This window comes from Centruroides vittatus, unplaced genomic scaffold, assembly GCF_030686945.1.
Source record: "Centruroides vittatus isolate TY-2023 unplaced genomic scaffold, ASM3068694v2 scaffold_1167, whole genome shotgun sequence".
In the NCBI taxonomy this organism is placed as follows: Eukaryota; Metazoa; Arthropoda; class Arachnida; order Scorpiones; family Buthidae; genus Centruroides; species Centruroides vittatus.
The window spans coordinates 2,439,514-2,579,484 of record NW_027122671.1 but is presented as its reverse complement, the minus strand read 5'-3'; the positions used below and the strand labels follow the sequence as shown (position 1 = coordinate 2,579,484).

Here is a 139,971-nt window from a genome sequence, read left to right as displayed (position 1 = left end):
CCCGAAAAATTCGCGGCGAGGATTGTGGATTACATATACCTATTTTGCTGATTCATTTTTTGACACCTATTCGACTTTTTTGGTTTGTATTTGAAAATGATATTTTGGAAACAGCTGCATGCCTCCTTGCAACAGTCTCGTGCCCCCCACAGGTTGGAAACCACTGTTGTACTGTGTGTGTAGTACACCTTTATATTCTCTACATTTAAGTCAGTCATTGTGCTAACATATTATGGAATTACAAAAAGACATATTTTTCAATGTTCCACTTATTCCAGAATCACATCGTAAATATTTTCTGAAATGTACGTTTCAGGAAAGTGAATGGCATTTAGTATTACCATTTTATGTTTGAATTCTGAAAAATTTTAAAAATATATTAAAATACTTAAAAAAAAAACCCTTATCTATTATTTATGATCTATATTAATCCAACTTCATTACAAATCTTTCTTGCCCATTTCATCTGTGTATATTAATTTACTTTTTAAATATTCTCCTCAGTAGTTTAACTTAATGGTCATTAAATCAAACAACTCCATTACTGAGGATATTGTATTTTTAATACGAATATTTTCTATAAATGAATACAATAAAGAAAAATAAGATTCATTAATGTAAATGATTTGATCGTTTATATATTATTTTTAATTAATTAATGCATTTTCTTTTAGGCCACATGATACTCCATTTGAAGATGGTACTTTTAAGTTAACTTTAGAATTTACAGAAGAATATCCTAATAAACCAGCAACTGTTAGATTTGTGTCAAAAATGTTTCATCCAAATGGTAAGCATTTTGAAAAAATATTATTATATAGAGTTGAGTTGGTGCATATGAAATTGCTATTTTGAACTAAAAATTCCAAACAAAAAATACTTGTAATAATTTTGATTTAAATAAAATGATTACATTGACTTTTTTATACATGCTTTCCAACAAGTAACTAAATCATTTGTCTTTGCATAAAAATTAGTGTTCTTTCATGAAATGATTCCTGATAAGATGCTTTTCAATAGCTCCTTCATGTTCAAATTGTTGATTTTGCAAAAGATTATTCAAACTCTTTTAGAAATCTATTGGTAGAACTGGGCAGTACTTTAAATAAAAGTATTTTAATTCCTACTTCAAATATTTTGGGACTGTTTTGGTATTTTTATTTGAAATACAAGGTATGTTAGCTTAGAAGTGCCAAGAAAAATTTGACATAAGTAGTGACATTCCCTCATCAATATTTTTCCTCCAAAACCACTTGATCAGAATGGTGACAGGAAGGGTTTATTGCATCTGACTTTATTCAGAAACTAAAATTGCTTGAGGTTCAGAGAAATCTTAAAGCTGAATTTGGGAATCCAGTACCAAAATTCAAGACATTATCCTAGACAAAAAAAGCATTTCAATACAATGGGAAACATGCAACTTCCACATTTAGGTAGGCCTGTCTCTATATGTAATAAAGCCAACAAAGCCTGTCTTCCCTTAATTGGAGAGTTCCCACAAAAGTCAGTCAACCAGAAACCTGTTTGCTAAACTGAATATTCTGAAGCATCCACATATCTAGCATGAAATAAAGCATTATTTATACCCCTCTAAGCTAATTCACTCTCTCCATGAGAATGAATCAGATTCACCTATCAGACGTGCTTGCAGTTTGCCAAAAAAATGTATCAAAAAGCTTCAAGACAGTCCAGATTTGAGAAACCATGTCATCTGTATTGATGGAGTAAATTTCATTTGTTTGAAAGTGTAAATAGGCACAGTTCCATAAATTGGGCTACTGACAATCCAAAGCCTTTTGTGGTCATATTCAGCAATAATGATGTGGGATGGTAATGAGTGATCTCGTGGACCTGTTCTTTTTAGATGATTGGTAAATGGTCAAACTTATCTCAACTTAAATTAAGGATACTATTTAGAGATTCTACAAGAAAATGATGGCAACAAGATAGGGCCTTCCTCAATAGCCACAATTGTGCATTATGGTTAAATGACACATTTCCTGGAAGATGGAGCAGTCACCTGATTTTACACCTCTCAATTATTTTCTGTGGGAATATTTTAAGAACAACATTTATGCAACATCTTATGAACAGTCTTGAAGACATGTGCTAGGTGATTATTGCTGAGTTCAGGAACATATCCTTTTTATATGCTTTAAGGCACATCTCCATTGGTGTGTGGGATTGGAGCAAAGGGGGTGACAACATTGGTAGTGCACAGGTTAACCATGAGATATCAACTAATCAGTCTTTGGATAATTTTCAATCTAGTTTGTTTAAATGAAACCTTGCTTTCACAACAAAACTAATGTTTTTAATATCACAGCACTTTAAACATTTCTACTACTAACTACTACTACTACTAACATCCTATATTTTTGAAGGATGTAGTTATAAACAAAAATGCTGGAGCAGGGTAATGGTTTTATGGGGGTTAATAAATCTAATAAAAGCAAAAGCATAGAAGCAAAGATCTTTCAGTGTAGAAATTGTGCATCAAGTTAACTTTTGATATACAGTCAAACCTGTTTTTATGCGCTCTTTTTATGTGCGATTTTTATTTGTGCGATTTTTTTAATGCGAATTTTTAATTTATTCGGTTTTTTTTTGTGCGATTTTTAATTTGTGCGGTATAGTTGGCGACTAGTCTCGTGCGATTCGTCATGTCTCACGTTGACTTATTATAGCTAAATAAACTTATTATAGCATAAATGCACTTATTATAGTAATATTATTGCATGAATATGCGAAAAATGAAATAATTTACTTTTTAAGTCAACAAAACACCACCTGGACAAAAATATGTAAAACAGACGATAGACCAGACGATGCAGTCAAGTGCTGACATCTGTTGTCAATAAATTCTATTTCGTACGGTTTTGAGTTATTTTCTACGTGAGACTTTTTTATGCGTTCCCTATTCACCGCATAAAAAAAATATTTTTTTAATTGTGTTGCGAAAACTATTTTTTACAGCCATTCGTGAAGTTTCGTGCGATTTCTTTTTATGCGTTTTTTTTAATGCGGTCCCTATCCCCCGCATAAAAACAGGTTTGACTGTACCTAGTTTGTTTAAGATTTATAAGTTAACAATTTGTTAAATATTGATATTGGATTTTAATATCAATCTTGAATATTATTATGTGAAGGCAGCCATTTTTAAAACACAAATTAACACACTTAGAAGCCCTAATATTTAGGAGTGATGTTTTTTTTGGCAGAAAATGTGTTTGTAGTATTACAAGTTAGAACATAAGTAAATAATTTATAGTTAAATTTAGTAGCAATATAAAAATTAGCTAATTTTGTAATTTTTCTATGCTACTTGCCCTTGAAAAAGCTATTCAGTGATTCAGTAAAAAGCACAAATAATTTTCAAAGTATTTGAAAATTATTTGAGCACTTCAGAATACTCACAAATATTGGTATTTAAGATATACTGTATTTAAAACATTTTGAGCATTAAATGTATACTGTTTGATATATTACTGTCATATTAATGTATACTGTAATATTCATATTTTCTCCCTTGTTGTTGTTTTATTTTTGTTTTCATTTAAGAAAACAACAAAATTTGTCAATAAGATTTTTCTCAAAATTAGAGACAATTCCTTTCAGTGTGATGTATCTCAAGCCTGCATGCATTAACTAATCCTTTTGATGAGTACGTGTGTGTGTGTGTGTGTTTGTGTGTACAGTGGAACCTCGCTTAACGAGCAAAATTTGTTCCAGAGTCTTACTCGTAATGCGAAACACTCGTTAAGCAAAACAATTTTTCCCATAGAAATTAATGTAAAATACTATAATGCATTCCACGCTGAAAAATATACTCAAATATTTTATGTATAATATTTATTCAAAGAAAATTATATAATAAACATTGTTAAGGACCATGAATCATCATCTTTTCTTCTAGCATGGAATGAACCAACCTGAAATGAGAATTTGATTTGCAGAAAACCAAAAAAATCAGATAATTTGTTCAATAAACACACCAAATTCTTGCGCTATGCAAAGGCTATAATTAAATATTAGAAATTAACTGCTACCTCTTGTCAAATTAATTATGTTTCTATCTCATATTAAATTTAATAATCTATATATATATATATATAAAAACAAATGTATGTCTGTTGTCTGTCCTTCATACATTACCACACCATTTATCCGATTGCCATAAAACTTTGGGAAATTGTTTAATACACTCCTGCGAAGGTTTCTGGCATATGTGAAGACCACCATTTCCCCCCTTCCAAAAATATCTTTATATATGGATTAAGGCTTTTATGTCCATCAGATGGGGCTAACTCTGACGAACTAAGTTTGCTTTTCTCTGAGAATAGATAGAAAAATGATCTGCTTTAGTCCATCTATATAAATAAAATATAATGTTTGTTTGTTCCTACCGATTCCTTTGAAATTTTGACAAAATGTTACATTCAAATACGCACGTGTTTTTATATAATATACATGTCTAAATTCCCCCTACTGGGGGGAGATGGACAGGATTGAGGTTTACCGTAAAGAACACGGCTTCTATTATACTATTTTACATGCGGTTTTTTGCGTTTTAATAGGTTACATCAACAGAATATACACTAAAAAGGGATTTTTTGATATCCCCTTGCGGGAAAGAGGGACAGGATTAAGGCTTACTGTGAAGAACTTGACTTTTATTATACTGTTTTAGATGTGTGTTTGATTCCATTTTAATAGGGTACGTCAAGAGAATGTACACTAAAAAGGAATTTTTTGAAATTCTCCCCACGGGGGAAGTGTTATACATTTATAATATATACATTTTGAGCCACAACAACGCGTGGCCGGGTCTGCTAGTTATAAATAATTAATTTTTAATTTAGACATTTCTGGAATTTAATTTGGAATTGGTCATTAAATTAATACAAGATGGAAGTATAACTGCCTACCTCTAGTCAAATTAATTAATTTCTAATATGAAATTATAGCCTTTACACAGCCCAAGAATTTGGCATATCGTTTGGCATGTTTATTATATAACGGGTTATGGTTGTTGATGTTTATATGTAATGTGTTGGAAAAATGTGTGATCACAAGTGAGACTAAGATGCTAGCTGAATGAGTGCTAGATGGAGCATGTGCACAATCCGGGACTTCCCCTCTCTTGGCCATTCGGTATGCGAAAATTCGTTCGTTAAGTGAGTCATTTTTGACAATTTATTTTTGCTTATTATGCGAGTGCTTGTTAAGTGAGGTTACACTGTATAAGCACGCGCACACATGTGGTGGACTCTACATATTAAGTGCATGTGTGTATATATGTTATGGACTAAGTGATGAATATGGGCATTATAAACAATACCCAGTTGTCATGAATAATGACAAACAACATCAGACATTGTAATAAATTATGATAAAGAACATGAAATGTATCACATTGACTGGTCAATACGAATACTGCTAACATCATTCCTCAAAGTATCTGTTGGGCAAAGTGGTGATGATGATGATCCAACAAAATATTAAATTTTTTTTTTACACCATATACCAAAATGACATTCCAAAAGTTTCCTTTAAGTTTTTTATGACAAAATTATATAAATTTTGTTAATTAAATTAATGTCAACAGAAAGTATTAACACAGTTAATTTTTTTAAAAATATTTTTGTTTTTATCAGTATACAGTAGAGCATCGATTATCCGACTTAATTGGGGACTGGGGTTGGTCGGATAACCGAAAAGTATGAAAAAATACATTATTAGTATAGTGTATTAGGCCTGGTTTAAATACTAGCCTCTCTTTCATGGTAAGCTAAGCTCTTTCATGGTCTGCTGCCAGCTAAAACATGCAAAAATTTAACAAAAATAATATTAAAGTAGCAAGACATAACCAAATATTGTAGTGCCACGTCACTAGCGGACATTTGAATTTGTCAACTAGAACACGGTCGGTTAACTGATAAGTCGGTTAATCGGGGGTCAGATAATCGATGCTCTACTGTATTTAAAAAATATTTATGAAATTTTCACAAATTATTTTGTTGAATGTGATGTAATTGCTGAAGTTAATTTAATAACACAAAATAAATTATTATATAGTTTGTGTTAGTTAATGATTTTAATGTAATAAATGTACAGTACCTATATTAATATAAATCATATAATGAGCATGTTTTTCTTAAAATATTTTAAGAATATTTTATTTTTGGTAATTATTTCAATTGAAAAAAGTGATTAACTTTGAAAATGAAATTGCACAATGGGAATGTACAGGTATACCTCACCTTACGTCAGTAATTGGTTCCAACAGAGAAGACTTAAGTCGAATTTACTTGTCACTAGGCTAAACCACAAATAACCATTTCCAGTTCTGTATTTTATTTATAAATGCATTTTTAATAATATATGGTTAATAAGAATCTATTTTAAGCTTACAAACAAATGACTTTTTTTCTGTACTATATTAAAAATTAAAATTTATCTAAATTTACAAATATATGTACAGTACATGTTTACAGTACTCTTTATATCATCTTAGAGCAAACCACATTAACAAATAAAGTAAAAGGATTTTGTAACGTTAAATAACAAATAGTTATTAAAATTATTTTGTGATAATAGAAAATAAACTAATTTACGTTAAATTTACTAATAAAGACTGCTAAACATAATGTTTTCATATTTTGTTCTCTAGGATTTATGATGTACAGTAACATTTACTGTAAATGTATTTTAATATGATTTTATATACTTTTATTCTTATTTATTGTATAGTAATATGATTTTATGTCTGTCCGTCACAAATATTGAAGTCGCAATATCACTAGAAAAGCGTTAGAAGCACATAAAGTCGAATAAAATGACTTAAACTTGACTTTTGTTTGTCAAAAATATATATATATACACGAAAAAACGATGTATAATTGAGAATGACTTAACTTGAAATGATGTAACCTGAGGTATACCTATACTTTATGCATTATGTCTGGTCAATTTAATAAATTAATTTATATTTATCAGACTGCATGGCCATATTAAATTTACTGTTTTTTTTTTATGCAGGTTGAATTTACATTATATATACACTCTTAGAAAAGTTTTCTTATAATGCAAACAATATTAAATAACATTTTAAAATTTAAGTCATTGTCTGTATTGAGTTTATTAATTTTAAAAATTTATCATGTAAATTAATGCATTTTTCTTGTCCGATTTAGTTTATGCAGATGGGAGTATCTGTCTAGATATATTACAAAATCGTTGGAGTCCAACTTATGACGTTTCTGCAATATTAACATCAATACAGGTAAAATTTGATTTTTGTTTTTCCTTGAAAGTTTACAATATACTTACAATTACGAATTTTTATTTTCCAGTCACTACTCGACGAACCCAATCCAAATAGTCCTGCAAATAGTCTAGCAGCCCAGCTCTATCAAGAAAACAGACGAGAATACGAAAAGAGAGTAGCTGCTATTGTAGAACAGAGCTGGTTAAATTTTGGAGACGACGATGATAAAGAAGAAAAACAATCTTAGAAAATAATAATTGTGTAATGAATGAATGTAAAGAATCTCCTTCCTGTTTTGAATGAATGCTACTAAATGTTATACTGTGGAAATGTTTCAATCATACTCAATAAGAAAGGAATTTTATTTAAGACAAATTTGGATCAGACTATTGTATTTATGTACATACTGAACAAAAAAACTTTGGGTAGATGATATGGAAAATAAACTTTTGATATTTTGAGATTTTTAATACTTTTAACAATTGAGTAAAAGGCAACTCATGTAAATGCAAATTATTATCCTCAAAGTAGATTTCTATTTTGAATTATATGTACAAATATAATTATATATATATAAGTTACAAAAATAAATTTGTGCATTAATATATATTGGCTCTAGTGTGAATTTTAGATTTCTATTGGACGTTGAGGCATACATAAATTATAAAATGCTGAAGCATCCCAGAAAGAAGGATCTTTCCATCCACACCAACCCTGAAAAGAAAAAAGTTTTCTAATACTGTACTTGACCAAAAGCTAATACAGGAAATAAAAATGAAATACCTTATTTTGAATTATACTGATATCTTCGGACCCAGTGTAATGCGGATCTAGGATCAGGAATTTTAGTTCCCCACTACCTTCATTAAAATCCACTCCAAGTATTGTATGAGCTAACATACCACCACCTGTAAAAATTTAAATTCTATAATTTATACACTGATTTTAACTAAAAATTAATTGAATTTTTAAAATAATACTGTAACATTTATTATTAGATTATATCAGTTTATATTACATTTTAATTTGAATATTGACATTTTTAATAAATTGTTTAAATTTACTTTATATAAAATTTTAAGGGCATCCACCACCCTTCCATGGAGGTTACATTTCAGAAATAAAATACACGTGATGCAAATTATAAAAATAATTACCTATCATAATTGGGGTACCTTGTGTTGAGAAATGACTGGATAATTCTCTACCCTTATTTGCCAGCTCAGAACCAGAACTAACAAACATTATTTTGGATGTCACCTGGAATATTTTAATATTAAGCTTCAAAATATTTTGAAATGCTTACATTTCTCATACTTACTCCAATAAAATGATTCAGACAATAACTGACTTCTTGAGAACCAATCCATTTTTTTGAACCCACAAATGATGATGGTTTATCTCCCAGAGTTACTAAAGCCTATAAATTAAATTAAATTAAATGATTTATCCTATTCTACAGACATTAAAGCATCTTAAATATTTTCATATTTCATTTTCCAACAAAGCTACTGTTCAATTAACACCGTTGCAAGGAAAGCACCAATTAGTATAGCTTATATGTAATCACCATATTTTTGTATTATCATTTAGGGAATAAAGTTTACAGTACATCAATTTGGCCACTGTGGGAATACAAAAAAACAAAATTGAAAGAATATTTATTAAAATAATCAATTTTTATAAATTTTTTTTCTTGAAAAAAAATTTTGTAAACATTTCATTATGTAAAATTAAGTAAATCAATATATTTATATACAGTAAGATTCTGCTTAATGCTGATTCGATATAATGCAGTCTACTCGAAGCCTTAAAAAAAAAAAAGCTCAAAATTTACACTGATTCAAATTATTGCGGCATTTCATTGATTTGTATATAATAAGATTATTTATGAACATGAACCAATCGGCAAAAGGTGGAAATTCATCGTAGCACTGTACTTTCCTTAAATCTATGTTTGTTTTGTGCAATTTTGGAAAAACTATAACATCACGGATGTCACAGGAAATAATTCTTGCCAAGTGAAGTCTATAACTGATAAATGCATGAATGGAGTGTGGAAGAAGTTATGGCTGAAGGTATCCAAGAATTCTCAATGAGAAAAGCCCATTGCTGTATCGTTTAGGTTGACAATTTGGTCAACTTAATCAATACAGCAGGATATTGAGGAGTTACTGCAGGATTCTGGTGAGAGCCTTACCAATGACAACCTTCATGAATTGGCAGAATAAGGAATTCATGTGCAACTGGAAAATAGAGATTCTGAAAACGAAGAACCCAAATAATTTCTCTGCAGATTTCCTTAGTACAAGTTCGGTAATGATAACCGAAATCGTTAATCAAATTATAGCGAATGATCTGATTTTGAAAGGAGCAAAAGCGAAACGAGGTATTTTGGATGCGATCATCTGAAATGACCTAGTTTAATGCTGCTTCGTCTAGGAATGCATCTACCACGTTAAGCGGGGTCTACTGTATATGTATATATCACCTCCATTATGAAATATTTTTCTTTTAGATAGATAGGTCTAAAAATTATTTGATTAAATCTTAAAGTTTGAAATGGATAAAGCAATACTAAAATAATAAGCTAATTTCAGTCATTAGTATCTCTATTTTTAAAATAGACTTTCCTCACTCAATACCATTACGTTCTTCACACAAACAGTATATGAACAATTAACTTTGCATGAAAACATCAAAATATTCACTCCAATATTTTAGCACAATGACATAGTTTGTTTAAAAGAATAATAGTTAAATTTTTATTTTATATTATTTCAAATCTGTTCAACGTCAGCTATAATATAATACCTGCTGAATTTCTTTGTGTGTAGGTATAGCAACATCTGTATAACCTTGATGTCGGAACCAAGATATGATGGTCTGCAGTGATCTATATGCACATCCCCAACCATTATCGTCGATTCTATCTTGCATATAATGATGATAGGTGTATGTTCCCCAAATAATAGAAGGTTTACCATTTTGTACTATATTAAAAAAGAAAATTTCAATATGAAATAATATAAAATACTTTAATTTACATAATACTTACTGCCTGAAGAAGCTAGACCAACATGAGTGTTAGTTAAATACGGTTCATTTAAGTCATTTATGAATATTTTTTTATTACTTAAACGTAATAATGGTTTGTCAAGTGGTAGCAGTAATTGTTGATGTAGTTCTTTTCGATAAGATTCTAAGAATAAATTGTTTGCAATTTATGATGTTGTCGACACAGATTGTTTTTATACTGAATATCAAAACAACTTACCTAGCTGCTTATCATTTAAACCATGTGGATAAGTAATTGATATTGGATAATTACTTGTTATTGGCCAAAAATAATAAGGAACTGGTGTAAAATATTCTGTTCCCTGAAAAAAGTAACATATTTTAGTACAACATTAATATTATCTGTTCTAATACAAAGAATAATTATTTGCTACATACCTTCTGAAATTTTAAAAGACATAGCTTAATTTCATCTAACTGATGAACAATACCATCCATTAACATATTAACCAGTTTGGAAATAGGAAGTGTTTCTTGTACAACAGCCATTACATCAAGAAATAAAGGTATAGTAACACTTTGAAAAACCTCTACAATAGTCATAAATTTTTGTAAACTAATATCAGAAATAATAAAAAAAATCACATAAGTAATACTTTACTTACTTCTTTGATAATGGATGACAGGAGTGAAGTTTTGTTGATCTCCCGTTGTTTGAAGTAAAATATCAAAATTTAGAACTTCTTGCTGTAATTAAATATATTTTTCTTAAAGTAAAATTCTTTCAGATTATTATATTTTTACTTAAATTTTATATACTTTAGACAAGTCAAATATTTGCTTCTTGATCTGTTTCTGTCTTTGATAATTATCACTTGTTTCTACAAAGTCCTTCAAATTGCAACATGTTAAACCATCAATCATTTGGTCATTTTTTAGCAACAGCAATAATGAATCCCTTAAGTGAAAAGTTGAAGAATCAGAAAATACACTTTGCAATTTTTCAATGGCTGATGTTAAAGACAATCCTTGAAATTCTGTCAAAAGATAAAGTCATTGTTATTTATCAGTTTATTTTGATACTTGATATTTATAAAATATTTACCTTTTTCATTATCAGCAATTTCAAATGATAATTCAATTTCGCCTCTTGCTCTGAGTAATAAGAATTTCTGCAAGATTGTATCTGAAACAGTAATAGGAACAGAATCTTCAATTGTTAGAGCTGAAGGTGAATAGAGTCTTGCTTCAATATTAATATCTTTGCTTGATGGAATTCTTGAAACAAATAATAAGATACCATATTCAATATCTGACAGTTCCTGAAAGGAAAATAAATATGCAATTAAAAATAAAAAATAACAATTATGAATTTCTAATAATTTTCTCTATGCTTCTATACTAAATTGGCAATCTAAAGGCATTTCATAACTAAAATCATTAATCTACACAAGGATAAAAATCAGTAATTAAAAAAAATAAAAATTACTTAACATGTACATAAAAAAAGTTTATTTTAAATGGATAAAGAATTGAATTTATTACTACTAAATACATCTCAAAAACTTAAAATAAGTTTATAAAATTTATAAATTAAAATATTATAATTAGATGAATGAATTTTTAATTAATAGTTTCCCAATACTTTATACATGTATGCTATATTTATTTTCCTCCTATATATTAATATAAAATTTATATAACAAAAGAAATTCAAATTTAAAAAGTATTTGTAAAACACAATAAATCAAGGAACGAGAATTATCACATGATTGACTTTAATTTTCTGAAATGAGAATGGTATCTAAAACATAGTGTTATAGTGCAGAGGAAAAAAATAATTTAGTTTTGGAATTGGTTCTTCTCAGACTGGAAATTCATTGAAATATTAAATTTTATACATAAAAGCTTCAAAATATAAAAAAATTGCTTATAATAAAACATCTTAGAAGTCTGAATTAAATTTGGTAAACTGAAATTTTGACATTTTCACAAAAACAGCCATTTCTTTTTCTTATTTTTGAATAAGTCAAATGAAATAAAATAATTCTACATTATACTATTTGTATCATTACTATGTAAGTTTATATTTTACGTTGAAAAACCCGTCTGTTGAAAAACTATTTTTATGTCAAACTTCATACAATGCAACTGACATCGTTGCATATCAAATGACTATCTTATAAAATATGTTTCAAACACTAAAATAATATATATTTATTACTGATAACTTTTAATTAAATGCAAGAAAAAAGTACAAAAAATAAATTAACTAACTTCCTTTTTTTTAATAATTTTGTTTATTTCAATGATTTTGAATAATAGAAACTTATCCTTCCACTCATTAGCATCATTCCTATACTGGAGCCAACCTTCTTTCGTAAACAAGAAAGCTGGATCAGTATATATCAGTGATAACTAACTCCTAGAAGATCAGTTAGTTAAAGAAAAACAAGGCATATTAATGAACTATAATTCTATAGCTATTGCAATTTTTTCAATAGATTTTCTATCTCAAATGATATCCATTTCTATACAGTATTTTATCCCAAGTATTGTTAGACATTTCTTATACAGCTTTGAATAGGTAATGATTAGTACGAAGACATGGAAGAAATAATAGACTACTTCGATACATCTGACTATCCAGAGAATAACATAGGTTATATACCTAGAGTTAACAGGAAAGAACTTGGTAAGATAAAATACAAAAATAATGGAAAGATTATGACAGTTTATAAGAGCATGTGAGTGAAAATGTACACTCTGAAGGTAGATAATAAGATAATAAGGAAAGTGTGAAGAAATGTGTATGTAAAAATAAAATATCCTTTGATGGTTATAAAGTGTTTATTTAGTAAAATGGAACAATACAGAATAATGAACTCTAAGCCAATAGAATCAAAATTAGTTTTGCTTGAATTGCATGTAATTTAAATATTCTTTATCCATGATGTATTTTGGCATCACAACAACCATTTTCTATAACAAAAATTTTAATTTCAAAAATAAAAATTAATTTAAATCAATAACTATACAATTTTTTCATACAAAGATACATAACAGATATGACATGTTTATATACACTTCCATACACTGTCTGAATCTGTATATTGTAACATGATTATTCTAGTTAAAACAAACATTATATTATCAGCAGCAGTGGCTACTTAGCTGGGAGTCAAAAATTAATAAATGTTTTGTCAAGGAATCAGCTCTTCAAATTTTATAAACCCTAAATAGTTACTGTAGTAATGAGAATAAGAAAAACACACTGAAACAGTGCCATAACTAGAAATTTTTGTCTCTTAGGCAAAATATGATAGGACCCTAATATCGAATAATTTATGATTAATGCAATCAAAAGTTAAAAAGGTCATCAGAGACAAATAAAATATGATTTACATTACTTGGCTGGTTAACATACTTTTAAGATTTTAAAACAAATTTAGTAATTATAGCATTAAAAAATACAATTATTGGCTGTTTAAAAAAAAAAAAAAAAAGGGAAATCTATTACTTAATCAAACAGGATATTATTATTAGATGTCCAATAAGACTAGGGTTGCCGTCCCAACTTTTCAGGATTTTCCCAATTTGGAATACTTTGTCCTGATTGGAAAATCATCCCAAATTGTCCCAATTTGTTCATTTTTACAAAAATATTCAGATTTGTATTTTAAACAAGTCAAATAAGAATTGTAAGTGACAGCTGTTGTGCACGCATGTTCTAACTATCCTCATAATTTCACATGGAACATGTATAGTAATCTTTGGCACATACTGTGTTTTGTGTCCCTGTGCAATACTATGCAATAGTTTCAAAACTATTGATGATTTTGTGCAATCATTGATGATGGATCAATCAATGATTATATCTGGCCATAGTCTAGCTTGTTTTTGTTTGATATTTTTTCTCTCTGCCTTGTGGGCACTAAGAAGACCTTTACACTTCAATAGAGCAGCAGGGTTTTCTAACAAAACTTAGTTGAAATCTGTAACCTAATAACAAATAAAAAAATGTTCAATAGTTAATAATTCAATAAAATTAATTTAATTAGAATTATTCTCTTATTTTCCAGAGTACCTACTACTTTCAATGCTGGGTAGCCATCAATTTTTATCATAATGTTGCATTTTGAACTTATAGTAACTCTAACCTAAATATCGGATATCCAATATGTGTGAGTCATACCTCATCTTTGTAAATTCAGGTCCTGAGATGATATTGTAGTGCTGCATCACTTTATTATTGTTTTAGATGTACTTACAATTTATGTATGCAAATTATTTCTGTTACCACGTGTTGGGATCTACTTTTTGTAAATGTCCGCGGAATATTATGTCGCATCACCTTTCTTGCAACACGAACTGATAGGGGCTAATTGGTCAAAGATGGGGTCATGTGTTAAGTGTGTATCCACGTGACAAAGGTATATAAATGGGACCGTCTCGTAGGTTGACCTACCTTTTGACCTTTTCGCTCTCGAATTTGAGTTGTCATCGGACAGGAAGAAGAATTCAAAGGGAAGAAGAAACAATCGACCAGGAAGAAAGGAAGAAGAATCGTTTAAGAAATAATCCAATTCCATCCAGCAGTGGGTCTACCCATCAGGTTATATAAATAGTGAAGAAGAGTCCAAGATCACCTGATTCACAAGTAAGATAGTTATTACAAAAAATTTTAATGTATCTACGCAACAGGACAAGTTATGAACCATGTGTGAGTAACAAAAGGAATCGTATTTCGTAACAATGTATAACATGAAATACGGCTACTGTACGTACCAACTTGTAAATAATTGTATAGTTTTTCTATTTTAATTATGTATTAGTTTATTATTTTTAGTAATTACTAGTGTAATCGCAGAATTGTTGTTATTCTTATAATTGATAAGAACGTCGTCGTCTGTATGAATCAGGCAATCAAGTCGTTCCTTTCTGTATAATTAATAAAACTGTTGGAGGAAGATTAGTCTGTCTGAATTGTTCTGTACATTGTAAGGTCCTCGTTACATTCCCCTCTCTTTACAACAAGGTATATTTCGGCATATCCTTGTACAATACAATATTAAAAAATATGACACTTTTCATTTGGTAAAATCATTTTAGAATAACTATGGGAAACTTCAGCTGTCAGGAATGACAGATGCAAGCATCTTCTTAAAAAGCTGACAGCCATTTTTTTCATGCTTGGGCTTTACTAGAAAACTGGTATGGAATACAATTTTTAATTGCCAATTGAAATGCCATGACTCTTATATCAGTTGCTGTTCTGCACTTCAAAACTATTCTATAAGCTCATCTTCAATTTCAGAATTAAAGGTAGGCTTTCTACCAAATTTAGCTTGCATCTCATCTATGGTTTGAGTTTATAAGAATAAATAAATGATATATATATATATAATAAAGTAATGCTATATTAAGCAAGAGAGGACGGCCCTAAAGAAAACATAAACAAGAACAACAATTCATACAATAAAAGCTTGTGCACATAAAAATAAAAAAAAAAATATCATAAACAACCAAAAAAGTTCATTATATAGTTTTCTAATGTATTTTTAGGGACACCAAATGTCTTTGAAATTTTCGGAAAATCCATCTCATTTTTCACAGCCAAAATAGGTTTTTATTATTGCTTCTGCATACCATATCTTTCTTTGTTTACTAGGAGCCATAATAAAACTGAAAGGGATAAAATAACTTCAAATAAAAATAAAGAAAGAAAATGCAACTTTGGACAAAAATAAAGTAGCCTAAAATCAGTTATCCAAATTCAGTAATGGCAAGTGTGTGATATGGGAATCAACCCACGTAATGAGCTTTTATTATGCAAATAAATTAAACAGTACCATTAAATATAATAAAAACATAATATCAAAACACTCTTAATTTCAAAAATATCCCCCTTTTTTTTAATCACTAATTTGAATTTTCCTCGAGAAGCCAAACAGTTTCAACTATCTGATAGTCAGTTTCTTTCTCTTAAAGGATCCTTCAAACTTAAAGATTAGCCCCTTCACATGATGGCATAGAAATTTAAAATTTTTAATTGTTAGAAAATATAGGTAGGTATATTAAAAATTTCTTTTGTTGTAAGCAAATTTAATGTTGAACAAAAAAGAAAAAATAACCTACAAAAAGATTCAAAAACAAAATAAAAATTATTAGACAACAAAAAATAAAAGATAAAAAATAGCAGTATTTTGGTATTTTTATTGTTATTTTATTTGTATAATATAGTATTATAATATAGTGTAAAGTATTGTCATATCTTTTGCACCGTTGTAAAATGATAAGTATAATCAGAAAAAATAAACTGTAAAAACTGTCTAAATTAATTAGCATACACTTATATAAAATTAATTATTTCTAGTCAAAACAAATACAAAAAAATATAAATACTTTTCTTACATAATTAAAAAACTTCTCTTATTTATACTTTTCCAAAGAAAATGATAAATATGAGAAAAGACTTGGACTCGGCCTCTTTATGTCATGGGCTCTTAAGCATCATTTAATCATGCTTAATAGTAGTTTTATCACTGCTCTGAAATCATCATATTGAAAACTTAACATTTATTTTGTAATAATTATAAAACAAAATAATTTGAAAATATTAATTTGTTATTTTTAATGAGAATATTGTGGTCCTTCAAAATTTGAAAACTCGGACCCAAAAAGACAATTGTGTTAAAAGCAGAAAGTCTCATGACATCATCTTCATTGTAAATGATTAAAAAATTGATTGATGTATAAAAAATTCATCACAAAATATAATATTACGAAAAAAATGTAAAATAAATTAAATATATCAAGTTTTGTTTTAAATGCTTTAAAAAAAAATCTCTTTCAAAAATTATTAGATCTTTTTTAAAACTTTCTGTTCTGTAAGTATTAAGGAAAAATTTTTAATTAGCCCATCATGGATTCAACTATACAAAGCAGTTCTAGACAGCTGGTTAATTATAGATGGAACCCAACATGTTTGGACCAAATCATTCATTAAAACTTCCTGTGGAACCCAATCCACTCGGTAATACGTCCTTCAGAATAGCAGGCACCTTCCCTTTTTCAACAATCTAGCTCTCTCATCTTTCAAATATTTAGATTTTACACTTGTAACAGATCTAAATAATCTTAATTATATTTAAGAAATTAGTTTGGAATATTTAAACTATGTTATTTTTTAATTTTAACATTTATTACATTAAATTAAATTACATTTTATCAAATAACATAAAACCAACCTCATAATTTGTCATGTAGTTTTCTAATGTTTGTTGAATTAATATTTCTGTGACTTCGTCAGGTAACATTTGAAAAAATGCACCAACAACTTGAATACCCACAGGAAGATGTTTATCTGTCAGAGAACATCCTAAGCATACAATTGTTCCATCCAGGATGCTTCCAGTTATTATTCCCGTCTTTTCCTTGTTTGCATTTTCATTATTTATCAAATTTTGAAGATTCTAACACAAACATAAAAAATTTACAAAAATATATTATTTTTATTTTTATTACTTTTCATTTTATATTATATTAAAGCGTATTTTTCACTCGTAATTTTCTTCTGCTTAATTTTGTCCACGTATGTTAAAAACTAATACTATATCAATTTTATAAACAATCTTTTCTATAAAGATTTAAAATTTAATCACATCTTAAAATATTTTTGGAATTGTATCAATTTCATCTTTTGGAAGTTTTCAATGTTTTTCAGGTTGTACAAAACAATGTATTTTGGGTTGAAGTACGTTTCTTATATTTATTTATCGAGTTTTTCAGACATTATGCTGACAGGAGAATTCTTTCTTTGCCACTGCAAGATTAATAAATATATCATACCTACTTGTGTAAACATCAGAGTATTATGCAATATAACTTATAAAATTTATTTATTTCTGATAATTTTACTCCTTTGTTTAGGAAAAAATAAAGATATCACTTTTCATACTTGAATTAACGTCTAAAAAGTAGTTAATGTATAGTTTACTAATCTGCATCCACAAATATTAGAAGAGACAGTCACGTACAACTGTGCTGCGATTGGCATTGACACCACGACTATCTACAAAAGTACCTCTCTCAAATATTTATTAGGAATGGAATTGAGTGAATTTCTCATTTGGGTGGAGACAGACACAACAAAACTTCCAATATTTAGAAAAATGTATATCTGAATTGTATAACAATCAGATGCTACAATATACTGTCTCCAATATTTTACTCTATATTCATAAAAGAAAAACTTAACTACGGTACTGCCCGGAGTACATAGTTTCACTTTAAATTCGCATAGTCTTGGACATTAAACGCCAAATCTTGTAGGCACCATTCAAAGTTTCTTAAAAATTTGGCATATTTATTCATTTCATCCATTCATATAAGTAGAATAAGTACTTTAAAAGCCAATAGTAATACTTTTTCTACTGTTTTTAGAAATAATGATTTCTTTTTTGCAGTTTATTTGGTTAATGAAACCCTTGGTGCCAAGATGGCGGCTCGTCTCTGATTCCAGCAAGGAAACACGTTCTAATCTAACCTATTCTAATAATTTGGTTGCTAATAATTATGGTAATTTATTAGAATAGGTTAGGTTAGGTTAGAACGTGCGTCCCACTGTTTCCTTGCTGGAATCAGAGACGAGCCGCCATCTTGGCACCAAGGGTTACATTAACCGTTAATTCTTATCAAGGAATTTAATATTGAGAAAATTTAATTTTTTTCCTGTAAAATAAATTAAATGGTATAAAATAATGCATTTAAAATGACAAATATTGCTGCATACTAAGTGTATAGATATATATTTGACCTAAGGTAACTTATACCTAAATATATTGTAGAGTTAGCATATGTTCATGATTTATTTATTCATTGATCAAAAATAAAAGTATTCGAGTTACTTACATTTCTTAATGATTCTGTTATTAGAATTTCTTCCATTTTATTCCTTTTAAACTGTTAATTTCAAAAATTTAAGAAAAATATATTTTCTCCATTACGCTCACGTTGTATATTTTCTTCCTAAATTCCACGTTGCTCCGACAGGTGGCGTAAATGATTGGGTTTCAATATTTTTTCGAACAAATGAATAAGGTAGCGCTTTATTCTTTCTGAGTACGATAAATATATTTAAGAAAATTATAATCAAAATTTAAACTTTGCCGAATTCAAAAAGGATTTGCATAGTTCTGGATTACATAACGTTTATAAACATATATAACACCTAATCAATTCATGTTTCGGTGTTATAAACACGAAAAAAAAAAAAAAACTTGGAAAACTCCATTTGTCCAGACCGTTGGCGAGGCACGAACACTTTTAAATAAATTAAACGAATACGCTTTGATTAGAATAAATGCAAAAAAAGCTAATTGAAAAAAGAATGATCGGGTAATAAGCCGAAAGGATGTTTGAAAAAAACAGATGATAAATCGAAATCATATGATACGTTGCGTGCCGGGTGATTTCTTCCTACGTGCCACTTTGGGCACGCAGGTTCGCCACTCTTGGTCTATACAATAAAATAGTGTAGAATAATGGATTAATTAATCCCAAACATAAATCCAGTTGTCCAGATTCTTTTTTATCGTTTATAATAATATTGTAAAGACGAAAGTGTGGTCTGTGACGGCATCGATGACCCTTTTCAAGATTTCTGTAGCTATTTTTGGTCTCGATACAAGATTTATTGCTTGGCATTTCGCCTGAAAAATAATGGGACGTAATATTTTGATATATTGAATATGAACAATGTTTCAAGATGTTTTAAGCAACAAAATACATAGACTGCGAATACTTGTTGTAAGAAAATAGATTATAAAACAGAAAATAAAAATGCGAGCCAGAATGACCATTCTGGCACGCATTTTAATTTTCACCAGGAAGTAAGAAATATTTCTCACGTCCTGGCATGAATTATCTTTTTGAAAAACAAAAATGCTTAACAGTAAAAAAATTCTGAAGTGATTGTAGAGATCCCTAAGCCTATTAATCTTATTCTGGTTTGGATGCCATTCTAAGACCTTTGTTCTGACATCCTACCACTTCTTCAAAAGATCTTTAATAGCAGATGTCAGCATTAATCCTGTTTTTCAGAAGAAAGCATATCTCGCCGAGTTTCTTGGTGTTCTTCATTCAAGAGTTCTTGGCGTTCTTCTGTCGTCAGATCAGTTTCAGGTTCCATTATGAGCTCTTCAATGTTCTTTATTTCTCAGATGTGATTTTTGTTACTCCTTAAGCTGATTGAGTTTTCTTGATTATACAATATCTTTCTTAAATTAGATTAAACTGCGGCCTACTGTAGACCTGTTCGAGCCATACTATCCAGCAACATCAGACATTTTCTGCACACTCTTTATCTTTGCTATTATACCCTCATCTTTCGAAAATAAAAATCGATGCAAAACTTAACGAGTGCCCGCCCAACAGTCTTACGAATAAAAAAATTGTTTCTGTCAGAAAAATAAAAGGCTGGAATTACAAGGGAGAGTTTCAAAGTTCGGAGGAATACTATCCGACAGTGTATACCGGGTTGAGCGTCGATGTCGACGTCTCCCGCGCTCCGAAAAGTTTCGAATCGTTTCCTGAAGACAAGGGAAGACCAATCGGTATTCATTCTTTTATGTTACGTCGCTTGTGTTTGTTCTGTGAGGTGTTCACCTAACAGAACAAACACCCACTGTATTGTGTATACAGTATATATTATGAGTGTAATTATCCGAATACATTCGTAAGACACGAATAATATATTTTCAATGTGTACTTTACTGGTTTTTATTTGTCCTACTTCATAATTTTTAAAATGATAAATTGTACAAAAAATAATTAATATGAAGATAATTATATTAATTTTTATGCATTAAATATGGTAAGTTTAGACTTATGTTTTAGTATTAGTGATATCTAGTGGATCTTTTGACTGGAAATTTTAAAATTATCTCGCTGTTTTACATTTCCGTTTAAGATAAGTGTTTCATTTAATTAAAATCTTAATTTCTCTTTATTGTAAATTATACTTACTCATTTTAGAAAATATTTATGTAATATTAACTCATTTTACTTTATAATTATTTTATGCATAAGTTTACTTCCTTTAAAAATGTTTCAATTAATCGAAATTATATTTTAAATTTAATTAATAATTTAATTTTCAATATTCAAAATACTACAAACTTAATAATTGTTAGATTAAAAAGATAATACATTTTGTTAAAAAAAATTTATATAATAAAAAACATTTTATTGATTTATTAAAAACATTAAATGATTACATTTTTCACATTATGTTTAATAATGTTATAAAAAAACAAAAACTTAAATTTTCATGGGAGCTAAAGAAATATACAGTTTTTTTACTGCTGTGCTTATTGTTTGCTGCAGACCTTCATCTTCATCACACTTAACTTCTTGAGTTCTCAGATTAATTGTGACACATTTACCATCAACAGTTATCATCATTCTATCATTTTTAACAATTTTGCTAACAGATTCTTCTCCAAACATATTTCCTAACATTTCCATTAAACATTCTGTATAATGCATTTTGTCCACTTTAAAAACAGGTGGAATAGCCTTTGAGCCTAACATGGATGATTCTGTTTTTAATATTACAGCTACCACAGCATCTGCATACATGTCATTAACAGGACTGGCATTCCATTCCAATGTAATTCTTCTTCCTTCTTGAGTTAGCATTATCTTTTTGAAAACTTTAAGAGCTTTTTTCCCTTTGATATCTATGACTTCCACATCACCAGACAGTTGATTTAAATAAAAGTGCAATAATTGGAAGTTCCCAGTAAAATAAATACTAAGTCTTTGACTTACTACACTCATAACCATGTCAGTATATTTTGAAAGATCAGTGGGAGCAAGAAGATGATAACTAAAATTTCTTTTCACAAGTATACCCGAAACTTTATGTCCAGGAGTTGGAGGATCTACTGCTAAACTTCCCATGACTTTAGCTGTTTTTTCACCCCGAAAATATAATTCTACACTCTGTGTATTTCTTGGATTATGAACCTCGACTTGTGTTTCATTATCGTCTTCGTACTCTCTAATGATTGCAGCTTTTAGTCGATTCATTTCGTTCTGTTCTCCGTGAACTAGCACAATATGTGGCGGTTTTAACATTCGAATAAATTCACTAGTCTGTTGGTAATCTGTATGAGCAGAAAACGATATGTAATCAACAGACATCTTCAAAAGAAGCTTTTGCCCATTCATAGTGGTAATTTCCTCAGGTTCAGTTAAAATGTGTTTTGCTAATGTACCTTCTACACAATAACCGGCAATGATAACACCATTTTTTGCATCAATACACCAACTCTCAAATAACTCTCTCGAAAGACCACTTTGCATCATACCTGGACTTGCCATGACTACACAAGGACCAACATCTTCAAAATGATCAATACTTTTTAAATTACAAATGTGTTTAAACACAAACGGATTATTAATAGCAATCTGATGACGAATACGATCATTCATCGCATTTACATATGTTTGATATACAGCCATACATTTCTTAGCTAAGGAAGATGCATAATAAATGGGAATGTCGTGTAATTCGGGATGATTAGACCAATATTCATCTAATATGAGTAACAGTTCTTGAGCTCTTCCTAAAGCAAATACAGGAATTAGACATCTTCCACCCCGATTCACAATATCGTGAACTAATCCGGTAAATCGTGCTTCTCGTTCTTCTCTTTTCTCATGAATGTGTGTTCCGTAAGTTGATTCTACAATAAGCACATCTGGATGAACAGTGGGTATTTCTGCTGCCGGCAAATGTCGATCTTCTTGACACGAAAAGTCTCCAGTATAAAGAACTTTAACTCCGGCTATTTCGATCATAAACATTGCCGCTCCCAAAACATGTCCAGCATTGTAACACCAGAACTTGATACCATTTACTGATTTTTCTTCGTGAAAATTAACCAATTCAATCTTCTCCATACTTGCTTCAAGATCACTTTCGGTATAAAGCATTTGTTCTGTCCCTATATTACTGACTTTAATATAATCTGCCAATAGCCATCGATATATAGCTTTAGTGGCATGTGTCATAAAACAGCGTCCTCGAAATGTCGTCTTTTGTAAGAACCAAGGTAATGCTCCACAATGATCAAGATGAAAGTGCGATATTAAGAGAAGATCGATTTCGTCGGCTTCGATCCAATCGACGAATGGCAAAGCGTCCATTCCCGAAAGACCTGGATGGATGCCACAATCTAACATTATCTTTTTACCTTTAAATTCCATAATTATACATGATCTACCAACTTCTTGACCAGCACCGAGTGGTCTAATAACTAACATATCACTTTCTTCAGGAGGAACCTGACTTTCAGCTCTCCGCTTAGCCGCCATTTTAAAATTTTAAAAACAGATTTTCGCCCTCTGATGGCACGAATTGAAAGTAAAAAATAGAAAATAAATAAAAATAACAATGATATGAACGTTGCTCAAATGAATAATTTCAAAAATTTAGTTTATTTTTAATTAAATAATACATTCATTTTAAAGCATTTATTTAATATTTATTATATAACACTAAGCGACAACATTGATCGCTTGCTAGGATTTCCCTCGGTAGTGTCATGTTGCTGTAAATCAATAAACTAAACATAAAAAATTTTTTTGAATTAATTGGGGTTTTTTTAAACTTTTGTCGCCCTCTGGACACTAAGGGAGCCTCTTTTAGCAAGCCTATTATGGGTTCGGCCAGGCCCACATTGGGGCGATCGGGTGGTGAGAGAGGGAACCGACATATCTGATCGGACCACGAAGATTTTTCGGACCTGTCGGATTTCGTCCAGGGTACTCCATAGCCAGGGCCGGATTATCGAATAAGCAAAGTAGGCAAATGTCTAGGGCCCGTAATCCGGAGGGGCCCGGCTTCAGTGCAGAAGACTGCTCTGTTTCGAATTCAAAATTCGATAGGACAGAAAAGGCTATATTTAACAATTCTTACTAGGCTCCGCTCGACTAGCCATTACCTAAAAAAAAAAAAAAAAAAAAAAAAGGGTCAACAGCCACCCGTGCGTCAGAAGTAATGTACGCCACGAGATCTCTCGCGCCATCTACAAATATTCCTACGGCCGCGTCTCGTGGTAGTGCTGATGTATGGATGGTTATGATTTATTTTCTAAATCTACACCTATACGTCGCGACATCGCATATTCGATATAGCGTTCAAGTTGCTCGAGTGCGAAGGTATTACAATTCAACAGTGTTTTATAAAAGAGTTAAAAAGTTATGGATGACACCACGATATCCGCACCGGGTGTCACCCATACTAGCTACGCTAATGTCACTTTATATAAGATTTGTTTAGATGCAACTTATTTAAATGGGGCCCCAATTTAAAATTTGTCTAGGGCCCGCTAGAGGCTTAATCCGGCACTGTCCATAGCAGTAGGCTGTCACCTTGACCGCTCGGCCATCCGCCCGTCTAATCAATTGGGTTATTCCCAGTGTTGATATTCAGCGGGTTAGCACAGGTTCGGCCGAACCCGTTGTTAAAATTTTCAGTTTTCCGAACCTTGTTAAATACACGGAACATTTCTCAGTGGTTTTGGTTTTTTAAAAAAATATATTAAAATATACGTATTATACTCTGTAATACTACTAAACTAGAGCCTTATAACCCGTTCGCACCGAGCATTTCAATCTAGATTGTGAGCAAGGTCGAGGACTATGTCTTGGTGCGATCTCTCTCGACCGTTTCAATTTCGACCGAAACGAGGTTTAATCGCGATCGATTCAAAAGAGTTCTTGAAACTAGATCCAGTCATAAGAGAGATCCTACAATCTCACTCGCACGAGATAATACAAGATGGCTGTGGAATACGTGTCGAGCTATGGACAGCGAAATAAAAAAAATATTGTATTTCGAGAGATGATGACATCTGTCTATTATCAGCAGTGCCATTGGGGGTGAAAAATTTCTCTGCCTAAAGATAAAAAAAAGATTGACAGCATTAATATACCATTGTTACCTGGTCTTCGCCCAGGGCTCGTTACGTTCCAAATACGCCACTGATTATTAGCTATATCGGAAGGAAAGGTATTGTATTTATTTCTAGCCAAAACTTCCATTTCGTTTGTCGGTGATTGTCAGGGAAAAATTTTTTGCTAGCGAACCCTTTGTTAACTATTTCGAATATCACCACTGGTTATGTCCATATATCAGTTGTGAGCAAAAATCAAAGTGGTGGAGGAATTCTTTTGATGTTCCTTCCATCTATCCATGTTGTCAAAATGTTTAGATTCGGTTCTTATAATCAAAATCCTTAAAGTTCAGTTAATTATTACTTCAGTTTATGCCCCCTCATTCTAAAAGAGGATCTGTCAGATTATTCATCGTTTTCTGACTTCATTAAATAAATTTTCAAAATTCAAATTAATTCTGTGCGGTGATTTCGCACAGAATTAGATGGTGATTTCCATCTATCCAATATCTTAACTCTTGGTTAAGATATTGGATAGATGGAAATCACCTTCAAATCTTAACTCTTTCCTCCCGGACTTAGTTTTTCACATACTGCGCCTGTCGAGGATTTCTATTTATGAAGTCTATTAGTTTTCTCAATTTTATGCAAAATATTTATTTTCCAACTAGCGATAATGCCTTTTTGGGTTGCAATTTTCAAATTGCATAGATTTTCACTGTTGTCCGTCAATCAGTTCCGTCCTTCCTTAATCTTGAGAACGGAGTTAGATAAATGAAAATCGAGATCAGATATGGAAAGTTTAGGGCCGAATGCTCCAATTATTTATATATGAACTTCCGGTCTGAACTGGAAGTTCATATATAAATAATGATGATCATGTAATTTTTTAAATTAAACTATGATAAAAAGTTACATTCCGGCATTGTGACGATGTCACAATAAGTAATTGCTTGTTTATTGTTAGATTTAGCTTTTACTTTTAACTGTAACCGTATCGCATATCCGATACACGGGATTAAGTCAGATCACATGACAATATGTCTCGAGTTATTTAACTGCCAAAATATCATAAACCCACGACAATTTGCAAACTTTCCTTTATGGTCTCATTTCAAATGGAAGCAGGCGGCTGCTTACGTTTGTTCGATCGATTAATGATTTTTAGATTCAACACATTATTCCATTAAGAAAATTACTGAATTAACATACAATATTTTCATTTTTGCAATAAATAAATTTTCCAATATAAAAAAAAATCGAAATTTTCTCTTAGAAATTGTTCTCTCATCATTTAAAAACTAAGGAATCTTGCAAGAAAGCAATGGAACAAATGGAAACGTTGTGGAACCTCGTGACCTTTACATTCATTACGCCATTCATAAACAACCAGTGGCGTGCCGTCATTGGAAGCGGTGGAAGCGCCGCTTCCACCTTTCAATGTCCTTCCCTTGTAGTTTCTAAAATATAAATTTTCATATTTTAACGTACTTTGAATTAATTAAAATTGATATTTTATTACGACCTCATTATGTATATCATTACAAATTTCTATACTACATGTGGAAAAAAACGATAAGATTGCTATTGTATATTCAAATATTAATGGCGGAATAGAAGCGCTTACGAGACAGCTTCCACGGCAAGAATAACTGAATGGTGTAAAGCAGCAAGAGGGCATTTGCGCATGCGCTTTACAGAGCACCAACCTCCCCCGATTTAGCTGGTGAAAGCTACACACGTGTAACGCTTCCAACGATTTTATCCCTTAGCCACTGGCAGGGAGTTATCTCACTAAGTGAATTGTTTAAGATTTAAAAAGTAAAGAGTATTCAATGTTATTTTTATGTACGTTTTTTGCAAAGTTATATTTGATTATAATTTTCTTTTAATTATACTGTAATTATTGACAGATTTTCAGACATAAAATCTTTAGAATTTTTATCACTTTTACATATTAGTAATTTTAATATTATGAAAAACAATTTTTCCAAGCGTGTTTTAATTCTTTAAATTAAGTAAATTTTATGGGAAATTTTTTGATTTATCTAAATTACGTAGCGAATCGCAATATTTATATTCGTATCCGGACTATATTGACAAGTAATTCTTAAACATAAAACATATTATAATTAATGTCGATCAGAACAAAGACGTACTAAAAGAATTATATGATTTAATATCATTAATATTTACGGTACAGTCTACCGGTGGGTCTGCTGAGCGCAGTTTTTCGACCACGAAGCAAATTCATAAATTCATACATTGGCCAGGAACACTCACTCGGTCGGAGGGAAAATTGTCGTCGCTAGCGTTGCTTTCGATAGAAAAAGAGCTTTTAAATACGTTGATGGAGTCGACGACCAGCGACTTTTATGATAAAGTAATCAACGACTTGGCGGAAAAAATCGCCGAATAGAGTTAGTTTATAAAAAATTAAAAAAACAAGTTTTTCTATCATTGTTTGTATCATATCAATTTGTATTATGTATGTATTATTTGTATTTTAGAACTAAAATACAAAAATTGTTCATTTTTGTCATTTCCAGTATTTGTTTAAAACTTTTATGGAAATGTCATGTACCGGACAGGTCTGACCCGTCACGAAAGACGCGAAAAAACGGTTAATTTAGAGAAAAATTTATTAGTTTAAAAAACATAGGTAAAAGTCGTTTGTAGTCGGACACCCATTGTTTATATCAAACTGCCAGGCAGAAACCATAAATCGCGGAAGGAAGTCGTCCTATGATCGGTGGAAGATCGAATTCGTCTTCGATTTTGACTTTTTTCCCGCTCCAGGTAAGAGTCTCGTTACGTTTAGTAACCAGGGACCAACCACTCAGGAAGCGTGATTGAGGGAGAACGACCAATCAAATGGACGAAAGAAAGGAGATTGATATAATCCCCGACAATCGAGGACACCTGGCACTCGGTTAACGTTCCATAACCAAAACGCGGTGTGTCGACGCGCAAAAAATAAAAAAAAAAAAAAAAAATACAATTTCTCGTCTATTGTGCCAACCTGTAACCCGTGCCACTTCGGACTTAGACCGTTAGACCGTGTCCCCGACGCCAACAGAGGAAGTCTCCCCGTGCCCTACAGACTTGTCAACGCCACTGTCGATGGACCACCTTCGATCGACCATCGAAGAACCACAATGACGCCCAGGATGTCCGAACGGCTGACTGTCCTAAAGCAAACTATTTTGTACATAGTATATGTTTATTTTATGTTTTTTTTTTGTCGGTTTTTGTCAGGTACGTCTCTTCCGCCACCACGCACGTACGAATGGATCCTAGGCCATCACTGACGCGCAATTAACTGATTGCCCCTGGAAGTCGGCTTCTTACAGAAACACAGCTTCCCTATCATCAAATGTCACGGCACGCCACTGATGTTGTATTAACTATTACCGGTAAATACGACACAAAAGTCAATGCAAATAATTAATATAACGATTATTCAATATTTACAGTGAACATTGCAAGAAGTCTTGTTCAAATTTTCTGAATTACCTGTGTTAAATGTATTGTGTTCGTTAAGTATTAAGTATAGTATATTGTTATTTATATACAGGAATTAAACGATTCGGCACAATCAATAAAAGGAAACACTTGAAATAATTTTTATTAATAATTTATATCAATACAAATGTTTCAGTTTTTAAATAATAAATTTTAAGAATAAATATATTAACAAAAACCGAATATTGTAATATATAACAAAATATATTAACAAACGAATGTAAAGGCGTTGAATCAACTTCAAGTTGGTAAATGAAAACGGAAGATGGCTCGATCTTGCAACGATGTAAAGAGTGTTTAAAACGGTTCAGAGGAAGAAAATGCTTCATCTTGTTAAATTTTGTGTTTATATTTTTAATTTTAAAACATCCGAACTTTGCATTTTATTCCTTTGATTCTTTTCTGGTGAAAACGTCGCTGTCACCAAATCTCTGTTACGTAAATAATACTCAACGCCATTTTATGCAAAACCGCATCTTCCAATGAGCAACGAAGCTTACTTTTTTGATTTTGTACAAGAAAAAAGCAAACTTGAAAGTCTGCGAAAGTAATATAAAAAGAGACTCGCACAGTTTGTCTCTTCCTGAAAAAATAGAAAAACATTTCATTAATCGAAATATTAAAAATATTTCATAGAATTATAAAAAAATTTATAATTATTTAAATATCAGTGTACTTTCTCTTAGCGAAAAAACATAAATAAATGAAAAACCTAGTTATTTATTGAAATTCTGTTGTTGTATATTGTTAAAAATACATGAAATGATGCCATAAACATTACATAAATGAATTTCATGACTTAAAAATTTGAGATAAAGAAAGACTTTATATATAAGAAAAGTAGTAAATAAATATAAAAATTGTATTTAATTTTTAAACGATTTTAATCGTTCTTAAATAAAAATGATTTTTAAAATCATAATTAAAATCATCAACACCAATATGTGATATACTCACTTTAAACTCTCCATTTTTACATAATATAATATTGTTACATTTGTAATTTTTAATAAAACAGAGTGTTTTCAATGTGAATAAATAGAATATTATTTTTTAAATTTTGAAAAAAATTAATTAAAAATGAAAATCATAAAATTAATATGTGATCGTGAGAGAGAGTTTAGAATGAAATGAAGATCTGTTCATTAAACTAAAGTGAAAGATATTTTCTAACCTCTTTCTTAGATTTTGCAGATAATTCCTCTTCTGGTAAACTTGAATAATCAACATCCATAACTGAAAATCAGATGATATTGTAAATTAAGCATACTTGTTGTATGTTTCTCTTAATAAAAATTATGGTTAATGTTACCTATGGTTCCAAAATGGCGGCTCGTCTCTGATTCTAGCAAATAGAAGAAAGGAAACACGTTTTAACCTAACCTAACCTATTCTAATAAATTACCATAATTATTACCAACCAAATTATTAGAATAGGTTAGGTTAGGTTAGAACGTGCGTCCCCACTGTTTTCCTTCTTCTATTTGCTAGAATCAGAGACGAACCGCCATTTTGGAACCATAAGTAACATTAACCAAAATTATTAATTATAAATTCAATAACAAACAATAATATACTATAGCAGAATGAATACGCTTCTCAGACATCCAGTTACATTACCCGTCACAATATCCAAATTATTTTAAAATATGATAAAAAGACTAAAGATACGCAATTAATTGTATGTTTAATTATTTATTAAAATTACTTCATAATTACTTAAATACCTTTGGAACTACGAATATTATCTAATCATTATGTAAACATTTTTTATGCAAATGAATTTAAAACTTTTATAACTGTTTAATTATGAAAAAAATCTGAAAGATATTGAATTATAAAGATAGTCTCATACATAACTTTAACTATTTATCGATATGATCTTACCTTTATCAACTTCAATTGCTCCTCCAGCATAATTCTTATCAAGTTGTAAATCTTTTATAGTGTCAAAATTAGATTGTAATATTTCTTTGTTTACTTCATTTCGATTTCCTTCTTCCTCAAATCCGTTACTAAATGTATTCGAACGATGAAACTCGTCAGAAACTTTTGGCGTTTCATTGATTGATAAATTTGAGGTGCATGGTTTATCATCTAGAGAAGTCAATGGTTGACTTTTTTCTACTAATTCAGATATGTTTGCAACATACTTTTCTTCAGCAATTATTGATTCGTTGTTTTCAATGTGACATTGGTTCAATAAATCAGTTCCGCCGATGTTGACATCACACTTTTCATAATCAATAATAGTATCGGAATGAATGCTACCATCACTTTTTGATCCATCCTCTCCAGATTCAGGTTCCTCTTCTTCATAAATTACTTCCGAAACCAATGAATAGCGCTCGAGTTGGCTAAAATCTCTAAGCAAAGGCCGTATTTTATACTCTTCGTAAACATCCGATGTGATTTCTTCTGGAGATAGTTCTATCTCTTGATTAGATTTCTGAAAATTAAAATTTTAAAATATTTATTAAGTATTGAACTTAATAAATTTGTTCTCACCTAAAATGAGATGAATTACTGCTAAATATAATCTATAACCGAAATATTGCATCAATTTAAAAAACTAAACAATATGAAATGAATTTATGTGAATTGTAATTAATGCGTTTTAATATAAGAAAGTCGTATTTATCAATAATCATCTTTCAAACGACACAAATATTAAGAAACTTGTCTGAAATTATTTTATTAAATTTATACTTACATCAGAAGATTCTACTGTATCATCAGATTCATCAAAAATATCGGAAAATGTAGTGTTTTTATCTATACATTTCCTGACATCTGGTTCATTGTCATCCAGAATGTCTTTTTCTGAATTAAGGACTGGATAAATATTTTGTTTTAAATTACTTTCCGAAATTCCACTTGCATCAGCCGATTCAGAAACTAAAGTATAAAAAAACAAAAAAATCAAAAATTCACTTCAGGACAACACATTATTACAATAGAAATTGGCGTAAAGAGGAAAAAAAAACTATCAAATTATTAGTGAAAAAGAAATTTTTCAGGTTTATTTGAGCATATTCATTTAATTATATGGTTTTTTCCTATTTATAACTTTATATCAAACTTTAAAAATTCATATATATATTGTTATAAACGTTAACGACAATAATTAATTTTTCTTTTAACAATTCCTCGAAATTGAATTATGATTGGAAAGGCACGAAAGTTATCAATATATTACTAATGTACTGTATATAAATTGTTGTATTAAGTGTGAAGTATTAAAACTGAAAAGTCAACTGTCAGTTTCAAAAGTCAGTTTGGCTGCAAAGTCAACAATAGATTTGAATAACCAGGAACAGGAAGATTTATCGCCTTTTTATTTTCTGAATCCATTTTTAATTATTTGTATAGATTTATCTACGCTTTGTAATTAAAATTTAATTATACAGATTATGACTACCGCTGTTATAACCTACACTCCGAGGCATGGGCTTCGGAGATAAACTATTTACATTCTTCCTGCCATTGGTCTTTTCAGCAGTTTCATAAAATATGACTGTTCGTGTAACTGTACTTATGTTAGCATTAATATAATTGAGATTTTTATTCCAATATTGATAAAATTTACCATTACGAGGCATATGATTCGGATCTAATAAAAAGTTGCCCGTTTGTAATAACAGATTCGAGTCTTGTCCTTCTCTTGAGGTATTCTGGGCAGAAGACTCACTATCAGGAATCTGTGCTTTTTGCTGATATTCAATTACTTCAATTGGCGGCTCAAATTCAGATAATTCTTGCTGCGGTCTTTGCTGCAGCTGTTGCACTGGCTGCTCATAATACATTCCTGGTTGAGATACACGAACAACCATTTCTGCAGGTTGCCAATAGCCAGTCATATTAGGAGGTGGTCCATAATTAATTATATTAGGATTTGGTCCGTAACCAATCATATGTGGCGATGGTCCATATCCAATAATATTAGGATTTGGTCCGTAACCAATCATATGTGGCGAGGGACCATACCCAATCATATGAGGAGGGAGCCCATATGCAATCATTCCAGGGGACTGAAACTCCTGTCTCATTGGTCCTTGTTGATACATTTGAAATGCATTCTGAAATATGAAGCATGGAATTGATAAATAATAAAAAATAAGTTAGCCTATTAGTAATGCCTATAATTAGAATATTATAGATAGGTAAATTAACCTGTATATTATAATTTAAGGAATCGCCACTGGTTCTCAAATGTTTGTATTATTAATGGTAATAATATAATAGGTCAATATGAATTCAAGTTTACCTACTCCAACATAAATATAATTTGTGTAAAGTAACTCAGAAAATTTTAATGTATTATAATTGAGTGTAAATATAAATTATGATAATTTGTCATTGATAACTTCAATATGAAGCTTTACATTACATAAATAAAGAAGATAGATGTATAATTTGTCAGTTGCTGACGGTCTACAACCGTCGATTGTTTTTACAATCGAATTGTACTATTCTAATTGGTTTTCATTTTTGGTGTTTTATTTAATTAATTTGTGGACTAATTGTATACACAATGCACTGTATTATATGTAATATTTTTCAGTCTGTAAACTGCGTGTTTTTTACATATTACTATTTGTCTAATCTTCAATGGTCCAATGCGAGATCTGAGTATTTGAAATGCATTCCCAATATCAATTAACTTCAAACTACATTTGAATATTTTGGTTTGGTACTTTAGTGACCGTATTCTTTCTCGTGATGCGATAAACCCTTTTAATTACAGCCGTAACTAATAGTCTAACTGTTTAATCTATAGATAACTTTGGGCTAGAAGTGTATCTAATTTAATTAATAACAATTTTTGACATTATTAACTGTAAATAAACTAAGAACATTTGTCATTTTAATAATTTAAATATTAATTAATCATTCATCTTACAAACAAAAATAGAATTATGATAATATTCAATAAGATACTTTACAATAAGATACTTTTCATAATATAATGTGAACTGTTACACTCACCTGATTTCCATAATAATTGTTATTACCAAAAGGCACATAACTTCGAATAAATCCTCTTTGAAAACCTGTAAAGAAATATTTCATAATTAATGTTACTTATTTATAATATTTTTATAATACAGTATACCTATTTCCGTTAATGTTACAATAAACTATAATTGATCGATCTGCGAGTCTTGTAAAAACATATAGGAAAAAAAACTTTAGTAACAGCAAATAAGTCTTGCAAAGGGATAAAACATCAGTATTTTTCTGTTTAATATGTGGCAATTTCTAGACTTATGCAAGTGTATCTTAAATTTCCATTGTTCTCAACAGTTGGCGATACATAAACGTAATCGCAGGCAGATAGCACATGTTCGCAATGCAAAAATTATGTCCTTCGTGTTTTTTGTAGTCTACGATAAGGCAATATATGTACCACGGTATCATAATTATAGTAACGGGCAGATTAACAAACGATAAAACAGAAATGAGCAACCACGCCAGGCATCTTTTTTTATTGTTCTGGACACTAATACAGCCAGACGGTTTAAAACAAATACTGGCGATTTGTGCAATTTATAACAGATATTTAATTATTTTTCAGTAACATTTTGATAAATCTCTAAGTTTATGTATATTTATCTGTAGATCTGTTCCTAGAACACCGAAAGACAGTTAAAAAATTTAGTAACTGATAGATATACGCCCACATCTCACGTGCTTAAAATTGTAAGGTCTTACCGTTTGAAGGATATGCAATATGATCCAAAAATAAAGTAGATTATTTGTGAATAAAAAATATTTGAATGTTCAGATATAAACAAGTAATTTCAACAAAACAAATATCAAATTTAGAAAGTTCTCGTAAATTTTACTTACACGGCTGTTACGTATAACAGAAGAAAGGTATGTTGATCAAATAAATGACCCCGAAATTTTTACATTTGTGTACTGAAGAGACCGTGATACATAAAGAAATACAAAATTCTTGCTGGGTTTTCAGTATATGTGGATGTTAGTGTTTGTACGAGAGGCGCGACTTGAAGCTTAATTAATCCTCTGTCTTTTGTCGAAACTTTTTGAAATTTTGCACGGTGATTTGGGTACGAGCGACATTGATACTATTAAATTTCGGTGATTAAAGGTTGGAAAGATGAGGAGAAAGAGAGAGAAAATTTGTTATATCTCGAGTGTTGTTGCACTTAATGATGGTTTATATACATTATTAGCATTTACAAATTTTTATAAAACTTATTTCTATCTTGAAAATTAAGCTTTTTGCAATTTTATAATCACTGATAATATGAAAAATTTTTAAAGAAACTTTCATAACAGATGAGGCCGCAGAAAATTTTAACCTTTTTGTCGGGAATGATATGTAGCTCATTGCTGGATTTTAATACATTGACATTGCTATTATTTCTAATTAGCTAGTCTTTTCAAGAAGATCCGATAGTTGGTATATAATAAAGAATTCATTACTTAATCAATATTTATTATTATTGACGTGTAACGTATCAACCCATTAGTTATTCTTCCTTAGTCATTTGTTCACAGTGACTTGTTTGAGTTTTGAAGTTGGCGTGAGAAATTTTTTTATTTTATTTTAGTTTGTAGTAACTTCAGGTTTTTAGTTGCGATCAACGATAATAATCGTGGTTTAAATCTAAAACGGGAGCAAAACAACTCTACTCATCTCCAGTTCTTGGACATTAATATAAGATTTAAACAAGGAAATATACACACAAGTGTATACTTAAAACCCACTCTTGGTCTAACGACCCTTATAAATATAAGTTGTCGGCGTTTAAGGCACTAATCAGAAGGAAATTTTTATATTGTACCAACATTTAGGATCGTCTCAAAGAGATTAATACAATTGCAACGAATTTAGGTTATAAAACCGCTACAATTAAAGGGCTGGTCAGATGTTAAAAAGAAAATAAAGATAAAAAACATACTAATTTTGATAGAATTAATAATAAATTCACATACAACAAGCGATTGAGTGGTGTTGCGAATGAACTAGCATCTTATAAAAGCTCGAAAATGATCTATAAAAGAGCACCCAATATTTACAGTTTACTACGAAACGAAAAAGACAGACTAAAACAGAAAGAGAAATCTGGAGTATATGAAATCCGTTTAAAAACCAACAGTTAGGAATCACAAAAGATTGTGTGAGAGTGACTCGAAGCAACCTTGCGGTACGTCTGAGCGAACGTAAGTACAACGTTGAAAAAGACCACAACATCTTAGCAATTATGGCACAAACAGAAGGAGCAGTTGTAAAGTGGGAGGGAGCGAACGTCATTAAAACAGTGCACTCTCATTCATTGTGTTGGAAAAAGTATAAATTTACAAATGCGAAATAAAAGAACCATTCCTAAACGCTAGGGATGTTAATGCACTTCCAACGGCATGGAAAAATTACTAAATTACTAAAATTTAGCGTAAAACAATTTTATTAGCATCTATAACATGTTTATGAATAACTTATAAGATATTCTAACTTACTTTGATTATTCATTTTCACAAAACTACTTCGCTTTCAATAAATTCGCATTCGAAAAAATCTTCGAACAATTCACTTTGACAATTGCCAAAATTATATTGTTAGCATTTATTGTTAACGCAACAATAGAGGTTTCCAACAAATGAGCATGCGCAATTGTCCGGCACCATCTTTGTGGTTTGTTTACGATTATTTGTGTTTACGCGCGCTTTAGCTGGTGTTCTCGTGTTCATCATTTTTTAAAATCCCCGGCATTATTTGTCATCAAGGACCACAAACATGGCGAAGGGGCGGATTGTTTTGTTTATTTGTTTTAGTTAAGTTATGGCAACGCAGCACTTGGGCGATCTGTCTAGGGGGATGCCTTCCGGGAGATCGTTTTAAGGGTAAGTGGCCCCTATTCAGGCGTTACAGACGTGGAGAAAACCAGGAAAACCACATGGCCAGCCTGTCTTAGCGAGGCGCGAACTCAGGACCGAACTCCCAGTGTTTGGAAACGGAACCACTTGGCGACTGGTGGGTCTAACGGGAAGGGGCGGAGCAAACGTGCATTTTATCACGTGACATGCGACTGGAAACCTCTCCATTTATTTAAACGCTTGAGACTATTTAAATACATCAAAGAGTTGTAGTTTGCCTTTATTTGTGGGATAAGTTTTGGTTAAACGTTTTTGGTAAAAAGTACAATCAGAATTGGCGTGAATCACTTAGCAGATGAAGGTGTTTGCAGGGTGAAATTCTAATTCCACTGCTTTTTAATTTGTATGTTAATAGCTTGCTAGTGCGACTTGCTATATCTGACTTACCTGAGATTTATCTTTCTGATTAAGTTGAGATACATATATTAATGTACGATGACGACACTGCAATTCTTGCCGATGCTCCACAAATGTTGCAACAGGAAATTAAAATTTGCGATTACGGATTAACTATAAATTTTTAAAAACCAAAGTAATGGTGTTCAGGAAGGGTGGTCCATTCAGAAAATGATGGTCTTTTTAATAATCCACAACACCTTATATAACTCACTGACAATTATCTATTAATTTTGACAAACGTTTTCAACCTGTTCTACAAACCATAATAGAACAGAATTTTGTACTTTACGTGTTCTTAAACACGTAAAGTACAAAATTCTTTGGAATAATGAACTATTTGAATTTTAAAAAGTTTTTGTACTAAAATAATTTCTATTTCATGTTGGTATAATTCGCGAGATATTTTTATATACTGTCCCTCGAGGTCTAAATGAGACGATATAAATTCCCCAAAATAACTTTCTAGATAATTCTGAAAATATTGTTTTTATGATTAATATAAATCTAAATATATAAAATTACTTGTCCTGACTGAGTGATTGACTGATTGATTCATCATCGCCCCGAGCAAACCGCTGAACCCAGAGGTGAAATTTGGTACACAGTTAGGGTACGTCATGAAAACGCACACTAAGAAGGAATTTTTCGAAATCCCCCCCCCGCGAGGGAGAGGGAAAGGATTAATTTTTCTTTTCTGTAGAATTTTCATGCAGAAGTTAGTCCATCCGCATCCGTGGCATTAAAGTTCCAAAATGACAGAAAACAGAAACAAGGGGCTAAATTATGAGCACAAAGCTTATAGTTCTATCAACAATTTCCGATCAGAGTCGACAAAAAGGTGTCAGACGCCTCAAAACGGACTTTTCTCATGACCCGATCAGATCTCGGTTTTCACCTGAAGACGTAAAGGAGACCAATCGGGAAGCGAGTCCAATAGGAAATATTGATGGAACGGGAGAAATTATATAAACCAAAAATTTAATGTCGAGGAAGCTGTCTCCCTCTGCATTAAAAAAAATGTCGTGTGTCGCATAAAGTTGTGCTAGGTTGTGTGTCTTATCGGCCACATAGGATGCCATAAAACCTTCACTGCAATAAACGACTCCACGCTGAACCTGTCCAACCATAGAACACCGTGCCGAGTATGCCCGAGACACTTCGTGCACCTCCGGGGGACTCCGTCGACAGATCGAGCCTCTATTCTTACGTAATAGCTTAAGAATTTCTAACACTGATAAGTACCTGCTTATCCGCTAAGAATTTATATTCTTTATTACCTAATTAACTTTATAATTTAATAAGTGACGTGTTTAGTAAATGTAATTTACTCATTTACAAACGGGGAAAACACAAACACCTCTTTACATACAACTCTTTTTCCTTTGCAGACACCAATGACCTCCTCCGACAGGGACGCAACGTTGACGACGCTCTTAAGCTGTCCTATTTGTTATATTTGTTAATTTAGTCCGACCGCCTGTATATCAGTGCAGCAACGGTCAAATTTTCTGTTCCCAATGCCGACCGCGGATTTCCACATGCCACACCTACCGTGAGCCTCTCGTCCATATCCGAATTTTCATCGTAGAACAAATCGCATCAACCTTAAAACTCCCCTGTGACAATCAACGTTATGGATGTTCAGAACTACTACAAGAGAACGAGTAAGAGGCTCATCGGCGTCGCTGCCCTTTCAACCGTTGCCATGTCCCTTTGTCGATCTCGCTTGCTCCTGGGAGGGGGATCTGCCTTATCTACAAACTCATCTATTCCAAGCCCACCCACAAGTCCCAACTCTACAACGATCCTCTTTACTTTTTTTCGGAATCAGCACCGAATTAACTATTCCCGGCACTTGGGCAGTCATCCTAAACTGTTACAATCAAAAATTCCTCATACAGGTGTCAAAGCAACACCTGGATACACTTTTTTTTTTTAAATAAAACCTCATTTATTAACAAATCCCCCACCGTCTACCATCTTTACCCACTTTATCGCCTTTAAAAAGGGCTCCCACACTCTTAAATGGACATCTTCTAAAATCACCCTGTATGGATTCCAAGCCACATACAATGCCAACTCCCATTTAGAGCTTTTAGCCGATAGTGTGCACTCCTTTTGTGATCACAATAATTTTAATTTTTTCTATCCATTACATCTAATTAAATCCGAATCAACAGTAACCTCTTATCCTTTTCAGATGATGGAACCGGATGAATGGTGGGATACGGACTCTCGGTCGCAACCTCCTCCTCCTCCCAGAACCGAGGTGATGCCACTTTCCTCCACGCCGCCTTAACCTTTTCCAAGCACAACGGCAGAACCTAAGTACCCCAGCTACTCTTTACTTACTCCCAGCTATCCTTCCAGTTGGGTACACATGTCTGCCCCAACTGGAAGCAGCCTTCCAGGCAGAGATCAATCTGAACGAACAATATCAACAAAGAAACGCCATTTCCCCACATGCCTCCCGAACCCCACTGTTTCCATCACCACCTCTCCAACAACCTCCCAGACCACCTAACCCCCAGCGAGGTCGCCATCGTACTCCTCGCCCATGAGGTCCAGAATCACTTAGCATTAGTATCCCCTCTTATACGCATATATACCCAATATAACATTTAAAAATTTTTATGTATTGAAGTATATATCCCATATTTGTATCATCCTTTTTTTTTTTTTATTCTATAATCAAACGTCATCTTTACCTCGTCACCCCCAAAACTACAACAAATCATTCCTCTCGTTCGTCCAGTATTTTCCAATTGACGGTCAGCGCAATTTTTACTAAATTTCGTAATATTTCGTTTATCCGACGCCATTTTAAAAGCTGTTATCTGATGTCATCGGACGTTGGTTATATAAAATATGCGCGTTATAGTTTAGTTATGTAAACGTTAATCAAAGTGACTTATATATTAAATAAGCGAATTTTATGAATTTACCTGCCCCAAAGAAAATATGGTGCACGTATTCTACACCAAGGAATCAAAATATTATAGTTGTTCTTGGACGGAAATGGAAAAAAGTGATGGGCCTACTGCTCAAAACGAACGATTTAATTTTCTTTTAGTAGTAAAAAAACACTCGGCAACAAGTTACGTAACTTTCTCGGCTGTTGTGAGATTTTATTCAGAGAATAACTTTTGTGTTTTTAATATAATAAATAATAGATAGAATCGTGTGTGGCGCCATCTGTTATGTAATTTTGTTATAAAAACAATTTCTGATCTTAATTAATATTTTATAAAGTCCAGGAAATTTCTTAAGAGATAAATTCAATAAATATATACAGTACTTCTGTACGTGGATCAATACATACTGGCTTTTTATTTTTTTTCAAAGCCACATAGATTTATGGTTGTAAATTAATTTAATAAAACATTTTATTTTTAATTTTAATTATTCAGCAATTATATATATTCTGTAACTGTTAATTAGAAAAAATAACCGACTAAAAGGTCAAAGAAGCAATAGCTTATTTGCGTAGTAAGTCGTATGCTGTTTTATTTTGTCAATGTCGGAGAATTTGTACAAAGTTCGTCAGGGAATTTAAAACAAAAATTTGAGTATGAACCCTGTATATAGTTAATCCTGCCCCTTTAATTATCTTAATGTTAATGAATACAGCAAGAATTAATAATTTATTTATTTAAAGTAATAAATTTTAAGTAAAAATAAACTAATTTTTTAAATAAAATTTTAACGAATTTCGGAAAAAGCATATCTTTCATCAGATATTTAGTTAATGTTTAATAAACGTGAAGTCTTTGCAGACATATAATTTGAAATTTTATATGAAAATAGAAATACAGTAGGACCTGCTTAAGGTGATCAGCCTTGGAACCAAGATAAATGGTATGATTTATTAATACTTTGTAGTCTGAAGAAATTATTTCTCATGTTTCAGTTTTTAGAACATTTATTTAATGTGGAATGAATTTAGTTTCTCACGGTAGCTGTTGTTGAAGCAATTTCTGATAATGGAAAATACTACAATATGTGGAATGCAGATGTTGTCCTCTTTTTGTCGACGCCACCAGGACATGTTTCGGACTGCGTGCTACACATATTTGACCGCCCTTATCAATGCTTATCGCGAGTAAATTCAAAACCCATGAAAGCGTACTATCGATAGTTTTATGTAGTTGACAGGGGGTAAAAAAATTTATTAATCACGGCCAGATGACCGATATGGTAAGACGTTAACCTATCTTTCTGGGAATTCGGAGTCGAAAAACTTCAAAAATTTTTCTGCGGTAGTTCGTCCCGGTTATGTTGGGTTTGCCCCTACCATTCGGTTGCTCCATTGTGGGCCTAATCGAACTTACTACGGACCAGAAAAAAAAAGTCCTCTTAGTGCCCACGAAAAATTACGGAAAAATCCATAATTAACAGTGCTCAATTTTTAAAAGTTTTATTTTGTATTAAAACAAGAAGATAAAAATATATACATTTACAATCTTGCTTTAGGTTTTTATGTTTTTTTATATATGTTAATATCTGTCGGACAAAACTCTTATGTTCAAATAGAGGACAGTTCGGCGAAAAGAAAACGTATGGTTTTTTTTTTTGTTTTTTTTTCAAATCCTTTTCTTCCTGTGGGCACTAAGAGGGCGTCTTTTAACACGCCCATTATGGGTTCGGCCAGACCCACAATGGGGAGGGCGGGCCTTGAGGGACGAGGCCCGAAAAATCCGAACAAACCACTCCACGAAAAATTCCTGGAGATTTTTTGACCCGTCCGAATTTGATCACGTGTCCCCCTGAGCGGTAGGCTGCGATTTTGACCGGTCGGCTATCCGGCCGTCAAACATACAGGAACTGATTTTTTCCTGCCAATGGGAAGGGTGGAGGAGGGTTCCTACGGGCGGAATCGGTGGTGGGGGATTTCACATAAGCTATGAGACCCGACTCAGTTTTCTCTGAGCCTTTGGAGTGGGTAGATCGTGCCCGAAGTGAAAGTAAGTTTAGTGCTCACGTCGAGAGTCAAGATGCAGCGAACCATCGAGCAGCGTTTTGCCATCAAATTTTGCGTTAAATTGAACAAATCCGCAACTGATACTTTGGACATGGCTTCGTCCTTGTAAGCCCGTGAAGTCTTGCCCTAGGCCATCACTGACGCGCAATTAACTGATTGCCCCTGGAAGTCGGCTTCTTACAGAAACACAGCTTCCCCATCATCAAATGTCACGGCACGCCACTGCATTGAAGTTTTGCAGGATGAAATTCTGCGCCCACTGCTTTTAATGTATGTTAATGGTTTGATAGTAGAGAGGTTGAAGCCGACGTTTTCATCGCAAAAACGTGTACGTCGGACGTTCAGCGCCGCCCACCTGTAAGCCTAGAAGTTTAACAATGGCGCTTGGAACGTCAGTGGAATCATGCTCGACGTTCCAAACGCCATTGTCAGGCTTACAGGAAGGCGACGCTGAACGTCCGACGTACACGTTTTTGTCGGCCGCAACCTCTCTAATGTGACTTGCTAAACCTGATTTGCCTGGGATTTCGTTCTCTGAGGTACATGTATTAATATATGCTGACGTCACCGCAATTCTTGTTGATACTCCACAATTGTTGCAGAAGAAAATTGCAATTCTAGAGAAATTTTGTTTTGACTGGATTACTATGTTTTAAAAACCAAGATAATGGCATTTCAAGAAGGGAGATAGACTGAACATCAATTTTTTTAGGTGTGTGTCACCTAAAGAGATGTTTTGTTTTAATAATCAATCTTTAGTTGTTTCGAATTACGTACACTACAGTTTCACTTTTGTTTTCTAAGCAATTTTTACAGACAAAAAATTATATTAAAATAATTAAAATCATACTGGGTTCTATGTCCCCTATTCTTTCGTGTTAAAATTAGTTCTGCTTATTGGATTGCAATTTGAAAAAATTGTAGACCTATAAATTCTCACTGTCGTCCATCTTCCTTAATCTCGAGAACAGAGTTAGATAGATGAAATCTGAGACCAGATATGGAACCGATTAACTATATACGAATTTCCGATGTAAACCGGAAGTCACGTTATTTCAATTCAAAAATTTTCCCGAAAAGTATTAGATTACCTGCACGACTCTGCTGCTAAAGGAAAAGTATGATATACAGGGGAAAGACACTACTAATTTGAGGTGGAGATATATTTTAAATTAAATAAATTAAAAATTGCAGCCTGGAATTATGACGATGTCACAATAAAATAATTGCTCGTATTTATATAAAATGATTTCATCTATATTACTTTATGCTGCTCCTATATGGGAAATTATTTATTATAATAAAATGGAAATTGTCCTTGCTTTGTGTCTTCGAAAAATTTTTGTTATATAATAAAATTTCAGTTTACATGTTGCGTTTAGTCATAATGCTCGATTCTGAAACATAAGTTACTGCATGTTACTACTTCACGTACGTAATATAGAATTATTTAAATTGGGTTATATTCAATTATGATACTTTTCTTCTATATATACTAACAGAGATTGACTTATTAGAAAAATATGGACAATTAAATTCATATCTTATTTGACTGCTAATTCATAAGTAATATAGAAATAGAAGACACTACATAATATAAATAAAAAATGAATTTTTATTAGGAAAAGATTTTTGGAAAATTTACTAGTGTTTTCTTTTTATTTGGGGATGCCAGGATATGCCAAAAGTTGAACTTTTGACATATCCTGGAACATAAAAAAAAAAAAATAGTGAAAATAGGTATAAATCCAAATAATACACATAAGCCATTATAATATTGCATGTGTTGTATAATGGATATGTCAAAAGTCAAACTTTTGACATATCCATTATAGCACCTAAAGAACTCAGGAGCTGAAAAATATTTTTGTTTTTATTATTGCATACCAGTTATGGTTCTGTGTATGTTGTTAAAAGTTGAACTATGTTGTAGGTCAAAGACTACCTCGAGGTTGTTCTCAGATTTGCCAGGAGACAGTGGCATAGCTAGGGGAGGTGCCAGTCCGCACCCGGCCCCTGGAAAAGAGCTTTTTGTTCTGTTTGGATTGGTTAACTATTAAATTATAATTACAAATAATTTCCTTTTAAACTTTTGCTTGATTCTATAATGTTTTTACCTCAAAGAACAGGAAGAGTAATAAACAGTTCATTAAAAAGTATTTAAATAAAATATCTAGATTGAGTTTTGAATTTTTATTTATTTAATTTATAGAATAAATATATATTTGAGTATTTTAAAATTATACACAAATTTTTCGGGAAAATTTTTGAATTGAAATAACGTGACTTCCGGTTTACATCGGAAATTCGTATATAGTTAATCGCCCCAAAATCATGAAAAAAAACACCCGAAAAATTTTTTCGGGGCCCACAAATCTGGTCCTGCACTGGGCCTGGAGAATCCTAGCTACGCCACTGCCAGGAGACTTTGAAATTTGACAAAAATTTTTAAATTTTCCCAATTTCCAAATTGAGGCATATTCCTCTTGTATTTGCTTCACAAAACTATCAACTTTTGTAGTATATACAATATTAAAACAGATTAAAGAATAGGTGATAGCATTTTGAGATTGCTAAGAGTAAAAAAATGTCAAACCTCCCAAAATTTTTTACTCCTGGAATAGAAAACAACTCCCAGAATCAACTCTTCAGGAGTTGGGAAGCTTAAACTACCTATAACTGTTATCAAATCGATACTACTGTCCATCTTGAAATTCTGAAGTTATTTCCACGGCACAAATAGTACAGTAGATGCTACTCTACTCTATATTGTTGGGAAATGTAATTAATGCAGAAAATAATGAAATAATTCTGTAACACATTTTAAAAGTGCCTACTTGTGCAATTTTTTTCATGATGGAAACTAGGCTCTGTCAAAACAAATTGGTATTTTGTTCATGTTAAATATAATTATCATCATTATTATTAATAATATTTTCTATTTACAACTATGCTTTAAATATAATCTATAAAAACTCTGAAATGTATCTACGAGATTCTGTATGACCTGTATAAGATCCTGTACATATCTACAAATATCTGAATGTATAGTTCTCATAGATACATTCAGAGCTAAAAGAACTATAATATCTCATAATACTAAATATCTACTAATGTCTCATAATACATTCAGAATAATTTTTAAATATTTTTGTTTCGAAATGATGTGGAATCTGGCAACTTTGAGAGGCTACTTTTAAGAAACTGGTAATTAGTATTGCTTCGACAGTTCCTTATTGTTGGGTGAAACTGCACATTTTTCTCAACACTATCTTAATCTGTATCCAAGAGATACTACAACCTATTAGAGTGTACTGTTATTTTTTAAGATGGTTTTGGGGCTTCTGTGTGAAAATGGAAAATATTGCATATCAAATTGATGATGAGAAGAATGTTGAAGAATTACGGCTGATATTACTTGAGTCAGATGATAAAAATTTGATTAGAGTCCGAAAATGAGAGAGCTGTTAAAATGAAAATGATATAATGGAAGAATGTGCAGAAAATTCTGATACTAAACAAAAAATTTCTGGTGATAAGGAAGTTATGGTAATATGTTATGTTAGCATATGGTCAAGTTCTCAGTGTATGAACTAAAATGTTCATAAACTGAGAATATTATGTTTGTAAATCACTTATTCCAGGTTTCACTTCAATTTACTTTTGCACTGTTTTTATATTAAATTGTGTTAAATTTTTATTTTTCTCATGCTTTGAAAATTTTAACATTTTAATTAGAAATACAAATGTTTTTAATTTAAACTTTTGACAATTTAAAAGTAATTTTTTTGTTATTTTATCTATCAAACACTGTAACCTTTGCAGGACTATAGTTAGTTAATAGGTTATTAACAAATTAAAGAAGTCTTACTTATTTTGTTCTTAGTTTATTTAATTAAACATTATATTTCACTTTAAAGCTTACAAGATGAAAAACAATCCAAGAAAATTTATTTAAAATAGATTTAAGCAATTTAATTATTTTGAAAAATATGATCATTTATATCAAGAAGAAATTACAATAAATTCTTTGTTTATAAAGCAACACGATATTATCATAATATCAAGATACAGTAATTCATACTATTCAATTTTGATATTATTTCATATTCAGAGGAAGCATTTTCTTGTCAAGAGAATTTTGAGTTAAACCCAATCTCAGCACCAATTTTTGCAAGAGCTTTTTGTTCTGTTTGGATTGGTTAACTATTAAATTATAATTACAAATAATTTCCTTTTAAACTTTTGCTTGATTCTATAATGTTTTTACCTCAAAGAACAGGAAGAGTAATAAACAGTTCATTAAAAAGTATTTAAATAAAATATCTAGATTGAGTTTTGAATTTTTATTTATTTAATTTATAGAATAAATATATATTTGAGTATTTTAAAATTATACACAAATTAATCATTTAAAATTTGTTTCAATATTGTACTTTAAATTTGGCTCAAAAACTGCATTCATTGAAAAAGTTATTTACAAAACAAACATGCAAAATTTCATAATATAAGCTTATGTAATGCTTTCATTATTGAACTATTGAGCATTTTTTCTTGAAATTTCAGCATAGACTTGTCCTTCAATGTTTTATCAGACAAAACATGAAAAGATTTTAAATGAAATATCCAAGTTTGTTGCATTCCACAGCAAGAACGATAATGATTAAGTAGAGCAACATCACCAGAAACCCTTACTTCTCTGTAAGTATCAAAATGTTTCCAGACAAAATGTATACCTCCTATCTTCACAACTGCAGGATTTACAATAGTCTTAGAGCGTTCATGATAATACCAAAGTGTCTTCTGACGAATAAAATTACTTAATGTAATAAATGGAAAATTTCCAAATGATTTACGTTCCTGAAATATATATTCATCACAAAAAAATGCCATTGGAAATACATAACTACCAACATTATTATATTTTGCATCTAAATTATATAACATTTCTTTCAAGTTGTCTTGATAGTGTGGAATTATAAATTCATCTAAATCAACTAGAATGACATATCTGAAATTATTTCGACTTCTTAGGATACAGTCTTGGATATGTGCTAGTTGACCACTTTCATGTATCAGTTCACTATCAAGCCCTATATTCCAGTTTAACAAACTGATACTAATTTTTCCTTCATTGAGTATAAATTTAAATAATTGGTAAATTTCAGGAACTATATCTTGAGTATAAAAATAAAAATGATCAACTCCTGCAGCATTATAATAGTTGACAAATTCAATAAGAGAAACAGACTGATTAAAGGGACCATATAATGGTCTTATGCAAACTGCCAAGTTTTTTTTATTGGAACTGGGATAATTCTGGACTGAGATCCATTTTAAGTGTTTTGACGAGTGACCAATTGATATCCATAGTGGATAAGAATAGTTGTCTTTAAGTAATGGGCAGTCTATAAAAGCAGCAACATAGCATCTTTCATGACTTTCTGGAATTTCTGTATAAGTTATTACTCCGGTTTTCAAAATAATGTTTTTCTCATTTTTAATATAACAAGAAGGCTTTGGATTATATTCCTTCAATAATGTAAGACCGCTAAGAACTACAGAAATTATCTTTATGCAAGGCTGAGTATTATCACTTTTTATAAATTGGCAATTATCACTGTAAGCAGAATATATGAAAAAATGTGGAAAAACTTTTATCCAACCTCCTTCACTTTTAAATTCGTATGAACTATTCCTGTGAAACTTTCTTAAAATATGATTATTTAATAAAGTCCTATTATGATATAGTAATGAATGATCAAAGCTTGAGCAAACATAGTGAGATTGAATTTTTATGTTTGAACTACTAATAGAGTATAAATAAATATAACAAGCAATGATAATGATAGAACTAAATGCAATAATGATTTTGAATTTTTTCAACTTGCTCATCCTGAGTTCTGTTCTGTAAAAACTGCTGTCCTGAAAAAAAATAATAAGATTTTTATAAAATTTATATAGGTATAACAACTTTACACATAAGTAAATCTACATGTTACTATAACAATAAATTATATGATTTATCTTTCATCTAAGGACAGGAATCACTTGTTAACTGAAGTTTTGAAATAACATGATTTCTATGAAGAAATTAATGAAATTATGAAAATTTTTAATAAAGTTGTATTATTACTTAATATCTTAAATATCAATAAATTATAATGTATTTAAAAATCTAAACAGTAACTAAATGCCAAAAATGACACTCTTTTTATTTATTATTATTGATAACATAAGACCATACAGATTATATAAACATTGATCTAGCAGTCCAACATTTTCTTAAACTTCATTTAGCATTAACAATGCTTCCAATTCTTGCTTAAAGAAATTTGAAAGATTTAAAAATTAAACCAATCCAGGCTTTGAATCAACTTTTTTAAAAAGTTTTGATATTTCTCAGTTTTAAACAGTTTTATGCTTTTAAAATTTCTTGCAGTTTATAAAATGAGGGGGAAAAACAGTAAAAACAATATAACTTTTCCTGTTAAAATGTTGTATTTTTGACATAAAATTGAAATTTTTATTATAAAATATAGCCTGTATTCAATTTTGTAGTTATCCTTTTTCATCTAATCCTTTATTTCCCATACAGTCTCTATTTTGGCAACTAATATTTCTCAAAAGGTAACCCTGAAATTGATTAGAAATGCCTGTACTTCATCTAATACTACACTTCTTCAAGCTTAACAGAAGATATAATTAGAAACAGTGATTAAAATCTAATATCAAATGTAATGTACTGTACAACAACATATAGTATGTGTAAATTTACTATAGAAATACAAGCTACATTTTAATTTTATACAAGATATAATTAAACTCTCTGCTAATATTTTATGGAATTATTTTTGAATCAAAAATAAGCCTAAAATCCTCTCTAAAGATTTTTTAAAATCCACTTCACTCGATATATGGCCTTCTGAAAGATATTTTTCAAATTCTTTGCCAAAGTACTGTCTAACACTAAAGTTAGCAATCTCTTAAAATTAATTTTATACTTTTTAATGCTTCTGTCAACTGATTGAAGTAAGTAAATGTTGCCCAAGTATAATAAATGAAAAAAATAACCTTATCCACTTTGAACTTATTAAGTTGAATATATGTTAAAACAGACTGCCTTCTCTTTAAATATACATGTTCAACAAAAATTTAACATTTGCAACTGCTTTGAGCAACCATCTTCAGATTAAAAAGAATGTTTGAAAATGGAAGAAATGGAATGCTATATTTAAATTATGAAAGAATTGACATCTGATTGTTATGACAAAAATAGTTTCAATAAGAAACAATATGTTCTGTTTCTGAATGTTCTTTTTTAACCTGAAGGTGGTTGCTCAAATATATGTTCTATTTGAGTATATTCAGTTTTCAAATGTAAGTTTTAGCAGACATTCTATTTAGTGTGGGTTTAACCTTAGAGAGGCCTATCAAAGAGGCTGAAAATGTTAATGTGTGATTTGTATCTGACATTCCAATTTGTCGCTTATCTCAAAATCAAAATGATTTAACAGTTTTTAAAATTTATATTGATAAAAATTGCCATTGTTAGTATTGCTACTTAAAAAACAAGGAAATATATATATACTGTATTATCAAAGAAATCTAAATAATATTTCCTTGTAACATAATTCTTAAAAAGAATTTTTATCACAAAAAATAAATCATCAATAGAAATATTTTATAAACAGATCAAATATATATTAAATGTAGCATTATTAAATTTTTAATACATGGTGAATGCAAAAAATATTTGTACAATTTATCTGTAAAATTCTTGATAAAAACTGCTGTTTAGGCAGAGTTTGTTCAATTTTTGTTCTGTATAAACAAAATAAATAAATAAATAATAATAATTTTGATTAATCATAACTTTTTGTAAAATTTTCAAACAAATATTTTTTCAAAACAAAAAAGTTTCAATCTATATATATAAAATTACATGTCCTGACTGACTGACTGACTGATTCATCATTGCCCAGAGCAAACCGCTGAACCTAGAGGTGAAATTTGGTACATAGTTAGGGTCCGTCACGAAAATGCACACTAAGAGGGGATTTTTTGAAATTCCCCCTTCGGGGGAGAGGGAAAGGATTAAGGCTTAACCTGAAAAACGGCTTCTGCTGTACTATTTTAGATGCGATTTTTTGTTTTTGATAGTAATAAAACGTACAATATTTACCAAATCATCCAAATCAGTTACCCTAGCAATGCCGGGCTCAATTGCTAGTATATTTATAAAGCTATTATTATTATTGTGCAAGGCTAGCAGGCTAAACACATCTCAACCTAGAAGGTCCATTGTGCATCCCACAACAGATTTTTTAAAGATATAGACTTCTGAAAGAAAGCTGAAGGACTTCACCAGGTCTCAACAAGAAGAATTCAGATAAACAAGTCTATTTGAACAGAGATCTGCATACTCACAAATGAGATGCAGAGGCATTTGCAAAAGCAGCAAGAGGCTGAGGAGAAAAGTTTTAGTTGGCACAGATGTTTATGAAAGTGACCAAAATCAGCCACAACACTGACCAAACAGCAAACATAATTCCTGTTGAAAAGACAGAAAATTGTCAGTTCACCCAGAGAGCAGGCTAAGCAAAAAAGTCTTGATTGGCTTTAAACTAGGAGTTAACCTCCACTGCTTAGAAGGATAGAGATTGGAATACCTCCCAATCTAACATCTTTAAAGAAAGTACAGTGGATGATCGGTTAATGAACATAAATCTATTCCAAGACTTTGTTTGCTATCCAAATTGTTCACTAACTGATTATCGATTTACCATAGGTTTTTATGGGAATTTGATTAATTCATTCTGGCGACTCCAAAAAATAAAAATTACATACTTCCTTACTACATTTATTTATATGTAATAATAAAAATACATATAAACAGTCTTGCACTTTTATTAGTCATGTTTTTTCCATTTGTGGGGATTAAAGAATCTGTCCAATGTTGATTGCTTTTCTCTCTTCTTCGTGATTTTTCAGAAGTAATTAATAGCATTGTAATTGTAGAGATCCCCAAGTCTATTAACCTCATTCTGGTTTGGATGCCATTTGGATGACTGTTGTTCTGACATCTTCCAACTTCTTCAAAAGATTTTTAACTGCTTGATATATCTTCCATAGCTAAGATTGTGCCTACTGTAGACCTGTTCAAGCCATACTGTCTAGCAACATCAGACATCTTCTGTCCACTCTCTATCTTGGCTATTCTCTCTTGCTTGGTTTCTATAGCAAGCATGGTTCTTGACACTTCACCCTTTTTTAGGCTCCATAATATTATCAGTTTCTTTTTTAAATAAAAAGTTCAGAAAAGCACTTACAAAAATTCAGAGAACAGAAATCAACTAGCACACAAAAAAAATTATTTAAATGCAAGGCCTGGATAAAATTCAAAATTTGGTATTTAAATTTATCAGAAATTTAATAAAAATTTGGTTTTTAAACGTTAACGAATATCTGATGGGACAATTAAACTCTTGCCTTTCGTAAATAAAAACTGATGCAAAACTTAACCTGTACCCGCCCAATAGTCTCACAAAGACTATAAAAAATTATTTGTCAGAAAGGTAAACAAAAAGCTGGAATTACAAGAGAGTTTCAAAATTTGGATGAATTGATACTATCCAATAGGTATCAGGTTAAATGTTGATGTCAACATTTTCAGAGCTTCAAAAAGTTTCAAATTGTCACCTGGAGACAAGGGTAGACCAATCAGTATTCACTATTTTTATTTCGCTTCTTTTTCTGTTTGTTCTGTGAAGTGATGTCTGAACATAAAAATCTTTCGTGAAAGTGTTTGTTATCTGATTTGTTTGCAGTCTGAAATGTTCGTTAACCAATCACCCACTATATTATAAGAAATACCAAGAGCTGGTTCAGGCCCTACAAAGGGATATGAAGCACCCTGTTTGGTCAGGAAATCAGCACTTACATTGCCAGCAATACACTCATGTCCTAACACCCACAAGAGAGATATGATATGGGTAGCCAGTACATTGAGGTACAAACAGTACTAAACCAGTGGTTCCCAAAGTGGGCACTACCACCTGTGGGTGGTAAGTAAACATAGGCGAAAAGAAGCAAGTGGGTGGCAGGGTCTGAACGGTAACCATAGGCAAGGGTTGGGTTACAATATTTTGTGGGTTTATAATTTGCTTATAAAACCCAAACCAGAATGGATCCACCTCCATTGTTGTCATTAATTACAAGTATTTTCCACCTTCTATATTTTCTGCTCCTGTAGACTTGTTGTCAGAATTATATCTAACCCTCTCAATACATGTGTTGATTCCTTACTGGTTAAATTTCATGTATATCAAGACTAACATTTATATGGAAAATAGAATAATAGGTTCCAAAATTCCACATTTCTCATATATATGGTACTAGACTGTTAAAAAGAAACTAGACTGTTTCCACTGTTCAGTGATAATAGAATGTAAGTCTTTTTGCAATCAAAAATCAATACATTAGACATTTGAGCATCAGTCTGCCATGGGGATTGAGTTTTTCAAACCAGAACACTTGCTACATATGATTTTGTATCATTGCCTTAGTATTGTGTTGCTAAGAATGAACTTTAAAATTGAGCAAATGTTAAATTTTGCATTAAACTTTGAAAATCTGCCACAAAGATCCTTGAAATGCTTTGGAAAGTCTAGGGTAACTAAGTCTTTGACAATGATTTCCAAGACCCAAGATAGCAAGACTTATCAGGAAAGTAACAAAGAGCAAGGTGATTGTATACCGGAAATTTGTTTCTTCTGGTCAGATAGTTAATTCAGATTTTTATTGTGATACTTTGAATTGACTGCAAAGGATGTTTATCACAAAAGACTAGAACTGTAGTGCAACCACAAATGTAGCTCCATTGTGACAAAGCTCTTATATACACAACCTTCAAAATTTAAGCATTTTTGGCAAAAATTAACAGTAGTCTTCTTCCACCCTGCTTACTAGTCAGATTTAGCTCCTTGTGATTTCTTTTTGTTCTCTAAAATAAAATTGAAGCTCAAGACATCATTTCAATATGGTTGAGGAGATCCAATGTGAATTGTAACAGGTGCTTCAAAATTTTCAAAATAATGACTTTCAAGGAATGTTTTTTGAGATGTGGCAGAAACATCGGGATTGCTATATTAATGCCGGAGATTACTTTGATGGGGATGGTGGTCAAATTTAAATTACTTAAGTATTAATATTTTTATAGACCAAACCTGGTATCTTTTTGATATAACCTTGTAAATGTTAGTCTCACTTTATACAGTTTCAATGTACACGAAACTTTTACAGAATAAATTTACCATGTAAATCAAGAATTAGGCATAACATCCACATTCACCGTGAATTTAATTTTAATATAAAATTTTATTGGAATGCACTTGTAGTCTTTTGCTTGTAATTAATTCAAAGTTTCTTGCATGGTATACTATCACATCTCACATTACATTTATTATTATAATTACTGAATTATCTATATTAAAAAGTTCAAGCTCTAATCAACTTTTGCAACAAAGTTTTATATTTGCTTTACTTTTATTACAGAATTTCAATTGATCATGCATATTTAATACTTTGTTCATACACATATATCTATTACAAACAGTAAAAACAATATTATTAATGTACAAATTATTACTACTACTTAATATTTCATTAATTTTTTCATCCACAATTCATTTTAAATAATTTTTCAAAGATAAATTTACTAGTAAGCAGATTAAATAGCCATTTAGAGATCCCTCAGAAACTGAATTCCTAAATCATTCTGCAAACTTATTTGTTTGTTTAAACTTTATATTAATAGCTAACAAGTAGTTGTAAACTGTAAATAAAAAATATTCAACTACCTGATTTCTCTCTTTTAAGTGCATTATATGGAAAACGTAAGCAACAGCTACAGTCCAAAATATTTAGTCTCGTCCTATAAAATGTTTTGACTATCATATTATTATTATTATTATTATTTAATAAAAGTAAAATGCTCATTTCTCATTAATAGAATGGAGAAATGTGTTTTCGTACTATAAACATTTCGTCGAATCATATGTTATTTCACTTAAATCTCTAAATAATATAAAAGGTTATATTAGACTTCCAATCTATCACTATAATTCTATATAGTTCTGATAAATGATTGATTGTAGTAAGTTCACTTTGTAATTATTATATATTTTTTACTTAAAACTATGCAACTGTGTGAATATATTTTAAAATATTATAATACATTTGTATTATTTTTTCAACCAAAATTAATAAAAATAGGCATTGAATATGAACAATTGTAACCGAATAACCGAATACACTGGTAAACTCCCTTTAAGTAAACACTCAATGTATCATACTGGAATTCGGAAAAATAAATAGATTTTTCCGAAAATCTGTAATCTACATGAGCAAAATAGGATGAATACGTATATTTAGCTAAATTAAACACAGAATTAAATAATAGAACGTATAACACACTAAAATAAACTCTTAAAAATATATAATACACACGTAAATGAGTGTTAGTAGTTATATTATCATCACCTTTTGAATATCCGTTCATAGTAATATTCCGTAGTTAACAATGGATCGATATCTAACTCATAAAAATCACATAATTTATGTTAAGAGTGCTGATAATATTAAGTAGCACGATCGAAGATCGTGTCCCAGCAGTTTCGCCCGTGCACACTTCTCATACCTGCAACAGTAATATTGATACGATGCATCATACACTTTATCTTGTTTATAGTTCCCTCTATATTACGTATTTAGTTCATCCGATGCACGTAGTATTATATTACATATAATATATTATTATAAATTACTCATTATGCCCTGTTATGTTCATTATTATAAGAATAATGTATAAAATATTAATAATTATTATTAATTTAATATTTTTGTTTAACGTCTAGATGAGTTTTCTGTTTACTTTCGAGGTGTTTAGAACAATATGTTATCAATTGTTAAATTATTACGTCATCAAGAGTTTATTTTTCTATATAAACTTAATTCTATATAATAATTTTCCAAGAAATAATAAAAGTAATTATTTTATTTCGTTATTTTGTTTTATCCATTGCGAAAATGAACTTTAAACGGTGTAATTATCTAACTTACGTCTGCTAAAGTGAATGCTTGTTTAAATAAACTAAATTTGTTTTCTAAAATAATAAAAATTACAGTATATTTAACTATTAAACGTTTAGTTATAATAATAATAAATCTTATTATTATTATTAGATTTAATTTTAATTATGTTTTAATAAAATATATCTGGTTTCCACTGTGGGCGGCGAGTTAAGCTAGGGGGCGCTGGAGACTGGATACTGATCTAACGGAGACGATAGGTGAGGGTTGGGGTGGATGATAATCTTTTTCCTCTGTTAAAACGGGTAAGAAGAAACATTGAATGGTTCCTAGATGTGCAGAACAATATACAGTAAGGATACAAAGTGTGAGATACATAGAAAAATTTTTCTAAGAATATTTCCAATCCTTTCTCACCCAAGGGAAAATGGGTTAGGGGCGTTGAGTATAAGTTTACGGAACAAAGGGGGCGGTGGCTCGAAAATGTTTGGGAATCACTGATTTTATATTAATAGATTTCATATACTGTAGTAATTTTATTATTTAATATAAATGGATAGCGCTCAATCGTTAAAATGGAAGAAAAAGGGGGATGTCGTAAGAAATGACATGTTTCGTCTAATTTTAACGCAGTCTGTTCATCAGTGAGTACTAAGGAATTTTTAAACATTCATTATAAAGCTCTGGATATGCCAAAGTATTGCAATCGGTCGCAATTTTTGATCTTCGGTCTTTCGTGATCAATAGAAACATTTCAGAACGTATTCCGAAAGACGTATACTCGCTATTTTAATAGGAGTAATTTGAATATCTGAGTCATTCTTTACTACCGATACTATACAGTCGAATTCATCATCTTGCCGTTGTTCCTATTTATTAATAAATTCAGATTGAAGATAGATTGATCAGAACAGATTAGTTTTGTGTCATAAGCTATAACATGAGATTTAAGACTTGAAAAGCCACTAAGAGTAGATCCTTGGGGGATACCGCGTAAAGGAACAAAATCAAAGAAAGTATAATCGTCTATTTTATAAGTGATAAGAAAGAAATGTTTAACCAGAATGTATGTATTTAAATATTGATTAATACAATATTAAAAAACCATGTTTATGTTACGTTGAGTTCTAAATCTTGATTTTGAAATGATATGAATCTTAGCCTATATAAATTATATATATATATATATATATAAACTCATTGTAAATACTGACATATTAGGTAATTGTTTTTCTAATAAATTGTAAAGTAATTTTTAATATTAATATAAGTGTTTATTTCAAATGTGGAGTATTATATTTTATTTTTACCTTTTTTTAACTACAGTATATTAAAGATACAAGCAATGTTAAATATTTATGTATTATTATATAACCTCGAAAAAGAAAAGAAAATTTGACACTATATTAATGTGTGAAGTTTAAGCGAAACGCAAAATATGTTCGTAATATAAATTTGATACGAGATATTCTTGTATAAGTAATTTTTCTAGAATAATTTACTGTAACACCACATTATACTGCTAGATAGATACAGACTAGTAGAACTAAATTGGTCAAGTGATTTACCGATGTTCCGGCCTCGCTAGGTCTGTCTTCCTTGTTGCAACTAGAAACGTCATTCACAGGAAATATGAAAGCGTCATAGACAGTAATACTGTAGTTTATTTTGTGTAATGTCACGTCGAATTTCCAATCAGACGTTTAATTAAATGTTTTTATAGATAATAAACATTTTTAAGAATAAATAATTCTTTATTGTGAAATGTACAAATTTTTTCATTACATTACTTCTCAAGTTATAACTTAAAAATATTCAAACAAAATGTTTATTAGTATAATAACCAAATTAAGCTATAGTATTTGTAAGTAAATGTTGATAAGTTTTCGATTAATTAATATCGAAAAACAATAATTAGTTTAAGGTAATAAAAATATACCGGTATATTATACGATTTTATACAAATCTAAATATAGGCAAAAAAATAATCATATAAACAAGAAAGATTTGTAATAAATAAGATATTACGAATCACAGATTAAGAATATGACTACCACAAAGTTTGAATTCGAAAAAGTAAATCACGTGACTCGTGTATAATTTCGGTCACGTGACAAAGTAACTGTCACGTGATCGAATGCATATCTGATATCGGCTGCGTTCAGCAGTCAACAATTGTAACTGAGCAAAGATGTTTCAATCAGTAGTTGTTACGTAGTTACATTTGCTGAACGACAAGTGACGTATGCGTTGGAACAAAAAGCAACCATCATTGGTCAGTTTAGGTAGCGTAAATGAAAGACGCTACTAAATATGACTTCAAAATACCAAACACGTTCCAAAACAGCGCTACTGTAGAAGGCGTTCAGCAGAAAAATACTTAATTAATAGCTCCGGAACTTTTGGCCTTTTACTGCTCTCTGAGCGGGAAAAGGCCCAAAACCCACGCAAAAAAGCTCCGGAACCGTTGAGTCTGCTGAACGCAGCCAATGTGACCGCTCTAATACCTGACATTCAGTGCGCGGTATGCATCACGTCATGTGACTTTTACGGAATTGACAATTCAAGTGTTTTTAATCTACGGTCGTGACGAATTTTGACAAATTTTGGCGCGAACTGACGGTGCTTTTGCTTATCCTAGTTGTATAAAAAAAATTTCTCATACCGAATAGGTTAGGTTCCGGCCGAATTCATAGCGGGCGTAGAAAAAAGCCGTCTGAATGCCTGTAGGAAAAGGCTCACAAATACAGAAATGAACAGAAATAAGTACTGTATCTACACTTATATACAGTATGCACTTCAACATTATTTTATTTTTCAGCAATAAGAATTTCCAAAATTTTTTTTCATCTAAATTTACTTAAAATAAAATTTCATTCTATTTACGACACAATTTAAACCGCCACTCAATTTGAATAAATACAATGATTAGGCAATCTTGAACAACTGTTCTGTAAACAAAAAGCGCCTCTACTGTCAGACGAAGGAAATATTCCTAGTTTACAATATGGCGACTGAAAATATATTTTTTGTTCAAGTGTAGTTTTTTTTCTTTTAATTACTTTTACGTGATATTTTTACTATTTAAATAGTATTATGGATATGAAAATTAGTCGTGATTTCTGTGATAATAGATGATTATTATTTATTTTAAATAAAAGCAGAATAAAATACATCAAGATTATCGAGACGAATTAGTAAGGTTGAAAATGTCACTTATTCAACCTTGTAAAGATACAAGCGAAGCTGTGGAGTTGTGCACACAATACGGATTATATCTGAAGCCAATTGCTAAACTGAATATCTGTGTTCAATTACCAGCCCTGAAAACACCTGGAAAAAGTATATCCAACTGGGAAGTGATGGAAAAAGTGAAAAAGATGATAAAACCAGAAGAGTTTATTGTTCTTAAAGTTACAAAAACTAGTTTAGAATTTATTCGATTTGAAGGAGAATTAGAGAATAAGAGTGTACTGAAAACAGTAATTTCTAGACTGGACGGAAATACAATGAAGCTTAGCGGGTTTTCGGATGTTCTAAAAATCAGAGCGGCTGAAGCCAAAATTGCTTTTCCGACTAGACACGACTGGGATTCTTACTTTCGCGATGCCAAGAATATGAATGAAATGAAACCCGGGGAACGACCGGACACTATATTTTTTAGCGGATTGCCTTCAAAATGGTTTTCTGATAAAAAACAGAATAACAATAAACCAAATGAGCATATCTTGAAGAAAGTTTTTAGTGTTTTTGGAGAAATTAGACATACGGATATTCCGATGCTAGATCCGTATTATAAGGACATGAATAAAACTGTTGGAGTTATACAAACGTTTTCATTTTCACAGGATCTTACATTTGAAGCTTATGTTCAATTTAATGAATATATGGGATTTGTTAAAGCTATGGATGCATTGCGTGGCATGAAGTTAATGTATCAGTCACAAGATGGAAAAGCACATTGTGCAAATATTAAGGTATATAATTAAGTTAATGTGAAATATTATATCTAGAATTATTAACTATATCCTTTGATGATTTCACATTTTGCATGAAGTATAATTCTTCACAATGATCTCATTTTACTTTTACATTATTTAAGTTTTTTTAATCATTACAATCTTAATTAATAAATAATACAATTGGTAATTCTGGTAAGGAATTTAGAATTTGGTCATAGTTGCATGATATAGACCGTGTGTGTGTAAATATTTATATATACAGGTTTCTCCCTATCTGAAAGTTGAACATTCCTGTTAAACCTTTCTAAGTTGAAATTATATAAAGCAAAGCAGTTATCATTAATATATATGGGAAAAATTTTTTAGCATTTTCAGAGCCCAAATTTAATCTTACTAAATAACACATAAAATCTAAAATAATATGATAAATACAGTCTATAAAAAGTAGAAATGTAAATATAATGTAATTAATGAAACTACACCAGAAGTACTCTCTCCAATAACTAACATCTAAGCTATGAAACTATGCTCTGGTCTCAAGAAGTGATCAAACTATCCATGACTACCTTTAAATTCCTCTTTTGCAATACTTTCATCACTATTGTCCATTCTTTCTGTTTCAGCTTATTGAAAAGACTGGCTGATTTCTTCTTAATAAAGATAACAGAACACCACACCCATACTTTATACACAAATCAAGGTTATAGTTTACAATCCTATGACCTCTCCTATGTCACAAGCCACTTCTGGTTTCCATATCTGACATAGGTAAAAATAAGGTAATGTGTGAATGAGAGTACACTGTGTGCTTTCTCAACAAGACCACGTGATGGTAAGATGTGAACTTTGAATACGGAATTTCCCCATTTCCAGAAGTTTAGACCTCTCTGTACAAGCAAAAAAGTCAAAAGGAACTATACCTGTATATGCAACCTTTATGAGATATTTGCCTCCAAAGATTAGTTTTTCCTGTGTACCAACCAGTACTACTGCCTATTCTCCATGCTTCGTGTCATCAAAGCTCTGCATGTAGTCATGTACTTCAGTGCTTGCTATTGCTCACACCTCAACACCTGAGTGGGGCCAAGTCCCTGCACCCTCCTAAAACTATGTAACATGAAGTACTCCATGAAGAGTCAAGTGGGCTGCTCAAAGCTGGCATAGTCTTGTGGGCTAAACTTAAACTACAAATAAGTAAAAAAAATGCAAGTAAAACTTAAGTTGTGCAAATACATCAACAGATATTCATCTAACTAATTTACTTTGAAAAATCACAAATAATAACTTCAATCTCACAAATACAAATTTCATGGAAAACAAAATGCAATGAAACTATACTGTCATGCATGTGTAGAAACCAACTCTGTATCAATCAAACATATTTATATGAAAATTTAAAACAAAACTTGTAACTTTCATGAACAAGACCTCGTACAAGGAATGGAAGTATGATGTAAACTAGGTTGTAGGATTGTAAAACTCCATCCAAATCAATTCCTCAATCAATAGACTTTCCATTTTATCATTTTATTTTTGCTAATGGATGCAGAAAATAAATTAACATAAAGCACAGATGTTGCCAAACAGTTTAAAGCTATGGCAGCTTAATGCTGAATGTAGCTTGGAAACTTGTAGCTTGCAGTGCACAATATCGCTAAAACAGTTTGCTGAAAAACATGCTAAATGCTGTTTGCTTTTTGCCTTTTTTTTGTAAAGTGAAAATCCGCTTTGGATTCTTTCAGTTAGAGAAAAGAGAATAATATGTATCTTTTGTGTTAGTGAAGTGGCATAAAGCAAACATTCGTAAAATGGGAGATACCTGCAGGGCCTTTCAGAGAAAATGTGAGGCCCGGGGCAACTGATAGTTTAGAGCCCTTCAAAATTTAAAATAAAATTGTGGACAAGAAATTAAAGCCAATGGTATTTAATTTTTTTTGGATTATTACATTTAATTATTTTACAGAAGCTTTGCACACTTTAACATTAGCAAATTCACTGATTATTTCAGAATAATCTAAAATACATGCTATCTGGTAATTAATGTTGAGTGTTGCTAGTCCACTTAATCGTTCCTGACACATTGTCGATCGTAGATAGTTTTTAATTCTTTTCAGAACACTAAATGATCTCTCACCTTCTGCTACACTCACAGGCAAGGTTAAAAAAATCTGAAGCACAATCGTTATATTGGGAAACATGTTTATGAATCCCATGTTGATAATTTCCTTAAGTAATTCTGCCAGTTTCATGCTTAGTTTAAAATTGGATTTGTAAACATGCTTCAGCAGTATTAGTTCTACAATTTTGTCCCTTATTTCATTTTTATATTTCTCTAGCAATAATTTTGCCCTTGAAACTATATTCTCTTCATTCATTTCATTAAATTTTCATAAAACTTCAAAAAAATTGAAAATTAAAGAAATCGCTTGAAATTGATGCTTAAGTCCATCTATTATTGAATTGATAATTTTATTAAAAACATTTAAATGAAAATATTCTTCAGTAGATTTTTGGTTTTTTAATCAACAATTTATTTCAAATTCTGGAGTGATTTCGTTTTTGGTTTCAATTTTTTTACATTTATCATTCCATGTTTTCTTAAGTTGTTCTATATCTTTAATTAGGTTTTCAATATTGTCTTTTCAACATCCAATGTTGCTTTATAGATTTATTTGATGTAATAACACTAGTATTTCCAGCCAAACTGTAGACATAAGAACACGTTCAAATTTTGACACGGATTCTTTCTTTTAAAAAATACTTGTATGTGCATCAACGGGAAGTCTTCCTAAATCGATTTCATTCAAAGCAGATCGCAAAGATTTCAAATTTTGAGCCACTGGTTTCACAGCTTTTAGCCTTGCTGACCATCTTGTTTTTGAAATATTATGTAAGGAATAGCGTGCTAAATGATTTTCAAAACTTTCCATCTTTTTGGACTTCCACTAAAGAAATTAAAAATTTGCTGGACAGTATATTTCTCCTATATTTTTGTCTAACATATTGAGTTGCCAAGTTGAGGATCCTAATATTACAAGATTTGGGGCAGCTGCCTCTCCTGTCCCCCTCTCTGATACCTGTATATAATGCACACGGTCAAGTCAGGAACAGAAATTATAATTAAAATATTAAAATTTACTTCATAAATAATCACAATTTTCTTGTGATTTAAGATAATACTTAATCTAAGATATGTGCGAAATTATTACATTTTATTAATAATTAATATAGTAACTAATATTAGTTATTTTGGATGGTTTCTTAATTTTTTTAAATTAAAAAATTTGTAGTCTGCTCAAATTTTATATTTTGCAGTTTTATATTTTTAATATCTGAAATTTAATTGGAAGAAATCATACATATAAAACAAAAAGATATTATTGATTATGCTTTCTCTATTTGAATATACAGTAAGACCCTGCTTAACGTGTGGGATGTGATGCATTCCTAGACGACAAAGGGCTAAACGAAACAGCATTAAACATAGAGTAAATAGGGTTAGGGGAACATGCAACCAAAAATAAACAGATTGTACTTTAATTTTAAGTTATTTTTATAATAATTTGTATAATGATATATATTAAATAACACATAAACATATGCACACACAAATGTAAAGTTCATTTTTTGTGATGAAGGTCCTGACTTTTTCGAAATTCTTTTTTTTTTTTTTTTTGCAATGAAGTTGTGAAGTTTCATTTGTCACTTTTTTTTCCTTAAGCAAATGTTGGTAGCAGAAGATCGCATCCAAAACGCCTCGTTTTGCTTTTGCACTCCTTTCAAAATCTGGATCATTCGCTACAATTTGATCAATGATTTCGGTTGTTGTTACCAAACTTTTTACTAAGGAAATCTGCAGAAAAATTCTTTGGGTTCTTTGTTTTTAGAATCACTATTTTCCAGTTCTACACGAATTCCTTGTTCTGCCATTCTTGAAGGTCATCATTGATAAAGCTCTCACCAGAAAACTGCAGTAACTCTTCAATATCCTGCTCGTCTACATCTCCTAGTCCTGCTGTATTGATTAGGTTGACAATTTGGTCAACCTAACGATACAGCAAAAGGCACTTCTCGTTGAGAATTCTTGGATATTTTCAGCCATAACTTCTTCCACACTTTGTTCGTGCATTTATCAGTAAATTCTTGCCAAGCCAAGTCGATGTTGCCTATGGCATCCGTGATGTTATATTTTTTCCAAAATTATACCAAACGAACATAGATTTAAAGAAAGTACACCTTTTTGCCACCTTTTTTCTGATTGGTTTGTGTTCGTAAATAATCTTATTATATATGAATCAATAAAATGCCACAATAATTTAAATCAGTGTAAATTTTGAGCTTTTTTTAGTCTTCGAGCAGACTGTGCTATATCAAATCAGCATTAAGCAAGACAGTGTTAAGCGGGATCTTACTGTATTTACAAAAGTTATACATACCACTGATTTTTAAATATTTTGAAGTAAATATTTATATATAACTATGGGGCTTTGCTTACTTGTTTCCAATATGGACTATTCATAAAAAAAATTTTGGAACAGTTTATTGAGTCCTGGTGCCAGGATATTTTTATCTGATGGAAAAATGTTTGTGACAATTTTAAGCTAAGTGTTTTATATACATAGAATAGATTAAGGTAGGAAATTCATATTAGAAATGTGGATGTTTAATATTTTTTCTACTGTATATCTGGTTCACATCAAGTGCAAAATTTGCAGTGGTTATATAAAGTTTGTACATTTTTAATGCAGTATTCTGATTAGTATTGTTTCTTATATTGATAAAAAATAATTTAATAAATCAACATGTAAATGATACAGAAACTGGATAATATCATACAAGCACAAAATAGAACCAAAACTCCAGCAGAAAATGAAAAGTTTAATTTGATGAATTAACAAAATTTGAAATTATTAGGAAAAAATCCTAAATTTAGGAATTCATTTTTCTGTTTATTAACAAAATTTGTTTTATAAACATGATTGAAATTATCATTGAATAAAAATATACAAAGCTAATAATATTTGAATGGCTGTCTGAAAAATTCTGTAATCTGATATATCTTTGCTCATGATGACGTTGGATTAAAGATATTCTGTATATTATTTACAAAATAGTTTTGTCCCCAAGTTGACCATCACTGAGTTGATCATTGCTTACAGTTTGTTGTTGTTTACTGTATATGTAAACAGTGGTATCTGCATATTTTAATTTATTTTGTATCACTTTTTCATATTGGTATGATTACCAATATGAAAATACCTGCTAATAACATTAAATAGAGTAAATAAAATAAGACTAGAATTTGTGTAAATTTTGGTTTTATTAGTTCTGATATTAAAAGAATTTGTTAAAACAACATATAATATTACTCATTAAGTAATATATATTACTTGATGAGTTATTATCATCAAGAGCTTATATGTGACCTAGGAATACCTTTTGCCCTTTAACAGACCTTTTTTGATCAAATGAAATATGTAGTATGCTTCTGTATTAATAAAAAGCAATTGTGAATATTTTACTTTTTGTTAGTAAAAATAACATTAGTTTATGGGGTAGGAACCACTATTGACAAGGAAAAATTCTTAGCTTCTCCCCAATGACTCTGATTATTATTAATTAATAGTACTTCATTTGGTTTTCTGCAGTATCACCTTTAACAACATAATTTTATTAAGAAATTTCAGCAATTTAAACTATTTTTACTATAAGCAAATAGTCAATGTTTGTGTTTAACTTTTAAAACACTAGTTAAAAACGATAATGATTTCCATTGTACCTTATTAGGTATATGTTGAGGCCAATAGTACAAAAAATAAACTTAAAATTTGGGTACATGACAGCTGGGTGATTCACAATGAGAGACAGTCAAATGGGCCATGATTAATTGGGCAACAGAAATTTAAAAATTTTTGCATACTTAGCAAGCAAACAATTTTTCAGATATTTATTTTTGTAAATATTGGTAAAATATATATAAATTTGATTAAGACTTAAATGAAGTATGAGTTATGAAGCATTAGTAAACTTATACAAAGAAAAATATGATTTTCTTGAGTCTTTACATCCTTTACAGTACATCTCAGAAATAACAGCAAAAATGTATGGAACAGCATGTGCACAAATTGATTTTAAACATATGGAACACTCCAGGCACATGTAGAAAACAGTTAAAACCATTAATTTTAAATAAATAAAATAAATATGTTTAAAATCAATTTGTGCGCATGCTGTTTTATATGTTTTTTAAAAATACTTCATAATTTTTTGTTCGTTGCATTCACATGTTCGAGTCTCGCTGGTTTAAAAACCTGAAGAAGACCGGAGTACGGTTGAAAGCATTTGTTTTCTATTAAATGTGTTATTACTGGATTTTTAAGGCTCTTGAGTGTTAATTATTAAAAATTCTTCAAAAAAACACCAATTATAGATTATTAAAAATTACACAAGTTAAAAAGGATCAAAACGCCAACCTTTTATTGTAGGATTCGGTGCTTTCACAAAAAACATTGATAAAAATTTTTTACAATATCTACCATGTCTTGTACCTAAACTCTATTTACTGCTTGAAGTGTTTTGGTAGTCCTTTCAGGTATTCATAATTATTTGCATAAATATTTATATGAAATATTTTGATCATTTTTAACTTGTATAACTTTTTAATAATCTATAATCGGTGTTTATTTGAATAGTTTTTAATATCTTCAAGCCTTTTTGCCGTTATTTCTGAGATAGATTTTAAAGGATGTAAAGAAAAGACTCAAGAAAATCATAATTTTCTTTGTATAAGTCTTCTAATGCTTCAAAAAGATGATGATCCTGGATGATGTAGTTCATGCAAATATGAGTTATTTTTAACTTAAGAAAAGGAGATGTTTTGGAAGAAGTACTGTAGCATCATTAATTATTGTGTCAGAAATATTGTATGTTAACAAAGCACATCTTAAAAGTGGTTCTTTGAAAAGAAATTCTTTGAAGTTTTAATGTATATAACATGTATAAATATATTTGTTAATTAAAAATTTGTTCTTTTAACTTATTTCTTAAAAAATATTATTTAAATTTACTGGGGCAAATAGAAAAAAATGGTGATTTTAATAAAGAAAACAATAAAAAAAATTTGCATTTTGTCCATTATCCATCTCTTATTTTGTTGATCAGATGTCTGGCAGTAGCCCAGTTGACTGTTACCCAGATGACCATTGCCCAGTTGATAATATCTCCAAAATTCTTATATGATGATAATGATAACTAAAACTGAAATTCTGATTATAATAAATGTACTGTGTTTTAATTAAATGTTTGGGACATGCTAATTCTGAAAATGATTTATAACAATATCTGTGATTACAATAAGCAGGTTTTACTATATGAACAGATTTTACCTTAATGTATTACAGTCAGAATTGGCCTGACACTAGGCAGGTTTTTAGGGTTCCATAATATTTGTCAAAAGCTGGACATGCTAATCTACTCACCAAAAAACCTTTTATTCCAACCAGTAGGAGTTTTTGAACTGCATTCCAAGATTTAAAATTTATAGCATTCTACAACGAATTCCAAAATAGAACAAAAAATTGGAGACCTGAAGCAGACTTATAATTAGGTTGAAAACATTTGTCTAAATTTAATAAATAAAACTCCTGCTATTTGGAATAGAGGGTTTTTTCTGAGAAGTTACTTAGGATGCAAAAATTTAGGAGCCAGCATTAGTTAAAGGGTGTCTAGAGCACCTTTTAACTGATGCTGGCTGGCTGTGGTGTCAAAAATTCTTGAACTGTCTCTTATTTTTAGCATCGAGTGAAAAATTATACAATAGGCTTATTTAATTATTTGTATGATTTTATTTGAATTTTTCAAACTACTTAGTAATAATTATTAATTTGTTTGTAAATTGTTGTTTTGGATGTGTGCTATTGGGCAATAATTTTCAGGAAAATTTGTGGTTCTGAAAATATTCTTCTCCTCTGCAATCAAATATCCATTTTTAGGAATTTTAAGTATACTCTCTATTAAACAGAAATATTTACAATAGGAATTTCTTTTATTCCAAAGCATTTTCATTATATGGAGATTTTACTGTATAAACAGTATTTTTTAACAATTGAACTGTAATCAAATTAATGTAAAAAATTTTTTATTAAAAGAATGCTTTAATTTAAGTAAGTGTCATCATCATAAGATAGCATATACAATTATAAACTTGATGTATTATGTTGAGTGATAGAAATAAAATTGAAGTCATTGCCAATGCCAAGAATGACAATTTTTAGCACAATGATAATTAATGCATTTTTGATGTCCAAAAATGCTAAATTTTATCCGAAAAATTATTTAAGAAATGCACCAGTTTTTTGCAAAAAAGTTGAATCTTTTTAGAATTTTTCATTATTATTATTATTACTTATTTATTTTTTGAAAAATTATTATTTTTTTTGCTGATAATTTTTAATCAGCTTGCAAGTCTGTATTGAATATTGAATATTAAGCATGGAATATTATTTTCTTGTCAAATTGGGTTTATGGCAAAATAAGTATGCTAAGAAGTTAGATTACTGGAATGTATAGTTCTTAATGAATAAACAGATTTGTCTTTTCGAGAAACAATCTGAGAAATTTCTTGCCAAATTTAAAATTATAACAACTTCTGATGACTAATGGCAGGTATTCAGATCATTCTAGTAATGTTACATGCAGCAGGTGAAAACAAAGTGCAATCTAGTGAAAATTATTACAGCAGATTATCATATGTATTGCTTTTAAATTGGCAGATGATAAGTACATTTAAAGGTATAGGGAGGAATGATTTTTCTGCTAAAAGGAGGGAAAGTTATAGAAAAGTTAAATTCCTTAATGGTCTCAGATCTCTAAGATCATTCTATGTTAGTTGAGAGGTAAGTGTTCCCACAATCAAAAATCACACAAACTAAGATTTGGAGAATGAGGTGGCCAGGTGATAGAAAATTCATGACTAGTTGCTGTTTTCAGTGAAATGTTGCCACAATTGCTGTATACAGTGTCTGATATGTAGAAGCACTCCATTTACATGAAAGTTGTTGACTCAAGGTATTGTTGCTGTTGAGTTGGGATATGACAGAAGTATTGAGCATCTCTTAGTATCTCTAGGTCATTAAAGAGCATGTTGCAGGCTCATTGCAACTAACTTCTTTCATGATGAATGGTATCAGGATAAATGTGGTTGTGAATCCTTAGAATATATAAATACAGTAGAGAGTCATTAATCCGAACCCCGGTAATCCGAATCGTCGGTTATCCGAACGATTTTCAGTCGGATTGTGTCGTGCTGAATCAAACGTTTTTGATACTACATTTACTTCTAAAGTATAATTTTCATGTTTTTATATTCTTCAATATATTTATTTTGTTTGTACAAAATAAAGAAATAATTTTTAACGATACAATAGCCTCGATTATTATTATAAAAATTTTCGTTAGGCTTAAAATCGACGAAAATTCAACACGAAGCGACACGCAACGGAGAAAAATTCCACACGAAGCGACACGCAACGGAGAAAAATTTGAACATCGGATAGGTTAATATATTTTTTCGTACATAAAAGGGTTATCCGAACAAATCACTAATCCGAACAACCCCAGTTCCCAATTGATTCGGATTAACGACTCTCTACTGTATACAAAAATATAAATACAGTGAAGTGAACCCACTCAGCAAAAATTAAATCACAAACAACCAAACACCTTAAGTTGCTGAGAAAAAATTTAATAAACAACAAACGTTTTCAGCCAAATCTGTTGGCCATCATCAGGTTAAACAAATTCGAATGCAAACATAAAATGGAACAAAAAAATTTAAATACAAATAAATAAAATAACGGATAAAAAATATACATATAAGAAAGTAAAAATCAAACATTCTTTCAAAAACGTAAATTTGCATTCTGCCTTGACAAGTTTTAACGCAATCTTCCTATATTTCTTGTAATAATCCACCGGTGCCGCCATTTTAACATTGAAGTGAACCCACTCAGCAAAAATTAAATCACAAACAACCAAACACCTTAAGTTGCTGAGAAAAAATTTAATAAACAACAAACGTTTTCAGCCAAATCTGTTGGCCATCATCAGGTTAAACAAATTCGAATGCAATGCAAACATAAAATGGAACAAAAAATTTAAATACAAATAAATAAAATAACGGATAAAAAATATACATATAAGAAAGTAAAAATCAAACATTCTTTCAAAAACGTAAATTTGCATTCTGCCTTGACAAGTTTTAACGCAATCTTCCTATATTTCTTGTAATAATCCACCGGTGCCGCCATTTTAACATTGAAGTGAACCCACTCAGCAAAAATTAAATCACAAACAACCAAACACCTTAAGTTGCTGAGAAAAAATTTAATAAACAACAAACGTTTTCAGCCAAATCTGTTGGCCATCATCAGGTTAAACAAATTCGTATGCAAATTTTTTGTTCCATTTTATGTTTGCATTCGCATTCGAATTTGTTTAACCTGATGATGGCCAACAGATTTGGCTGAAAACGTTTGTTGTTTATTAAATTTTTTCTCAGCAACTTAAGGTGTTTGGTTGTTTGTGATTTAATTTTTGCTGAGTGGGTTCACTTCAATGTTAAAATGGCGGCACCGGTGGATTATTACAAGAAATATAGGAAGATTGCGTTAAAACTTGTCAAGGCAGAATGCAAATTTACGTTTTTGAAAGAATGTTTGATTTTTACTTTCTTATATGTATATTTTTTATCCGTTATTTTATTTATTTGTATTTAAATTTTTTGTTCCATTTTATGTGCTTGCATTCGAATTTGTTTAACCTGATGATGGCCAACAGATTTGGCTGAAAACGTTTGTTGTTTATTAAATTTTTTCTCAGCAACTTAAGGTGTTTGGTTGTTTGTGATTTAATTTTTGCTGAGTGGGTTCACTTCAATGTTAAAATGGCGGCACCGGTGGATTATTACAAGAAATATAGGAAGATTGCGTTAAAACTTGTCAAGGCAGAATGCAAATTTACGTTTTTGAAAGAATGTTTGATTTTTACTTTCTTATATGTATATTTTTTATCCGTTATTTTATTTATTTGTATTTAAATTTTTTGTTCCATTTTATGTTTGCATTCGAATTTGTTTAACCTGATGATGGCCAACAGATTTGGCTGAAAACGTTTGTTGTTTATTAAATTTTTTCTCAGCAACTTAAGGTGTTTGGTTGTTTGTGATTTAATTTTTGCTGAGTGGGTTCACTTCAATGTTAAAATGGCGGCACCGGTGGATTATTACAAGAAATATAGGAAGATTGCGTTAAAACTTGTCAAGGCAGAATGCAAATTTACGTTTTTGAAAGAATGTTTGATTTTTACTTTCTTATATGTATATTTTTTATCCGTTATTTTATTTATTTGTATTTAAATTTTTTGTTCCATTTTATGTTTGCATTCGAATTTGTTTAACCTGATGATGGCCAACAGATTTGGCTGAAAACGTTTGTTGTTTATTAAATTTTTTCTCAGCAACTTAAGGTGTTTGGTTGTTTGTGATTTAATTTTTGCTGAGTGGGTTCACTTCAATGTTAAAATGGCGGCACCGGTGGATTATTATAAATACAGTGTTTTTCACAAAGAGTAAAAACCTTTGCCTTCATTTGTCTTCCGTCTTTCACACCATCAGCAATCCATTAAAATTCACAAAACACACAGAGACGCTCTTCCTTTTTAGGCTACTGCCTCCACAATAAAAATGCAAAATTTGGTATTCTAAGGTAGAAAAGTTTTTACTATTTTATCTTAGAATATAGTTGTGAATGTTCAGTTTCCTTGAATTGAGTAGTTATTCTTCTCAGAGCTTATGGAATCAATGGGTCCTTGGTGTAAATTTTTATGACAGTAAAATTTTCAAAGTGCAGCCATAGCATTGCCATTGTTTTCATAAAACAGCTTCACAAAAATGTGCATTATTGCAAAGTGATTGTCATTGTAGCGGATAAGAATAACATTCGAAAAGTTGTGGCTACTTTTATATCTAGGACTTGGCTTACAACACCAAAATGGTTTAGTGGTGAGTTTTGCTACTAATTTTTTTTTCTTTTTTATGAAAATATGGTGATGTTTCAGAACATGTTTTGCATCTCCCAAAACATCATTATACTAGATTTGGTTGCATTTGGACTGATAAATTGGAGAAAGTGTAAATATGGTAAGCAGTGAAACTCTGTTGTTGAATTCATCATTTGATGATATCAGCACCCTGTAGTAACAGTTGTGTAGAGTGAATCTACACAACTGTTACTAGAGGGTGAGAATATCTAGGAAGCTGCAACAATGTGTAAAGGCTTTTCTTATTAAAGATCTGAATATAGAGCGTATTAGATGATGCGGTCCACTGGATTGTAAAGAATAAAGATAGCTTTATATGTGTGTTTTTGGTATAAAATTCACTCATTTGCACATTATGGAAATGTTGAAGAAGTGTTTTGCTTTCCTGTTAAGACCATAAGGATTGCTATTGATCCTCTGGAGCAGCGGTTGGCAACCAGTTACCCAAGGACTATTGATGGTCTGTGAAAAAATTTGAGTGGTCTGTGGAGAAATTTGGACATTGATTAACTGAAGGTTATGCGAAGTATTACGAAACAAATGCAAAATGCTTAGTTGCTTTTTTCACTCATTGGGGGTTTTTATTTGAATCTAAAACCAAATATGAAGTGACTGTTGTCAATAAATAATGAACAATAAACAATATTGTGAGTGCGATCGTCGTCTTTCGTGGAAAGTGCTAAGAATCCATAAACTTATTTCAAACAAGCAGCAATGAACTGTAGGCTTGCATTAATTTGTTATAGTTAAACATGCGAGTTTCATATTAATATAGTAAAATTGAACTTTTACGATCATTATTCTACAGATTTTGTATTGTTTAAAAAATTTATGATAGTGGTCCTCAGGATTCAAAATTGCAAGTTTATTGGTCTGTGAGATCAGAAAGGTTGCCGATTGCTGCTCTAGAGAAATTGTTATCATATGACTTCCAGTCACAGCTGATATCAAAGTGCAAAATGTTAGATCAAAACTTACAATCATGTTGGGATGGCTCAATCAGAAAGGTCATGCATTTGGGGAATAGGATTGGGATGAAATAATGACTCATCTTTTCAATCAAGTGTTTATTTGTGTGAGAGAAGGATGCTACATTACCTCAAATTTTATACAATAAAGGACATCAAAGTTTGACATTTGATGTGCATTCCGGGATTGTTCGGTCAGCTGTTCCCTCATTGATCATCCTTTTAAAAAGATGGTAGAACTGCTTTAATGCAAAGATAATGAACAATAGAGTCCAAAGAGGGAAGAGAGACATAAACATACGTCAGATGAAACCACCAAGAATCCACAATCATGAAAGTGATAGCATGGAATAGCCAAAAGTATTTAGTGAACTGGTAGGAGCTGACATGTATGCTGTAGATTTGGATGTTACTGATCAAAAAAGCTCTCTGAATCTTTGGGACACTGGTTTTTATAAGATTTACCCATTGATTAGACATTTGATCGGTTTTGGGCTTATCCTCATGTCCTGATTGGTCTCTTAGCTGCCTCCAGGGAAAATTTGAGACCATCTTGAGACATGGAAAAAGGTTGACACCAATGTTTAATTTGATATCAAATATAATCTCAACCAGAGATATTTACTGATCTTGGGACTTACATTGTTTAAACCAAAAGATGCATGTCACTTTTCTTGACATAAGTAAGACAAAACCTTTCACACTTTGTTTCTAGCTTTGAGCTCCAAGAAACTTTTCTTGACAGTTATTCAAAGTTTGAAGTTGCTCATTTGTCAAAAAGCAAATAGTCAATGTATTTACATCCCTTTGCTTGGTGGAGAGGTGGTAAAGTTAGTGTAAGTATTCTTGCTGGATCTCACACAGAATGAACTAGCCATTGTATTTACTCTGCTGAGTTAATCTGCTGAGTTTAACAGTGGGTGAAGTTTAAAGAATCCTAAAGTTTTTGACTTGGTTACCAGATCATCCTTAGGCATGCACAGTTGAAAGTGGAATGACATTATCAGTAAGAAAGGAAGATGAGATACAGTAAACAATTATGAAGAGGTGGACCATAGTGGTAGTAGATGCAAAAATTAAGGAGATATTAACAGGCAGAGGGAAAGGAATTCTTGTTCATGCTGTTTAAATACCTGTTGGTAATAGTATGGTTATAAATTCTGTTGATTTTGTTTGTCTGCCAGTCTACCTCTGTACCAGAGTTTGTGTGAAGGAAGATAAACAGTAATGAATCCTCCTCTTTTAATATAAGTTTAGTGAGCCTCTAATTGAGGGACCTTGAATGTATCTAACATATGCTGTGTTAATGGCAGTCTCCTTGTTTATGGTTCGTATGATGTAAACTCCACTGCTCTCCATTTGTCATCTGTAGGGTCATTATCATTCCATAGGAGAGAGTATACAGTTGGGTTACATTAGTGGGCTATGTGTTTATTATTATTAGCAGGTCCATTGCTAATAATAAAAATACATGCATAGCCCATTAATGTAACCAAACTGTATACTTTCTCCTATGGAATGATAAAGATAGATTGAAGGGTTTTGGAATATGTAAATATGGAGAAGAAAGAGGCTTGGTTACATTTTGACATATTTTGGCTGGTGTATGGATGGTCCTGTAACAAGGAATAAATCATGAGGGATGAGCTGAAAAAAATTCTGACTGGTATTTTCTTCTTTTTCAGAATACACTAGGCCTATTAGCTACAGTCCAAGTGTAAAAAATGTAACAGTAGCCTAACTTTGGATGATGAAAGCAAAATCATATATAGCATTATATATATGGGCACTACTAAGTTGAGAGGGCTTAGCCACCTAAGCTGCCATAGCAGGAATTGGAGGAAATGGGATTAGAATTGTCCCAGAATGTTAGTTGAAAGGTTAATTTTAGATAGACTTTTGGGTTTATCTAAAGCCATCCTTTTACACTAAATTCTATATCAGTAAATATACAAGTGTATTTTTAGAATCAATATAAAGAAAATAAATAAATAAATATATATATATATTATTTACATTGATTCTTCTTTGTTGATTTATATTGATATGATCTTTCGATTTTATACATATATAACCAACCTGATACATTAAAGACTCCAAATGAATATGAATTGCTAAATTATTATTGGACAATTATAAAGTTAGTAAATAATTAGATATATCTCCAAACCAATTTTTTTCATCTGAAATATTCTAAATTAAAATTAATTTATTTCTGATTATTAAATTTACCATGAAATGGCAGCATAACTACCTACCTTGATTTTTATTTAATTATTTACTAGACTTGAAATAATTTGATGCAAATTTGACAATTTGTTTGGAATATAAAGAAGTTACATATTTTGGAAAAGTGAAACAAAATCAATAATACTTAACTTTCCAAGTTTTAATATCCAATATTAATAATTTAAATTCTGTATATATAATTGTTATGAAATAAAACAATTACTGTTGGCTACTTTGCAGTGTTCCTGATTACTAGCTAAGAAAAGATTCAGCACATTCTATTTTCTTATTGATTGTATTCCATTATAATAAAATTAGTGTGATGACTAACAAAGTAAATATTGTAATGACTAACATTTAATATTAGTATGATGAATAAGGAAAAAATACAAAAAATTATTTGCAACATAAAATATGCCAAAAAATTGTAATTTTGTAAATGAAATTGATTAAGCTGAAACACTTCTAGTTTTTTACTCATCAACTATAGATTTTTACTCATTAGAGGCTGTTCATTAATTACATGTATAGTTTTTGAACCACTTTTGCTCCCTCCCTCCATGTTTTATACAATGATGTACTTCCGGCAAACTGCTCCCCATTAATTACATGTACAATAGTTCAAGGATCCCGATGTTAAAGAAATGAATTTAAAAAGTTCTGAAAATATTTTCTAACTGATAGTTTATTCACATGACCTATTAAGTAGACTTATAAGAACAAATTTGCATGCTACTTATAGCTACCATTAAAAAAGTCAGCATAGACAATGCCTTGGCTTGTCTCTTAAACTGTACACATAGTTAATGTTGGACTGTAATAGATAAGCACATTTTCAATATAATAGAAATTCAAATATAAATTTTTACAAATTGTTAATTAAATAATATGTTATTAATTAAAAACTTTAAAAAATTAATAACTGTTTAATTATATATAAATTTATTTTTTTACTTTTTTTATTGTAAATTTTAATATTTTAGTATCCAATTTATTAGATTAATTATTCAGTTATATGCTTAATACTCTTATAGATTGATTTTGATAAAACTAAGCATTTGAGTGATAAAAACATTAAAAAAAGACGTTCTGAGAGAGAGAAACTTCTGGCCCTTGAAAAAGAAAGAGAAGAGAGAGTTAAAAAGGAGAGAGAAGAAGAAGAGAAACGTAGAAAGGAAGAAAGGTAATATTTTAATGGAAAACAAAAATTTTCTTTCAGTATATCTGAAAACATTCTAAGCTAAAATTCTTACTTTTCTATCTATCATTGCTATCATTTTAAATTTATCTCCTTACTAATTATATGTAAATTATTAATTAATTTACATACAGTTGTTATTATTTAGGATGCATAAATAAAATAGCAACAAATGGTCATAAAACTTATTGATAAGAATATTATAGATAAAAAAAACTTTTTTTATAAAACAGAAACTGCACACTGGGTTGTATATAACAAAATATGACTATATTGAACCTTTAACCAGTGCGTACAAAGTTTAATCATCCAAAACAAATGTTTTCCCAACCCCTTCTGGGTTCTTCTTCAGGTAAATCGGCTGGATCGAACTTGAATATGAAAATTTGAACTAAGCTGAACGATGTTATGTTTTGAATGTCCAGTTTGTTTGCGTATTCTGTCATGTGACGTGTTCGAATTTAACCATCGACCTCCAAACGGTAGTGAATGTTAGGTCAAAATACATAAAATACATGTGTGAGAGATGAATCATCAATAATAATCTCACACATTCCCAAGATTTTTCTTTACCAAAAAATTAAGAGTAGGATGCTATCTCTCCATATGTAGTAAGGCCTGCCATGCCATAGAAAGGCCAATCTCGTTTCTTGTAGTAATGCATATGGATGCTCTATAAGTCTTAAAAGTTTCCATCTCCTCTATAAACCACACCACACATTGAACACCTAAAATGGTTAGAGCCATTTTAGGTGTTCAATGTGTGGTGTGGTAACAATTAATTGCGCTCTTGTGAAGTCCGTCACAATTTTGGGGTCGGTGGCAGAAGTGGAGAGTGAGGTGATGCATCTATTGCATTGTATATTGGAGATATACTCTTTTAACCTAACTCCCAATGAATGTTTTGTTGATCCTATATATATCAAATCTGTATTGAACCAATGATCTCTAAGTGGGATGCTATAGATGCCTGGTAGTCTCTCCATACTGGATCAATCTTTTCTGTTGTGTATATTAAAGTTTCGAAACAATTAAATTTTTTAAAATTAAACGCTTATATTTTTTGTGAAAATAATTACAGTAAAATATTTGACAAACTAAACAGATAATTATAATTTAAGCACTTTTACATACCTCAACTGTTGAACGACTCAAACGAAAGTGAGATTTAAAATCTTCCATGGAATATAAAGGACCTGTCTCTTCTACATATCCTATTATTTTGGCCTTCTTTCTTTCAATGTTTTCTTCCATACCTGCTACATTTACATGTAGCAGTTTGTCATTGTTGTCGTCTTCATGTTTCAATTTCCTTTTGTATGAAATCGTCGCATTGTCATTAAAAATATTGCAAAATGCTGTAACAGCAGAAGAAATGATACACTTGCCCTCCATCTTGCTGAGAATGGAATTATAGGAACTAAGCACTTTGTATGAAGTTGGAATGTCATTGATGACGTCAAATTGTTTGCTTTAACACTCAACACTCACATTGAAAATTGGAATGTCCCATATGCACATGCTCCATCTAGTTTGTTTAACCAGAATTTAATAAGTTATGTGAATGTTCTATGAGAAAAATGCACAGTACAGTAATTTTGAATTTAAAAATTTGTTAACTATTCCATAAAAAGCATATACATTTGGAACGTTTATTTTGGATTCATAATCTTCCAAGTAAAACTAAACCTGAGGAAGATCCAAAAAGAGAAGAATCAAAAATGTTAGTCTGTTTTTACGACCACAATATGTTGGAGTTATCCAAGGGTTCTCAAGTGGTTAAGTCTTATATTTAAATGACATTGATAGTGGAAAAAATGAAAAAGTAGATAGTTTATGGAATGCAGAAAAGACTAAATTTGGAAGTTTTCTAAAATTTTTAAATCTGAGAAATCAATACATTCATCTATTATTATTTTATTGAACTTAATAAGGTATAAAAACTTGTATAAGACTGCCTTTTTTACAGATAATGAAATGAGTGTATCATCCAAACACTCATTATGTACTAAAAAGGCATATTCAGAAGAACATATTTTTGTGAATGAATAAAAGGCACCAGAAGAGTTTTGAAAATTCATAAAAAAATGAAATTACAAAATGCGCAGATTGGGCAAGAACTGTGAATAGACTATTTGTACAAATATTGTATTTATGTTCCCTGAGCCTTTGGATTAATCTTTTAGTGGAGCCTATGTATGTTAACTTTCTATCAAATCTATCATCACACACTGGCACAGCGTATACTTCAGGAGCTAAGTTTCTATCTACAAAATCCTTACCATTGGCTAGTAGCTTAAATATAGTTGGATTATGTCTATAAGCTATTCTAGCATTCACATGTTTTGCTAATGTTTTATATGTAGAAGTCAGCCTTGGGATATAGTCTACTGCAGCATTTCTCAACCTGGGGATTGCGAAACAATAATGAAATCATTTTATGAGGAAAAGTCATTTATTATAAACTTATAAACATTTTACTTACAATAAGTACACATGTAAAGAAAAGAAATTAATGTGATGGTTGCATTTGTTTTTCGTTTAAAATTTTCTCCATATGTGGATCTATGTTAGAAATACACAAAAGCAAATTGTTTTTGAGTGGTAAAAGATGATTTCTGTATTTAGTTTTTAGTGCTGTATTTATAAAAATTTACATCTATAATTACAGTCAAAATTCAATTAGTAATAGTAAGGCTTACTGTTATTATTCCTTTGGGTGGGGGGTCGCGAAATATTAATTTTATTTATATTTACTATTTGGGGGGTCGCAGAGTTAAGAAGGTTGAGAATCGCTGGTCTACTGTGTTAAATTTCAGAGGTAAAACCTTGAACACTGCATATCCTTATTAAGCCATAATGCATTAATGTTGTCCTTCTCATAAAATTCATAAATTCTGTGTAAAGTTTTGAAGATATGTCCAAAACGATGTTATCTTTAAAAATCCAACAGTTTATTTAAAAGCAGAAATGAATTTTTTTTAACTGGTTTAATAAATATTATCTTTAAGTTACAAACATAAAAGAATCATTTCAAAACAATAAGAAAAAAAATTATTCTAAACATTTAAAGAATTTGTTTTATTTTAAAAATTTATATATTATTATTATTATTATATTTTTAATTTTTTTATTGTAATTATTCCAAATATTTATTATCTAATTAATATATAATGATTTCTTATCTAATTAAAAAAATTACTTATATTTTATAAATATTATTTATTACACATTATTTAATTAATTATAAAGTTATGATAATTTCTTAATATGTCATCTTTCATTTAGAATTGATTAAATATTTTGTCAGAAAAAAGCAAGAAGATAATGAACAAGAGAGAGAAAAAAAGAGGATAGAAAAATTAAGAAAACGTGAAGAACGAAGGAAAAGGCGCCAAGAAAAACATTCCTTAAAAGAAAAGAAAAGAAAAGAAGAAAGAAGAGCTTATGAAATTTGTCTTGAAGAACGTCATAAATTAATAGCACAAAGAAAATTAGAAACAATTAGACTTCTTACAGTAATATTTGAGAGAGCAAAGGTATTAATTCTGAAAAATTTTTTAATTATTGTATTTCCGCATATAATAAATGTCCTAAATTTTTGATATATATATAAATCAGTGATATTTTATTCTAATTATTTTTAAATTGTTGATTCAGAAACAGATTGTTTTAATACAAAGTGATTAGTGATTACAAAATTGAAAATTTTCAGGAATTCGTTGTTTATTATATTCAAAAAGCATGTTAAATTATTTGAAAATATATGTAACAAGCAAGTGGATAAAATTCTTAAAAACACTGTATTGTACAGTACTGTACATTACATTCAAACATAATAAGTTAAAGCAATTAAATGGAAAAATTTACACTGAATTATCTGATATGTCACTATATGTATAATATTTATTCTAGGACAAGTTTTTATAAAGATTCATTGAGTAGAAATTCCAGAAATGAATGTTTGAGAAGAAAAATACCTCTCTAGAATTTCGTGTCTACAGAGGCAGTTTCCATTTTTAGATCACTAAATAAAGGAATGAACACAGAATTTCATTACTATATTATAAATAAATAAATGATAGAGATGATGTGATACTGAATTCTGCTGATACAGATACTTTCATCTATATTCTACAGCTGTCAGTAATAAATAAAAGCATGAAAGCTCATTGGTTTAAAGAATATTCTCTTTGTTCTCTAACCATTTAAATTGATATATAAAGAAATAAACTTTTACAAATCAATTTACAGGCTCATTTAAGATCTAGGCTTTAGACAATTGTAATTTTCTAGTTTGCATATGCCTGACTCCAGCCCAGAAACTGTTACAGTATGATTGATATTTTAGTCCAATTTTTAATCAAGTAATTTATCTTTTTCTTTACTAATAAAAAGATAAATTATTACATTCTTACTTTAAAAAATTTAGCAATAATTTAATATTAATTTTGTCTTATTTGTGTTTTAGAAGATTTAGTTTAGTGAGAAGCTTGTTTTATATAGATCAGTGATTCTTAACTTTTTTTTGTCATTGTACACTTTTAATAATTTTAAAATTTGGCGGCACTTTGGTAAGTACCATAGGACAGCTGGTGACGTCATAACAGTGATTTTTAAATGTGCAAATTCTCATTTTCTAAATGCCTTGGTAACTACCGGCAGTTACTGGTAACACTGGTTACAATTTCCAAACACACCCTAAGAAGGTAGAACCAGTTGAACTACTTGTCTGATGTTGCTTATGTATGGGTATTCACAGTGGTGGCACACTTCAAAAATCTCTCAGCACACTAAAGTGTCGCAGCACAGTAGTTGAGAATCACTGGTATAGATGTTTAATGCATAAAAGAATTGTTAACTTATTATGAATTCTAACTGATTTTAAATTTTATGAAAATGCAAAACTAATAATTAAAATATATATATGAGTATATTTGTTACAAAAATATCAACATGAAATGTAGAGGAAAAATTAATAAGTCTTTTTAGACTTATTAATTATAAAATATAAACTATGAAATTGTATACATCTTTAACTAGGACATTGGGCAACTTTGTTGTATCCCAATAGAATTGAGGCAGAGCCAGAAAGAAAGAAGCAATCCTTGCACTTGTTAGGCACAGAAGAGATGATCCTTGTACCTAATGGAGGCAAACAAGTGAACTTTGCACTTGCTGTCACAAAACAGGCTATCCTTGTACTTATATGGCTAGAGCATTTGGCACCAGGGGCAAACCTAAATATGGCATCTTTTGGGTAAGCCTTTCATTAGTCTGTTACAAATTTCAAAATTATAAGATCACTTTTTATTAATATAATGTATATTATATTTCATAATTTTTCATACTTGTGTGACAATTTTCTATAAATTTATTAGTTTGCCCATGTAGCAATTTTGGCAGCTCATAATCTTGGCACTCTGGGCACATACCCACTTTGCTCCTGCCTTTCCATGACCCTGCTTGTACCTGCCAGCCATGGAAGAGGCAATTCTTGTAACTACAGGTCATGGAAGATGCAATCCTTACACTAGCCAGGTACTGTACAGAGAAGTGATCCAAGAACAAAGCAATCAATGGCGATTGTTTTTGTTCATTTTTTGCACCTATTTTCTGTTAGATGCACACAATGCTGTTTTTTTTTTTTTTAAATTTTTTTTCCCTAAATTCCATTAGGCACTTTCAGTTACATCAGGGAGCACATGCATTGTCACTTTAACTCTAGTGTATATCAAAAATGAAGTCATGGACCCCTTGTAACAAACATTTCTTACATTTAAATGGATCCTTATTACATTTTTTTAATTCCTCATCACAATGGAAAGTGGCAGAGTTTCATCAAAATTGGCCCATCACATTTTGAGAACAAATTCAATTCTATAAACACATGTAGAAAAAACTGGAAACAAATATACCAATAATACACCTTACACACTTTTCCAGCAACAGTTTAACTAATTCAAGAGGTTCCCTACTATTTCAACATCCTATGTTATTGGAAGGACCCTCCTAACCCCAGCAGACACCCCAGAATCTATAGTGTCACTCGAAGGGATAATAGGTGCAATAGGGGCCTGATCCTGATATATATAGGCTCTACTAAACAATCCATGGGTGTCAGAATACAAGAACATCAAGCGGATATTTGTCACGGGAGAACCTCCACGGCCCTTGCTACTTATGTAACTGATCCGGACATAGTAGCAGACTTCACCTAGGCAAATCTCCTCCACAATGCACCTCCCATTGAACAGCTGAAATGGTTGGAGGCTGTGCACATCTTTAAATCCTCCATCATCAGCACATGCATAAATTTTAAAGAAGAGATGGTTTTGTCATTGGCTTGGCAAGAGTTAATTCACAGCACATTCTAGTCACCCATTATATATGGACGGGCTGACTTGTCACGCATGCACAACATGGTTTTTTGTAAATCCTTTTGAACCTACGATCAAACTGATATTTAAATGACGTGAATCAAACTGATATTTAACGGCAATCAAACATCCATCTAGAAACAGTTTTGAACCTGATGCAGAGCCCAGAAGGGGTTTGAAAATGTTTGTTTGTCGATATTTATGCGTTATCACACCATAAAAGGTTCTGTGTATGTAATTTTTTGAATTAATTCTGGTGTGGTGAGTAGTGAGTTATTTAATGATCTTTTAGTGGTGCCTATGTATGTTAACTTTCTATCAAATCTATCATCACACACTGGCACAGTGTATACTCCAGGAGCTAAGTTTTTATCTATAAAATCCTTACCATTGGCTAGTAGCTTAAATATAGTTGGATTATGTCTATAAGCTATTCTAGCATTCACATGTTTTGCTAATGTTTTATATGTAGAAGTCAGCCTTGGGTCATAGTCTACTGTGATAAATTTCAGAGGTAAAACCTTGGAACACTGCATATCCTTATTAAGCCACAATACATTAATGTTGTCCTCCACATTTTTAGCTAACCTTGCAATCAGATTTTCATTGTAGCCATGAGCTTCTGCTAATTTTTTAATTTGTCCTATCTCCTTCATTGTGTTCATAACATTAGAGCAATGTTTGTAGGCCCTTTGAACAAGTATCTTGCCAATTTGTTTTGATTAAACCATTGCTGGAAAAGTGTGTATGGTGTAGCATTATTAATTTTATAAACCCATGGAAGACATGTTAGTAATCTTGGGACATTGCCTGACAAAGGTGCACGACTTGTGTAATATCACTTTGTTGCATGCACTCATGCTATAAGCTAGTATCTCGAAAATGAAGTTATGGACTTCCATTTTTTATAATATTTTTTGGATTCCTCATTGCAATAAATGGAAAATGGCAAAGTTTTATTAAAATCAATTGATCAAATTTTGAGAACAAACACAATTTTGTAAATCACATAGAAAAGGCTTTGCTAGTGCTCTGCCTCAAATATCACATCTATGAAAGTTACATTAATCCGTTTTCATTTAAAAAATTTTAAATTAGAAAGTATATTTTTTCTTTTTGATCAAATATATTATCATCAGTATCTCAATAAATATTAACATTAGAAACTATTTATCTAATATTTTAGCATTTTCTGAAATATTGGTTTAATTTTTAATGATATTTATATTAAATTGAAAATTCTGCTGTAGAGGGTTAGATAGATTGTTGATTATGAAAAAAATAACAAGAAAAATTGCTATAAATTGCAATGTTCTTATAAATTTTTTCTTTAATGTTTCACTATTTAAAAAAATTATTTTTGAGCTTTAAGTGTATTTTCAATATTAACCAAAAAAATCAAATGATAATTCTAAATAGCAATATTATTAGGTTGTTACAAAATTTTGAACCTAGCAGTATGTTTTATAAAGATATATTATTTTTTAATATTTTGTTAATCAGTAAAACTTATTTGAAATTTATTTTTTCGTCAGGATATGATAGAAAAAGAAGAAATGGAAAAAAGAGAAAGAAAATTAAAAGAAGAAAGATTAAAGCAAATTCAATTAGAAGAAAGGAAAAAGGAGTTGATGCAAAAACAAGAGGAACAGCAGAGACAAGAGAAGCTGAAAAAGCAAGAACAGATATTAAGAGATGCCTTACTTCGTAGTATGAAAGCAAGAGAAGAAAAACAAACAGAAGAATTAAGAGAAAAATTGAGAAGAGAACTAGCTGGAAAGAATGTCTTAAAAAGTGTTCTTGTAGCAGTTCAACCAAAAATGCAGCCTGTTGTATCAAGCACAAATTCTAAAAACGAGAAAGAAAAACTTCATAGGTGACAGGCTGTTTTTTAGTTTTATTAGAAAATTGAAAACATTACAAATATTTTAATTTTAAAAATATGTTTATTTTTCATTTACAATCTTAACTTTTTTCATTAAACAATACTTTATCGATATATATAAAAGAGATTATATATATATATATCTGTGTGTGTGAATGTGAAATAAACTTTATTAAATCAAACAATTTAAGTGAAGGCTTCACTCAAATAAAAGTTATTATTTTAATAATAATGCTAATATAAACCTGTAAATATATTAAATACAAACTGTACAAAATTTATCAGAAATATTTGTTATTGTTTATATTTTTTGATATCAAGCTTTTATTTATTATATTTTTATATACATATAAGCATTCTTTAAGAAATCTAATTTAACATTAATACAGTATAAAATGTTTAGATTTGCTAGTTTCTCATAAATTAACATAAATTGCAATTTAGGAAGTTTTAGAAAATACAAACTTATATTTTTAGGTTAATATTAAATTTAATTGTATGTAAGGATAATTGTTACTATTTATAAATCAGTTCTTCCTCAAATAAATCTATCTTTGTTTTATAAGAAAATAATAGTAATATAGAAAAAATTATCTTTTCAGTTAAGAAGTAAAAATATTTACATACTTTAATTTTAATTAGATATAAGTTAAGAATAAATTATTGTAATAAGTTGATGATCATCTGGATATCTGGTATATGATTCTTTTTTTGGCAATAGGAATTATTGAATTCTAAGACATTTTTATCTAAAACAGATATTACTTATTACAGTAGAGAGTCGTTAATCGGAATGCTGGTAATCGGAATCGCCAGTAATCGGCACGATTTTCAGTCAGACTGTGTCGTGCCGAATCGAACGTTTTTGATACTAAATTTACTTCTAAAGTATAATTTTCGTGTTTTTATATTCTTCAATATATTTATTTTGTTTGTACAAAATGAAGAAATGATTTTTAACGATACGATAGCCTCGATTATTATTATAAAAATTTTCGTTAGGCTTAAAATCGACGAAAATTCAACATGAAGCGACATGCAACGGGGAAAAATTTGAACATCGGACAAGTTAATATATTTTTTCGTACATAATCCGTAATCGGAACAAATGACTAATCGGAACCACCCCAGTCCCCAATTGATTCCGATCTTCGACTCTCTACTGTATATAGAAAAGACATGCTTTAAGGGACTTTAAATAGAAAAGATACTTTTGCCATTCTGCTTCTGAAATATTTTACAGATGTGATGACATGGAATGTTGTTCCTAGTTTACCAGCTCATAGCTTTAAATTTTATTTTAGGATTGGATGTTTTCTGTTTATTGAATTGTAGTGAGGACTATTGAATTTGGGGAGTGCATTCTTATTACAATTAGAAACATTAAAGTTATCAAAAAATAAAATAAATATAAATTTGAATATAGGAATTACCTTTTTTAATAAACTATTACATAAGTCATATACGATATATAAAAATAAAATTTGCTGATCATAATTGTTATATTTTTGAGTTTTTCTAATTTTGTTAATTTTATTTATGATTTTCCTATAATATTTTAAACTGAAAAAGTTTTCTGATGTCAGATTATACAATATATAGATTTTATATAGTTAGTCTGATTGGTTTGATTATATTCTCATATTTTCTTTAATTAATCTTAAAAGGAATAAATTTATTTTTATTTAAAATATATTGTACAATTTAGTTTTTATCCTACAAAATAATTTTGCATACGTAATTAATAAAATGTATCTAGAAGTTTTAAATATTAAATTAATTACTATTATAACAAAAAGATTGAAATATAAACATTCACCTAATTATATTTATGGCATTTGAAAATCTGAAATAAGAAAGTGTTAAATAAAATTTAAAAAGAGAAAAGGACAGCTTATTTTATTGATAATACCAAACATTTCCTTAAAAAAATAATAATAATTTTTGATAACTTTTAACGACACTAAATATATGCAAGATATATTTAATAATTGACAATTAAAACAAAATTTTAAATGTGAAATTTTAATTACAGATATACAAAAATTTTATAGATAGTTAATTTTTATTTTCTTTGTAGAATTGTTCTTTAAAATATTTTCATTGTAAAAGTTTTTAAGTATATATAGGTAAAATTAAAGAGAGAGAGTATATCTTTAGAAATAAAGATCAAAATTAAGATTTTTATTTTATTATTCAGCTGCTAAATTTAGATGATCTTGTAGTTCAGTATGAGCATTTACAAACAATTTAGATGATGAGTATCAATGGTATGCAATAGCAGGTTTTGTTTTCTAGCTAGGTTTTGTTTTTGTCATTCAGTTGTTAATTATAATAATATAGAACATGAATTATAATTTCTTTCTTGAAATTTTATTGATTTGGAATATAAGTTAGTATCTATTTATTTACATTAATAAAGTTAATACTTAGTTTAAATTTTTTTGTGTATATTATAAGAAAAATATGGTAAAAGTTAAGTTACTAAATTTTGCTTGACTTTATAATACAAATACCATATAACACATTAACTCTCATTATGTCATTTGTTGCACATATTTGTGACACCCGAGATGTAAAAAGATGTGTATTATTTACAAAATAATTCTTATTTTGATCATTTTTGCAAAATATATAAATGTTAAGTTGAATGTAGTTTGATTATAAATATTTATAGATAGATATAGTTTTCTAATTCACATTTTTAATATTACTTAAATAATAATTTACTTACTTTCAATTAAACTTAATTGTACTAGGAATTGTAAGTATTTAACATCTTATCATAAAAACAAACTTTGTTTACATAATTAAAGTTAAAAATATATTTGAAATGATATACAAGACAAATCAATAGAATCAAAACAGAGTTTCATTACTATAATAAAAATTTTTTGTTAAAATTCCAATCCAAATGATGTAAATATTGTGTAGAATGATAGTTTTTGATTATTTTATTGCTAAATACTATTAGTTACCATTAATATTTATTGAGATATAAATGTTTATATACAAATAGTTGAATAACTCCATTCAAATATGATATTTAATACTGGAGATAAAATAGTAGAATTTTTTGTCATAGAAAGAGTTAAAGATTCGATAGAGAAGCATAATTTGAATTCTTGGAATTTTCATAGAAACATCAGCTCAGTTGAAAAATTTAATCTTGTCTGTTATGACTTGATTTCTTTGAAAATTTTAAAATATAATTTATTCTTAATTTCTTAAGGATTTTTAATTTTAATCATTATATAATTTAAATAACAACAATTAACCCATTATACATTAAAGTAAGACACCAACCAATGCTGAATTATCTTAAAATTATTAATATTGCTATAGCTGTTTCTAGCCCGATAATTCGGCATTGGTTGGTGTCTTACTTTAATTATATAATTTAATTATTATTCTTATTTTTCAGTTACACACATCTATAAATTGACTATTAAAGTTCATTTTCAAATTCTTTTATTTTATTATTCCATATTTGGTATGAGTAAAAAAATCCAATTGTATATATATTTTTTAATCATAAAAAGTGAAGTCATTATCAAAGTTTCAAAATTTTCATTATGTTAAAGAATAGCAATCCTGGAATAACGATTTAGATAGAATTGTTATTCCAGAATAATAATGAAAATGAAATCTCACTAAAATTTTATTATCTCTTTTATCTATATCCAGCACTAGTTTATTATCTTGCGACTAATGTTGCAAGATAGTTTAATCAGTTATGTTCTCGTAATTTTGAATAAAGTAAATATTTTTGGAAAGGATACTAGCTATGTGAAAGCTAGATTTAAAATATAATTATTATAAACTATTTAGTTTATTTTTATTTTGGTATGATTTTTAACTTCTTGATTTTTAGTCAGGCAATTTTTTTTTTCAATTATAAAGTTCCTTTTTTTTATCATATGTCTAATGCAAAAATTCTTCAAAATCATTTTACTCTTGTATAATATTTACCATTTAGATTGCTTAATGTTCATTAATTAAGTATCCTTGTTGATAATTAAACACATTCATTTTACTTTTAGTTTGTATTTTGTTGGATCGATAATGTAAGGTACTGTAGAGCTATGTTAATATTATCATGCATATTTTTGATAATGACTATGACAAAGTTTTTGAGGCTAAATGTAAAATGAATGTGCTTATTAGTATATGAAGTAATTTTGACTAACTAGTAAGCTATAACTCTACAACTAAACAATTACAACTTTCTACATAACATATGCTTAAATGGAGTATATATGAACAAGTATTACGTAGCTTTCAAGTTAACTCACCTATCTTCAGGAATGCAAAAAAAAGAACAAGAACATGTTGCTATGGGAACCCAAATAGAATGTTCAAATAATTTGAATATAAAAAATAAAAGTTAGTAAATAAATAAAATTTAAGGAGAGATTATTCCATATTCCATTAAAGCATATCATATAATAGTAATTTTGACTAGTAATTTGAATGGTAAGTAACAGGCAGGCAAGAATAATGTATCAATATTATATTTCCAACCTGTAACTTTGCAAATTCATTTTCAATGAAAAACCTTTATGCATTAAATATATGATGAGAAATAATTATATGATTGTGAAATATGTAGTTTGACTAAGAAATTTTAAGAGTTAGAAATCTTAACATCATAACCATTATGTTCTAGTTATTTTTATCATTATAAAAAGTTTTAAGCATATGGTTTCAAGAACTTTTCTTTCTAAAAACGGAAAATTACGTGAAAAGATGCTTGGTTAGGCTATGCATTACTGTTTGCTTTATTACATTTTTCAGTGTATAAAACAAAAGTTAAGAAATGAAAAAAGTTATTTCTAAGAAAACAAAAAGATTGTTGTTGTTTAAGACCATTTCCAGATGCCTTCAACAGAAAAAACGTAACAAGGTGTAAAAATTGATGAAGAATAACTCACTAGTAAAAATATGATTAACATTAGAAAAATTATTGCAAGATTTTACAGTTTTCAATTCAAGAATATTTCTGCTTTATGTCAACCAACTTATATATATATATATAAAATTGACTATTTTAAGGTGAAATATTTACATATATAGAAGAAAAAGAGCAAGACATAAAACGAAAAACAGATCCATCACTTGGGCACCAGTGCATTTTATTCTCTACCACCATGTCACAAATTGCAGAACAGAATACATAGATTACAGTTCGATTTGTGATGTTATATATACAACATTTAAATATGTTAAAGGGAGGATTGTGATCATCGTAATAAGAAAGACTGTGATGAATATGAAATATAATTTATTTGAACTTTCAAATTTTATTTATAATAATGAAATAAATAATAAATTTTGTGAAATTTTTGAATGTCATTTCATTACTAAATTAGGGAATTACCGTGACGACCATCTGACCAAGTTACTGTAGAAAGATTGATATGCCATCATATTGTATTCTCATGCCAGTAACACGAGTATGAATCGTTATGACAAAAGAAATAAAAGGAAAAATAGCAAATAAAGTTAGCAGCGCCGGATTTGCCACTAGCTGCCAGTACATGCCTAAGGGCCCTGAAATTGGAAAAAAAAAAAAAAATTGAGAATCCTGTTGCAGTTGTATACTATAATTTATAAATAATTATATAGCTACAACTAGACGTTTTTATTTTACGATGTAATAAAATTATTTAGAGGGGCCCACGTTTCTGTACTTGGGAGATCCGGAAGGTCTTAATCCGCTACGGGCTCTTTGTATAGAAAAAGGATAAAATTAAAAATTACTACATTATTGTTATTGAACGATTGAAATTTTTAATCGCGATTATTAAAAAGATTAAGAGTTAAATTTACTTTTTAATTTTCAATTTCAACTTATAGATAATCCTGATATGTAGTGAGAAGTTATATTAAAGACTACTAACAAATTAAAAGTTATAAGAAAACAAAATTAAATGATATTAAAAACTTTGGACACAAAATATTTAAAGATGTGCCTTTTTTCATTTAGAAAAATTCAAATCGAAAGTATCGAGTGAAACGCGCTTTTTAGCAAGCCTAAAGGTCCTATAAAATTTGCTCGGCACAACAACAAATATATTTCAGGTCATTGATTACGTGTATGTTTATAACAGAAGAGCCTACGGCCTTCGATTCTTATCTACAGTTACAAAAGGCACATCAAATTGTATGGCTTTAAAATTGACTCGATAATCGCAAGCATTACATATATACAATTGAAATTCGTAGACCAGAAACGGAAAGCTTAAGAGCCACAGATCCCGATTAACTGTGTACGAACTTTGCAGCGGTTTGCACCGGAAGTCACGTTATTTCAATTCAAAAAATTTTTTCCTGAAAGGAGTTAGATGGCAGGCATGATTCCATTGTTAATTAACAGGGACTAAAATTGAGATCAGAGTGACGAAAAATTACGGTACGGCATTCTGACGATGTCACAATAATAGTTCATCAGATGCTAGTATTCACAATTCACACTTGAATATGATGAAAAATTTTGTAATTTCTCTCAAGAAGATACCCTTTTATTTCTTCCTTATTCAAATGAATAAAATAACGTTAGACGTTTAATGATGATATATAGGCCTATATATTTGTAGTTTTATTACATTGTAATAAGTTTTAAAAATTTTTGCTCTCTGCACTATGGGTACTCTGGGGAAGATAGGCTCTTTTACTTTTCTTCGATGCAAGTGTGGAAGGACTATAGTAAGTAGTCTGGCGACTAGGACTTGAAGAGGAGGAAGATCGTCCGACATTGTGCAGCTCCCGTTCCTACGTAAGACTGATGAAGACGACATAGCCATTGCCCTCCATATCGGGACGTAGAGGAACCTCACTCGCAATTATTACCCTCTTCCTCCTTTCCGTTTAACATAATTTGTAAATTAAGTTATAGGAATCGCGAATTCCAACAACATAACGTTGTCGCGATTAAATTAATAATTGTTTGTAACGAAAATCAAAAGGAATAAGCGGGTAGAATAACTGTTGATGTGTACCTGTATGGAGTTCTGGATGCCTATTTCAACTTGGAGTCGAAAATAAAATCTTACATTTGACAAAACTAAATTACAAAGCATGAGCATGGAAACGCTGGTTACCCTTTTGCGTATCTGCATTAATCTTCGTGCGTGCCAGTGTTGTTCAAATTTCAGAATAAATGCAGAAATAAATGCTCTCTCTACAGTAAAGACGTGCGAAATTTGGCTGACATTCCTTCATATGTAAGCGAGTCGTCATTTAAAGTGTTGAAGCTGAGGTTTTTGAAGAGGCGCTCAATATATTTGGTGATAATTGAATACAGTTGTTATTTTCTAGATCAAGACTTGCAGTGTGTTAAAATAGTTAATTATTATTGATCCTTTGTATTCCATTTTATATTGTAATAAAACATCAAAAACTTCATAGTTATTAATAGTTTACTTATGGTGTAGGTATTAACAATGTGATATTAACCAGTGTTTACAGATTGCCATTTTATAACATGAAAAGACTAACAATGAAACAGACAGACGTGGTACTCTTCGATTCGGGACGAAACTTGGCGAGCATGTAGCCCTAAACACAAATAGTTCCTTGTCCAAATAATAGGGCCCACTTCTCAAACGTTTCCGAAAAACGGATCTCTGAAAATTGAGTGTTTAACTTATAAGCCTGGAAGTTCTACGTATCGTAAAAATGGCAGTAGCCGATTGGATAAGGTTCTAGACACTAGTCCTACATGCTAGGAATTTGAACCTTTGCGAGTTTTGTTTATTTTATTTTTTAAAATGTGTAACACAGTTATTTTATTATTTTACCGTATTATTAACATCATTATTACTATTCTTATTCCTCGCGCAAGCTTCAGATATGGTGGTATTGTTTTATTTGAAGTGTAACAAATTAAGCGCATGAGGGAATTGTCTATAACAGGGATGGCGAACCTATGGCACGCGTGCCCAAAGTGGCACGTAAGAGAAATCATCTGGCACGTAATGTATCGTATGATTTCTGTCCTTTTCAATCATCCTTTCTGTTTATCACCTGATCATCCTTTTTTCAATCATCCTTTCTGTTTATCACCTGATCATCCTTTTTTTCAATCAGATTTTTTACATTTATTCGAATTAAAGCGTATTCGTTTAATTTCTTTAAATATCATTATTCGAAGTCTAAGACTTTGGCACGCATTAACATCTTTAAAGCTAAGTATGCTTACAATATGGCACGCGGACTCAAAAAGGTTTGCCATCCCTGGTCTATAACATTAAAAACAAAAAATAAGAAACTGAAGTCGCCTAGAATCGAACTCATAGCCTTATCCACTACACTTCTACTTACTACACTTACTACTACAGTTCTTACGATACGTAGAGCTTTCCATCTTGAGGTCAATGAAGTATTATATTTTTAAAATCACCATTATGGATTCGGCCAGATCTACAATGATGCGATCGGATGGTAAAAGACGAGACAAATATCACCCGCGAAAGTTTGTAGATCCCAGCAGGACTCGAAATATGCTCTAGCAGAATGAAACGTAAGCGTCTTCTCATGGTAGTTGCCATGACCATGCGCATAATTTCATGGTAGTTGCCATGACCATGAAATTATCACGAATCATGAACAACACGGGTTAGATTGCCCCCGTGGGATAGTCTTTCCCGTCATACACCATGCTGATCTATCTACTCATGTAATGGTAATGAGTAAAAATTTGATCCGAGCATTATAGCTTTAATATGTCGATTTCTCGTTTTTGACTAATTATAGTTGAATATTTATTGTATTTTTCAAATATTTTCAAAATAATTAATAATAATTCAGACTATTCTTCATTGAAAATATTAGTATTTTACTGAACTTTATTTTTAAAAAAAATCGTTTTTGCATTTTGTTTAAACTGTTATTTATAATTAAAAAGGGAATATTATATTATATTATTATATTTTTATAAATAATATTACATTAAATATGTTTTTTTTAATATATTCTTAATATTCTATAAATAAATTATTTCTAAAAAAATAATCAAATCGCGTAGATGGCAGTAACTGTATTAATTCTTTTTTTTTGTAACAATATTTAGAAGATGGATTGGGAGCATCACGAGAAGCACATGAGAGATGAAGAATTACAAATTAACGAGGTAAATAACGTTTATAAGGCTTTTTAGAACATATTACGTGTTTCGTTTAATTGAATAAGCTTAACCTATAAAAAAAACTGTAGCAAACACTCAGAAAAACAATTCTTTTTCTACCTGAAAGAAAGGAAGAGGAAATAGCGAGTCACGTGGTATTTCGTGTAAATTAGAAGATATTATGTTAATCTATTCGTAATAAACAAACAAACAATACTGTTCTCGTTTAATTTATTAAAGAGCAGAAATTAGAAATGGAGATTTTTAATGTATTTTAAATAATATTATAAAAAAGATTATGCAATAATATACAAAATTTCATTTACTTGGAAGTATAAAAGTGTCACTTGATTTCCAAATATGACTGTGTAAAAAATATTTTCTCACAATATTATTTACATTAAATCATCTTGCTCTTATTTATTTCAGATGAGATGCATCACTGAATTTGTAAGAGTGATATAACCAAAATTGTTTGAATTTGTTGAATGAAATTTTGTTTGTTTATTTATTTTATTATGTATTTTTTTAATGCTGATGTCTGTTTTTTTTACTAGATTCAAATATTTATCTCTGTAATTGAATATTAAACATTTTATCGTTGTAGATTTCTGCATTGAGTGCTTTGATAATTAAATGTTTGGATAATAAAATTGACCCATTAATAATTGTTAAATTCAAAATATTCAATTGTATGTTTTAATTGGATGGATTTAACAAGGATCCAGTAACCGAAAGGAAAGTTTCGTATACAAAAATTGAAGACTGGTGCAACAAGCAGTCGAGCGATTGAATTTTTTAAATTAGCTTTTTTTACAGCTTTTATATCTTTTGACCACAACACAACACTTGGTGCAACATTCAATAATAATAATAATAATAATATATAGAGAATTTGCTATTGTTAAAAAAGTAATAATAATAACTTCTGTATTTATCTTTAAAGTTGTATAGCAGAAAACTTTGGTGCTCTCACATGTGAGACAACATACCATAATTTTCAATTTTATAAAAATCTGAAGGTTATAAATGTAAAGTGAAAGTGAATAAGAAACATTATACACAATGCATTTTAAAGTAGCTAATGTAAGATTATGTCTGACTGACTGAAGATTATGTAGCTAATGTAAGTAATGTCTGATAAATGAGTCATGTAAAGTTTTTATTATTGTTTACAGAAAGTTAAAAAGCTAAAGTTAAAAACAAACCAAAATATTTTCTTACCTATACATCTTTGAAACAGAATCTATTAAATGAGTTATTCAAATTTTATTCTAAGTGTAAAATGTTTCTTTTCTTGCCTGAAATATTTTATAAAATATACTTGGACTTGTTGTATGAAGCCCTTTAATTAATCTTTGAATAATAATACTTTTTTTCCCTTTAGTAAATAAAAATCCTAAATGAGCATATATTCATTTACTAATAATTTAAAAAAGTTATTCTCAAAAATGAACAAGTTAGACATGTCAGTTTCAATATAGACTGAAAACTAAGACAGTAGGACCTAAGTTTTGACATTTGTGAAATACGTTGTTTTTGCATCTTGGATACTTAGTAATTCAAATATATGTATATGGAGACATTTGATCAGGACCACTAGAACTACAAAACATTAAAGATTCAGCCCAATCCACGACTCATTTTCCATAAAGTTTGTGTGAGGTCATTCATTAACTGACGAAAAACCATTTTACACTAGAATTATTAAATTGTTAAGTCTAGCTAACTTTGCAATAATGGACTTTTTCTTAGTAATGGACAAAAGTTAGAACTGTTAAATTTCTTCTGCTAGGTCTTTCTTCCAATAATCATAATAGTACTATTATCATTTACATTTTCTTATAATTACATTTTCTTCTGCTAGGTCTTTCTGACCTAGCAGAAGAAAATGTCTTAATTATAGTATTATAAGCATGCTAGGCTTATAGTACTATAATTTTCAGATCTCATTTACAGCAGACCAGCTTAACTAAAAACATGCTTTATTAGCTTTACAGTGATTTTTTTTTTTTTTTTTTAACACCTGGTGATGACATTCTAATTTATATAGTTTTACAAATTCATAAAAAATAACAATATTACTTTTTATTTATTTGATATATAAATAGGTAGAATACTTATTTATTTATCTTTTGAAGTCATTATCATAAATTTGATAGTTTTGTGGAATTCAATTCTAATACACCAACAAAATCATGTAAATTAGGTAATAAAACTGGAAAGCATTGTCAAATGTTAACAAAATAACCTTCAAAAAAGGATAATAGAAAGGTGAATAACTAAATTTAACAGTAAATAAAAATTCTGATGTTCATAACTTTGAAAGAAGTCATTCTACACTTCAATATAATAATTAAACAATAAAAAGAAAAATTAAGTTGCTGATAGGCCACAAAGGGAATATAATTGCCAATGAATTTAGAAATTGTCTTAAAATATATTGTTGAATTTCCATTTATTCAGGGAGATGATAAATCCAGAAATTATAAGAAGAAACTTTAGAAAAATTATAAAATGATTAAAATGCAAGAAAAATAGTATGTATTGTTGATGAAAGAACCATATAAACACTTTAATAATGTGTATTTTGTAACTAATATAATAAACTCATTATATTTGAAGCAAAGTTTAGTGTAGTCACTTTTCATGTGACATTCAATCTTCAAATTAAAGCATGCTAATAAATAACATTGAGGCTCACACAGACCATCTGCTTGGGCCAAACAGTGGAACTTCCTCATATCCAAAGTAACATGCTTTAGCTGATTTGATCATGCAACTATCTTTTCACATATGATATTTCAATATATTATTCATCACACCTGTAGCTGTTTTGAAAAATAGGTTATACAACTCTTAAAACTGGAACAGACCTTTTCATGGGTATAAATATAAATGTTGTTGATCTAAAGATGGAATTGAAAGTCTTGAAGAGTGCTTAGTCAGAATAAATATACTGAATTTTTTTAACTGCTTTCAAGTTTCTTTTCTTACATTAGTTGTGCCAGTGGAGTAGTCAGTAGACAAATAGACTGACTCCAACTCCAACAAATTTGAAATGTGCAACTCCAACTCTCTGACCTTTTCCTTTTTTTTAAAATGTCACATTATGACTCCTTTTATAAGAAAGATACCACTGGATATCTGAATATCTTTGTCTAAAATTTCTCTCTAAAAAGTTGTATTAAAATTTATGGTGAAAATCAAAAAACAGATATAATGAATTTACCTTGGAAAAACTTTTGAGTATATAAAGAAACATATATCTTAATCAGCCAAAAGAATTCCTCTTTTATTAGTTAATAATCATTTTAAAGAAAAAATTAAATATCAAAAAATGCAAAAAGTAATGATTTGATGAATGACATAATAAATTGGTCTGTAAAATAGTTTCTCCCATTCCAGCTACTACAGGAATAGTATTTTCCAGATTAATAACCTATCAATGGTTGACTAAACTCAAGTATATAATAGAATTTTAAAATACGAATTTTGGAAAAAATATTAATCAATACATACAATCATGACCTGAGAACTTAAGCCAGTGAATAAGCTGGAACAATCCTATTAATTACATTTTGCAGTTTTCTATCCCTCTCTTAGTTTGTAGCAGTTAGATTCTAATCTTTATTTATTTTTTTCATTGTTTTTCTATTGGATTGATTTAAGATAAAATTATGTTTTAGAAGCAGTAATAAATAGTCATAAATAACTTGCAATCAATAAAAAGGCAGTGAGAAAATTAATTAGTCAAATTAATAAATAAATAAAAAATTGATATCTAAAGAAAAACATCTGAAATGTAGCATCAAGTAAAAATTATGGCACCTGAAATGAAAGTCAAAATTTTTTCTTGGGAGTTTCTCTTTGGTAAAGATAAGCTTGGCATTTTGAAGTGGTACCTAAGCTTTTTGTTATTGTCACTTTTCATTCTTAATTTAGTAACATGGTGAAACTTTTAAGTACCAATTTCAAAGACATTCTCTGTTTTTCTCACACATTGGAAGCCAGCCAGATGGCTAAGCAATAGTGTTCCAGACTCTTGCAAAAATTTTTCATGTAGAATCCATCTGTATGTCATTCTTCATCCTACACCTATGCTGCACTAGTGACTAAGAAGATTTGATTCCTAAACACTGGTAGTTGATTCGGGTTCATTCTTTGGCTAACTTTGGCTAGCTTGTGAAGTTGTCTGAGTTTTTTTCACATCACTAATGCCTGAATATGGGCCAATTTTCCTTAAAAGACCTTCCAGAATGTACATTCCCTGATTGACATATTTTTAATTTCGATCATCTTCCCTTGGCCTTGCTGGCTTTTGAATTTTTTAGATGTTCCCTGTATTTGAGTTATCCTGTTTTCTCTGTTTTCTTGGGATAGCTTTTTGTATCTTTCTGCTGGCGTTGCCGAAGATGTCCTTAAATCTCTGAAGCATTTCTTCATCGGAAGGAGATTCTGCTTCTGCTCCAAAGAAGAAAAACATTGCCGTAAACGATCATCACGAAAGAAAAGTCTTTGAGTTGAAGAAAATGACTCCTCCTGATGAAGAAATGTTTCAGAGTTTAAGGACATCTTCAGTGACGCCAGCAGAAAGATACAAAAAGCTATCCCAAGAAAATGTAGAGAAAACAGGATAACTCGAATACAGGGAACATCTAAGAAAATGAATGGCATATTGCCATTGATTTGTATTGCCAATATTTAAAACCTGTCAATCAATACATTCACACACAGTTTCAACTTTTTTGTGTAGCATATGATATACTCAAAAAGTAGTAATAATATATAAAGGTTAAGATATTTTTACAAATGCAAAGTCAGTCAGTTATTGTGTAATGTTGTAACAGGCAATAGCCTAGTATGAATAAAGTTTTGATTGATTGTGTAATGTTTTGTTATTTTTGATTTGGTAATAGCAAAGTTGTACTGAGCCTAGCATTTGTCATATAGAGAGTACAGCTCTCTAGGAAATGTTAATATATTCATTTAAATTAATGAAAGCTATTTTCTGAAAGTATAGAGCATGTCATATGTGATACACACAACATTTTGGTGTGAAATGGCTTTTATAGATGACTATCTTTTTGATATCTAAATTTATTGAAGTGTGTGTTTTCTAAGAAATTTCTTTAGATACTAATTAAAAAGTATTTTTTGTACTTTGCATTTTACCAATAGTAAAATTCAAGGTCAGAGTTCATAAAATTCTTTTGACTCTGACTCTGCCCTAAAACATCTGACTCTGGCGACTCTAACTCTCCACAACACTAGGCTGTACACCCGTGTGCAGTATCAAATCAATGGTAGCTTTCACCTGAGTGAAACTGAATTTTGTTTCTCTTGCTTCTAGAATGGTTGAAAATAGAGAGTGATTTCTAGTGCCTGCACTCTTATATAAACTATTTATACATTATGGAACTTTGCAGTATTTGACTTACTATTTTTATTTATTTTTTCTCTTTTTGAAATTTTTGAATGTTCATTTTGCCTCTTGAGACACTCACCTCACTACCTCATCTATTGAGCTGACCCTATCCATGTGCTGACATGGATGCAAGTTTTTTTTTTAATAATGCAAATTTTTAAAATTCTGGTAGAAGTGAATAGTGAGTAACTGCAAAATTATATTTTTTAATCTGAAACAAGTTTACAAACAAGTTCTAAGTAATGTGCATTGCATCAAGAAAAATAATGTATTATGTTCTTTGGTCTGTGATTTTGTTACAATGCAGATTTATTTTCTCTAAATAGATGATGAGAAATAACTTTTTATTTGGAGGGAGAAAAACATTAAAAATTAAAATTATTGTTTACCCTGCTTATTTTAATATATTTCAAATCTATACTTTTCATATGTTGATGTCTACAAAAAATTTGTTAATCCAAGAATACATAAAAACTATATGATAAAAATATCTAGTGACACACTGTTATGTACAGTAGAATCTGGATTTAGCACATCCATTCAGGATTGAATAACTAATTTCTTAAATCAGGTGTTCATTAAAAAACTGCTGTATATTTTATGATACTTGATGGGTTTTTAAATAATTGATAGATCATTTTGTTTTGTAGGATATGAGATAACAGAAATTAGACAAAGAATCATTGAAATTAAAGAGCTATTTTTATCTAATAATATTAACATAATTGGTAAGTGTCATGTTATATGAATTTAATAGAAACTAATGATTAATTATGCGGAGGATTCAAAAAATTTCTATTTATTGACAACTTTGAGAATATAGAAAATTTCTAAAAGCCCCTTAGACTTCCCCATATATCCCAGAAGTTATTTCAGAGTATCAACAAATAAAATATTCGTTTTGGAAGAATTCTTTTGGTTGGCTATTTTTGAATAGTGGCTGTGACTTCTATGTCTAATAGTAACTTAAAATATTTCAATGCCCCTTTCCTGTGTCTGAAGATTCAAAAGTTGTAAGGTCAAGACTGTACAATGGATGGGGATATTTTTCATCTGAATTACACCAGTTTATCTTTGATGGCCCTAGCACATGTAATCTAGCATTGTCATGAAGTAATATGACTACAGATATGATCTATTTGGATGCATATTCTTGATTGGGCTGCAATTGGAAAAATTGTAGACCTATGAAGTTTTACTGTTGTCTATCTGTCCTTCCTTAATCTTGAAAACAGTGTTAGATAGATAAAAGTCGAAACCAGCTATGGAAAGCTTAGTGGCAGGAGGTTTCAATTAACTATGTATTTCAATTCAAAAATTTTCCCCAGATTAGCATGACACTGTTGTTATCAGGAAAAGTATGATGTACAGGGACAAGATGTTACTAATTTGAGATTGGGAGCATATATTAAAAATTGCAGCCTGGCATTGTGATGATATTACAATAATTAATTGCTCATTGCAACTTGCAGTTGATCCAGTTTTGTACAGTAGTAGTTGGCAGTGATTTCATTTTGAAGTTTAACAGTAAAAGTCTTTCTTGGTCAAAAAATACCTTTACCATAACCTTGCTGGCAGCTTTAAATTTATTTCTATGAAATGATGTTGAGTGAAACCTCTACATTGTCATTGTCAACTTTGGTTTCTGGTTCATTATGGTGACACCAGTTTTTGTCTTCTGCAATGATCTGGAAGAGAGAGCCATTTCTTTAAGCTCTCCCTTGTACATTCAAAATGCATGAGATAACATTCTTTGAGATTTCTTGCTACATGCTGAGACACTTAAAGATCCATTTGAAGCCTAATTTATGATAATCTAAACCTTATGTGATCAAGCAGACATTTCCATGGATATACAAATGTCTTTGATATTGCTTCAGTTGAAAATTGTTTATTCTTATGTATATGTCATAGGTGAACTGGAAAATTCAGCTCATTGTCAGATACATTGTCATTTTACAATGTACCTGACAAATTGAAAAATCGTCATCTATTTGCTATTCAGCCTTACATTTCTTAGGTATTTTGTAATCAGCCCACAGAGCTTTAGGCAATTAAGAAAGTGAACTTCAGTTTGTTCAATTAGCCTGGTTGATTTTAGACTTATTGTAATGTGACTTATCGACAGTGCTAGCACAATGTCCCTTTCCCTTTTTTGTGTTAGTACAGTACATTGGTCATGTCTTCAAACACCTCTTAAAAACATGGCTTTGCCTAGGTTGCTAATGTGTGTGTAATAATCACAGTTGCTTTTTTAGTTAGCATTTAGTAGAATTTAAATAATAACATCTCATTTTATGTGTGTCATGTTTATAGTTAGAGTGACTTAGAAATGGAGATGGATATAGGAACTACATTTGTTGGAGAAGAAAATGTGGGACAATGATACTATAAATGCCTCCGAAAAAGAAATATATTGTATGAAGTTGAAATTCAATGAAAAAATGAAAGAATATAGTAAGAATGACAACATAATTAAAAAACCTTAGATGATTTCAAGTGTAAATGAAACTCATTTAATTTGTTTTAAATTAAACAAATCAAATGAGTTTTTTCATGTCTCTCTTCTGTTTCTACAAGGCAGAAATGCTAATGTAACTTTTTGCATCAATCATTCATAAATTATCAGAATACCATCAAAAAATGGAACTGTAAAAACTTCATGTGACAAGTTAAGGACACAAAAATTCTATAAATCATTTTGTAGAATCCAGATAAAGATTCCTATCCTTACTATTCTAGAACCTCTGTTAAATAGACAGTACAACAATTAAATCTTTCCTCTGAATATTTAAAAAAAATACCATTTATCTTCAATGTTATCATTATTTTTTTTAAAAATATTCATGAAAAACATGTAATTTGTTATTTAAGAAACCTTTATCTGTTGTTTGCAGAAAACAGTGTTCATTTAATCAAAGTTTAAATACTCTAATAGACATATCACTATGCTGGTTACTAGACATTTTGTCTGCTAAGTATTAAGGTAAGTGCACACTTGGGTGAACAGATGGGATGGGTAAAATGAATGGAATTGTAGTGTGTGTGTATTTGGTCACATTGCAGTTGTAAGTCAAGAAGAAATAGTGCAAAAGAGTGAATATATTCAGACTAGGCATTTTTTTTCTTGATATGAATGTTAAGTTGCCTATTATTAGAAGAGTATGCTGTAAATTATATAATTCTTCATAGTTTTGTATCAGAGAAATTAAAGTCTTATCTGCCATGTTAAAAGAAATATTTACAAATGACAGTGTTTACCTCAAAACAAGGGGGAACAATTTCGGTTAATGAGTGCCAGGAGATTTATTAACTATGCACCTGGGTTAGTGACATTGTTGGTTTGAAGTGGAAATACATCTTTCATTCTTGAGATGTTGCCACCTCAAGAATGAAAGATGTATTTCCTTCCATGCAACTCATCCCCTCTGTTTGCCTGCCTAGTGCTGTGTGTTCATAACTTAAAATATAGCCAAATTTTTGTTTCTCTGCTCACTGCTTTTCTCATCTATCCATGCATTTGTCTAAGTTGTGCTTACCTTTATAGATCTCCACTAAATCTAGTGTCCATTGAATCTAGATTTCACTGTGTGTATATACATATATATAGTAGTAAAATTTCATTCAATATGAAATTTTATTCTAATTTGACGACTAATAAAATAAAATATTTATCTATTTACAATTTCATGTTGTTCATAGTTTAAATAATTTGAATTATATTAATAGATGTAATTCCAATTAAATATGAATATTTAATTTTTTAAATTTTATAAATTTAATTGATTTTATATTTTCCCAATAATAACAATAAATTTGTAATTTCAGACAGTTGATTTTTCAAAGTTGTCAGATGAAGAAAAATGGAGGTATGTATATTTATAAATTTGATTCTTCTTATTACCACTAGTATATTTTTTAATTACTTATAATATATGAAATTTTGTTAATATGGAAAAATTCTATAAATTTTATACAGAATAGTTTCCTAGTAGAATTTTTTATTAAACTTTTTTCTATATATCAATTATAATTATTAATATATTTGTTTTATTTTGTCAAAAATTATTCAAATATGGAAAGATTTTCATTTATATAATTATTTAACAATAATTTGTTAATAAATAATTTGAAAAAAATTAATTTTACAAATGATGGAATTTTTGGAATTCCATCATTTGTAAAATTTGGAATTTTGAATAAATAAATAATAACTACATGTAAACACCAATAAACCAGCAAAAAAATTAATAAATTAAAAACAAATGTTTTCTTCCATTTTAAAATATCATCATCATTCTTTGAATAAATAATTTTAAATAAAGACTAATTTTTTGATGTTTATGATAGAAAAAACTTCTTTATATATATACATACACACAGTGGTGATATTCAGCGGGTTCGCAGAGGTTTGGCCGAACCCGTTGTTAAAATTTTCAGTTTCCCGAACCTTGTTAAACACACGTAACATTTCGCAGTGGTTTCGTTTCTTTTAAAAAATATATTAAAATATACGTATTATACTCTGTAACACTACTAACTAGAGCCTTATACCTGTTCGCACCGAGCATTTCAGCATTTCATCTAGCATTTCAATTTAGATTGTGAGCAAGGTCGGGGACTATGCCTTGGTGCAATCTCTCTCGACCGTTTCAATCTCGACCGAAACGAGGTTTCATCGCGATCGATTCAAGAGAGTTCTTGAAACTAGATCCAGTCATAAGAGAGATCCCACAATCTCACGCGCACGAGATAATACAAGATGGCTGTGGAACACGTGTCGGGCTAAGGACAGCGAAATAAAAAGGATATTGTATTTCGAGAGATGATGACATCTGTCTATTATGAGCAGTGCCATTGGGGGTGAAAAATTTCTCTGCCTGAAAAAAAAGGTCGACAGCACTAATATACTATTGTTACCTGGTCTACGCCCAGGGCCCCTTACGTTCCAAATACGCCACTGATTATTAGATATATCGCAAGAAAAGGTATTGTATTTATTTCTAGCCAAAACTTCCATTTTGTTTGTCGGTGATTGTTAGGGAAAAATTTTCTGCTAGCGAACCCTTTGTTAAATATTTCGAACATCACCACTGCAAACACACACATCACACACACACACATTATTACATAGCATCATATATATATATGTGTGTAATCTATAAAAAAGTGTATATGATATATCAAATTTAACAAATGATATTGTGTCAGGGCTTCTTAAACTTTTTTCATTTGTGTCTCCCTTTTGCCCAGGAATGTTTAAGTAACCTTGGGTACATACATACATAAGTATATATAAATAAATACACAAATAAAACATTAACTGATGATAAATCAAAGAAACTTAATTCCAAACAGTTCTTATTATACATACAATTATTAGAACAAAAGCAAATTTACATAGTAATGAGATGGATGTGCTTGTTTAATTTTGCATAAAGTTAAATTTTGACTGAATTATTCAACACTATAGAATGCAGAACATCATCTATGTTTTTGACGGTTGATTAATACAGTGAGTGATTGGTTAACGAAACATAATTCGTTCCAAGACTTTGTTCGTTAACCAATTATCGATTTATTATAGGTTTTTTGGGAATTTGATTAATTTGCTCTGGAGACCCCCAAAAATAAAAAATACATACTTTCTTACTATATTTATTTATATGTAATAATAAAAATACATATATACACAGTCTTGCATTTTTGTTAGTCATGTTTTTTCCATTTGTGGGTGTTAAAGAATCTGTCAAATATCAATTGTTTTTCTCTCTTCAGGATTTTTCAGAAGTAATTAATAGCATTGTAATTGTAGAGATTCCTAAGCCTATTAACCTCAACCTGGTTTGGATGCCATTCTAAGACCATTGTTCTGACATCCTCTCACTTCTTCAAAAGAACTTTAATAGCAGATATCGGCATTAATCTCTTTTTTTCAGAAGAAAACATCTCACCGAGTTTCTTGGTGTTCTTCATTCAAGAGTTCTTGGCGTTCTTCTATCGTCAGATCAGTTTCAGGTTCCATTATGAGCTCTTCAATGTTCTTTATTTCTCAGATGTGATTTTTGTTACTCCTTAACTGCTTGAATTATCTTGATTATACTGTATCTTTCTTAGATAAGATTGAACTGCGGCCTACTGTAGACCTGTTCAAGCCATACTGCCCTTCAACATCAGACATCTTCTGCCCACTCTATCTTTACTATTATACTTCACCTTTCGAAAATAAAAATCGATGCAAAACTTAATGAGTGCCCATCCGACAGTCTTCGTGAATACTATAAAAGAATTGTTTCTGTTAGAAAAATAAAAGGCTGGAATTAGAAGGGAGAGTGAAACTCTCCCTTCTAATTCCAGCCTTTTATTTTTCAGAGGAATACTATTTGACTAGTATATACTGGGTTGAGCGTCGATGTCGACATTTCCCGCGCTCCGAAAAGTTTCGAATTGTTTCCTGAAGACAAGAGAAGACCAATCGGTATTCATTATTTTACATCACTTCTTCTTGTGTTTGTTCTGTGAGGTGTTCATTATTTGATTTGTTCATTAACTGAACTGTTTCTTAACCGATTACCCACTGTATTTTGATTTTACAATCATCAATGATGAAAATGAAAAATTATAAAACAAATATAGCAAGAAGTATAATGAATAGATTGTAAAGAAAAAGTTTCAAAAAATATAGGACAAAATATATTTTAAAAAGTGATTGTGAAAAGGCTGACAAGGAAGATTACAAGGATATTTTTATTTGTATAAGTCTTTATTATTTGTATTTTTTACAATATGTTTTAAAATGTATTTTGTTCTGGATTTTTTTAGAAATGTTTTCTTTACAATATGAAATTTTATGGAAAATATCTGAAAACATGGAACTTTTACTCAATTTGCACAGCTATAGGTGGTGAAGTAACCTATAAGGAAAGGTTGCTCCATCAATATGGAACCTGTGATTATGGAAAGAACAAGGAAAACTACAAGAATATTTTTACTTGTATAAGTCTTCATTATTTGTATTTTTTACAATATGTTTTGAATAGATTTTATAATAATGAGAATTTAAATAATACTGCTCTGCTCATTTTAACATACAAAAATAAGAGTAAAGATCTTAAATATAAATTTTGTCTCAGAAATTGGAAGAATTGACTTTACAAAGTTTGGCACCAATCAAAACAACTGAGAGTGATTTCTGTTCATTACCTCAGGAAATAAATATTTATGAAGCATCAGATAAAATAATAATGAATTTGAAAATGCTCAAAAATTCTTTTTTTCATAAAACCAACATCAAACACAAAATGAAAGGAACTTCTCCATTTTTGGAATTTTTATGTCAAAACAAAGGATCCATTATCAGACAAATCAATAGACTATTTGTGTGTATTGAAAAATTATTTTAATAATAAAAGTATTAGTAAATATAAAAACAAATACAATTAATTTTTAATATACTTAAAAACTTAAGTAAATATGAGATAATCTTATGTCTTCTAGTCCTACTTTGTATAGTTTCTTCTGAATTATTTTCTTCTAATTAATTCAAGTCTTCTATAAATAATTTATTATTTTAAATCTCGAGATTCTCGGGAAAAATTTTACTGATTTGGGAATTCTCAAGAATCCAAAAAGTTCAGGAAAACACAATCCTTAGTCACAATATACAACCCATGGATGTACAAATTTTATACTGAATGCTGTGGAATAACGGAAAGAAAATTTTATTAAAATTTTTATTTTTATTAATTAAACTATTATGTTTCTGTAAGAACATAAAATTTTGCTGGTATTACCTCACATGATGGCATATGAAATGCAAAGTTTGAAAAAGTAAATGATAATATAATGAAACTCAATAGAAGAGTAGAATTAATTGAAAAATATTAGTAGATCATAGTGAGACAGGATGTAAGAATGCTTTATTTCTCTGTTATGTATCCATAAAATGCTTTTTAACTACAAATCAAAATGGTTTCATAATTATTTTTCTTGACCAATATTATAGAATATTACAGAACATTTTGGGTTGAAGTGACATCCTTTGCAAATATTAGCCAAAGTATTCATGACCTCCAAATTTTGTTATGTGACCCTACCCTATATGTGATCACAGTTCATAGCTTAAGAAGTCCTGCATTGTATTATTTGTTACAAAAAGTTTTTTGTTTAAGAGTTATAATTATAAATCAAATTTCAAAATCTTTCAGGATAGTCCATAAACAATTACATGAGAAACATAAAGGACATGAAAATATGCATGCAATGATGATATTAATTCTAATAGCATCTGTTCTAGTTGCTCAAGTGGTCTTAGTAGAATGGAAAAAAAGGCATTACAGATCGTATCAGGTAATTTTAAAAAAATTATTACTATGTAATTTATTAATTAATTGAAGCAGTAAAACTTCAAATAAAATTTGAAATGAAATATTAAGAATATTTTTATAAATCAAACAACACCTTAAATTATTCTGGCAATTAAAATTTTTAATGACTTCAATAATGTTTTTGATCTAGTTAATGATTCTTCTACAACAGAAGAATCATTACAATAGAAATTACAAAACACAATAGAACATACAAAACTTTAAAGTTTAAAACATTCTAGAAATGAAATGTAGTATTCAAAAGTATAAGTACAAAAATAATATGAAATAAAATAAATGAAGCAAACTTTATTTCATATAATGATTTGCAAGTGGTGGCTGCATTTCACTAGTTAACACTGCTCTGGCATCAATTTGCTTGTAAATTCCCAGGATTTCCAATTTGCTCAGGATCACTTTGCCATTCTTAGGTCTAATAATCTTAGCATGGGCTCAAATTACTTCCATGATAGACTTATTAGAGAATATTGATAGAGTAGTGTTTCTTAGACTTTGTTTGCTGACCATTTATGTTTCTTAATTCTATGTAGGAAGTTGATCATGGTTGTGCCAATGTACTCCATTTTCTTTTTGTTGAATTGGTGATCTTGTATGGTGTAGAATAAATACCAGAGGAACTGGAAGGATCCTATGGATCTTTGTCATTGTGTAAAAGTTTGAAAACAGTGGGATTGCACTTAAAAGCAAGGCTCAGATTGTAGTGGTTCAATGGAAAAACAGGCATTCTATAAATAGAACATTTTTTTTTCTGTTGTTTTCCTGAAGAAGGCCAATAAATTTGTGGCCAAAAACGTTTGAAGTGTAAGTTTGTTTATGTTTATTTGCTGGAAAATTAGTGCTTAGGTATATGTTCGAATTCGTATGTATTTTATTTTTTTTTTATAAATGGAAAATTTAATTTTTTTATTTTTTCTTGTGTACATTTTTATTATTTGGTTTTATCATTTGGTTATTCTGTTTTACCATTTTATAATGTAAAACCAGGTGTTTGTGATCTTTTTGTATGCTACATACCACATTGTTGTTTCACATTAGCTATACCAGCTGTTGTAAAATGAATAAGTATTGAAAACAATATATTTCTGCCCTTGTTACAGGGGGAATTGATTGTACAGTACTTACAATTCTTTGTACTTTAAAGTATTAGGTTAATTGTAAAGATGATAATAATTCACTTGAACATATAATTAATTCGTGTAATGAACATTCAATTCGTTAACAATTTGGGTAAAAAAAAAATTAGCAATTTTATACATAGTCATTTTAGATAGATTGGCCAAAGTGGATCTATAATTTAATTCATTATTTGTAGAAAATAGGTCTGAAGTTTGAAATTTTTTTTGGTAGTTTTTCAAAGCTGTACAATCTCTGAGAAGATGACGTGCGGAAAATGTGTTGGAATTACACCAATAACATGATCTTGAAAAGTCAATATAAGTATTGTTTACAATTAAGGAATATTTGTTGAGTCTCAGTTGAAGTAACATACGTTTGATATTTAAAGATGTGTTCATTGTGATAATGTTCGATTGAGTAGGAAGGCTTAGAATATGTAAGTACCAAGGATGATATGTTGAATTAATTATAGCATTTTGATCACTAATCATTGATTGCGAGAATGCGTAGTCCATCATCATAAGAATAGGCATTTTTACAATTGTCAATATCGTTGTCAAATAAGGAACTAGATACTCCGAAAGATTGTAAAACTTTATTAAATTTATAGCACCATGTTGTTTTGTTGATATTATCGTTATTCATTTGAGTATTCATAATGTGAAATAGAAATTTAATATTATCATCTTTTGAGTTCAATAATCGGTAGTAGAATTTGATTAGTCTTTTCATAAAGAAGGGGAAAAGTTGACATCTGTTTGTTTCTGCACGTATAGCGTATCCAGGAACAGTACGTTCGAGTTTATATAGTTTTCGTAGGAATATGATATGAAATTTTTCCAAGTCATAAAATAAATCAATGGCCCAAATCGGACTGGCATACAGAATAGCTGGCATTATCATTGAATTAAACATTTTCATATGTAGTTTTAGATTCGTAATTTTTAAACTAGCACCCAAATAGAGAATGTTATTGATTAGTTGATTGATTTTAACATTAAGATATTTCAAATGCATCTGAAATTTACCGTTCCAGTTGAAAAATGTACCTAAGTATTTTATATTATTGACCAGTTCTAAAGGTTGTTCATTTATGTAGAAGGATTTCTCTTGGTTTGCAAGTTTGATATTGTTTCTAAAAATAACTATTTTTGATTTGGAGATGTTAATTAATAAGAATATAGAGTTCAAGTAGTCATTAATTTTATTAAGCTTATGTTGTAGAGTAACTTTGGTTGGGACCAATAAAACCAGGTCGTTGGCATATAAAATGTAATGAAATGTTCTTCCGTATATATAAATGCCTTCTAAATCATTTAGAAACAGCTCATCAATATCATTAATATAAAAATTAAACAAATAAGGAGACAATGGTTCACCTTGAAGAATACCTCGATTTATAGTAAATTCAGAATATCGCTGATTTGGATATTATAATTATTACATCAGCATGATTTTGTCATCATATTCAAAAGGTACAAGTTTTACATGCTGGATTAATTAAATTTAAAAAATAAAAAATTAAATAAAATTATTTGACAAAGTTTGATTAAATTATTTATTTAGTCAAAGTTAAGGTTGTTATTATAAAGTTAATAAAAGTGTATATTTTTTGGATCTGATCTCTGACTTCATTTCATCACTTGACCTACAAGATATGATAAGTCTGGAAAAATTAGCTAAATTTAGGCCACAAAAAGATATATCATAAAGTTGTATTAAAAATTGATTAAAATATCTCTAACTCAAATTTCTCCAAACAGCAGTGAAACAATTCCATTGAAGCTTTAATCAGACCGTAATATGGCTAATTAATTATAAAGATATTATGTAATTTGGACCTAAAGTAGGCAGTTAAGCCACCATTTTGTATTAAAGTGTCCTGCATAATCATTATGCATCAGCTCTTTAATACAAAATAAATAATTAGTTAAATTGGCTGAAAATTTAGTATGTTATAGTTTTTGACAAATTATAAAAATTCTACATAGACACAAATCTTGAAAATGGCTAGTTTTTTTGCTAGAACGGTTTGAATATATGCAGTGTGTATGTGTTATTTGAGCAAAGTATTGCTCAAATAACACAATCATATGTTCAGTATTGCATATTTGCATGTTCAGTATATGCAGAGCACTATTATCATTTTTATCTGCCTCAGACTGTGTCTAGAATTTCTTTTGAAGTAAAATTGTTTTTGGTTAAATTTCACTGTATTGATTTTTAGTTTTTTACATCATTTCTTGTTTTTTAAACACAGTTTTGAATATTTACTCCTTAGTTTTCCTAAAAAGTCTCTGGATATGTAGGGTAACTACACTAATAATTGACACTGTACCAGTTATTGCCTTTTAGAAATTAAAATTTTTAAAATTAGTTAGTTAAACATGAAAATTGTTAAGTTACACCTTCTACTGTTAGAGAATTAAATTAAAAGCATACAGTATAAGAATTATTCCAAAGGGGAGCCATTGAGGCTTTTATTTTTGAGTTAATTTTGACAAATAAGTTAGCTGGTGAAGTATTAAAGTTGAAAATAAGTGAATTAAATCTGCAAGAAGTATTGTAGATAAAATCTTAAGGATAGGTTCTATTTGTAATTAATGACATTATAAACATTACAGATTAATTTTAATTATGTTTACATTTTATTTAAACTATAGGTTATATATTAATTGTAGATAACAATTACAGAAATTTTCAAAAAACAAACTGCACATGTACCCTGGAATTATAATTTAACGGAATAACACCTACAGAAATTTTGTATATGGTGTTAACAAAAAATATTCTTTCAGAGAAATATTTGTTTTCTAATCAGTTTGAAAATAGCTTTTGATAAAGTAAAAGTTTATCTATCAATATGGCATTTTGTATTTAAAAAAAAAGTTTAGACAGTCAAATCTTAGGTTTCAAACACCTCACTTTTTGAACAATTTGGTTTACGAACAAAATTTTGAACTCATTTTTGCCCCAATTGCTGAACAAGCTACTCAACAGAGCCACCCACCGATGATCAACTTTCTATACTGCCTATGTTAAAGAAAGTCAACGGCCCGACCAATCAGTGACAGGACTATCAATTCAGAAGTTAGTGGCACTGAGATTGTTTTGCAACACAATACAAATCACCGATGATATTGCTATTTAAATTATATTTCAATGCGCTTGCAAGAAAGATACAATTTCCGTTTTTCCAGTATGTGCCATAGTTTAATTTAAATCAAATGAATTAATAAAACCTACATTAATTGAGATTCACGTAATGTAAATGGCATCCATGAATTCCTGTTTAAATATGCTTAAATTAAATTAAATGACAAAAGTCTAATAATACTGTATAATACTATATATTATAATATTAATACTTAATATTCATTAAAACTAGGTAACCAGTTAATTAAAACTAAAAATAATAAAATAATAGTGTTTAAATTCGTCACTACATTGTGTCTGTGCAAGAAAGAAAATATAAAACACTGTTTCACCAGGGAAAAATAATAATTAAAACTGGCCTTTATACTGAAACTGAAAATAAAATCAAATTGAAATCAAATCAATTGAAACAATTGAAATAACATAATATTTTGGAAAGTGTGAATAAAATACTTGTCAGTCTTGATTTGGTTACATTTCATCCAGGCAGTCAGAGTTGAGTCTCTATTTATAGCATTTGTTTGTGAAATGGTAATACAGTAGAGCATCATTTATCCGAAAGCCGGTCAACCGAAAGCTTTCCAATCGGATTGTGCTGTGCTGAATCGAACGTTTTTGATACTAGATTAACTTCTAAAGTATAATTTTTTTGTTTTTATATTTTTCAATATATTTATTTTGTTTGTTCAAAATAGAGAAATAATTTTTACCGATACAATAGCCTCGATTATTATTATAAAAATTTTCATTAGGCTTAAAATCGACGAAAATTCAACACGAAGTGACACGCAATGGAGAAAAATTCAACACAAAGCAATACACAATGGAGAAAAATTTCAACATCGGATAGGTTAATATATTTTTTCATACATAATCGGTTATCCGAAAAATCAGTTATCCAAACAACCCCAGTCCCCAATTGATTCGGATAAACAATGCTCTACTGTATAGATAATATAATGTTATATATAATATTGTATTGCCTTTATAGGCATTTTTATGCATGAAATAATCTAAAAAGGTAAAAAAAAAAAAAAAAGATTTTGTTTGGGGTCAGGAATGGATTAATACATTGTATATTGTTTCTTATCAGAAAATTTGTTTTGGTTTTAGAACAAATTGGTCTTTGAACAACTTCTGGGGATGAATTAAGTTTGAAACCTGAGGTTTGACTGTATTTTTATATTTCTCAACATATAAAACCAGACTTAGTAATTGACATTTCTAGTACAGTTACTCTATATGTTACTAATTCAAATTAATTTTACAAGTGTGTATCTTTGTAATTATATTGTATGGGGAAAATTAAAATGGATGAGACAAAAAAATTTTGTCTCACCATTTTGATTACATTTTGATAATACATTGCATTATATTGTTGACTCATTTTGTCTCAAAATGAGTCATCAATATAATGCAATGTATTTCTAGTGGAGAAAAACAAATTGATGCATTTGCTGTGAAATTTTGGTAGTATGTATGATGGTGTACTTGAAGTTTGTGCAAACAAAACAACATAGTTCAAAGTGTCCATGTAATTTGATGATAATACAGCTCTGACTAGAATGAATTAAAAGGATTAAAAGTAAATTAGCATAAAGTTTTGGCACTAAAAGTGTGTTAGGTATATTACTATATGTAACATATATTTTTTCTTATTTAAAATATCAAATTGAATATAATTAAATAATTTACTGTTTATTTTAGCAATTAAAATAAAATGATTTTATTATCTTAAAAATATTTTAATATCAAAAATGTTGTGAATAATTCTTGCAATGTGTTTATCTAGTAAAAGTAATGTTTAAATTATAAATTTAAAAAATAAATTCAAACATTATATCTTAATTATTTTAGTAAAGCTTGGTATATTTCTCTTAAATAGAGAGTTTCGCTTCTAGGAATGTGGATAATACCCATTATAGTCTCTATACATCATGGATGGTGGCGATTTATTATAATCTGGTTTGTTGTTACTATACTTACTGGTATTGTTATGAGTAAAGCTCTCCAAAAACCAATATCAGGTACAACTCCACGGTATGTAAATACAATATTGAATTATTTTATCATCTAAGTTTTTAATTTGCTAATACTTGAAAAAACTTTTGATAATTAATTTATATTTACAGACTTGTGTACAAATGGTTTTATTTGATATATATGTTAAGCTATGGACTAGGAATAATTGGCTATATTGTGATGATGTTAACATTGTTGGGTGTGAACCTCATTTTCAAATCAAAAGCCCAACCCTGGTTTGATTTAGGTTTGATGACATTGTTCTATGGTCTATATTATGGTGTTTTGGGAAGAGATGTAGCAGAGATCATTACAGATAAAATGGCTGCAACTATTGGGGTAAATTTTAAATTAAGATTTTTAGTTATGCACTTTTTAATGAATATAATTATTTCAATAATATAATATATTCAAAAACCTCTTACATGAAAATAAAGTAATAGAGACTAATATATGAATTTTTATAATCACTTGATTTTATTTTTTAAGTAAGGATTCCCATTTCTATTCATTGGATTATTAATGATATCAGTTTTAGTCAAAACAATAATAATAATTCATATTTACTGTTAAGGAAAGTATTTTTTCCTTAGATTGCTTTTAATTTCAAACATTGAATTTGAAAATTGTTTTTAAAAATCCAATGAAGAAGAAATATGCACCATTTTCATTCTGCAGTATTACACAACAACAGGAGTTCCGGTACGACAGTTAGAACCCCACATTTGTGCAGTATGTGGAAATAAGATACTAATTCAAGATAACTCTGAAGCAATTGTTGAAAAAACATTTAAACTTGCCTGTGGTCATACGTATCCTTTACACAGATATTAATTTAAATTTGTTTTTTTCAATCTCATGTTATTTACTTTAAACAATGAACAGCTTTCACGAATTTTGCATTCGAGGATGGTGCATTGTAGGAAAGAAGCAAACATGTCCATATTGCAAAGAAAAGGTAGATTTGAAGAGGATGTTTTGCAATCCGTATCCTTTCTTATTAAAGTTATGTATATACAGTTTTATTTACTTACAGAAATTTTAACTTAAAAATTTAAGATATATATTTATTTTTGGTATTGAATTTTATATATATATTTTTAAATTTGATAGAAAAATTAATATTTTCCTTTACATATTATTAAAGATGGGAAAAACCACATGTATTTTATGGTAGTTTCTTAGATTTTGTCCGATATCTTGTTGCATGGCAGCCATTGATCATAGTATGTGTGCAATTCATCAATTACACTCTTGGATTAGAATAAAAGAAAGAGAGTATGATCTGCAGAATACAAATTAAAACATTTTGATTGAACTTTAATTTTTTCTGTTGACAAAAGTTTAAAAATTAACAAAGTGCCATTCCCATCCCTTTTATATTGGAAGTTGTCCCCATTTAAACTTTAATTTCTAAAAACTATGTAAATTTTTACAAAAACAAAAGTCTTAGTTACGAAGAATGTATACAGTTAGGCAAGGATGATAATAAATCGTGCAATTTTCTGAATTTTGATGGGACCACAAATGATTTTATATTTATATTGACTTAAATTTTTATTTTAAGATAAACAGATATTTATTTTATTTATATTATGAATTATTATAAAAAATATTTTGCCTTAAAAGATTTGTATAAAATATTTAAAAATTAATCAAAATAGTCAGATTATTTAATTTATTTTTCATTTGAATTTGAAAAAGTTATTATTAGCCAATTATTGAAACATTCTAAACTAAAATTAGTCCCAGCTACAACTAAGTACAAAAACTTAATCTAAAATGGAAAATATTAACTTCACATTTATATTCAAATGTATATATGAAAATATTGATGATTAATTTTGTTACATAATAAAGATTTTCAATAAAATACATCATATCAAATTCCTTCTGTTAAGATATTAAAAACTTTTTAATTGCAGAATCTAAATTTATTAATTTTTATTGTGAAATGTGAAACAGAACTTCGGTTGATTTCAATATGATATAATTTAATCATGCATATGAAGATCAAGATAAAAAATGAATAAGCTTTCTTTTTTAATTATTAATAATAATAATTTATAAATAAGCATATAAATGGGTTCTTGTTACTGATACATGCAGAATCGGATCATAAATTTAGAAGCTGTTTTCATTAGAAGAAAATATTTTATGTTTTTCAATAAGAATAAAAATCATTTTATTCAAGCAGTTTAGTTTATTTAAGTGTTAAACATTTTCTATATCTAATCAAAATAACCTTGAGGTAGTTTATTTCAAACAATGTTCAAAGCTGATTTAATCTTTATCAGCATAATTTACTAAATCTAAATTCAAGACAGTAATATCACTGAATGACATTTATCATTTAAATGAAAATTTTTATAAAATTTAATATTAGATAAAAATTTGTAACAATTCTAATCGTATTAATAGGATTAAAGAATTTGAAAATTACTTTCAAAGGCTTTATAAAAGTAAATAAATACAACTAAAGCCCTGATTTCAGAAATTTTAAAAATTTCGCTTATCTTTAATTAATTTTCCTCTCCACCCACTTAACAACTGATTTAAAATGACTAAGATAATTAATATATGTATTGCATTCAAGAAATCAAATTTGATGCTTTTTGTAAGTCTTAAATTTGCTCTTGTAACACAATTTAACTTTTACTTTTTACAAATATATAATTTGTAAAACTGTCCCCATTTTTTATAAGAATTGGCATCCAGAGAAATTCATAGTCATAACAAATTATTATCCTATGAGATCAATATCAGATATTAGTTTTAAAATACTGATAAGAGCTCAGAATCAGTTAGAGGTGGTCAGCCATTAAGATAAATTTATAAGGCAACATGAAATATAGATGCTATACTGTTGAATCATTCCATGTTTAAAAAAAAATGACAAAATAGTGTTAAAAATATTAACATTTATCTAAAATATTTAAAAGAGAGAGAGTATTTGTTTATTCTGTTAGTTAACAACTTATCGATACATATGGATAAAGTTTATATACAATGTGATAAACTTATGTAAATTAATGAATTTTCAATTTAATGCAGATGAGTAAAAATAAATTTGTTAATATTAAATTGAAGTGATAAGTAATTTTTTAAAAAATTGCTTAATTATATAAGCAATACAGAAAGAAGCATATAAGACAAATTCAAAGAGTATAAAAACTTGAAGGTTTGATGGAGTGGAAAGTAGAAAAGTTTCAATTTTTCACTAATAAATACCGGTATATATAAGAATTATCTCTTCCACAACCTTTAAATTTCCGGTACGAAACGAATATAGTCACTGAACTAACGTTTTCAATCTTTAACCAAGATCTTTATCATGTTCATTGTCGTTCCACAAATGGAATGTTAAGAATATAGAATGTTTTCGAATACAAAAATTAATTTTCTCCAGTATGTAGTAACGAGCAAAGGTTTTGAGTTAATTTACTAGACAGAAGTCTTTTGTAATAATGATGTGGTCTATCTTCCAAGGAATAATATATAATTACCGATGCGGATGCTCATCACAAGTGTAGCGCCATGCACAAGATATTACGTTACTATCTTTGAAATTAATACAGTTCCCCGATTTGGTTGCTTTGTAAATCTCAAGGGTAAATAAAAACCTTATAGGAGATTGCCTTTTGTTTGGATTTGTCCCTGCATTTGCACAGTTGATTTTAATGATAAATGTCATTTAAAATAGAGAATAAAGTTGTAAATTAGTTTTAAAAATGTATAGAAATATAACGAGAACAAAATATTCTCCTCATTTATTAATAAATTATTATTATTTAAATAAAATTATAATTCAAAATTAAAGCTCTATATACATCATCAGTAAGAAACCTTAAATATTTTCCTTTCCAAATATCATGCCAACAAAAATAAAACTCATCTTGCCTGTAAGATTAACTATTTTTGTTAGTATTTCTTTTTGATATAAGAAAGTTTGCTGTTTTCTTTTATTAATATGAAGTAGTGTTTTGATTTTGTGACTTAGCACATTTAATAGCATTATTCTTATTGTGCAAACTATACTTTATTAGAAAACATAATTGGATCAGCATCATATACAGAAGCTAATTCAATTATAGGGTTGTGTTTAAGAAAGAAATGTATATATTTCTGTTTAGCCTTTCTTATTAATCAATTTTGAAATAACAGTTTTTTTATATTGCTATATACTGCCCTGCTTAAATATAACCAACATTTTCAGCATATGTTTCAGTTAATTTGTTTTTATATTCATTTGAATTTTTTTCCTACATTTCTTTGAGCTTTATTAAATGTAATGTTACATAACAAAATAGTCATTTGGAGAAATGATTTAAAACACTTTTAATAATCCAGGACAAAAATAGAGCAAGGTTTAAACTGAAGCATATTAAATGTTTTAGTTTTACATTTTTTTTTGTTTAGATAAAAACAAAAATGAAATAGCCCAATCCAATCTTGCATATTATTATTCAAAATTTATTTTTGTTAAATAACAAAAATCAAATTTGGTTAGTTTGTTTTAAAATATTTCAGAAAGAAATAGTTTTATATTTAAATGTGGAGAGGATTTTGCAAAAAATGTGTTTTATTTTGTTATATTTTTATTTTAGAGCTGTTAAACATTTTCCATCTAAATATAAAGAACTAATATGATTATTTTGAAATGAAAAATAAGTGATTGTTTGCTTATTCATGAAGCACTTGTTTTTTGTGCTTATGTTTTTTTAGTAAATGTAAGCATGAAAAACAAATATTTTACAAAGTTACTAATAAACAAGATAGATAATAAAAATTTAATATGAATTCTACTAAAGAAATATGCAGGGTGTCCATTTAAACATCTGTTAAGGGGCAAATATCTTTCTAGCATTGCATGAGTAAGCATTTGGTGGATGCTTGTTCCAGTGCTAAAATAACCAAATTTAAGAGAATTTAGCATAACATGCAAATAATATCTGTAAAGGATAAAGACGACATTGCAGAAATTGATACAAAAAAAAGTATTATTTTATTATAGAGCATGTTTAAAACAAATTGCTTTCAGTGGCAATACAAAGATGTAGATAATCAAGCTTGGCATGGTAGCATTCCTAATATCACTGTTTCATAGGCAGGTCTGTTGTATATGGCTCTAGTTTGTTGACATCACACAGCACTTCTGGACGTGCATTATACATTGATACTTTCAGGTGATCCTATGGGAAAAAAATCCAGAGAAGTTGAGTCTGGAGACATGGTAATTATGGAACAGGGCTGTTGTTCAATCCAGTGGTTACCAAACGTCTGCAAGCCACTGGTATGCCATCATACTGATACCAAACCTGCTATAGTCATTTGACAATGGCAAGTCATCAAGCCATTCATCCACTGTTACATTTAGGATGTTCAGATATCAGTCACTATTCAGGTTGCCATCTATTCATGGAGTATGATCTGCCCGGTTGCAGAGCAATAAATTAATCTTTTGCCCATGGATAGACATTTAAGTAACATTTACTTTAGTGTTGTAATAAGCATGTACGGTACCATATACGTACACTCATACAATGCTGGAAAAATGTTTGTCTCTGGACATATTTAAATGGATACCCTGTATAATAATTTACATTTGTACATAACATATAATGTTTACAGTGCCAAAGAATTACCATGTATAATACAGGGTGTCATATAACTGGTGTGGTACAAGCAAGAAAGTGGTGATTCTACATGAAATACTGAATTGAAAATATAAATAAAATTTTTTCATGCAAGGCTTTGTTTACAAGGAAATTGGCTTTGAAAGTTTATCAAGTACATGTGCACTTGATTAAGATTCAATTCAATGGATGTCACTATGATGTTTTTACTGTCCAGTATTTTGAAAACATTGCTATTGCTTCGTGTGTTTGTAAATACTGTCAGTCAATGTTGTTATTACTATATTTTTATCATTCTTACTCTTCTCTTATACTTATCAAATCAAACTCTCAGTTTCTATCATAGTGGTGATTGACTACATACATCAGTCAAGCATATACAGACATGATTCTTGCATTGGGTGCATGTGGTAACAATGCTTCTGTCACAGCTAATTATTACAAAACCAATATACTTATCACCAATATTCTGATAGGAAAGTCATTCAGAGAGCAGAATGAACTCTCACAGAACAAAGTTCTTTTGAACTATTTCATCAACATGAGGGTTGCATCTGTCAAGTTAACTAGACTTGTTTTAGTTAAGTTGAGATAATCTAGTTAGTAGATTATCTCTGCTAATGTAATCTAAATGAAATTGATTGAGTTGAATCTTGATCAAGTGCATGCATACTTAATAAAATTTCAAAACCATTTTTTTGGAAACAAAGCCTTGTATGAAAAAGTTTTATTTATATATGTTTGATTCAGTATTTCATGTAGAATCACCACGTTTCTTCTTGTACCACCAGTTACATGACACTATATACAAGTATCCCTCGTATAACGTGACACTTATACAACACGGTTTGGAAATTGGGGATATCCCCTGTACAACAGTTTCTGGTTTCTTTCTATTATGGTTTGAGAATTTGAGGAATTCTCCATACAAAATTTCACAACTTTTAAGCGCAAATTCTGTTATTCAGTATTTTTTTATTCAAGCAAGCAAGCATGCATGCTGTCTCAAATTTGCCTGTGGATTTTTAATATTGGAATTTTCAATCAGTTTTGTATGTTTTGTCAGGTTTACTTTAATGAAAACTGATAGTGCAATTTGTTTCTTCCTTGTCCTAGCTTTCCTATCAACCAGGTGTCACTGTTGTTGCTTTCAGAGTTTAGCCCTTAAGACTCACTGTGTTTTGTTTTTATAGATTAAATAAATTTTACTAAATACAAAGATTAAACATTTTTAGGTAAGTGTTGTTAAACTTTTTTTAGCATTTGGTAAATACTTCATTTATCATTTTTATGAATGATTATGGTGGTATCTCAGTACTAGAATTGTTTCAGACTCAAACAGTTTGGTATTCAATCACAAATTCTGGAAACTAAATTTGCTTGGTCCTCAATTGAACAAATGCAAACTGGTAAAACAAATTTTTGATTGACATATTTTTATTTTTTCATACATAAAAAAAAATGAAAACGTTGCTGATATTTCTGATCAAGCTCAGAAGACGACGAGACTTTGTTAAAAAAAAATTATTAGTGCATAATACAGTACTTTTAATTGTGATTGTTAGTTAATTATTGATTACTAAGAGAAATACACTTACTATTCTTTTTCATTGCTTTGATATGCTTTTGTTAACTTTTGGAATCTAACCCCATGTTTTTGCATTAAACCCTTTGTTTCGTGTAGCACAGATTCACATAACACAGCATGTTTTTGGAACATGACGATCTTGTTATAAAGGGATACCTGTATATATAAAAAAAAATTCTATTTCTAAATAATATACAGATTTTTCATATATACAATTATAGAATATTTAAAACATCTGTGCTGACATTTTTTTTTTTATTAGAGACTGACTTATATTTATATATATACTGTAGAATCCTGATTATCTGAGGTAATGTAGACAAATGCTACCTCAGATAACTGAAAACTCAGATAAAATAGACATCCATGATCATTTCAGATTAAAAATTAAATACAAGATTTACATGGTAGAATTTTTAATCTTTTTTACACTAGTGAATTTAATCATATATAAAGAACAAAATTTTTACATTATAATACAGCTAATACATGTACATTAGTTTTAAGAGTAAAAATGTTTATTATTGTAATTACATTTTAATATGATTTGTTTGTCTCACATTAAATTTAAATGATAAAAAGGTAATAGAAACAAATCATTTTGTATACATGTTAATGTTATCATTTTAACTTAAACTTTTCTTATGAATTACATTATAAGAAAAGGTGTGTTCACTTACAGGTTTTTCTTGGCTAATGCAGAAACTCGGTTAATTTCAGTTCTACTGTATATATATTTGTATATGGCAGATAACTATGAACTGCTATTTGTTAGCTGCTGTACAAAAAAGCTCCAAATAAACAATATTTCATAATTAAGTACGTGTGTTAAAACTTTAACTGAATTAATGCAGTAATTAAATTTTTACAATATTTGTATTAAGTTTTTTATTGCTGTAATTGTTTAATCACATAATGTAAAAGTACTAATTCACTCTGCATTGCTACTTTTACATTCAATATTTATGATAGTTTTAGCAAGTTTTAGAAATATAATTTGTATATTGCTATTGTTCTTCTATTTCATTATTGTTAAGAATAAACTTTTAAACCTTGTCTAATTTAATGAAATAGTTTTTGTCAAATTTTCAATATTGTTTGAACTCATTAAATCATATCTATTGTAAATATTCTTATGAACTATTTTATATAAAAAGATAATGCAACTGAATATTGAAAAAAGTGCAAATTTTTTAACTTAGCTAGTAAAAAAAATTGTAAACATTTTCTTTAATATACTATTTGGTTTTATAATTTAAATGGTGAGTGAATGTGTTGTTTTTTTTATGTTAATTTCTACATAAATTTGAATAGAAACTAATATTTTCTTAATTTTAACATTATATATAAATCAACTTTCTGAAGTTTGAATTGATTTATCGATTTTTGATAAAATTAACAGTATTGTTTAATCTGTTACATATTTGTTGATAGCATAAATCATGCAGTTAATTTTATAGATTTTTATCTTTCAAAAAATAAAATAAAATTTTAAAAATTACTGGATTCTGAGCAAGGAATAAACATTTTTAAACTTTTATTTTATAGGAATGTTACTAAAGCTGAATGCTATTCATTTTACTTCGTATATAAACAATACATGAAATTTATGTAGAAAATGAAACAGAATTTATAAATTCATTTTTATTTGTAAGATCTGACAGCAAATCATATTTATAGGTGAAAAAATATTAAATTCATCACCATAAAAAACTTCTTTTGATAAAAAGAAGATAGGTTTGTACTTAATGTTACAAATTTTATTTCGCTTTCATCAACAAAAAATCTTTTATTGCATTTAGTCATGTTAAAACAAATGGAACTACTAATTCTTCTTTATGTTCAATTTTGATTTCTTTTAATGCATTCACTGTCTTATCAACAATTTTAGTTATCTGGAAAATAAGAAAATGATTTGTAGATAAATATTTTAAAAAATTAATGTCTTATAATAGATAAGAAAATTTATTAAGCAAATTCAATTACATTTCATTAATATTATTTTTGCATAAATTTTTAATATTTGCCAGAAAGAATAAATGTATTATTATTTTATGTCTGAATTAATGGGCCTAGATAAAAAATAAAAAAAAGAATGTCATTTAGAGTCATTAAACTAATGTCTTTGTAAGCATAAATAACTTTTTAAATTATTTTTTTATTGTAGAAATTTAAAAGTACTTTAAATTTTGCATTATGTTATATAATCTTGATAATTGTAGCTAATTTCTAGTTAGGAAAATATTTACTTGAAATTAGCTAATACAACAAATGGTAAACTGTTACCAGTTCCTTTTTAAAATTTTGTTTTCCTCTCATTTTTCTAAGAATAGTCTATAATTTTATTCATATTTCAATGATAATTTTATTCATATTCTCAAAAACCACTTTTAATTTTTTAGTAGAATATATCATTTAATGTCTTAAGAAAAGTTCTTTTCATTTGGTTAATTAGAAGAGAATGCAAAAGATTAATGTTAATTTAGTGTATTTAAAGATAATGAAGAAAGATTAATAGGGAAAGTTACATTCATTCATTGAAGTAAAAATTTCATTTTTTATATTCTTTACTATGCTATGGAGATACCATTTTTTTTAATGGATAAGAGAAATATAAAAAATAAATTATATATATATATACACACACACACAAAATACTCTTGAGTTAAGGAAGCTTGACTTATTGAAAATTTTATTTTTTGACCTGACATAATTCCCATAGAATTAATGCACTTTGTTTTTTATAAGTCAAAGTAGTGTTGAAGCCACATTTTGCTAACTGAAAATTTAAGATTCAGAGTTTATTTCTGAAGCTTTCAAGCAGATGGATGACGATAGTTGAATATTGGTATAGTATAGAATTACACCTATGATTACACAACATGAAATTCAAAATGTTACAAAATATTAAAAATCTTGTTCTTAAACACAAATTGACCAATCAAATTTTAGCACTTTTAAAAATAAATTTTAAATTTTTAGATTTTGAAAATTTATGAAATCACAAATGTGTTTATTACATTTTAACTGGATTGAATCTTCTGAATGGAACATTCAATTCTTTAACATTTTCTGATTTTTGCTTTACTCATGGTCTTTATGATAGTTAGCACAAAAGACATCAAAAAAATATTTAGTTTTTTCTTTTGCCATTTCTATCAATTTCAGATTGATTATGATGACGATAATGATGTTATCCATTCAATCAGTTTCAGTCACTCACAATTGATCCTTGGTGATCCTATAGGCAAGTTCTCTCCATCAATTCTGAACCTGAATGTGACCTTTACCTGGTTGATGGTCATTCCAGCATCCATTTTGATGGGATCAAGCCAGCACATTCTCTGGTGACTGGGTCCTGTCTTACCACCAAGGGCAAGGCTTATGGATTTTGCCCATGTAATTTCATTGCAATGCAATTACATGGCCAAAATAAGTGAGCCAAGTTATTCTACCTTCTAAAGATATGTCTAGTTTTATGCAGTCTGTTTGTTACCTTATCTGTCCATGGTATCCAAAGCAACTTCCTCCAGCACCATTGTTCAAATGCATCTTTTTCTTCTGTTGGCTCTCTTCACAGTTCAACTCTCACATCTGTACATGACTGTGGGAAAAATAAGAGCTTGGCCAAGCCTGCATTTAGTTGTTATTGGAATGACCTTGATCTTCCAATTTTTTCCATGGTTAGCATTGCACTTCACCCCAGTGTAATTCTTCTCTTAATTTCAGGTATTACTTCTCCATCACTGTCAATTTTAGAACCAAGGAAAATAAAATCCTGGCCACATTCTATGGTTTCAATTTGAATTTGGATTGTTTTATCTATTGCCATCATCTTAGGGCCTCCATCTGAATGTTAAAAAAGACTTTCTTTCACGTTCAACTTTGACCTTTATTATCAGCAATCTCATGTCATTCTCTGACTCTACAAGCAAGTGTGTGTCATCAGCATAATATTATTGACGTTTCTGTTATCTATTTTAACTGCTCACTATCAGCAATGGAAATGCCAACATGTAATTAAAAATTTATAGAATATGAATGTTTAGTTTCAATAAGGAGATACAATAGTGCCTTGTACTTTGAATTAAATTTGTTTCTGGATACCATTCAAACTGAATTGTTTAAAGTCAAATCAATTTTCCTCATTAGAAATAATGAAAAATGAATTAATCCATTTCCAGACCAACTTCAATTAATTTTAACAGCAAATGCATATAATTTAAGGTAAAAATAGCTCAATTAAATGTCATAAATAATAAATTAAAACATAAAAACAAATTGTGGTGTTCTATAAGAGTGTGGCAGTATGGCCCGCGAATGAAACGTACAGAAAAGGATACTGCAACGACTACAATAATAAACAATGTTTCTTTATTCCACTTAGAACAAATAAGGTTCTTGTTGTTAAGGAATCCTAACTGATTTACAATTCGAGGTGTGTTAATTTTTAAGCGCGTAACAATCGGTCCCTCGTAAACGCATGACTAACCTAACTTAAATCTAGCTTAAATCTAACTTGATATTAAGGAAAAATAAGAAAGATAGGACAGCAGAAAGGTAGAAGAAATGAAGGGATGATTCACCCGGGGTTTTCTCCTTTTCGGCGGATACATATTGATACTTTGTGTAGAACCTGGATCCGACGATAGTTACTTTCTTCACTATTCTTTCTTCTCTCAATTATAGGGGTTCTCCAATATGCCGGTCTCTATATTTCGGCTCTTCACTTGACTATCACACTCCTTTCCTCTCTTGGAAATCACGATCAAGCCTCACTCTTGCTGTTCGTCTCTCTTTGTATCTCGTCGAAAAGTGACCCCTCTCTTAGCCACTTTTTCCCCAGGCCACACTACCTGCTGTTGTCCCTACCGATTCTCAGAACTGCTAATCCAGCCCCACGGCGATAATGGTCATGAAAAGTTTAAGAAAGAATAGACAAAGGAAGGAGGAAATGGCAAAAATAAGATAGGATTACAACTATATACAATAAAATATATATACAATATGGCCGACGGTCACAAAATAACACACACAAATACTATATAATAAAATGAAAATTGCATTTACTGTATTTTAGTGGAGTGGTGATGTCCTATTTCTTAAAGTCACTATGCAGCTTGCTTGGTTTTCTTCGATTACTAACCATTTATTACTGCTCTTAAGAATAATGCACACTGTTGACATGGCATCTTAAACATGGTCTCCAGATCTGCCACACATGTACACTTTAATGCTTTGTGAAAAGTTCCTTTTTCATCTCAATTGTTGGGCTGCAATTTTAAAATTGCAGATCTATAAATTCCCATTGGCATGTGTCTGTTGTCTGTCCTTCTTTAACCTCAACGACAAAGTTAGATAGATGAAAGTTGAGATCAGGAAGGGAAAGCTTAGAAGCCAGAGGCCCCAATTAACCATATATGAACTTCCAGTTTAGACTGGAAGTCACATTATTTTAATTCAAATATTTTCTCCAGAACAAAGTTAGATAGATCAGTGTTATGCAAAGTGTGTGCTGTGGTCAATAGTTGATGTGCTGCGGAAAAATGTCAAGTTTTGTGAAGATAATGCATCTACACATAGCTGAGAGTTATGCAAGTGAAGTGCTCCGTTGCATGAGGAGCGGGACAGCCCACCCGCATGTGCGTGTCAATGTGATATTTTAACGCTGCGCCCTGCTTAGTCATCGTTGTCACATACTTTTGTAAACTGAAACAAATCGCTTTTCGCCAGTAACTAGCCGCTAGTTTTTGATTGTGTCGTCGTAAATGTAATTGACTTTTTTTATTAGAAATAAATAGACCCTAATACATTTGTGTGTATATAATGGATAAATTCCTTAAACATACTGCAAGTTTGTCAAGTGAAACTAATGATTCCCAAGAAGCAGAGTCAATGAAGAAAAAACCTAAGCTTGTTAATCGAAAATATGATGAGAGCTATGTACGTTATGGCTTTATATATTGCGGAGACGAATCATGCCCAATCCCAAAATGTCTTGTTTGTGAAGAAACTTTGGGTAATAATTTGATGGCGCCCAGTAAACTTTTATGACATTTAACTACTAAACACCCATTGGTGGCTGAAAAAGACAAAGCCTTTTTTCAACATTTGAAAGACCAGTCTAAGAAACAGGTAACTGTCACGAGTTTGTCTTTCAAAACATCAGACAAAGTACAGAAAGCAAGCTACGTGATCGCTAATATACTTGTTAAATCCAAGAAGCCTCATTTTCTCGCTGAAACTTTAATTTTACCTGTCTGCAAAGAAGTTGTCAAGATTATGATTAGCCAAGAAGCTGCTAAGAAAATTGAAAAAATACCTGCATCAGCAGATACGATTTCACGTCAAATTAATGATATTTCTAGCGACATTCAATCAATGTTAATTGAAAAATTAAGGCTTAGTGGAGTTTTTGTGCTACAAGTCAATGAGGCTACTGATATCAGTGGTCATGCACACCTCATATCAAATGTGAGGTATACTGATGAATATGAAATAAAAGAGGACATTTTATTTTGTCTGCCACTACCTGGTTATACCACTGCAGAAGAAATATTCAAAGTAACAGACCAGTACTTCAGTGAGCATAATTTGGAATGGCATAACTGCATAAGCATTTGCACAGACGGAGCAGCAGCTATGACAGGAAAAATTAGGAGATTTATAACCAGGGCTTCTGAAAAAAACCCTAATATTAAAAATGTACATTGCTTTTTACACAGGAAAGCACTGATGACAAAGTCTCTGCCTGATGAATTGTTGTCTGTCCTACAAGAAGTTGTCAAAATTGTCAATTACATCAAGTCACAACTGCTGAACTCTCATCTGTTTAATGCAGTGTGTCAGGAAATGGGAAGAGATCATCAGTCACTTCTGTTTCATACAGAAATACTATGGCTTTCTCACAAAAAAGTGCTTTCTCGAATTTACGAGCTAAAAAATGAGACCCAGACGTTTTTAGAGGCCCAGGGTTCAGATTTTGCTTCTCTGTTTAAAAGAGAAGAATGGGTAGCAAAACTAGCATATCTGGCAGATATATTTGCCAATTTAAATGAGCTCAACAAAAAACTGCAAGGCAGGAATTCTAATATTTTAACGTTATCAGACAAGATTGAAAGCTTTCGCGCTAAGTTGGTGTTATTGATCAGCCACGCTACCAATGGTAGTAATGAAATGTTCCCAAATGTCATGGCTGCCGATTCAGAAAAAAAGTGCAGGCTTTGATAGTGAAACACTTGGAGCTATTAGGAGAAAAAATGAACTCTCATTTTCCTACGTGTGACCTGCAACTTATGGACTGGGTACGAAATCCATTCTCAGATAGCATTTCCATTGGACACCTACCAATAAACAAGCAGGAAGAATTCATGGAGCTAAAAACTGATCAGACATTAAAACTAAGATTTTCCGAAACAGAGCTAGCACATTTTTGGCTGCATATAAAAAATGAGTATCCACTGCTTTTAAAGCATGCTATTGCAATTCTCTTACCATTTGCCATGACCTACTCATGCAGATTGGGGTTTTCAACTCTCACTACAATTAAATCAAGAAAAAGAGAATGACTGAGGACGATCGACCAAGAGATGAGAGCAGCCTTATCAACGATTGTTCCAAATTTTGATTGCCTGTGCTCAGTTAAGCAGGCTCACATTTCTTATTAAACATTACTTAATATTTATTTATTATAAAAATCAGTACAAACATTGGCTTTTTCTTTGGTGTACCTCTAAAATTTCTTGATTTGGTAGGTGTACCTTGAACACAAAAAGTTTGTGGAACACTGAGATAGATGACCAGCATGACTCTTGTTAACAGGAAAAGTAATGATGTACAGAGTAAGACACTACTATAATCAAGAGCACTGTGCATCAAGATCCAAAAAATTGTAGCCTGGCATCGTAACAATGTCACAATTAAATAATTTCTCATTGATGCTATAATCTTCTGTTAGGCTTCATTGTTTCAACTCTTTTTCTTGGATGCCACGGTTAATAGGCAGGGGGGTTTTATATATATATATAACACAAACACAAGAAAAATAAAGCAAAAAAAAGCACCAAAAACACAAGCGTAATGCAAGAGATGTCTCTCTTGCTCTTGCTGTGAAAGTAACATAAGATGCAAAACAAGCATTTTCAAAGTGAGTGCATTTTTTCACTGTGCATGGAGTTTGAAGATAGGAGATTCAATCCAGAGGTTGAATGATGCTTCCATATCTCTGAAAAACAAGGAGAGGATTTTGGAAAGCTTCATTGAACAACAAAATTAGACCAAATAGAAAATAATGCTGGAAAGTGTGTGTTGAAGTAATTTATACAGTGTAAAGATGGGAATATTCTTGTCAATGTTCAACTTTTTCTCTAAGAAATTTTCCAGTTTGGACAACAGATGGGATATACTGGATTCAAAGCAAGCAGCAGGTGACTGAATAACACTTAGTGCTAAAGATGAATGTGTGGCATCCAATTTGAATACAAATTGTATGACTGAGGATGCTTCAGCCTCACAGTTGTGTTTTTCACAAGCATCCAACATCTTACTATGCTTATACTAGCTATGTTTTACTTTGTTGCAGAGTATAATATCATTGTCTAGCCTGTCGTGTGCTTTGTTTGATAGGAAATTTTAGTCTTTTGAATTTTTTTTCTTTGCATATTTATTTTTTGACTAATAACAAAAATTCATGGCTATTCATATGTAAATTGCTTCATTAATCACACCCTATCTAAATAAAGCTCTTTCATTCAGATGATGAATTTTTTTAATAAATAAAAGTTAGGAAACAAAGAGATCCTTAATAAAAATGTAAATTTTAAATTTTGTAACTGTTCTCTGTTTCTATTCTATAGTTTGAATATACTGTGTTATTAAAACCAAAAGTGTCTGTCATATTGAAATTAGTGTTATTCTATATTTAAATGCCATCAGTATTGCTAAAAACAGATAAGTGTAAGAAATATATAAGGTTAGTTAAGTTTAGTAAAATTTTTCATTACCTTCTCATTTTCTGCTGGTATTTCTGGATTTTTTGAAAGAACTTCTTCAGGTGTAGAAACTTCTTCTAGCAAGCATACTTTTTCATTTGAAATACATGCAGATGGTAAATTTAATTGTTGAGAATATTTTTCTACCCTATCAGTAAAATCACGGCTTTCTTCCGTTAATCTTAAAGCTGGTATATCAATCACATTTCTGGTAAAAAGTTTAAAGATGATACTTTTGTTACTTTATTTCAAATTATTATTAGATGTATTGTACATACTTTAAAATAAAATAAAAAATTAAACTTGTATGATATTTTTGCATAAGCAATTTATTTTCAATTAAATTGGAAATAAAAAGTTTTTTATTTCAATAGTTATCTTAAATAATAACTAAATTCTTAAGTGTTTATTACAATTATTTGTTGTAATTTAATTGCATACAATATCTTAAAACAACTCAAAAGCAAAACTGTTTTGCAATATTTAAACACATTGGAAATTTTGTGATGTATAATATAAAAGATACCATTGCAATATAACAATACAAGCTTTAGTGAATGAATTACTCAACATTGCTTTATACAGATACCAAAAAATATTTATTTAAAAAAATGTTTTCAGATGCTATTAAAACAACTTTAGTCTATACAAATTAAAATCAAAAGCTGTTTTTAACCATTGTTCTACAGAGTAAAGCATTGGAATACAAATTAAGAATTATGAAAGCATAAAATTATTTTAAAAAGAAAAGAACATATAGGACAAAGTTTAAGGCTTGCTACATAATCAACAGCTCCTTAGAAGCTTTTAATTCACTAAAATACATCTTTATAGAAGATCATGCCGTCTTATGCCATTCAATTATGAAAACTTCTTTCCTTACATAAGAATTGAACTAGCAACATTAGCCAGATATTGTGTATGTTATAACAGAAAAATGCAGTTATCTAAATTTAGAACAATTAAAAATTATATTGACTTATCATTAAACTCCTACTTTGCTTGGAATAAATTACTTCTATCGATAGCAGAGTACCAAGGCCTGTCCAGTTTCCAGGAACACCAAAATAGTATGATATGAATGGAAGATCAATGCATTAAGAATTTTGACAATAATATCAAATTAATGAAAAGATAAAGATGATGTGTTAGTTAGATGGAAAGATTAGGGGTAGGAGGTCCCGATTAACTATATATAAACTTCCGATATAAACCGGAAGTCGTTATTTAAATTCAAAAACTTCCCCTAAAAGAAGCTAGCTAGATGATTGCCTGCACTATTCCATTGCTAACAGGAAAAGTATGATGTACAGGGGCAAGACATTGCAGTATTAATTTGAGGTGGAGAACATATATTTTAATTAAAAATTGCAGCCTTGCATTGTGACGATGTCACAATAAATAATTGCTCGTTCACTATAAAAAATTATATTCTTTATAATTTACATTTTAAAGGAATTTTTGAAACATTATTTGAATTATGTGTATTATTTACACTGTAGTGTTTAAAGGAAAATAAAAAAATTTCAAATTCATTAAATAGAGCAACTTACTCTTCAACTCGTTTTAAAATGCCAGAAAGGTTTTCGTCTTCTGAATTGTTAGGAACTGCTACTGGATTGCTTTCAATAGTTCTAAAAGTAATAAATAAAATCAATAATATAAAAATAGTTGCAATCAAGATTCTTCTCTACAAACATAATTTAACATTTAGAAGTAATTTATATTAATTAAACTTCAAAATATCCAATTAAGAAAATTACTGATATGCTAGGAAATTTAAGCAATATAAAATAGTCTAATTTACCCATATTGCTTTTTATTTACATCATTAAATCTTGTACTGTCATCAACAGCATCCTCTATCTGTAAAAATATTTTATTATGAGGTGGTGGTTTTAATTAGCATCATACTTTAAAAATATTAAAAAATTTAATTGAGTTTTCTAATATTAACGTAAATATATTTTACATTTATTCATTCTAAAACTAGATTATATGAAAATAAATAAAGATTAATTATTTAATATATGATTTGTAATTTTATAATCTATATACATAAATGAGGATGTTTGTTTGTTCGCTATACACTCCTAGACCGTTCGATTAATTGCTACGAAACTTGGCAGTTACGTTCAAATACTTTTTACTTAGGTAATGTCGTTCATCTCCCCAAAATATCGATTAGAATAGAAACTAATTTATAAAATCTATCTACATTCGATTTATTTACACGTAGCGCCATCTATTGGCAAGACATTTAAGAAAAACTAAATATAATTCTCACAAAAAAAGGATATAATTTAAAAATATATATTTATTCACTTAATTACTGCGACAATGATATAGCGCGAAATATATTTGTCTCAGTAATGATAACGCTATTACTGCGACAGGTAGTATATAGCACTTGTCTGGGTGGAATCGAAAGTGCCTGTGAAAAGTCTTAAGTATTTAATTTTCTACATCTAATGACTCGGGATTTTTCATTTCTGAACTGTATTTTCTTAATTCTAATAAGTGCCCTCCAGTAATCGAGTGGATAAAACCATTGAACACAGTTAGTCGTGGGTTCGGGCATGGCCACCTGGCGTTATATAGGTTTTCTTCATGTTAGTAACACAGTGGCGTGTGGTGACATTTGATAATAGGGAAGCCGTGTTTTCATAAAAATTTTAAACAAATACTGGAAATGACAAAAATAAACAGTTGTATCTATTTTAGAATTAAAATAAATAATTGACAAGAAACAAAGATATAAGAACTTGTTATTTTTTATAAACTAACTCTATTCGGCAATTTTTTCCACAAAGTCATAAAAATCATCACTTTATCATAAAAATCGCTGGTTGTTGATTCCATCAAAGTATTTACAAGCTCTTTTTCTATCGAAAGTAACGCTGGTGACGACAATCTGACTGAGTGTACCTTGCAAACGTATGAAATCGCTTCGTGGTTGAAAAACTGCGCTCAACAGACTCACTCGTAGATGGTACCATAAAAATTAATGATATTAAATCATATAATTCTTTTAGTACATCTTTGTTCAGATCGCCATTAATTATAACATGTTTTATATCTAAGAGTGACTTGCCAATACGTATAGTCTAAACATGAATATTGCAATTCACTACGTAATTTAGATAAACCAAAAAAATTTCCATAAAATTTACTTAAAGAATTAAAACGCGCTTCGGAAAATTGTTTTTCATAATATTTAAAATTATTAAATCTAAAAGTGATAAAAATTCTAAAGATTTTGTCTGAAAATCTGTCACCATGTTCTTAATTCTTTGTGGTGTCTTGCCCCTGTACATCACACTTTTCCTGTTAGCAATAGAGTCGTGCCTGTTATCTAACTCCTTTCGGGAGAAAATTTTGAATTGAAGTAACGTGACTTTCGGTTCAAACCGGAAATTAATATATAGTTATACTGGGCCTTTTGTCCCTTTAGCATTCCATATTTGGCCTCGACTTTCGTCTATCTAACTCCGTTCTCGAGATTAAGGAAGGACAATCAGACGGAGGATATTAGGAATTTATAGATCTACAATTTCAAATTTCAGTTCAATAAAAGCAATTATTCTCGCATTTTTTATAAGATTTTTTTTTATTTAAACAAGTCGTATGAAGTCTTTCATACGTTAAGTTAGCAACTTTGATCACATGCGGGACCATCACAACCTATACAGCACGGATCACTTTTCAAATATTGAGTAGACCGGTATTAATTAGTAGTCGTTGATCATCCTCTCTCCGAGGAGGAGGAGGACTACTACTACTATTGGTCGAATTAACTTCAACCTTTATCTGCAACAGTTTTTCCTATCGGATCCATCGGTATGGTGGTATTCGAAATTACATAATACCATGTTACCAGCTTGCACAAAACAGGTTGCATTTAAATCAGTAAATCAGGTATATATCTTATCAGTATAATATTTTTGCATTTTTACTAGTTCAGTTTTTGTAGATCAGGTAAGAGAATTATTGTTTTTTTTACAGCAGTTACTTAGTTACTTATCATCATTGAAAACGATTATGTTGTGACAATAGGGATTCGAATTAAAAAGTAGCGTTTGCATGGACTGGATATATATCAAGTGCGGAACGTATGCCTGTGTGTGATAGATAAAGAGTTATTTAGGTAATATTGGACTACTTTTACTTTCTGTGCGTGATAGAGAGAGTTGCTTAGGAAATATTTTGTATTTGCTTACTTTTGCGTTCGTCATTTTTTGCTCTATTTGTACTAAATTCATATACGTTGAAGTGAAGACAATACAATGACAAGTTAATGTCAAAACGGCTGCTAGCTGTCAATTTGACAGATATTCGTTATCTATTTACTAGCAGATGATCCCGGCGTTGCTCGAATAAAAAGAAACAATAGCGAAGATTAAGATTATTAGATTATAGTCGAACTTACCCGTTTTCACCGGGTGCAGAATTAAGTCTCCTTCTTCCGAGATTAATTAGAAAATTTTTACATGGTCTGAAAATAGGTTCGATTTTCTGCAAAAACGCAAAGAAAACCGTATCTAAAATAGTCAAGTCGAGTTATTTAAGATAATACTTAAAGAATTCGAGTTTCCTATTAATAAAGGAAGACGTACATTTTCGCTCTCGCATTATTTGAAAGTGTTGAGCAATGGCGAAGTCGTTGAGAGAAGTTGGTTGATTTACTCTGTTACAAATGATGCTGTTTTTTGCTATTGTTGTATTTTATTTGATAATTCGTCTGTTATTATTGACTGACCCATAAAAGGCTATTCTGACTGAGGAAATCTTCCAAGAGCCCTCACTATGCACGAAAATTCTGTAAATCACAGAAATGCTTTTAGAGCATGGAAAGAATTGGACATTCGATTAAAACAGAAAAAACTATTGACGCTGAATACTAACGTATTATGGATATAGAAATTCAGCATTGGAAAGGAGTTGTAAAAAGAGTTATGTCAATAATTAGACTCTTGGCCTGTCAATGCTTAGCTTATCGTGGAACAACTGAACATTTGTTTCAGCCTAATAATGGAAACTTGCTAAAATTGGTAGAATTTGCTTTCTGAGTTTGATCCTGTTATGGAAGAACATATCAGGAGACACGCTTCTGGAAATCCATAGCAAAAATTTTCAGTTTTTATATGACATTTTAAACCTTAAGACTAGACAATTATTGTACCGGTCTCCAGTCAATATTTTCGGTCCAAAATGAATCAGATATAAATGCAAATGATCTTCAAGAAGAATCACGTGATATATCCCGAATGCTACTGTATTCTATGAAACCTTTGGATGTTTTAAATAATTTGTGCCAAAATAACTTAATTACTTTGTGTCCGAATACTGTTGTAGCTCTGATAATTTTATTAACACTCCCTGTCTTTGTAGCTAGTAGGGAAAGAAGTTTTTCCAAATTAAGATTAATAAAACACTACTTACGAAGTTCAATAAGCCAAACAAAACTTGGAAATCTATCATTAATTTCTACTGAATCTACATTGGTTGCCACTCTAAACTACACACCCCTAATTAACGAATTTGCTAAAGTTAAAGTTAGAAGAGTAAAACTGTAGTTGATAATTGATATCAATATTTTATAGTAATTTATATTTTCAAAATAAAAATAGTATTCGTACCTTTTGTGCAGTTTAAAAAAAAATCACAATCGAAGGTTATTTTAAAGAAAAAACATTTAAGGGGCGGCATTTCGAACACTTGCATCATACTGATAAAATCTACTGCACGGCCCTGTCACAAAATATGTTTTAAGGGTGCCGAGTTTAAATATTGGCCCGTTTTCCGCGAAATTTGATTCGTTGGCAGATTATCGTTTGGTATTCGGTTATAAATAGTGCAATTTCTTAGTTAACATTAAGAGAAAAAACGATATGTTAAAAAATTTAAGATATCACATTTTCAATTGGTGTCTACTTGACCAATGGAATTGTGTCATTTCGTACCGACCAAGCATCGCCATAAACGTGGCAATGGTAGGCTGAAATAACCAACCTCTGTATGGTTTCCGTTTTAATGTTTGTTACATTATAGTATTTATATAACTACAAAGGTTATTTTAGGTAAGGGTATCACACCGAGTGACCAATCACATTTTAAAAAAAATTTATTCCTCTACTGTACACAATTTAAAGAATTTTTAAAACGTGATTGGTCACTCGGCGTGATAAACCTTACCTAAAATAACCTTTGTAGTTATATAAATCAAATAGGATGGTGTAAAGTGGTGGAAGGTGGTGCAAGATGGGGCAAGACGAGGACGTCTGTTTATTCGTGGTTAACGTGCTTTCATCTAGCTGTTATTTGGGAAACTAAATGTCAACCTCAAAAGGGAACGTCCGAATCGCTCTCTTTGGAAGTAAGATAGTTTTCCATGTTTCAGCAATACTTCATCTAATTTTACGTCCGCTATAAAGTTTCTACAAAATAAGTATTATTGTGAACTTTTACATTACCTTTTAGATGAAGATATGATATTCGAAGTAACCTTTAAGACTGAAATTGTTTAGTTTTGAAATAAAGTTGACCCGTGTTTGTAGTCAGTATGAAAAGTGCACGTTGGGCCCAAGGTTGGGTCCAACGTGCACAACCCATGGCCAACCTTGGGCAAGATGGGGTACCCCATCTTGCCCAAGGTTGGCCATGAATTCTGCTGCCGGCTAGATGCACTGTAATATAGTGCAGTGAAGTAGTTTTAAATTCGTTGTCATTGATAATCCTATATCACCTTTTAGAATATATAAAATAATAATTTTAAAAATGATCTTTTTATAGAAAATGAAATATTCCACTTTTAAATCATATCTAACTGTACAGTATATACTGTATTACTTTATTATTTATGTTTTTACGTTTTATTTTATTTATGAAAACATTTTTTAAATTTAAATACTATCTCAACAAGAAGTAAAATGTGAGATAACAATCGAAATAAAAACTTTTTCCACGAAAAAAAATATCGTCTGCTTACAAAATAGCGAAACTGAGCATGCGCGAAGTGACAGTATCGTCTGGTAAAGTAAATACGAGTAAGTTCAAACTTTTATATTTATTTATTCGGAAAATAATAATAAATGTTGCCGTTGCGATAAATGTGCACACTGTTCTTGTGCCAACATTGAAGAAAACGACAGTTTAATCATTTTAATTTGTCCTTCTCGTATATAAAAATAATATCCCCATCTTACCCCATGGTTGGGGCAAGATGGTACATTTACATATAATTTTAAAATATTAAATTTTTTTGTTTTTAAAAACGTTTTTCAAAAATTAAATTTTGTATTATATATTACCAAATGTTGTAGTTGCTGAGAATAAAAAAATTATTGTTCTCGTTAAAGTGGTTGCCATCTTATGACTTTTCAAACCTTCACGTCCTCATCTCGCCCCACTTTCCCCTACTATAATATAATATAACGGTTAGAAATACGAAATAATCTTAATCTTTGTTGTTGTTATATTTTGCCCGAGCAACGCCGAGCTCATCTGCTAGTTATTAAACAATAGCTTTTATCTAAATAAATAATTTAATAATTATTAAATAGGATTATTATTATTATTGTATTTTTCATAAAAGGTTTAGGATAATAAAGAAATATGCTATATAAAAATTTAATAATTTATTTAACATCACTTTTTAATATTTAAAGAAAAGAATAGAATAAATGTAGAATACAATCTGGAATGGTTGTTGGCTGAGTAATTTTTATGGTGTGTTTTTGTTTTTTTGTTTAGTTCAAAATAATTACTATATAAAACTAAAGATTTTGGATTGTTTAGGTTTATTTCATCTATATAAATACCTGTGGTGTTTTTAGAATACTCTGTAATAATGCATGAAAAATCGAAATAAAATTTCATTAAGTTTGAATGAATTCGGAATGATAATTTTAAAATTTTACATTATGTTCTTGTAGCTGTTTTAATAAACAATAATAATAAAAAGATATATTTTTATCATAATTATTATTTTCCAAGAAATAATTAAAAAAAAAGTGTAACCTCTGAAACTCCAATCTAAAAATCTGCTTTATATATTACCATATTTACCATATATTACCATATATTACCATATAAATATTTTATTTTATAACAGTAATTGACTTGAAGGTTGGCTCACAAGTTATATGGTTATTTTCTAACTATACACCAATTAGCATGTTTGAATTCTACTTGGTCTTTATTAATTCAACTATATTTTAACTACTTTTGATTTTATAAATTAGTCCAAATTTGAAGCTTTTGAATTAATTATTAATTATTCTTTTGCTCAATTTCTTTTATTAGAATTACAGTAAAAATGTCAGACGGTGTGTTACACAGAAAAATATAGAAGAAAGTAAAGTTTTCTTCAGTTCCATTATGTCTAGTACACTTTTAATTTTGTAAAAATACTATCTGATATTTTAACTATAATTGAAATTATGTATTTTTTTAATTATTAGCTTTTCATCAGTGAACTTTTTAACTGTTTCACGTAATATTGCCTCTAATAAAAGGTCGTCTCTGCTAAGGAAGATTTTTGTTCCTGGTGAATCGAACATGAACTAAAGATGATTTAGTTTCTTCTATATTTTTAATTATTTTATTAGAGTTTTGTAGAATATTAATATTGAAATCAAGATTTTTTAATAAATCAATAATGTGCAAATTAAAGTTAATGGAAAATTTTTCTCTTTTCATTTTAAATTAAAGAACTACTTTTAAACTAGAATTTAAATTTGTATATAATATAAGCTGTAAGTACTGTATATCTTGTAAATATTTTAATTTAAATATACTAATTAATATTGACTAACAAATTTCTCAGCTGATATGAAACATTTTGAATACAGAGAATTGCTTTATTATAACAAACCAACTATTACAATGATATTAAAAAGCATTTTAGTAATAGGCCTATATCCTTCTCAATATAGATTACAACACTTATGCATTGAAACCAAGGAGTAATACAGAGAGCATAGAGGTGTGGAGAATGCATACCTTGTTTATCTGCTATTGCTGTAAGTGTTAAAATAGCATCTCATAAAGACCGAGTTTGGTAATACCAGATAGCGCAGTTGTCTGTATTTCAAAAATGTTTGGTTGTATTTCAGATCCTTTAATCAACTGTCAAAATGCATTATTTAAGAATTATGAAAATTTTTATAAGAATAATTTGCTATTGTGATATTAGAAAAGAATAAAAAAAAAACTACGAGATTTTAAACTTATTTGCACTGATTTGATTTTTGATTTAAAAATCGTTGGATTACAACTTCCAGAAAAGTTGTGAATCTATTATTCTGAATGATAGCATAGGATTATTATGATTATTATTTGCAAGATTATTAACAAAAGACGTTTAAAAAATATACAGGAATATATCTGTATATAATAGAATGAATAACCTTATTAAGGAAAAATTTTACTGAACATAAAGTAAAATTTAAAGGAGACGAATCATTCCAACTTTGTTAGAAGCTGCAATGAGTTTTATTTATGATGTCAAATTAAATATTTTATTTATAACAGTAATTGACTTGTATTTTTATTGTCGACGAATATATTAAATTAAATATAAAATGTATCAATTTTTAAAAAAAATTAATCGTAATGAACAATATAATTATGTTACTAAGAATACCTGGGCCGTTTCCTCGTCTTTGGAACAGCAAGATCCCATTTTCTGTGTAATCTTTGATCAGCTGACGCATGCGATAAGTTATCGAAATAGCTTTTGGTGTCGCAATAATAGTTACTATTTAAAATATAACCAAAGGTGATTCATTATCTACAATAGCTCCTTGACAAGATCTGTCATAGTTTTTGCAAATGTATAGGCCTACAGTAAAGCGACAATTAATAAAACTTCGTCTTATAATCATTTATTCAAATACAAAATGAATATTGAATATTAATCGGATATACACTATATACTTTATCGCTTTTGGAATTTGTTAACTTAGATTTAATTGATTATTGGTTTTAGATAAAAGATAAAATGACGTAAAGAAAATATTCATTTAAATTGAATTTTCGTTTTTCAAATTTTCGTTTAAAATGTTACGATTTGACAGTTCGATTCATCAGTATAATTTCTGGAATTCTTGATGTAAAATCTTTTCTATACTAGCTCAAAAGTCCGTGTAAAACAAAACACGATATCTTCATTGGTTAAAGTGACCAGATGGGATAGTCCCGATTTTTAAACTGTTTAAAAATGTCCAGCTTTTGGACAGTTTCATAATTATATTCAAAAATTGTAAGTCAAATTGCATACAAGTTATAGGATAAACATTTTAATATCCAATTGTGTAAATCGATTGTAAAAGGGATTTAATAGTTTTTACTATTGATAATTATCTGAGTTTTAAAAAACCGCGATTAAAGCAAAGCTTCATTCTGAGTCACAATTAACTGTTCTTTGTAGCTATCGTAGTAGATCATTATTTTATAAACAGGATAGATAAGTAAAATGGTCATCGGTTGTTCGTAACATGCCATCGAGATGTCCAAAAGCTAAGAAAACTACGATCGTCGACTGATTCGTGTGACTTCATGTCGAAACGCCCAGCCTAATGTCCCACTTTTTACATTTCAGTATCTGATCATTTCATCATTGGTCAATAAAGATTAAAT

The 139,971-nt window shown here is 29.7% G+C and overlaps 8 protein-coding genes across 8 annotated transcripts; 3 read left to right on the top strand and 5 right to left on the bottom strand.

Moving 5' to 3' along the window:
- The first annotated feature begins 642 nt into the window (after positions 1–642).
- LOC136986749 (ubiquitin-conjugating enzyme E2 1-like) lies at positions 643–7,877 on the top strand. The gene is made up of 3 exons (XM_067284357.1): positions 643–790; positions 7,197–7,285; positions 7,356–7,877. Exons 1-3 carry the CDS (start codon positions 775–777, stop codon positions 7,515–7,517), a joined length of 267 nt encoding a protein of 88 aa, XP_067140458.1. The 5' UTR covers positions 643–774; the 3' UTR covers positions 7,518–7,877.
- LOC136986748 (ufm1-specific protease 2-like) lies at positions 7,612–19,399 on the bottom strand. Its single transcript, XM_067284356.1, has 13 exons — positions 19,202–19,399; positions 17,539–17,763; positions 11,394–11,610; positions 11,108–11,325; positions 10,954–11,035; positions 10,727–10,878; positions 10,548–10,650; positions 10,329–10,472; positions 10,085–10,263; positions 8,592–8,690; positions 8,428–8,530; positions 8,054–8,178; positions 7,612–7,984 (listed from the first exon to the last, which is right to left on the bottom strand). Exons 1-13 carry the CDS (start codon positions 19,235–19,237, stop codon positions 7,898–7,900), a joined length of 1,770 nt encoding a protein of 589 aa, XP_067140457.1. The 5' UTR covers positions 19,238–19,399; the 3' UTR covers positions 7,612–7,897.
- Positions 19,400–21,515: 2,116 nt separating this feature from the next.
- On the bottom strand, positions 21,516–23,679 carry Cpsf73 (cleavage and polyadenylation specificity factor 73). The gene has a single exon (XM_067284358.1). It carries the CDS (start codon positions 23,672–23,674, stop codon positions 21,611–21,613), a length of 2,064 nt encoding a protein of 687 aa, XP_067140459.1. The 5' UTR covers positions 23,675–23,679; the 3' UTR covers positions 21,516–21,610.
- Positions 23,680–29,042: 5,363 nt separating this feature from the next.
- On the bottom strand, positions 29,043–32,913 carry LOC136986685 (uncharacterized). The gene is made up of 5 exons (XM_067284262.1): positions 32,372–32,913; positions 31,496–31,680; positions 30,670–31,231; positions 29,957–30,018; positions 29,043–29,365 (listed from the first exon to the last, which is right to left on the bottom strand). The coding sequence occupies exons 1-5, from the start codon at positions 32,847–32,849 to the stop codon at positions 29,279–29,281; spliced, it is 1,374 nt and encodes a 457-aa protein (XP_067140363.1). The 5' UTR covers positions 32,850–32,913; the 3' UTR covers positions 29,043–29,278.
- Positions 32,914–45,972: 13,059 nt separating this feature from the next.
- Positions 45,973–54,863, bottom strand: LOC136986650 (beta-1,4-galactosyltransferase galt-1-like). Its single transcript, XM_067284233.1, has 2 exons — positions 54,614–54,863; positions 45,973–47,995 (listed from the first exon to the last, which is right to left on the bottom strand). Exon 2 carries the CDS (start codon positions 47,963–47,965, stop codon positions 46,571–46,573), a length of 1,395 nt encoding a protein of 464 aa, XP_067140334.1. The 5' UTR covers positions 47,966–47,995; positions 54,614–54,863; the 3' UTR covers positions 45,973–46,570.
- A 3,312-nt stretch (positions 54,864–58,175) lies between these two features.
- Xe7 (A-kinase anchor protein 17A) lies at positions 58,176–84,550 on the top strand. The gene is made up of 4 exons (XM_067284224.1): positions 58,176–59,139; positions 75,452–75,600; positions 78,926–79,154; positions 83,531–84,550. Exons 1-4 carry the CDS (start codon positions 58,372–58,374, stop codon positions 83,873–83,875), a joined length of 1,491 nt encoding a protein of 496 aa, XP_067140325.1. The 5' UTR covers positions 58,176–58,371; the 3' UTR covers positions 83,876–84,550.
- Positions 84,551–92,891: 8,341 nt separating this feature from the next.
- On the top strand, positions 92,892–114,626 carry LOC136986642 (E3 ubiquitin ligase Rnf121). Its single transcript, XM_067284225.1, has 8 exons — positions 92,892–93,013; positions 102,264–102,304; positions 106,643–106,784; positions 112,980–113,134; positions 113,227–113,455; positions 113,795–113,928; positions 114,002–114,103; positions 114,264–114,626. Exons 1-8 carry the CDS (start codon positions 92,957–92,959, stop codon positions 114,382–114,384), a joined length of 981 nt encoding a protein of 326 aa, XP_067140326.1. The 5' UTR covers positions 92,892–92,956; the 3' UTR covers positions 114,385–114,626.
- Positions 114,627–121,972: 7,346 nt separating this feature from the next.
- LOC136986686 (ragulator complex protein LAMTOR1-like) lies at positions 121,973–139,032 on the bottom strand. The gene is made up of 5 exons (XM_067284263.1): positions 138,977–139,032; positions 131,138–131,196; positions 130,884–130,964; positions 129,343–129,538; positions 121,973–122,235 (listed from the first exon to the last, which is right to left on the bottom strand). Exons 1-5 carry the CDS (start codon positions 139,013–139,015, stop codon positions 122,143–122,145), a joined length of 468 nt encoding a protein of 155 aa, XP_067140364.1. The 5' UTR covers positions 139,016–139,032; the 3' UTR covers positions 121,973–122,142.
- Positions 139,033–139,971: the final 939 nt, after the last annotated feature.

Coding starts and splice junctions, on each gene's coding strand:
- LOC136986686 (XM_067284263.1), bottom strand. CDS start 139,015: ATGGGATCTTGCTGTTCCAAAGACGAGGAAACGGCCCAG. Junction 131,197..138,976: donor AAGACGAGGAAACGGCCCAG/GTATTCTTAGTA, acceptor ATATTTTTACAG/ATAGAGGATGCTGTTGATGA. Junction 130,965..131,137: donor GTAAATAAAAAGCAATATGG/GTAAATTAGACT, acceptor TATTACTTTTAG/AACTATTGAAAGCAATCCAG.
- LOC136986650 (XM_067284233.1), bottom strand. CDS start 47,965: ATGAGCAAGTTGAAAAAATTCAAAATCATTATTGCATTTAGTTCTATC.
- LOC136986642 (XM_067284225.1), top strand. CDS start 92,957: ATGGATTGGGAGCATCACGAGAAGCACATGAGAGATGAAGAATTACAA. Junction 102,305..106,642: donor TCAGATGAAGAAAAATGGAG/GTATGTATATTT, acceptor AAAATCTTTCAG/GATAGTCCATAAACAATTAC. Junction 114,104..114,263: donor AAGAGGATGTTTTGCAATCC/GTATCCTTTCTT, acceptor ATATTATTAAAG/ATGGGAAAAACCACATGTAT.
- LOC136986748 (XM_067284356.1), bottom strand. CDS start 19,237: ATGGAAGAAATTCTAATAACAGAATCATTAAGAAAT. Junction 10,879..10,953: donor TGTCATCCATTATCAAAGAA/GTAAGTAAAGTA, acceptor TGACTATTGTAG/AGGTTTTTCAAAGTGTTACT. Junction 10,473..10,547: donor TTTAAATGATAAGCAGCTAG/GTAAGTTGTTTT, acceptor ATTTATTCTTAG/AATCTTATCGAAAAGAACTA.
- LOC136986685 (XM_067284262.1), bottom strand. CDS start 32,849: ATGTATCAACAAGGACCAATGAGACAGGAGTTTCAGTCCCCTGGAATG. Junction 31,681..32,371: donor GAATCATATGCCTCGTAATG/GTAAATTTTATC, acceptor TTTATACTTTAG/TTTCTGAATCGGCTGATGCA. Junction 31,232..31,495: donor ATACAGTAGAATCTTCTGAT/GTAAGTATAAAT, acceptor TTTAATTTTCAG/AAATCTAATCAAGAGATAGA.
- LOC136986749 (XM_067284357.1), top strand. Junction 7,286..7,355: donor CAATATTAACATCAATACAG/GTAAAATTTGAT, acceptor TTTATTTTCCAG/TCACTACTCGACGAACCCAA.
- Xe7 (XM_067284224.1), top strand. CDS start 58,372: ATGTCACTTATTCAACCTTGTAAAGATACAAGCGAAGCTGTGGAGTTG. Junction 59,140..75,451: donor CACATTGTGCAAATATTAAG/GTATATAATTAA, acceptor ATACTCTTATAG/ATTGATTTTGATAAAACTAA. Junction 75,601..78,925: donor AAACGTAGAAAGGAAGAAAG/GTAATATTTTAA, acceptor ATATTTTGTCAG/AAAAAAGCAAGAAGATAATG.
- Cpsf73 (XM_067284358.1), bottom strand. CDS start 23,674: ATGGCGGCTAAGCGGAGAGCTGAAAGTCAGGTTCCTCCTGAAGAAAGT.